This window comes from Pangasianodon hypophthalmus, chromosome 3, assembly GCF_027358585.1.
Source record: "Pangasianodon hypophthalmus isolate fPanHyp1 chromosome 3, fPanHyp1.pri, whole genome shotgun sequence".
In the NCBI taxonomy this organism is placed as follows: domain Eukaryota; kingdom Metazoa; phylum Chordata; class Actinopteri; order Siluriformes; family Pangasiidae; genus Pangasianodon; species Pangasianodon hypophthalmus.
In genome coordinates this window covers 261,867-387,409 of record NC_069712.1, presented here as the reverse complement: position 1 = coordinate 387,409, position 125,543 = coordinate 261,867, and the positions used below count along the sequence as shown (strand labels likewise).

The 125,543-nt window shown below is 40.4% G+C and overlaps 4 protein-coding genes and 1 long non-coding RNA gene across 5 annotated transcripts; 3 read left to right on the top strand and 2 right to left on the bottom strand.

The window, feature by feature from the left end:
• Nucleotides 1–23,886: 23,886 nt before the first annotated feature.
• LOC128317999 (mucin-2-like) lies at nucleotides 23,887–32,507 on the bottom strand (the record flags this gene model as incomplete). The annotated part of the gene is made up of 12 exons (XM_053232334.1): nucleotides 32,413–32,507; nucleotides 32,020–32,072; nucleotides 29,527–31,370; nucleotides 28,927–29,442; nucleotides 28,669–28,812; nucleotides 28,334–28,371; nucleotides 28,096–28,207; nucleotides 26,134–26,241; nucleotides 25,957–26,064; nucleotides 25,426–25,533; nucleotides 25,305–25,356; nucleotides 23,887–23,924 (listed from the first exon to the last, which is right to left on the bottom strand). Coding segments are annotated over exons 1-12 (3,150 nt in total), but the record flags the coding sequence as incomplete, so codon positions are not given.
• A 30,939-nt stretch (nucleotides 32,508–63,446) lies between these two features.
• Nucleotides 63,447–64,928, top strand: LOC128318030 (uncharacterized). Its single transcript, XR_008301469.1, has 3 exons — nucleotides 63,447–63,533; nucleotides 63,886–63,938; nucleotides 64,352–64,928. It is a non-coding gene; the product is annotated as an uncharacterized LOC128318030 (long non-coding RNA).
• Nucleotides 64,929–67,507: 2,579 nt separating this feature from the next.
• LOC117596825 (mucin-2-like) lies at nucleotides 67,508–98,132 on the top strand. The gene is made up of 15 exons (XM_053232332.1): nucleotides 67,508–67,530; nucleotides 67,787–67,842; nucleotides 68,897–70,734; nucleotides 71,872–74,640; nucleotides 74,815–75,423; nucleotides 75,517–75,579; nucleotides 80,158–81,671; nucleotides 81,849–82,934; nucleotides 91,575–91,682; nucleotides 92,656–92,763; nucleotides 93,733–93,840; nucleotides 94,804–94,911; nucleotides 95,878–95,985; nucleotides 96,952–97,059; nucleotides 98,021–98,132. The coding sequence occupies exons 1-15, from the start codon at nucleotides 67,508–67,510 to the stop codon at nucleotides 98,130–98,132; spliced, it is 8,718 nt and encodes a 2,905-aa protein (XP_053088307.1).
• Nucleotides 98,133–99,549: 1,417 nt separating this feature from the next.
• LOC113524725 (uncharacterized) lies at nucleotides 99,550–102,542 on the top strand. The gene is made up of 6 exons (XM_034302587.2): nucleotides 99,550–99,649; nucleotides 99,826–100,004; nucleotides 100,096–100,217; nucleotides 100,326–100,387; nucleotides 101,693–101,972; nucleotides 102,217–102,542. The coding sequence occupies exons 1-6, from the start codon at nucleotides 99,570–99,572 to the stop codon at nucleotides 102,310–102,312; spliced, it is 819 nt and encodes a 272-aa protein (XP_034158478.2). The 5' UTR covers nucleotides 99,550–99,569; the 3' UTR covers nucleotides 102,313–102,542.
• Nucleotides 102,543–110,397: 7,855 nt separating this feature from the next.
• On the bottom strand, nucleotides 110,398–115,960 carry LOC128318029 (uncharacterized). The gene is made up of 6 exons (XM_053232768.1): nucleotides 115,864–115,960; nucleotides 115,493–115,671; nucleotides 115,182–115,303; nucleotides 115,016–115,077; nucleotides 111,780–112,059; nucleotides 110,398–111,523 (listed from the first exon to the last, which is right to left on the bottom strand). The coding sequence occupies exons 1-6, from the start codon at nucleotides 115,941–115,943 to the stop codon at nucleotides 111,443–111,445; spliced, it is 804 nt and encodes a 267-aa protein (XP_053088743.1). The 5' UTR covers nucleotides 115,944–115,960; the 3' UTR covers nucleotides 110,398–111,442.
• Nucleotides 115,961–125,543: the final 9,583 nt, after the last annotated feature.

Genomic DNA, 125,543 nt, shown 5'->3' with positions numbered 1-125,543 from the left:
TGTTGTGGTTCGAGCTAGAGCAGATGTAAATACAGGTGTTTTTGTGGTTGTTGGTCCTGAGGCTGTTGTTGGCTGTGTTGTGGATGCAATGCTAGTACTCAATTCTGGTTTTTGTGATGTAGTTGATGGTGTAGTCATAGCTGTGGTTGACTCTATTGTAGTTGTTAATTCTCCATTTGTAGTGGTTCGAGCTAGAGCAGATGTAAATTCAGGTGTTTCTGTGGTTGTTGGTCCTGATGTTGTTGTTGGCTGTGTTGTCGATGCAATGCTAGTACACATTTCTGGTTTTGGTGATGTAGTTGATGGTGCAGTCATAGCTGTGGTTGACTCTATTGTAGTTGTTAATTCTCCATTTGTAGTGGTTGGAGCTAGAGCAGATGTAAATTCAGGTGTTTCTGTGGTTGTTGGTCCTGAGATTGTTGTTGGCTGTGTTGTGGATGCAATGCTAGTACTCAATTCTGATTTTTGTGATGTAGTTGATGGTGCTTTCGTAGCTGTGGTTGACTCTATTGTTGTTGTTGATTCTCCATTTGTAGTGGTTGGAGCTAGAGTAGATGTAGATTCAGTTGTTTCTGTGGTTGTTGGTCCTGATGTTGTTGTTGGATATGTTGTGTGTACAGTACTAGTTATTAATTCAGGTGTTTGTGTTGTAGTTGGTGGTACAGTTGTAGCTGTGGTTGTCTCTACTGTAGTTGTTGAGTCTTTATTTGTAGTGGTTGAAGCTAGAGTAGATGTAAATTCAGGTGTTTTTGTGGTTGTTGGTCCTGAGATTGTCGTTGGCTGTGTTGTGGATGCAATGCTAGTACTCAATTCTGGTTTTGGTGATGTAGTTGATAGTACAGTTGTAGCTGTGGTTGTCTCTACTGTAGTGGTTGAGTCTTTATTTGTAGTGGTTAAATCTAGAGTAGATGTAAATTCAGATGTTTCTGTGGTTGTTGGTCCTGAGGTTGTTGTTGGCTGTGTTGTGGATGCAATGCTAGTACTCATTTCTGGTTTTGGTGATGTAGTTGATGGTGCAGTCGTAGCTGTGGTTGACTCTATTGTAGTTGTTGATTCTCCATTTGTAGTGGTTGGAGCTAGAGTAGATGTAAATTCAGGTGTTTCTGTGGTTGTTGGTCCTGAGGTTGTTGTTGGCTGTGTTGTGGGTGCAATGCTAGTACTCAATTCTGGTTTTGGTGATGTAGTTGATGGTGCAGTCGTAGCTGTGGTTGACTCTATTGTAGTTGTTAATTCTCCATTTGTAGTGGTTGGAGCTAGAGTAGATGTAAATTCAGATGTTTCTGTGGTTGTTGGTCCTGATGTTGTTGTTGGATATGTTGTGTGTACGGTACTAGTTATCAATTCAGGTGTTTGTGTTGTAGTTGGTGGTACAGTTTTAGCTGTGGTTGTCTCTACTGTAGTTGTTGATTCTCCATTTGTAGTGGTTGGAGCTAGAGCAGATGTAAATACAGGTGTTTCTGTGGTTGTTGGTCCTGAGGTTGTTGTCGGCTGTGTTGTGGATGCAATGCTAGTACTTAATTCTGGTTTTGGTGATGTAGTTGATGGTGCAGTCGTAGCTGTGGTTGACTCTATTGTAGTTGTTGATTCTCCATTTGTAGTGGTTGGAGCTAGAGCAGATGTAAATACAGGTGTTTCTGTGGTTGTTGGTCCTGAGGTTGTTGTTGGATATGTTGTGTGTACGGTACTAGTTATCAATTCAGGTGTTTGTGTTGTAGTTGGTGGTACAGTTGTAGCTGTGGTTGTCTCTACTGTAGTTGTTGAGTTTTTATTTGTAGTGATTGGAGCTAGAGTAGATGTAAATTCAGGTGTTTCTGTGGTTGTTGGTCCGGAGATTGTTGTTGGCTGTGTTGTGGATGCAATGCTAGTACTCAATTCTGGTTTTGGCGATGTAGTTGATAGTACAGTTGTAGCTGTGATTGTCTCTACTGTAGTTGTTGAGTCTTTATTTGTAGTGGTTGGAGCTAGAGTAGATGTAAATTCAGGTGTTTCTGTGGTTGTTGATCCTGAGGTTGTTGTTGGCTGTGTTGTGGATGCAATGCCAGTACTCATTTCTGGTTTTGGTGATGTAGTTGACAGTACAGTTGTAGCTGTGGTTGTCTCTACTGTAGTTGTTGAGTCTTTATTTGTAGTGATTGGAGCTAGAGTAGATGTAAATTCAGGTGTTTCTGTGGTTGTTGGTCCGGAGATTGTTGTTGGCTGTGTTGTGGATGCAATGCTAGTACTCAATTCTGGTTTTGGCGATGTAGTTGATAGTACAGTTGTAGCTGTGATTGTCTCTACTTTCGTTGTTGAGTCTTTATTTGTAGTGGTTGGAGCTAGAGTAGATGTAAATTCAGGTGTTTCTGTGGTTGTTGGTCCTGAGATTGTTGTTGGCTGTGTTGTGGATGCAATGCCAGTACTCATTTCTGGTTTTGGTGATGTAGTTGATGGTGCAGTCGTAGCTGTGGTTGACTCTATTGTAGTTGTTGATTCTCCATTTGTAGTGGTTGGAGCTAGAGCAGATGTAAATACAGGTGTTTCTGTGGTTGTTGGTCCTGAGGTTGTTGTTGGCTGTGTTGTGGATGCAATGCTAGTACTCAATTCTGATTTTTGTGATGTAGTTGATGGTGCAGTCATAGCTGTGGTTGACTCTATTGTAGTTGTTAATTCTCCATTTGTAGTGGTTGGAGCTAGAGTAGATGTAGATTCAGGTGTTTCTGTGGTTGTTGGTCCTGATGTTGTTATTGGATATGTTGTGTGTACGGTACTAGTTATCAATTCAGGTGTTTCTGTTGTAGTTGGTGGTACAGTTGTAGCTGTGGTTGACTCTATTGTAGTTGTTGATTCTCCATTTGTTGTGGTTCGAGCTAGAGTAGATGTAGATTCAGGTGTTTCTGTGGTTGTTGGTCCTGAGGTTGTTGTTGGATATGTTGTGTATACGGTACTAGTTATCAATTCAGGTGTTTGTGTTGTAGTTGGTGGTACAGTTGTAGCTGTGGTTGTCTCTACTGTAGTTGTTGAGTCTTTATTTGTAGTGGTTGAAGCTAGAGTAGATGTAGATTCAGGTGTTTCTGTGGTTGTTGGTCCGGAGATTGTTGTTGGCTGTGTTGTGGATGCAATGCTAGTACTCAATTCTGGTTTTTTTGATGTAGTTGATGGTGCAGTCGTAGCTGTGGTTGTCTCTACTGTAGTTGTTGATTCTTCTTTTGTAGTGGTTGTAGCTAGAGTAGATGTAGATTCAGGTGTTTCTGTGGTTGTTGGTCCTGATGTTGTTGGTCCTGATGTTGTTGTTGGATATGTTGTCTGTACAGTACTAGTTATCAATTCAGGTGTTTGTGTTGTAGTTGGTGGTACAGTTGTAGCTGTGGTTGTCTCTAATGTCGTTGTTGAGTCTTTATTTGTAGTGGTTGTAGCTAGAGTAGATGTAGATTCAGGTGTTTCTGTGGTTGTTGGTCCTGATGTTGTTATTGGATATGTTGTGTGTACGGTACTAGTTATCAATTCAGGTGTTTGTGTTGTAGTTGGTGGTGCAGTCGTAGCTGTGGTTGACTCCATTGCAGTTGTTGATTCTCCATTTGTTGTGGTTCGAGCTAGAGTAGATGTAGATTCAGGTGTTTCTGTGGTTGTTGGTCCTGAGGCTGTTGTTGGCTGTGTTGTGGATGCAATGCTAGTACTCAATTCTGGTTTTTGTGATGTAGTTGATGGTACAGTTGTAGCTGTGGTTGTCTCTACTGTAGATGTTGTGTCTTTATTTGTAGTGGTTGGAGCTAGAGCAGATGTAAATACAGGTGTTTCTGTGGTTGTTGGTCCTGAGGCTGTTGTTGGCTGTGTTGTGGATGCAATGCTAGTACTCAATTCTGGTTTTTGTGATGTAGTTGATGGTGCAGTCGTAGCTGTGGTTGACTCTATTGTAGTTGTTAATTCTCCATTTGTAGTGGTTGGAGCTAGACTAGATGTAGATTCAGGTGTTTCTGTGGTTGTTGGTCCTGATGTTGTTGTTGGCTGTGTTGTCGATGCAATGCTAGTACTCATTTCTGGTTTTGGTGATGTAGTTGATGGTGCAGTCATAGCTGTGGTTGACTCTATTGTAGTTGTTGATTCTCCATTTGTAGTGGTTGGAGCTAGAGTAGATGTAGATGCAGGTGTTTCTGTGGTTGTTGGTCCTGAGGTTGTTGTTGGATATGTTGTGTGTACGGTACTAGTTATCAATTCAGGTGTTTGTGTTGTAGTTGGTGGTACAGTTGTAGCTGTGGTTGTCTCTACTGTAGTTGTTGATTCTCCATTTGTAGTGGTTGTAGCTAGAGTAGATGTAAATTCAGGTGTTTCTGTGGTTGTTGGTCTGGAGATTGTTGTTGGCTGTGTTGTGGATGCAATGCTAGTACTCAATTCTGATTTTTGTGATGTAGATGATGGTGCAGTCGTAGCTGTGGTTGACTCTATTGTAGTTGTTAATTCTCCATTTGTAGTGGTTGGAGCTAGAGTAGATGTAAATTCAGATGTTTCTGTGGTTGTTGGTCCTGATGTTGTTGTTGGATATGTTGTGTGTACGGTACTAGTTATCAATTCAGGTGTTTGTGTTGTAGTTGGTGGTACAGTTTTAGCTGTGGTTGTCTCTACTGTAGTGGTTGAGTCTTTTTTTGTAGTGGTTGGAGCTAGAGTAGATGTAAATTCAGGTGTGTCTGTGGTTGTTGGTCCTGAGGTTGTTGTTGGCTGTGTTGTGGATGCAATGCTACTACTCAATTCTGGTTTTGGTGATGTAGTTGATGGTGCAGTCGTAGCTGTGGTTGACTCTATTGTAGTTGTTGATTCTCCAGTTGTTGTGGTTGGAGCTAGAGTAGATGTAGATTCAGGTGTTTCTGTGGTTGTTGGTCCTGAGGTTGTTGTTGAATATGTTGTGTGTACGGTACTAGTTATTAATTCAGGTGTTTGTGTTGTAGTTGGTGGTACAGTTGTAGCTGTGGTTGTCTCTACTGTAGTTGTTGAGTCTTTATTTGTAGTGGTTGAAGCTAGAGTAGATGTAAATTCAGGTGTTTCTGTGGTTGTTGGTCCTGAGGTTGTTGTTGGCTGTGTTGTGGATGCAATGCTAGTACTCAATTCTGGTTTTTGTGATGTAGTTGATAGTACAGTTGTAGCTGTCATTGTCTCTTCTGTAGTTGTTGAGTCTTTATTTGTAGTGGTTGGAGCTAGAGTAGATGTAAATTCAGGTGTTTCTGTGGTTGTTGGTCCTGATGTTGTTGTTGGCTGTGTTGTGGATGCAATGCCAGTATTCATTTCTGGTTTTGGTGATGTAGCTGATGGTGCAGTCGTAGCTGTGGTTGACTCTATTGTAGTTGTTGATTCTCCATTTGTAGTGGTTGGAGCTAGAGCAGATGTAAATACAGGTGTTTCTGTGGTTGTTGGTCCTGAGGTTGTTGTTGGCTGTCTTGTGGATGCAATGCTACTACTCAATTCTGGTTTTTGTGATGTAGTTGATGGTGCAGTCGTAGCTGTGGTTGACTCTATTGTAGTTGTTAATTCTCCATTTGTAGAGGTTGGAGCTAGAGTAGATGTAGATTCAGGTGTTTCTGTGGTTGTTGGTCCTGAAGTTGTTGTTGGATATGTTGTGTGTATTGTACTAGTTATCAATTCAGGTGTTTGTGTTGTAGTTGGTGGTACAGTTGTAGCTGTGGTTGTCTCTACTGTAGTTGTTGAGTCTTTATTTGTAGTGGTTGGAGCTAGAATAGATGTATATTCTGGGGTTTCTGTTGTTGTTGGTCCTGAGGTTGTTGTTGGATATGTTGTGTGTACGGTACTAGTTATCAATTCAGGTGTTTGTGTTGTAGTTGGTGGTACAGTTGTAGCTGTGGTTGTCTCTACTGTAGTTGTTGATTCTCCATTTGTAGTGGTTTGAGCTGGAGTAGATGTAAATTCAGGTGTTTCTGTGGTTGTTGGTCCTGAGATTGTCGTTGGCTGTGTTGTGGATGCAATGCTAGTACTCAATTCTGGTTTTGGTGATGTAGTTGATAGTACAGTTGTAGCTGTGGTTGTCTCTACTGTAGTGGTTGAGTCTTTATTTGTAGTGGTTAAAGCTAGAGTAGATGTAAATTCAGATGTTTCTGTGGTTGTTCGTCCTGAGGTTGTTGTTGGCTGTGTTGTGGATGCAATGCTAGTACTCATTTCTGGTTTTGGTGATGTAGTTGATGGTGCAGTCGTAGCTGTGGTTGACTCTATTGTAGTTGTTGATTCTCCATTTGTAGTGGTTGGAGCTAGAGCAGATGTAAATACAGGTGTTTCTGTGGTTGTTGGTCCTGAGGTTGTTGTTGGCTGTGTTGTGGATGCAATGCTAGTACTCAATTCTGATTTTTGTGATGTAGTTGATGGTGCAGTCATAGCTGTGGTTGACTCTATTGTAGTTGTTAATTCTCCATTTGTAGTGGTTGGAGCTAGAGTAGATGTAGATTGAGGTGTTTCTGTGGTTGTTGGTCCTGATGTTGTTGTTGGATATGTTGTGTGTACGGTACTAGTTATCAATTCAGGTGTTTGTGTTGTAGTTGGTGGTACAGTTGTAGCTGTGGTTGTCTCTACAGTAGTTGTTGAGTCTTTATTTGTAGTGGTTGAAGCTAGAGTAGATGTAAATTCAGGTGTTTCTGTGGTTGTTGGTCCGGAGATTGTTGTTGGCTGTGTTGTGGATGCAATGCTAGTACTCAATTCTGGTTTTGGCGATGTAGTTGATGGTGCAGTCGTAGCTGTGGTTGTCTCTACTGTAGTTGTTGATTCTTCATTTGTAGTGGTTGTAGCTAGAGTAGATGTAGATTCAGGTGTTTCTGTGGTTGTTGGTCCTGATGTTGTTGGTCCTGATGTTGTTGTTGGATATGTTGTGTGTACAGTACTAGTTATCAATTCAGGTGTTTGTGTTGTAGTTGGTGGTACAGTTGTAGCTGTGGTTGTCTCTACTGTCGTTGTTGAGTCTTTATTTGTAGTGGTTGTAGCTAGAGTAGATGTAGATTCAGGTGTTTCTGTGGTTGTTGGTCCTGATGTTGTTATTGGATATGTTGTGTGTACGGTACTAGTTATCAATTCAGGTGTTTCTGTTGTAGTTGGTGGTACAGTTGTAGCTGTGGTTGACTCTATTGTAGTTGTTGATTCTCCATTTGTTGTGGTTCGAGCTAGAGTAGATGTAGATTCAGGTGTTTCTGTGGTTGTTGGTCCTGAGGTTGTTGTTGGATATGTTGTGTATACGGTACTAGTTATCAATTCAGGTGTTTGTGTTGTAGTTGGTGGTACAGTTGTAGCTGTGGTTGTCTCTACTGTAGTTGTTGAGTCTTTATTTGTAGTGGTTGAAGCTAGAGTAGATGTAGATTCAGGTGTTTCTGTGGTTGTTGGTCCGGAGATTGTTGTTGGCTGTGTTGTGGATGCAATGCTAGTACTCAATTCTGGTTTTTTTGATGTAGTTGATGGTGCAGTCGTAGCTGTGGTTGTCTCTACTGTAGTTGTTGATTCTTCTTTTGTAGTGGTTGTAGCTAGAGTAGATGTAGATTCAGGTGTTTCTGTGGTTGTTGGTCCTGATGTTGTTGGTCCTGATGTTGTTGTTGGATATGTTGTCTGTACAGTACTAGTTATCAATTCAGGTGTTTGTGTTGTAGTTGGTGGTACAGTTGTAGCTGTGGTTGTCTCTAATGTCGTTGTTGAGTCTTTATTTGTAGTGGTTGTAGCTAGAGTAGATGTAGATTCAGGTGTTTCTGTGGTTGTTGGTCCTGATGTTGTTATTGGATATGTTGTGTGTACGGTACTAGTTATCAATTCAGGTGTTTGTGTTGTAGTTGGTGGTACAGTTGTAGCTGTGGTTGACTCTATTGTAGTTGTTGATTCTCCATTTGTTGTGGTTCGAGCTAGAGCAGATGTAAATACAGGTGTTTTTGTGGTTGTTGGTCCTGAGGCTGTTGTTGGCTGTGTTGTGGATGCAATGCTAGTACTCAATTCTGGTTTTTGTGATGTAGTTGATGGTGTAGTCATAGCTGTGGTTGACTCTATTGTAGTTGTTAATTCTCCATTTGTAGTGGTTCGAGCTAGAGCAGATGTAAATTCAGGTGTTTCTGTGGTTGTTGGTCCTGATGTTGTTGTTGGCTGTGTTGTCGATGCAATGCTAGTACTCATTTCTGGTTTTGGTGATGTAGTTGATGGTGCAGTCATAGCTGTGGTTGACTCTATTGTAGTTGTTAATTCTCCATTTGTAGTGGTTGGAGCTAGAGTAGATGTAAATTCAGGTGTTTCTGTGGTTGTTGGTCCTGAGATTGTTGTTGGCTGTGTTGTGGATGCAATGCTAGTACTCAATTCTGATTTTTGTGATGTAGTTGATGGTGCTTTCGTAGCTGTGGTTGACTCTATTGTTGTTGTTGATTCTCCATTTGTAGTGGTTGGAGCTAGAGTAGATGTAGATTCAGTTGTTTCTGTGGTTGTTGGTCCTGATGTTGTTGTTGGATATGTTGTGTGTACAGTACTAGTTATTAATTCAGGTGTTTGTGTTGTAGTTGGTGGTACAGTTGTAGCTGTGGTTGTCTCTACTGTAGTTGTTGAGTCTTTATTTGTAGTGGTTGAAGCTAGAGTAGATGTAAATTCAGGTGTTTTTGTGGTTGTTGGTCCTGAGATTGTCGTTGGCTGTGTTGTGGATGCAATGCTAGTACTCAATTCTGGTTTTGGTGATGTAGTTGATAGTACAGTTGTAGCTGTGGTTGTCTCTACTGTAGTGGTTGAGTCTTTATTTGTAGTGGTTAAATCTAGAGTAGATGTAAATTCAGATGTTTCTGTGGTTGTTGGTCCTGAGGTTGTTGTTGGCTGTGTTGTGGATGCAATGCTAGTACTCATTTCTGGTTTTGGTGATGTAGTTGATGGTGCAGTCGTAGCTGTGGTTGACTCTATTGTAGTTGTTGATTCTCCATTTGTAGTGGTTGGAGCTAGAGTAGATGTAAATTCAGGTGTTTCTGTGGTTGTTGGTCCTGAGGTTGTTGTTGGCTGTGTTGTGGGTGCAATGCTAGTACTCAATTCTGGTTTTGGTGATGTAGTTGATGGTGCAGTCGTAGCTGTGGTTGACTCTATTGTAGTTGTTAATTCTCCATTTGTAGTGGTTGGAGCTAGAGTAGATGTAAATTCAGATGTTTCTGTGGTTGTTGGTCCTGATGTTGTTGTTGGATATGTTGTGTGTACGGTACTAGTTATCAATTCAGGTGTTTGTGTTGTAGTTGGTGGTACAGTTTTAGCTGTGGTTGTCTCTACTGTAGTTGTTGATTCTCCATTTGTAGTGGTTGGAGCTAGAGCAGATGTAAATACAGGTGTTTCTGTGGTTGTTGGTCCTGAGGTTGTTGTCGGCTGTGTTGTGGATGCAATGCTAGTACTTAATTCTGGTTTTGGTGATGTAGTTGATGGTGCAGTCGTAGCTGTGGTTGACTCTATTGTAGTTGTTGATTCTCCATTTGTAGTGGTTGGAGCTAGAGCAGATGTAAATACAGGTGTTTCTGTGGTTGTTGGTCCTGAGGTTGTTGTTGGATATGTTGTGTGTACGGTACTAGTTATCAATTCAGGTGTTTGTGTTGTAGTTGGTGGTACAGTTGTAGCTGTGGTTGTCTCTACTGTAGTTGTTGAGTTTTTATTTGTAGTGATTGGAGCTAGAGTAGATGTAAATTCAGGTGTTTCTGTGGTTGTTGGTCCGGAGATTGTTGTTGGCTGTGTTGTGGATGCAATGCTAGTACTCAATTCTGGTTTTGGCGATGTAGTTGATAGTACAGTTGTAGCTGTGATTGTCTCTACTGTAGTTGTTGAGTCTTTATTTGTAGTGGTTGGAGCTAGAGTAGATGTAAATTCAGGTGTTTCTGTGGTTGTTGATCCTGAGGTTGTTGTTGGCTGTGTTGTGGATGCAATGCCAGTACTCATTTCTGGTTTTGGTGATGTAGTTGACAGTACAGTTGTAGCTGTGGTTGTCTCTACTGTAGTTGTTGAGTCTTTATTTGTAGTGATTGGAGCTAGAGTAGATGTAAATTCAGGTGTTTCTGTGGTTGTTGGTCCGGAGATTGTTGTTGGCTGTGTTGTGGATGCAATGCTAGTACTCAATTCTGGTTTTGGCGATGTAGTTGATAGTACAGTTGTAGCTGTGATTGTCTCTACTTTCGTTGTTGAGTCTTTATTTGTAGTGGTTGGAGCTAGAGTAGATGTAAATTCAGGTGTTTCTGTGGTTGTTGGTCCTGAGATTGTTGTTGGCTGTGTTGTGGATGCAATGCCAGTACTCATTTCTGGTTTTGGTGATGTAGTTGATGGTGCAGTCGTAGCTGTGGTTGACTCTATTGTAGTTGTTGATTCTCCATTTGTAGTGGTTGGAGCTAGAGCAGATGTAAATACAGGTGTTTCTGTGGTTGTTGGTCCTGAGGTTGTTGTTGGCTGTGTTGTGGATGCAATGCTAGTACTCAATTCTGATTTTTGTGATGTAGTTGATGGTGCAGTCATAGCTGTGGTTGACTCTATTGTAGTTGTTAATTCTCCATTTGTAGTGGTTGGAGCTAGAGTAGATATAGATTCAGGTGTTTCTGTGGTTGTTGGTCCTGATGTTGTTGTTGGATATGTTGTGTGTACGGTACTAGTTATCAATTCAGGTGTTTGTGTTGTAGTTGGTGGTACAGTTGTAGCTGTGGTTGTCTCTACTGTAGTTGTTGAGTCTTTATTTGTAGTGGTTGAAGCTAGAGTAGATGTAGATTCAGGTGTTTCTGTGGTTGTTGGTCCGGAGATTGTTGTTGGCTGTGTTGTGGATGCAATGCTAGTACTCAATTCTGGTTTTGGCGATGTAGTTGATGGTGCAGTCGTAGCTGTGGTTGTCTCTACTGTAGTTGTTGATTCTTCATTTGTAGTGGTTGTAGCTAGAGTAGATGTAGATTCAGGTGTTTCTGTGGTTGTTGGTCCTGATGTTTTTGGTCCTGATGTTGTTGTTGGATATGTTGTGTGTACGGTACTAGTTATCAATTCAGGTGTTTGTGTTGTAGTTGGTGGTGCAGTCGTAGCTGTGGTTGACTCCATTGCAGTTGTTGATTCTCCATTTGTTGTGGTTCGAGCTAGAGTAGATGTAGATTCAGGTGTTTCTGTGGTTGTTGGTCCTGAGGCTGTTGTTGGCTGTGTTGTGGATGCAATGCTAGTACTCAATTCTGGTTTTTGTGATGTAGTTGATGGTACAGTTGTAGCTGTGGTTGTCTCTACTGTAGATGTTGTGTCTTTATTTGTAGTGGTTGGAGCTAGAGCAGATGTAAATACAGGTGTTTCTGTGGTTGTTGGTCCTGAGGCTGTTGTTGGCTGTGTTGTGGATGCAATGCTAGTACTCAATTCTGGTTTTTGTGATGTAGTTGATGGTGCAGTCGTAGCTGTGGTTGACTCTATTGTAGTTGTTAATTCTCCATTTGTAGTGGTTGGAGCTAGACTAGATGTAGATTCAGGTGTTTCTGTGGTTGTTGGTCCTGATGTTGTTGTTGGCTGTGTTGTCGATGCAATGCTAGTACTCATTTCTGGTTTTGGTGATGTAGTTGATGGTGCAGTCATAGCTGTGGTTGACTCTATTGTAGTTGTTGATTCTCCATTTGTAGTGGTTGGAGCTAGAGTAGATGTAGATGCAGGTGTTTCTGTGGTTGTTGGTCCTGAGGTTGTTGTTGGATATGTTGTGTGTACGGTACTAGTTATCAATTCAGGTGTTTGTGTTGTAGTTGGTGGTACAGTTGTAGCTGTGGTTGTCTCTACTGTAGTTGTTGATTCTCCATTTGTAGTGGCTGTAGCTAGAGTAGATGTAAATTCAGGTGTTTCTGTGGTTGTTGGTCTGGAGATTGTTGTTGGCTGTGTTGTGGATGCAATGCTAGTACTCAATTCTGATTTTTGTGATGTAGATGATGGTGCTTTCGTAGCTGTTGTTGACTCTATTGTTGTTGTTGATTCTCCATTTGTAGTGGTTGTAGCTAGAGTAGATTTAGATTCAGTTGTTTCTGTGGTTGTTGGTCCTGATGTTGTTGTTGGATATGTTGTGTGTACAGTACTAGTTATTAATTCAGGTGTTTGTGTTGTAGTTGGTGGTACAGTTGTAGCTGTGGTTGTCTCTACTGTAGTTGTTGAGTCTTTATTTGTAGTGGTTGAAGCTAGAGTAGATGTAAATTCAGGTGTTTTTGTGGTTGTTGGTCCTGAGATTGTCGTTGGCTGTGTTGTGGATGCAATGCTAGTACTCAATTCTGGTTTTGGTGATGTAGTTGATAGTACAGTTGTAGCTGTGGTTGTCTCTACTGTAGTGGTTGAGTCTTTATTTGTAGTGGTTAAATCTAGAGTAGATGTAAATTCAGATGTTTCTGTGGTTGTTGGTCCTGAGGTTGTTGTTGACTGTGTTGTGGATGCAATGCTAGTACTCATTTCTGGTTTTGGTGATGTAGTTTTTGGTGCAGTCGTAGCTGTGGTTGACTCTATTGTAGTTGTTGATTCTCCATTTGTAGTGGTTGGAGCTAGAGTAGATGTAAATTCAGGTGTTTCTGTGGTTGTTGGTCCTGATGTTGTTGTTGGCTGTGTTGTGGGTGCAATGCTAGTACTCAATTCTGGTTTTGGTGATGTAGTTGATGGTGCAGTCGTAGCTGTGGTTGACTCTATTGTAGTTGTTAATTCTCCATTTGTAGTGGTTGGAGCTAGAGTAGATGTAAATTCAGATGTTTCTGTGGTTGTTGGTCCTGATGTTGTTGTTGGATATGTTGTGTGTACGGTACTAGTTATCAATTCAGGTGTTTGTGTTGTAGTTGGTGGTACAGTTTTAGCTGTGGTTGTCTCTACTGTAGTTGTTGATTCTCCATTTGTAGTGGTTGGAGGTAGAGCAGATGTAAATACAGGTGTTTCTGTGGTTGTTGGTCCTGAGGTTGTTGTCGGCTGTGTTGTGGATGCAATGCTAGTACTTAATTCTGGTTTTGGTGATGTAGTTGATGGTGCAGTCGTAGCTGTGGTTGACTCTATTGTAGTTGTTGATTCTCCATTTGTAGTGGTTGGAGCTAGAGCAGATGTAAATACAGGTGTTTCTGTGGTTGTTGGTCCTGAGGTTGTTGTTGGATATGTTGTGTGTACGGTACTAGTTATCAATTCAGGTGTTTGTGTTGTAGTTGGTGGTACAGTTGTAGCTGTGGTTGTCTCTACTGTAGTTGTTGAGTCTTTATTTGTAGTGATTGGAGCTAGAGTAGATGTAAATTCAGGTGTTTCTGTGGTTGTTGGTCCGGAGATTGTTGTTGGTTGTGTTGTGGATGCAATGCTAGTACTCAATTCTGGTTTTGGCGATGTAGTTGATAGTACAGTTGTAGCTGTGATTGTCTCTACTGTAGTTGTTGAGTCTTTATTTGTAGTGGTTGGAGCTAGAGTAGATGTAAATTCAGGTGTTTCTGTGGTTGTTGGTCCTGAGGTTGTTGTTGGCTGTGTTGTGGATGCAATGCCAGTACTCATTTCTGGTTTTGGTGATGTAGTTGACAGTACAGTTGTAGCTGTGGTTGTCTCTACTGTAGTTGTTGAGTCTTTATTTGTAGTGATTGGAGCTAGAGTAGATGTAAATTCAGGTGTTTCTGTGGTTGTTGGTCCGGAGATTGTTGTTGGCTGTGTTGTGGATGCAATGCTAGTACTCAATTCTGGTTTTGGCGATGTAGTTGATAGTATAGTTGTAGCTGTGATTGTCTCTACTGTAGTTGTTGAGTCTTTATTTGTAGTGGTTGGAGCTAGAGTAGATGTAAATTCAGGTGTTTCTGTGGTTGTTGGTCCTGAGGTTGTTGTTGGCTGTGTTGTGGATGCAATGCCAGTACTCATTTTTGGTTTTGGTGATGTAGTTGATGGTGCAGTCGTAGCTGTGGTTGACTCTATTGTAGTTGTTGATTCTCCATTTGTAGTGGTTGGAGCTAGAGCAGATGTAAATACAGGTGTTTCTGTGGTTGTTGGTCCTGAGGTTGTTGTTGGCTGTGTTGTGGATGCAATGCTAGTACTCAATTCTGATTTTTGTGATGTAGTTGATGGTGCAGTCATAGCTGTGGTTGACTCTATTGTAGTTGTTAATTCTCCATTTGTAGTGGTTGGAGCTAGAGTAGATGTAGATTCAGGTGTTTCTGTGGTTGCTGGTCCTGATGTTGTTGTTGGATATGTTGTGTGTACGGTACTAGTTATCAATTCAGGTGTTTGTGTTGTAGTTGGTGTTACAGTTGTAGCTGTGGTTGTCTCTACTGTAGTTGTTGAGTCTTTATTTGTAGTGGTTGAAGCTAGAGTAGATGTAGATTCAGGTGTTTCTGTGGTTGTTGGTCCTGACGCTGTTGTTGGCTGTGTTGTGGATGCAATGCTAGTACTCAATTCTGGTTTTGGCGATGTAGTTGATGGTGCAGTCGTAGCTGTGGTTGTCTCTACTGTAGTTGTTGATTCTTCATTTGTAGTGGTTGTAGCTAGAGTAGATGTAGATTCAGGTGTTTCTGTGGTTGTTGGTCCTGATGTTGTTGGTCCTGATATTGTTGTTGGATATGTTGTGTGTACAGTACTAGTTATCAATTCAGGTGTTTGTGTTGTAGTTGGTGGTACAGTTGTAGCTGTGGTTGTCTCTACTTTCGTTGTTGAGTCTTTATTTGTAGTGGTTGTAGCTAGAGTAGATGTAGATTCAGGTGTTTCTGTGGTTGTTGGTCCTGATGTTGTTATTGGATATGTTGTGTGTACGGTACTAGTTATCAATTCAGGTGTTTGTGTTGTAGTTGGTGGTACAGTTGTAGCTGTGGTTGTCTCTATTGTAGTTGTTGATTCTCCATTTGTTGTGGTTCGAGCTAGAGTAGATGTAGATTCAGGTGTTTCTGTGGTTGTTGGTCCTGATGTTGTTGTTGGATATGTTTTGTGTATGGTACTAGTTATCAATTCAGGTGTTTGTGTTGTAGTTGGTGGTACAGTTGTAGCTGTGGTTGTCTCTACTGTAGTTGTTGAGTCTTTATTTGTAGTGGTTGAAGCTAGAGTAGATGTAGATTCAGGTGTTTCTGTGGTTGTTGGTCTGGAGGTTGTTGTTGGCTGTGTTGTGGATGCAATGCTAGTACTCAATTCTGGTTTTGGTGATGTAGTTGATGGTGCAGTCGTAGCTGTGGTTGTCTCTACTGTAGTTGTTGATTCTTCATTTGTAGTGGTTGTAGCTAGAGTAGATGTAGATTCAGGTGTTTCTGTGGTTGTTGGTCCTGATGTTGTTGTTGGATATGTTGTGTGTACAGTACTAGTTATCAATTCAGGTGTTTGTGTTGTAGTTGGTGGTACAGTTGTAGCTGTGGTTGTCTCTACTGTCGTTGTTGAGTCTTTATTTGTAGTGGTTGTAGCTGGAGTAGATGTAGATTCAGGTGTTTCTGTGGTTGTTGGTCCTGATGTTGTTATTGGATATGTTGTGTGTACGGTACTAGTTATCAATTCAGGTGTTTGTGTTGTAGTTGGTGGTACAGTTGTAGCTGTGGTTGACTCTAATGTAGTTGTTGATTCTCCATTTGTTGTGGTTCGAGCTAGAGCAGATGTAAATACAGGTGTTTCTGTGGTTGTTGGTCCTGAGGCTGTTGTTGGCTGTGTTGTGGATGCAATGCTAGTACTCAATTCTGATTTTTGTGATGTAGTTGATGGTGCAGTCATAGCTGTGGTTGACTTTATTGTAGTTGTTAATTCTCCATTTGTAGTGGTTGGAGCTAGAGTAGATGTAGATTCAGGTGTTTCTGTGGTTGTTGGTCCTGATGTTGTTGTTGGCTGTGTTGTCGATGCAATGCTAGTACTCATTTCTGGTTTTGCTGATGTAGTTGATGGTGCAGTCGTAGCTGTGGTTGACTCTATTGTAGTTGTTGATTCTCCATTTGTAGTGGTTGGAGCTAGAGTAGATGTAGATTCAGGTGTTTCTGTGGTTGTTGGTCCTGAGGTTGTTGTTGGATATGTTGTGTGTACGGTACTAGTTATCAATTCAGGTGTTTGTGTTGTAGTTGGTGGTACAGTTGTAGCTGTGGTTGTCTCTACTGTAGTTGTTGAGTCTTTATTTGTAGTGGTTGAAGCCAGAGTAGATGTAAATTCAGGTGTTTCTGTGGTTGTTGGTCCTGAGATTGTTGTTGGCTGTGTTGTGGATGCAATGCTAGTACTCAATTCTGGTTTTGGTGATGTAGTTGGTGGTACAGTTGTAGCTGTGGTTGTCTCTACTGTAGTTGTTGAGTCTTTATTTGTAGTGGTTGGAGCTAGAGTAGATGTAAATTCAGGTGTTTCTGTGGTTGTTGGTCCTGAGATTGTTGTTGGCTGTGTTGTGGATGCAATGCTAGTCCTCAATTCTGATTTTTGTGATGTAGTTGATGGTGCAGTCATAGCTGTGGTTGACTCTATTGTAGTTGTTAATTCTCCATTTGTAGTGGTTGGAGCTAGAGTAGATGTAGATTCAGGTGTTTCTGTGGTTGTTGGTCCTGATGTTGTTGTTGGATATGTTGTGTGTACGGTACTAGTTATCAATTCAGGTATTTGTGTTGTAGGTGGTGGTACAGTTGTAGCTGTGGTTGTCTCTACTGTAGTTGTTGAGTCTTTATTTGTAGTGGTTGAAGCCAGAGTAGATGTAAATTCAGGTGTTTCTGTGGTTGTTGGTCCGGAGATTGTTGTTGGCTGTGTTGTGGATGCAATGCTAGTACTCAATTCTGGTTTTGGCGATGTAGTTGATGGTGCAGTCGTAGCTGTGGTTGTCTCTACTGTAGTTGTTGATTCTTCATTTGTAGTGGTTGTAGCTAGAGTAGATGTAGATTCAGGTGTTTCTGTGGTTGTTGGTCCTGATGTTGTTGGTCCTGATGTTGTTGTTGGATATGTTGTGTGTACAGTACTAGTTATCAATTCAGGTGTTTGTGTTGTAGTTGGTGGTACAGTTGTAGCTGTGGTTGTCTCTACTGTCGTTGTTGAGTCTTTATTTGTAGTGGTTGTAGCTAGAGTAGATGTAGATTCAGGTGTTTCTGTGGTTGTTGGTCCTGATGTTGTTGTTGGATATGTTGTGTGTACGGTACTAGTTATCAATTCAGGTATTTGTGTTGTAGGTGGTGGTACAGTTGTAGCTGTGGTTGTCTCTACTGTAGTTGTTGAGTCTTTATTTGTAGTGGTTGAAGCCAGAGTAGATGTAAATTCAGGTGTTTCTGTGGTTGTTGGTCCGGAGATTGTTGTTGGCTGTGTTGTGGATGCAATGCTAGTACTCAATTCTGGTTTTGGCGATGTAGTTGATGGTGCAGTCGTAGCTGTGGTTGTCTCTACTGTAGTTGTTGATTCTTCATTTGTAGTGGTTGTAGCTAGAGTAGATGTAGATTCAGGTGTTTCTGTGGTTGTTGGTCCTGATGTTGTTGGTCCTGATGTTGTTGTTGGATATGTTGTGTGTACAGTACTAGTTATCAATTCAGGTGTTTGTGTTGTAGTTGGTGGTACAGTTGTAGCTGTGGTTGTCTCTACTGTCGTTGTTGAGTCTTTATTTGTAGTGGTTGGAGCTAGAGTAGATGTAAATTCAGGTGTTTCTGTGGTTGTTGGTCCTGAGGTTGTTGTTGGCTGTGTTGTGGATGCAATGCCAGTACTCATTTTTGGTTTTGGTGATGTAGTTGATGGTGCAGTCGTAGCTGTGGTTGACTCTATTGTAGTTGTTGATTCTCCATTTGTAGTGGTTGGAGCTAGAGCAGATGTAAATACAGGTGTTTCTGTGGTTGTTGGTCCTGAGGTTGTTGTTGGCTGTGTTGTGGATGCAATGCTAGTACTCAATTCTGATTTTTGTGATGTAGTTGATGGTGCAGTCATAGCTGTGGTTGACTCTATTGTAGTTGTTAATTCTCCATTTGTAGTGGTTGGAGCTAGAGTAGATGTAGATTCAGGTGTTTCTGTGGTTGCTGGTCCTGATGTTGTTGTTGGATATGTTGTGTGTACGGTACTAGTTATCAATTCAGGTGTTTGTGTTGTAGTTGGTGTTACAGTTGTAGCTGTGGTTGTCTCTACTGTAGTTGTTGAGTCTTTATTTGTAGTGGTTGAAGCTAGAGTAGATGTAGATTCAGGTGTTTCTGTGGTTGTTGGTCCTGAGGCTGTTGTTGGCTGTGTTGTGGATGCAATGCTAGTACTCAATTCTGGTTTTGGCGATGTAGTTGATGGTGCAGTCGTAGCTGTGGTTGTCTCTACTGTAGTTGTTGATTCTTCATTTGTAGTGGTTGTAGCTAGAGTAGATGTAGATTCAGGTGTTTCTGTGGTTGTTGGTCCTGATGTTGTTGGTCCTGATGTTGTTGTTGGATATGTTGTGTGTACAGTACTAGTTATCAATTCAGGTGTTTGTGTTGTAGTTGGTGGTACAGTTGTAGCTGTGGTTGTCTCTACTTTCGTTGTTGAGTCTTTATTTGTAGTGGTTGTAGCTAGAGTAGATGTAGATTCAGGTGTTTCTGTGGTTGTTGGTCCTGATGTTGTTATTGGATATGTTGTGTGTATGGTACTAGTTATCAATTCAGGTGTTTGTGTTGTAGTTGGTGGTACAGTTTTAGCTGTGGTTGTCTCTATTGTAGTTGTTGATTCTCCATTTGTTGTGGTTCGAGCTAGAGTAGATGTAGATTCAGGTGTTTCTGTGGTTGTTGGTCCTGATGTTGTTGTTGGATATGTTTTGTGTATGGTACTAGTTATCAATTCAGGTGTTTGTGTTGTAGTTGGTGGTACAGTTGTAGCTGTGGTTGTCTCTACTGTAGTTGTTGAGTCTTTATTTGTAGTGGTTGAAGCTAGAGTAGATGTAGATTCAGGTGTTTCTGTGGTTGTTGATCCTGAGGTTGTTGTTGGCTTTGTTGTGGATGCAATGCTAGTACTCGATTCTGGTTTTGGTGATGTAGTTGATGGTGCAGTCGTAGCTGTGGTTGTCTCTACTGTAGTTGTTGATTCTTCATTTGTAGTGGTTGTAGCTAGAGTAGATGTAGATTCAGGTGTTTCTGTGGTTGTTGGTCCTGATGTTGTTATTGGATATGTTGTGTGTACGGTACTAGTTATCAATTCAGGTGTTTGTGTTGTAGTTGGTGGTACAGTTGTAGCTGTGGTTGACTCTAATGTAGTTGTTGATTCTCCATTTGTTGTGGTTCGAGCTAGAGCAGATGTAAATACAGGTGTTTCTGTGGTTGTTGGTCCTGAGGCTGTTGTTGGCTGTGTTGTGGATGCAATGCTAGTACTCAATTCTGATTTTTGTGATGTAGTTGATGGTGCAGTCATAGCTGTGGTTGACTCTATTGTAGTTGTTAATTCTCCATTTGTAGTGGTTGGAGCTAGAGTAGATGTAGATTCAGGTGTTTCTGTGGTTGTTGGTCCTGATGTTGTTGTTGGCTGTGTTGTCGATGCAATGCTAGTACTCATTTCTGGTTTTGCTGATGTAGTTGATGGTGCAGTCGTAGCTGTGGTTGACTCTATTGTAGTTGTTGATTCTCCATTTGTAGTGGTTGGAGCTAGAGTAGATGTAGATTCAGGTGTTTCTGTGGTTGTTGGTCCTGAGGTTGTTGTTGGATATGTTGTGTGTACGGTACTAGTTATCAATTCAGGTGTTTGTGTTGTAGTTGGTGGTACAGTTGTTGCTGTGGTTGTCTCTACTGTAGTTGTTGAGTCTTTATTTGTAGTGGTTGAAGCCAGAGTAGATGTAAATTCAGGTGTTTCTGTGGTTGTTGGTCCTGAGATTGTTGTTGGCTGTGTTGTGGATGCAATGCTAGTACTCAATTCTGGTTTTGGTGATGTAGTTGGTGGTACAGTTGTAGCTGTGGTTGTCTCTACTGTAGTTGTTGAGTCTTTATTTGTAGTGGTTGGAGCTAGAGTAGATGTAAATTCAGGTGTTTCTGTGGTTGTTGGTCCTGAGATTGTTGTTGGCTGTGTTGTGGATGCAATGCTAGTCCTCAATTCTGATTTTTGTGATGTAGTTGATGGTGCAGTCATAGCTGTGGTTGACTCTATTGTAGTTGTTAATTCTCCATTTGTAGTGGTTGGAGCTAGAGTAGATGTAGATTCAGGTGTTTCTGTGGTTGTTGGTCCTGATGTTGTTGTTGGATATGTTGTGTGTACAGTACTAGTTATCAATTCAGGTATTTGTGTTGTAGGTGGTGGTACAGTTGTAGCTGTGGTTGTCTCTACTGTAGTTGTTGAGTCTTTATTTGTAGTGGTTGAAGCCAGAGTAGATGTAAATTCAGGTGTTTCTGTGGTTGTTGGTCCGGAGATTGTTGTTGGCTGTGTTGTGGATGCAATGCTAGTACTCAATTCTGGTTTTGGCGATGTAGTTGATGGTGCAGTCGTAGCTGTGGTTGTCTCTACTGTAGTTGTTGATTCTTCATTTGTAGTGGTTGTAGCTAGAGTAGATGTAGATTCAGGTGTTTCTGTGGTTGTTGGTCCTGATGTTGTTGGTCCTGATGTTGTTGTTGGATATGTTGTGTGTACAGTACTAGTTATCAATTCAGGTGTTTGTGTTGTAGTTGGTGGTACAGTTGTAGCTGTGGTTGTCTCTACTGTCGTTGTTGAGTCTTTATTTGTAGTGGTTGTAGCTAGAGTAGATGTAGATTCAGGTGTTTCTGTGGTTGTTGGTCCTGATGTTGTTGTTGGATATGTTGTGTGTACGGTACTAGTTATCAATTCAGGTGTTTGTGTTGTAGTTGGTGGTACAGTTGTAGCTGTGGTTGTCTCTACTGTCGTTGTTGAGTCTTTATTTGTAGTGGTTGTAGCTAGAGTAGATGTAGATTCAGGTGTTTCTGTGGTTGTTGGTCCTGATGTTGTTGTTGGCTGTGTTGTCGATGCAATGCTAGTACTCATTTCTGGTTTTGGTGATGTAGTTGATGGTGCAGTCGTAGCTGTGGTTGACTCTATTGTAGTTGTTGATTCTCCATTTGTAGTGGTTGGAGCTAGAGTAGATGTAGATTCAGGTGTTTCTGTGGTTGTTGGTCCTGAGGTTGTTGTTGGATATGTTGTGTGTACGGTACTAGTTATCAATTCAGGTGTTTGTGTTGTAGTTGGTGGTACATTTGTAGCTGTGGTTGACTCCATTGCAGTTGTTGATTCTCCATTTGTTGTGGTTCGAGCTAGAGCAGATGTAAATACAGGTGTTTCTGTGGTTGTTGGTCCTGAGGCTGTTGTTGGCTGTGTTGTGGATGCAATGCTAGTACTCAATTCTGGTTTTTGTGATGTAGTTGATGGTGCAGTCGTAGCTGTGGTTGACTCTATTGTAGTTGTTAATTCTCCATTTGTAGTGGTTGGAGCTAGACTAGATGTAGATTCAGGTGTTTCTGTGGTTGTTGGTCCTGATGTTGTTGTTGGCTGGGTTGTCGATGCAATGCTAGTACTCATTTCTGGTTTTGGTGATGTAGTTGATGGTGCAGTCGTAGCTGTGGTTGACTCTATTGTAGTTGTTAATTCTCCATTTGTAGTGGTTGGAGCTAGACTAGATGTAGATTCAGGTGTTTCTGTGGTTGTTGGTCCTGATGTTGTTGTTGGCTGTGTTGTCGATGCAATGCTAGTACTCATTTCTGGTTTTGGTGATGTAGTTGATGGTGCAGTCGTAGCTGTGGTTGACTCTATTGTAGTTGTTGATTCTCCATTTGTAGTGGTTGGAGCTAGAGTAGATGTAGATTCAGGTGTTTCTGTGGTTGTTGGTCCTGAGGTTGTTGTTGGATATGTTGTGTGTACGGTACTAGTTATCAATTCAGGTGTTTGTGTTGTAGTTGGTGGTACATTTGTAGCTGTGGTTGACTCCATTGCAGTTGTTGATTCTCCATTTGTTGTCGTTCGAGCTAGAGCAGATGTAAATACAGGTGTTTCTGTGGTTGTTGGTCCTGAGGCTGTTGTTGGCTGTGTTGTGGATGCAATGCTAGTACTCAATTCTGGTTTTTGTGATGTAGTTGATGGTGCAGTCGTAGCTGTGGTTGACTCTATTGTAGTTGTTAATTCTCCATTTGTAGTGGTTGGAGCTAGACTAGATGTAGATTCAGGTGTTTCTGTGGTTGTTGGTCCTGATGTTGTTGTTGGCTGTGTTGTCGATGCAATGCTAGTACTCATTTCTGGTTTTGGTGATGTAGTTGATGGTGCAGTCGTAGCTGTGGTTGACTCTATTGTAGTTGTTAATTCTCCATTTGTAGTGGTTGGAGCTAGACTAGATGTAGATTCAGGTGTTTCTGTGGTTGTTGGTCCTGATGTTGTTGTTGGCTGTGTTGTCGATGCAATGCTAGTACTCATTTCTGGTTTTTGTGATGTAGTTGGTGGTACAGTCGTAGCTGTGGTTGACTCTATTGTAGTTGTTGATTCTCCATTTGTAGTGGTTGGAGCTAGAGTAGATGTAGATTCAGGTGTTTCTGTGGTTGTTGGTCCTGAGGTTGTTGTTGGATATGTTGTGTGTACGGTACTAGTTATCAATTCAGGTGTTTGTGTTGTAGTTGGTGGTACAGTTGTAGCTGTGGTTGACTCCATTGCAGTTGTTGATTCTCCATTTGTTGTGGTTCGAGCTAGAGCAGATGTAAATACAGGTGTTTCTGTGGTTGTTGGTCCTGAGGCTGTTGTTGGCTGTGTTGTGGATGCAATGCTAGTACTCAATTCAGGTTTTTGTGATGTAGTTGATGGTGCAGTCGTAGCTGTGGTTGACTCTATTGTAGTTGTTAATTCTCCATTTGTAGTGGTTGGAGCTAGACTAGATGTAGATTCAGGTGTTTCTGTGGTTGTTGGTCCTGATGTTGTTGTTGGCTGTGTTGTCGATGCAATGCTAGTACTCATTTCTGGTTTTGGTGATGTAGTTGATGGTGCTGTCGTAGCTGTGGTTGACTCTATTGTAGTTGTTAATTCTCCATTTGTAGTGGTTGGAGCTAGACTAGATGTAGATTCAGGTGTTTCTGTGGTTGTTGGTCCTGATGTTGTTGTTGGCTGTGTTGTCGATGCAATGCTAGTACTCATTTCTGGTTTTGGTGATGTAGTTGATGGTGCAGTCGTAGCTGTGGTTGACTCTATTGTAGTTGTTGATTCTCCATTTGTAGTGGTTGGAGCTAGAGTAGATGTAGATTCAGGTGTTTCTGTGGTTGTTGGTCCTGAGGTTGTTGTTGGATATGTTGTGTGTACGGTACTAGTTATCAATTCAGGTGTTTGTGTTGTAGTTGGTGGTACAGTTGTAGCTGTGGTTGTCTCTACTGTAGTTGTTGAGTCTTTATTTGTAGTGGTTGGAGCTAGAGTAGATGTAAATTCAGGTGTTTCTGTGGTTGTTGGTCCTGAGATTGTTGTTGGCTGTGTTGTGGATGCAATGCTATTACTCAATTCTGATTTTTGTGATGTAGTTGATGGTGCAGTCATAGCTGTGGTTGACTCTATTGTAGTTGTTAATTCTCCATTTGTTGTGGTTGGAGCTAGAGTAGATGTAGATTCAGGTGTTTCTGTGGTTGTTGGTCCTGATGTTGTTGTTGGATATGTTGTGTGTACAGTACTAGTTATCAATTCAGGTGTTTGTGTTGTAGTTGGTGGTACAGTTGTAGCTGTGGTTGTCTCTACTGTCATTGTTGAGTCTTTATTTGTAGTGGTTGTAGCTAGAGTAGATGTAGATTCAGGTGTTTCTGTGGTTGTTGGTCCTGATGTTGTTATTGGATATGTTGTGTGTACGGTACTAGTTATCAATTCAGGTGTTTGTATTGTAGTTGGTGGTACAGTTGTAGCTGTGTTTGACTCCATTGCAGTTGTTGATTTTCCATTTGTTGTGGTTGGAGCTAGAGTAGATGTAGATTCAGGCATTTCTGTGGTTGTTGGTCCTGAGGTTGTTGTTGGATATGTTGTGTGTACGGTACTAGTTATCAATTCAGGTGTTTGTGTTGTAGTTGGTGGTACAGTTGTAGCTGTGGTTGTCTCTACTGTAGTTGTTGAGTCTTTATTTGTAGTGGTTGAAGCTAGAGTAGATGTAGATTCAGGTGTTTCTGTGGTTGTTGGTCCTGATGTTGTTGGTCCTGATGTTGTTGTTGGATATGTTGTGTGTACAGTACTAGTTATCAATTCAGGTGTTTGTGTTGTAGTTGGTGGTACAGTTGTAGCTGTGGTTGACTCTATTGTAGTTTTTGATTCTCCATTTGTTGTGGTTCGAGCTAGAGTAGATGTAGATTCAGGTGTTTCTGTGGTTGTTGGTCCTGATGTTGTTGTTGGATATGTTGTGTGTATGGTACTAGTTATCAATTCAGGTGTTTGTGTTGTAGTTGGTGGTACAGTTGTAGCTGTGGTTGTCTCTACTGTAGTTGTTGATTTTCCATTTGTTGTGGTTGGAGCTAGAGTAGATGTAGATTCAGGCATTTCTGTGGTTGTTGGTCCTGAGGTCGTTGTTGGATATGTTGTGGATGAAATGACAGTACTCAATTCTGGTTTTTGTGATGTAGTTGATGGTGCAGTCATAGCTGTGGTTGACTCTATTGTAGTTGTTAATTCTCCATTTGTAGTGGTTGGAGCTAGACTAGATGTAGATTCAGGTGTTTCTGTGGTTGTTGGTCCTGATGTTGTTGTTGGATATGTTATGTGTACGGTACTAGTTATCAATTCAGGTGTTTGTGTTGTAGTTGGTGGTACAGTTGTAGCTGTGGTTGTCTCTACTTTCGTTGTTGAGTCTTTATTTGTAGTGGTTGTAGCTAGAGTAGATGTAGATTCAGGTGTTTCTGTGGTTGTTGGTCCTGATGTTGTTATTGGATATGTTGTGTGTACGGTACTAGTTATCAATCCAGGTGTTTGTGTTGTAGTTGATGGTACAGTTGTAGCTGTGGTTGACTCTATTGTAGTTGTTGATTCTCCATTTGTTGTGGTTCGAGCTAGAGTAGATGTAGATTCAGGTGTTTCTGTGGTTGTTGGTCCTGAGGTTGTTGTTGGATATGTTGTGTGTATGGTACTAGTTATCAATTCAGGTATTTGTGTTGTAGTTGGTGGTACAGTTGTAGCTGTGGTTGTCTCTACTGTAGTTGTTGAGTCTTTATTTGTAGTGGTTGAAGCTAGAGTAGATGTAGATTCAGGTGTTTCTGTGGTTGTTGGTCCTGAGGTTGTTGTTGGATATGTTGTGTGTACGGTACTAGTTATCAATTCAGGTGTTTGTGTTGTAGTTGGTGGTACATTTGTAGCTGTGGTTGACTCCATTGCAGTTGTTGATTCTCCATTTGTTGTCGTTCGAGCTAGAGCAGATGTAAATACAGGTGTTTCTGTGGTTGTTGGTCCTGAGGCTGTTGTTGGCTGTGTTGTGGATGCAATGCTAGTACTCAATTCTGGTTTTTGTGATGTAGTTGATGGTGCAGTCGTAGCTGTGGTTGACTCTATTGTAGTTGTTAATTCTCCATTTGTAGTGGTTGGAGCTAGACTAGATGTAGATTCAGGTGTTTCTGTGGTTGTTGGTCCTGATGTTGTTGTTGGCTGTGTTGTCGATGCAATGCTAGTACTCATTTCTGGTTTTGGTGATGTAGTTGATGGTGCAGTCGTAGCTGTGGTTGACTCTATTGTAGTTGTTAATTCTCCATTTGTAGTGGTTGGAGCTAGACTAGATGTAGATTCAGGTGTTTCTGTGGTTGTTGGTCCTGATGTTGTTGTTGGCTGTGTTGTCGATGCAATGCTAGTACTCATTTCTGGTTTTTGTGATGTAGTTGGTGGTACAGTCGTAGCTGTGGTTGACTCTATTGTAGTTGTTGATTCTCCATTTGTAGTGGTTGGAGCTAGAGTAGATGTAGATTCAGGTGTTTCTGTGGTTGTTGGTCCTGAGGTTGTTGTTGGATATGTTGTGTGTACGGTACTAGTTATCAATTCAGGTGTTTGTGTTGTAGTTGGTGGTACAGTTGTAGCTGTGGTTGACTCCATTGCAGTTGTTGATTCTCCATTTGTTGTGGTTCGAGCTAGAGCAGATGTAAATACAGGTGTTTCTGTGGTTGTTGGTCCTGAGGCTGTTGTTGGCTGTGTTGTGGATGCAATGCTAGTACTCAATTCAGGTTTTTGTGATGTAGTTGATGGTGCAGTCGTAGCTGTGGTTGACTCTATTGTAGTTGTTAATTCTCCATTTGTAGTGGTTGGAGCTAGACTAGATGTAGATTCAGGTGTTTCTGTGGTTGTTGGTCCTGATGTTGTTGTTGGCTGTGTTGTCGATGCAATGCTAGTACTCATTTCTGGTTTTGGTGATGTAGTTGATGGTGCTGTCGTAGCTGTGGTTGACTCTATTGTAGTTGTTAATTCTCCATTTGTAGTGGTTGGAGCTAGACTAGATGTAGATTCAGGTGTTTCTGTGGTTGTTGGTCCTGATGTTGTTGTTGGCTGTGTTGTCGATGCAATGCTAGTACTCATTTCTGGTTTTGGTGATGTAGTTGATGGTGCAGTCGTAGCTGTGGTTGACTCTATTGTAGTTGTTGATTCTCCATTTGTAGTGGTTGGAGCTAGAGTAGATGTAGATTCAGGTGTTTCTGTGGTTGTTGGTCCTGAGGTTGTTGTTGGATATGTTGTGTGTACGGTACTAGTTATCAATTCAGGTGTTTGTGTTGTAGTTGGTGGTACAGTTGTAGCTGTGGTTGTCTCTACTGTAGTTGTTGAGTCTTTATTTGTAGTGGTTGGAGCTAGAGTAGATGTAAATTCAGGTGTTTCTGTGGTTGTTGGTCCTGAGATTGTTGTTGGCTGTGTTGTGGATGCAATGCTATTACTCAATTCTGATTTTTGTGATGTAGTTGATGGTGCAGTCATAGCTGTGGTTGACTCTATTGTAGTTGTTAATTCTCCATTTGTTGTGGTTGGAGCTAGAGTAGATGTAGATTCAGGTGTTTCTGTGGTTGTTGGTCCTGATGTTGTTGTTGGATATGTTGTGTGTACAGTACTAGTTATCAATTCAGGTGTTTGTGTTGTAGTTGGTGGTACAGTTGTAGCTGTGGTTGTCTCTACTGTCATTGTTGAGTCTTTATTTGTAGTGGTTGTAGCTAGAGTAGATGTAGATTCAGGTGTTTCTGTGGTTGTTGGTCCTGATGTTGTTATTGGATATGTTGTGTGTACGGTACTAGTTATCAATTCAGGTGTTTGTATTGTAGTTGGTGGTACAGTTGTAGCTGTGTTTGACTCCATTGCAGTTGTTGATTTTCCATTTGTTGTGGTTGGAGCTAGAGTAGATGTAGATTCAGGCATTTCTGTGGTTGTTGGTCCTGAGGTTGTTGTTGGATATGTTGTGTGTACGGTACTAGTTATCAATTCAGGTGTTTGTGTTGTAGTTGGTGGTACAGTTGTAGCTGTGGTTGTCTCTACTGTAGTTGTTGAGTCTTTATTTGTAGTGGTTGAAGCTAGAGTAGATGTAGATTCAGGTGTTTCTGTGGTTGTTGGTCCTGATGTTGTTGGTCCTGATGTTGTTGTTGGATATGTTGTGTGTACAGTACTAGTTATCAATTCAGGTGTTTGTGTTGTAGTTGGTGGTACAGTTGTAGCTGTGGTTGACTCTATTGTAGTTTTTGATTCTCCATTTGTTGTGGTTCGAGCTAGAGTAGATGTAGATTCAGGTGTTTCTGTGGTTGTTGGTCCTGATGTTGTTGTTGGATATGTTGTGTGTATGGTACTAGTTATCAATTCAGGTGTTTGTGTTGTAGTTGGTGGTACAGTTGTAGCTGTGGTTGTCTCTACTGTAGTTGTTGATTTTCCATTTGTTGTGGTTGGAGCTAGAGTAGATGTAGATTCAGGCATTTCTGTGGTTGTTGGTCCTGAGGTCGTTGTTGGATATGTTGTGGATGAAATGACAGTACTCAATTCTGGTTTTTGTGATGTAGTTGATGGTGCAGTCATAGCTGTGGTTGACTCTATTGTAGTTGTTAATTCTCCATTTGTAGTGGTTGGAGCTAGACTAGATGTAGATTCAGGTGTTTCTGTGGTTGTTGGTCCTGATGTTGTTGTTGGATATGTTATGTGTACGGTACTAGTTATCAATTCAGGTGTTTGTGTTGTAGTTGGTGGTACAGTTGTAGCTGTGGTTGTCTCTACTTTCGTTGTTGAGTCTTTATTTGTAGTGGTTGTAGCTAGAGTAGATGTAGATTCAGGTGTTTCTGTGGTTGTTGGTCCTGATGTTGTTATTGGATATGTTGTGTGTACGGTACTAGTTATCAATCCAGGTGTTTGTGTTGTAGTTGATGGTACAGTTGTAGCTGTGGTTGACTCTATTGTAGTTGTTGATTCTCCATTTGTTGTGGTTCGAGCTAGAGTAGATGTAGATTCAGGTGTTTCTGTGGTTGTTGGTCCTGAGGTTGTTGTTGGATATGTTGTGTGTATGGTACTAGTTATCAATTCAGGTATTTGTGTTGTAGTTGGTGGTACAGTTGTAGCTGTGGTTGTCTCTACTGTAGTTGTTGAGTCTTTATTTGTAGTGGTTGAAGCTAGAGTAGATGTAGATTCAGGTGTTTCTGTGGTTGTTGGTCCTGAGGTTGTTGTTGGATATGTTGTGTATACGGTACTAGTTATCAATTCAGGTGTTTGTGTTGTAGTTGGTGGTACAGTTGTAGCTGTGGTTGTCTCTACTGTAGTTGTTGAGTCTTTATTTGTACTGGTTGGAGCTAGAGTAGATGTAAATTCAGGTGTTTCTGTGGTTGTTGGTCCTGAGGTTGTTGTTGGCTGTGTTGTGGATGCAATGCTAGTACTCAATTCTGGTTTTTGTGATGTAGTTGATCGTGCAGTCGTAGCTGTGGTTGACTCTACTGTAGTTGTTGAGTCTTTATTTGTAGTGGTTGGAGCTAGAGTAGATGTAAATTCAGGTGTTTCTGTGGTTGTTGGTCCTGAGGTTGTTGTTGGCTGTGTTGTGGATGCAATGCTAGTACTCATTTCTGGTTTTGGTGATGTAGTTGATGGTGCAGTCGTAGCTGTGGTTGACTCTATTGTAGTTGTTGAGTCTTTATTTGTAGTGGTTGTAGCTAGAGTAGATGTAGATTCAGGTGTTTCTGTGGTTGTTGGTCCTGATGTTGTTATTGGATATGTTGTGTGTACGGTACTAGTTATCAATCCAGGTGTTTGTGTTGTAGTTGATGGTACAGTTGTAGCTGTGGTTGACTCTATTGTAGTTGTTGATTCTCCATTTGTTGTGGTTCGAGCTAGAGTAGATGTAGATTCAGGTGTTTCTGTGGTTGTTGGTCCTGAGGTTGTTGTTGGATATGTTGTGTGTATGGTACTAGTTATCAATTCAGGTATTTGTGTTGTAGTTGGTGGTACAGTTGTAGCTGTGGTTGTCTCTACTGTAGTTGTTGAGTCTTTATTTGTAGTGGTTGAAGCTAGAGTAGATGTAGATTCAGGTGTTTCTGTGGTTGTTGGTCCTGAGGTTGTTGTTGGATATGTTGTGTATACGGTACTAGTTATCAATTCAGGTGTTTGTGTTGTAGTTGGTGGTACAGTTGTAGCTGTGGTTGTCTCTACTGTAGTTGTTGAGTCTTTATTTGTACTGGTTGGAGCTAGAGTAGATGTAAATTCAGGTGTTTCTGTGGTTGTTGGTCCTGAGGTTGTTGTTGGCTGTGTTGTGGATGCAATGCTAGTACTCAATTCTGGTTTTTGTGATGTAGTTGATCGTGCAGTCGTAGCTGTGGTTGACTCTACTGTAGTTGTTGAGTCTTTATTTGTAGTGGTTGGAGCTAGAGTAGATGTAAATTCAGGTGTTTCTGTGGTTGTTGGTCCTGAGGTTGTTGTTGGCTGTGTTGTGGATGCAATGCTAGTACTCATTTCTGGTTTTGGTGATGTAGTTGATGGTGCAGTCGTAGCTGTGGTTGACTCTATTGTAGTTGTTGATTCTTCATTTGTAGTGGTTGGAGCTAGAGTAGATGTAGATTCAGGTGTTTCTGTGGTTGTTGGTCCTGATGTAGTTGTTGGATATGTTGTGTGTACGGTACTAGTTATCAATTCAGGTGTTTGTGTTTTAGTTGGTGGTACAGTTGTAGCTGTGGTTGTCTCTACTGTAGTTGTTGAGTCTTTATTTGTAGTGGTTGTAGCTAGAGTAGATGTAAATTCAGGTGTTTCTGTGGTTGTTGGTCCTGATGTTGTTATTGGATATGTTGTGTGTACGGTACTAGTTATTAATTCCGGTGTTTGTGTTGTAGTTGGTGGTACAGTTGTAGCTGTGGTTGACTTTATTGTAGTTGTTGATTCTCCATTTGTTGTGGTTGGAGCTAGAGTAGATGTAGATTCAGGTGTTTCTGTGGTTGTTGGTCCTGATGTTGTTATTGGATATGTTGTGTGTACGGTACTAGTTATCAATTCAGGTGTTTGTGTTGTAGTTGGTGGTACAGTTGTAGCTGTGGTTGACTCTACTGTATTTGTTGATTCCTCATGTGTAGTGGTTGGAGCTAGAGTAGATGTAGGCTCAGTTGTTTCTGCTGTTGTTCCTGTGGTTCTAGTAAGCTGTATTGTGGATATAGAGCTCGTGGTCATTTCTGTTGTTGTTGATGTAGTTAATGGTACATTTGTCACTATGGTCGTTATCATTTTGGTTGTTGATTCCGCATTTCTCGTGGTTGGCGCTAGAGTAGATGTAGATTCAGGTGTTTCTGTGGTTGTTGGTCTAGTGGTTGTTGTGGCCTGTGTTGTTGATACAGTGCTAGTACTCAATTCTGACTTTGTTGATGTCGTTGATAGTACAGTTGTAGCTGTGGTTGTCTCTACTGTAGTTGTTGAGTCTTTATTTGTGGTGGTTGGAGCTAGAGTAGATGTAGATTCAGGTGTTTCTGTTGTTGTTGGTCCTGAGGTTGTTGTTGGCTGTGTTGTGGATGCAATGCTAGTACTCAATTCTGGTTTTTGTGATGTAGTTGATGGTGCAGTCGTAGCTGTGGTTGACTCTATTGTAGTTGTTGATTCTTCATTTGTAGTGGTTGGAGCTAGAGTAGATGTAGATTCAGTTGTCTTTGCTATTGTCGTTGTGGTCATTTCCCCTGTAATTGCTTGTTCCTGACTTTCAGTGGTTAGACCTGGAGTAGTTGTATATGCAATTGTTCCTGCTGTTTTTGGTGCTGTGGTTATGGGTTGTGCTGTGGATTCAGTGGTAGAGGTCAGTTTTTTTACAGTAGTTGTTAATTCGGTTGTAGCTGTCGTTGTTTCCTCTGTAGCTGTCATTAATTCAGTTGCAGTGCTTGCAAATGTAGTTAATGTTGATAAAAGTATTTCTGCTGTTGTTTGTTCTGTTGTTGTAGACTGTGTTCCTGATACAGTGGTAGCTGTCTGATCTATTGCTGTAGTAAATGGTACAGTTGTTGTGGTTGCTTCCTCTCTAGTTGTTGGTTCATCAGTTGTAGTGCTTGTAGCTCGAGTAGTTGTAGGTGCACTTGTTTTTGGTTCAGTGGACATTGTAGTCTGTGTTGCCAATTCAGTCAAAGTAGTCAGGTCTGTGGTTTCTGTTGTGTATGGTGGTGTACTTTGGGCTCCAGACCCATAAAGCACCAGCCATAAACACACTGTTACAAGTATAGAATATTATCATTCAAAGAAATGAAATAATTAAATAACAAAATATATTGAGTGTTAACGAAATTAGTTTAAGACCCCTTGATTATCTTGGTTTCCTCTGACATTGTTCTGACATGTTCCCTTAATATCTTGTCACAGATTTAAAGCATAACCATTAAAATTCAGTCATTTAATCATTAAATTTTTAAAAACAATTAAATTTTCATGCAGGCAGACACACACACACACACACACACAAACTTTGTGTTGTCTTGGCGCTTGTTACTATATTATCACCCCAACAGTTTTTGAACTGATGGTATTCTTAGTTTGTGACCTAGCAAACCAGTATAAGAATGTATTTATTGACAGAGACTTAAAAGCACTTTTGTAAGTCCCTCTGGGCGTCTGGGCATCTGCCAAATGCTATACATGTAAATGTAAACACACACACACACACACACTATTGCTAGAATTTGAAATTTGTGGAGAAAAGATTTATTTAAAGAAAGAACTGAATAAAGTACCTTTTTTTATATGCAAGCATTTATTTCATGTATTATTATTATTATATTACTATTATTATTATTATTATTGTCTTTAAAATATGGCATAAACATACACTACATCTTGAAGTTTAATATCAGATTTACTTACATATCTTGAGGTGAGTTGTGTAACTGGTGCCATAATTTCTAGAAAACGCAAACCTGTTGACATTCAATTAGATCAAATCTGAGTTATAGTTGTATTTAGATGTGTTAAATGGTTGTTTTTCCACTGTCTATATTGCTGCTGTAATTAATCAACTCCACAAAATAACAACATCCACATTATTATTACTATTATTATTATTTTTATTATTATTGTTGTTGTTAATAATAATAATAATAATAATAATAATGATAAAATATAAATCATGTTCATGCATTTTTTGTATATGTGCTGACACTGTTTTATACCCAATAAGACAATCACTAAATGTGAGCAAATAAAGGACAATTTGATAATCAGAATCTAAAAAGAGTTTTTTAAAAAATGATATATTACCTTATTTTATTCTTCAAAGTCATAATCATCTAAAATCAAATTATAATCCGTTCCCTGTAACACTCTCAGCAATAGGCTTAATGACAGCAGGCTTTGTCTTGGAATCTGATTTACCCAAAATCTTACCTGGCTTTATAAGGAGTGGTTATAGGTGTAACTCAGGAGATGTCTTCACCTTGTGCATGACAAAAGCCTATTTTTATGTACCTTAACAGTAAAGGGTGTTTCTTCATACAGAGATGATCACCAGCAGTAGAATTATGTAAAACAGTCTTTTATCAGTTTACCACATTAGCAGTGAACAAGATTGATGCTAGTAGCCCAGACAACAGAGCATTACCGTATTTGTTGTGCTTGATTTAGAAACAGACTCAGTTTAACAATGATATGGCTTTTATGTACAATATGTATAATTGTTTCAAATGTAGATTAATGGATTACATGTTGTATTAATCATATTCTAAAGATGATATTGTATTATTTATCATTTGTTGTATCAATTATTATATTTAATATTTTGTGAAAATTGAATTGAATTCAAAAACTAGTACAGTTAAATGAATTTAAAAACTTTTATTGAATTTAATTTATATACAGTTCACTCCAAAAGTATTGGAACAAGGCCAATTTTTTTGTTTTTCCTATACACTGAAGACCTTTGGATTTGAGATCAAAAGATGAATGACATGATAGATCAGAATTTCAGCTTCCATTTCCTGATATTCACATTTGCATGCTCTTCCTGTGCTTCAGAGGTTTCCTCGAGGTACTGTGGTGTCCTCTCCAAGTCCAAAGACATGCGTCGAAGGCTGATTGGCATTTCCAAATTGTCTGTAGTGTGTGAATGGGTGTGTGAGTGTATGTGTCATTGTGCCCTGCGATGGGTTGGCACCCTGTCCAGGGTGTACCCTATCTTGTGCCCTGAGTCCCCTGAGATAGGCTTCAGGCCCCCTGCAACCCTGTGTAGGATAAGCAGTATGGAGAATGGATGGATGGATGGAAAATAACCCTAGGGTTTTATTGAATAGTGTATCAAAATTAATTAGAAAGCAGACCACCACAGAAGCATGCATACCATCAGTATGTAGTAGTGATGATGTTTTTTTTAATGACAAAATTGAAAATATTAGGCACAAAATTCAGACTATTACATTAAAGCCAGACAATTTGATAACTGAGCATGTAGATGACTGTAGAACCCCCATGTATGAGGGTGTGGAGGAAGACTCAGGAGGCAGGCAAAATTTTAGCCGAGCTCCAGGCTCATGTTTATTCAGTCCGTGCTTTTCAGCACACTTTCAAAAAACTTAAGAAATCAGGACAACAACAGAAAACTGGTCCATCCCCGACTTGCAGCTTTCACTCCATCAAGTTCAAGTTGACACTCTGTGGTGTGTGTAGCTCTGCCAGCTATATCACTCACTCTCTATCTTGCCTGTTATGAGAGACACTGAAAGCACAAAGAGACAGAAATAAGTAGACCAGCGGTAATAAGACATAGATGAGAATCGTCATGCTGTCTTATCAATGTGGGAACACACCTGCCCATGGCCCAAGTGGAAGCCCAGATACCATACGTCCAACCATCCAATTGCACACTTCTTTGGGTTTGCTGTGAGTCTCGTCCATCTCAAGGATCTCAGGACAGCCCTCTGATGTTGTAAATGCCACTGCCAATCATTACTATTACTAAATGATTGTCATCTACATAAGCAGCAGCATATGCATGTCCATGAGATGTTGAAACTTCGCTGTGGCTCCAAACAACCCGAATGGAAGGGTGACAAACTGATGTAACCCAAATGGAGTGGAAAAGGCCATTTTCTCCCGAGATGTCCAGTGTCGTATAAAACTGAGCTGCACCTAACCAATCATGCAGTTCATCGATGCAAGGCATCAGGTATGCATCACATTTAGACACTGCATTGACTTTTCTAAAGTCCATACAAAAATGGACAGACCTGTTGGTGTTGGACACCAAGACCACCAGACTGCTCAAATGACTGTGGGACTCCCATGTTGCTCCCATGTTGAGCATAGCCTTGAGTTCATCCCAAACCACATTTTTTTGTGTTTCGTTAACTGGTATGTGTGGCTGCATACAACCAAACCTGGAGGTGTTGCAATTTGGTACTCTATGAGGTCTGCGTGACCAGCTAGTGGTGAAAACACATTGGAAAATTCCTCTTGCAACCTAGCAACCTGTGCTCTCTGGGACAGTGAGAGGTGGTCTCCACAGGGGACCTGGGTGAATTGGGCCACACTTTTTATACTTACCTCCATCCCCCAGTTCCTCCACATTCCACACTGTGCCTCGATACAGCAGGACCCATGGCCATTTTGTCCCCAGAATTAGAAGATGGGTGAGGAGAGGACTAACCGCCACTTCCATTTTATGTTTTTGCCCCTGGAGTATAATGACTGGCACAAGCAAATATTCCTGAATATACCCATGCACACACCTCACCTCCACCAGTCTTGCATTTCCCAATGCCCCACACTGAATCAGGCTTTGATGGAAGGTGGTCTGGTTACACCTTGAGTCCACCAAGGCTTGATATTTACTCCTTTGTTTATTCACTGACACGCCAGTTTATTCACTGACACTACCGGTTTGACTTGCCTCCTCTTCATCCACAGCTGTAGCTTGACCACACCCTTGCTGCCACAATGACAATATAACTATATATATATATATATATATATATATATATATATATATATATATATATATATATCAGACTATAAATTCAAAACCAGACAATTTGTTAACTAATCATGTAGAAAATAATATAACTATATCAGATCAGTGATTAGAATGTTTTACTCCCTTTTTTGAGAGACCAAACTAATTTTACTAATTTCCTTATCAAAATCATCAACCTGTATACTAGATCCCTTACCTACATTTCTTCAAACAGATAATTCCAGAATCAATTGAACCTAAAAATAATCAGTACTTCTCTTAGCATGTAGCTATGTACCTAAATACTTTAAACTAGCAGTTATCAAGCTAGCAGTTTTTTAAACTAGCAGTTATCGAATCCTGATTAAAAAAACTGGCCTTGACCCTTGTCAGCTGTCTAACTTTAGGCTAATATCAAACCTCCCCTTTATCTCCTACAAAAAGTTGTAACACAGCAATTATGCTCATAACTACATAGGAATAACATTCATGAAATGTATCAGTCAGGATTTAGGCCTCATCATAGCACAGAGACAGTGCTGGTGAAAGAGGTAAATCACCTACTACTGGCCTCTGGTCAGGGTTGTGTCTCCTTAATTGTGTGCTTGGCCTTAGTGCAGCTTTTGACACTATAGATCATAACGTTCTTCTAGACAGTCTAGAAAATGTTGTTTGGAGTTAAGGTAACGGCTCTCTCATGCCTCAGGTCTTATTTGACTGATTATCAGTTTGTAGATGTAAATGGTGAGTTCTTTATGCATACTAAAGTAAGGTTTGGTGTTTCAGGCTCTGTTCTAGGCCCAGTGCTCTTTTCTCTACATATGTCACCTCTGGGTGTAATTATACATAAACATGGTATTAGCTTCCACTGTTATGCTGATGACACACAGTTGAATGTTTCAGCAAAGCCAGATGAGACACCAGCTTAATAAAGTTGAGGAATGTGTAAAGGACTTAAGACACTGGATGCATATTAACTTCCTCCTGCTTCTAACAAGACATAAGTTCAATTCAATTCAATTCATTTTTATTTGTATAGTGCTTTTTACAAAGGTCATTGTCTCAAAGCAGCTTTACACAAACAAAAGTAAAGTGAAGTGTGTGTGTGTGCCGTCTCTGATGAGCAAGCAGGGCGACGGTGGCAAGGAAAAACTCCCTGAGATGGTGATAGGAAGAAACCTTGAGAGGAACCAGGCTCAACAGAGAACCCATCCTCATATGGGTATAAGTACTTCTACTACGACCACATGCAGCTAGAGCAAGCTTTCTGATCACATCACCCCTATCTTATCCACACTGCATTGGCTCCCAGTCAAATTTCGCGTTGATCTGTGCACAATGTACATTTTCTTAACCATTACAATACAAGAGTATGCGTAATAATCTGTGTGTCTGCCCCACTCTCTCTACCTCTTTCTTTCTCTGTTGAGCTATGCATGTTATTCCTGATATACCAGTGATCCTCAGTCCTTTTGCCCTCTGGACCAGCCTGATCCATCCAGATGGACCCACTTCTGCATGTAGCCTCACTCACCTGGAAATCACATACTGTTGCTGAAGGTGGATAGCCTACAGATCACCATGGATTTTTACTGGGGATGGTGCCACAATATCCAAGATGGATGTGGATATTCTTTCAGCAATTGCAAAGTACACTTTACACTCAAGTCCCCATCGTTGAACAACTGATAACTTCAGTTTGATACAAGAAACTTACACTTAAAACTCTAATGATGCTCATACTCAAGTTCCTTTTAACACACTTAGCACTGCTTGTCTATATAATAATAATATATAATAATATATATAATAATACTGCTTGTGCACCTCTAGCTTGCTGAAGAGGAGGACCAGGTATTCACCTTTCACCCACCCAGGTATACATGTCGCTGAGCAAGGTGCACACACGCAAGCAGCTGGGCCCAAAAACATTCCAAGACATGTCCTTAGGCTGTGTGCTACAGAGCTGACAAGTTAAGTCAAGTCAAGTGGAGTTTATTGTCACTTCAACCACATACAGCATACAGTTAGTACACAGAGGATGCCATCTCACTAACTATGCACACCACCCTCACTCACTGGGAAAAGAAGGACAGCTATGTCAGAATGCTTTTTGTTGACTACAGCTGAGCCTTTAACACCATAATTCCCTCCAAATTCATGACCATACTCCACAACCTTGGCCGCCCCCCTGCTTTGTGCAGTTGGATACTGGAATTTCTCACTGGCAGACCCCAAGCTCTTCAACTTGGCTGCGCAACTCCAGCACCCTCATCAGGTACACTGGCACTCCTCAAAGCTGCGTCCTCAGTCCCATGTGCTACACCCTCTTCACATATGACTAGGTCACCACCTATACAGACAATTTCCTTGACAAATTTGCAAATGATACAACAGTCATTGGCTTGATAATAGGAAATGACAAGACGGCCTACAGGAAAGAAGTGTCAGAACTGGTCACATGGCGTGTAAACAACAACCTCACAGTTAACATCACTAAAACTAAAGAGATAGTTGTGGACCAGAGAAGAGAGACACATCTACCACTGGAGGTAGGAGCCTCTGAGGTGGAGAGAGGACGGCTACATGTTCCTGGGCATCCACATCAGTGAGGACCTGAGCTGGACAAAGAACATGGCTCTGCTGGTCTAGCACAGTCAACAGCAGCTTTAATTCCTGAGGAGATTAAGGAAGTCCGGCATGTCACTAGCAATCTTCAGCAACTTCTACAGGTGCACCATTGAGACCGTACTAAACTGCTGTGTCACTGTGTGGTTTGTCATCTGCACTGGTCAAGACAGGAAGGTTCTGCAGTGGATAATCAAGCTAGTTCAGAGCATCTTAGGGACTGGCCTCCCCTCCATGCAGACCATCCATGACATTAGGGTCTGAAGATGGGCTAGCTGTGTGATCAAAGACCCCACACACCCTGTACATCACGTGTTCCATTACCTGAAGTCTGGCAGGAGGTACTGGGGTATGGGTTCCAGGATATCCAGACTCCCAGACAGCCTCTACCCCCAGGCCATCAGACTGACCACCTCTTACCACTCCCACTTGAGACCATACCTTACACACAGTGAAAGATATCACTGTTACATGCACTTTACTATATTCACTGGACTCTTTAAACACCACACACTCTACACCTGGAGAGTCTGGGTTAGCATAATAATATTAGCTCCTTTCACGTAACCAGCAAGCAAGTTAACAATACTGTGAAAGTGCAACAGTTGTATTCAGCTACAGATTAAGAATTTTTAATCTGCTTTGTGCACAGGAGCATTGTCATGCTGGAACAGGTTTGGGCCTCTTAGTTCCAGTGAAGGGAAACTGTAATGCTACAGCCTATAAAGACATCCTATACAGTTGTGTGCTTCCAGCTTTATGGCAACAGTTTGTATGAGAACCACATATTGGCAAATTTCAAGTGTCCACAAACTTTTGGTCATATAGTATACGATATTCATGAAAACAAATAGAACTTTTTGGGGCTATGTGTGCTGTAATGTAGACTTATGAAAATCTTCTCTTATGATAGAATTGAAAATATTTTTTAACAATCATAAATGTCTTATTCTTGAATTCTTCATTCTTAGGTCTAAATTCCTAGCCTTAACCCTAACCCTAATCCTTTTTAATAAAACCTGTTTCTTGATAGTTTACTTAATTTAATCATTGTTTTTAAAGAATATTTTGCACATCAATTTCAGAGTACAAATACTGAATAAGATGTTTGTATAATCGGTAACAAAACCCAGAAAGGGACTAATAAGAAAGACCAGGAGATGTGTGTAGAGTGAAACCAACTGGTGATATAAACATTAGAAAGTTGTATGTGAAATGTGAAAACGGAAAAGAACAATCATATTGCAGCCTGTTGACGTATTGGCTCTAAATCCCTTTGTTGTACCCAAAAATGTCTCTCTTATTGTACTGCGTCAATATTTTACACAACATGCTTACAATACAAAGGTCAAATGATTCCATCTTACCTGAAAACATATTCACCCAGAACTGGAATGTTGTTGGTGTGTTTTGTGACAAACATTGATTCAGCTGAAGGTGTGTCTGAGAATATCTATGTTTATCACATATATACATCTTTGTCAGACATCTGAATTATATCTGCCTGTTTGAGTCATACACACACAAACACAAATATGGAAAATATCTTATAAATGCAGCGACAGCTATATGTTGGTCCACATGCCAGTCCTCTAATTCATTCTATCTTAAATTCTATCACACACTTACACACTTACATTCACAGAATGTGATCATTCTCTATCTCATTCACATTCACACACTACAATAATGAGTACTGAACCACATAATTTTTTATTTAATATGTCTTAAACATAATGTTGCAACTGTGTATATTTTAATGTTATGAATGATTTTCATGCCCTTAAACTAAAACGATAGAAAAATGTCCATTCATATACACTGTATATGGTCTACACCGCCAGTTACGTGAGAAGTATTATTATTATTATTATTATTATTATTATTATTGTTACTACTGTTGTTAATGTTTTTATTATTGTATAATGCTCAGAACTTTATTACGTAGCACCTTTCATACATTTAAAATGCTTTATATAGTGTATAGTAAAAAACAGAGAAATAATGAAATAAAAGATAGTAGAAATGCAAATAACGATTCAATAAATAGCCACTCAATATGATAAACCCTAGCATGACTGCAAATACACATGCATGCAGTGGCACGTCATTGGAGGAATGGGAAACAAAGGGCCCAACTGACTCTGAAGATATGTTGATCGAGGACAGGGCTGTGAGTAAAGCTCTAATAGAATATATGAGAATATAGGTATTATTCTATGGTTTATTTCACCTTTATAATTAACACTAATTAATTATACAGTTTAAACCACAGCATGTCATGGTATCCTGTGTGTTCATGTAAACTTAGGATCTATATCTTTATTTCTAAATTCTGTTAAAAAAACGGGGTATCTTGTAGAATAGTTATATTGAATTGCCATCTGGGAGATCTATCATCTGAGCAGTAAATTAACTTATTTAGCAGTGGATTGTGATCACATACTAGAGCATATATATATATATATATATATATATATATATATATATATATATATATATATATATATATATATAGGTTAATAGTTTCAGTACTTTCAATAGTTTCAGGATCATAACATTCAGTGTAAGGGTACATTGTTAATGTTCACATCAAACACCAGAATGAAGAAAAAGTGTGATCTCTGTGACTTTTACCGTGGCATGGCTGGTGGTGTCAGGTGGTCTGGTTTGAGTATTTCAGAAACTGCTGATCTCCTGAGAATTTCACATACAACAGTCTCTAGAGTTTACACAGAATGGTGAGAAAAACAAAAAATAATCTGTGAGCAACAGTTCTGTGGGTGGAAACAGGAGTCGGAGTACAGGACTCTACTGGATAACTTTGTGGACCTGTGCACTAAGAATGACCTACTCCTAAATGTGACAAAGACCAAGGAGATGGTGGTGGACTTTAGGAGGACTAAAACTTTGACTAAGCCCATAACCATTATAGGTGAGGATGTTGGAATTGTTAACAACTACAAGTATTTGGGTGTACACTTAAATGACAGACTGAACTGGAGGACCAACACTGATGCTGTGTACAAGAAGGGAATGAGCAGACTCTATTTTCTGAGGAAGCTCAGATCTTTCAATGTATGCAACATACTCTTCTACCAGTCTGTGGTGGCGAGTGCCATTTACTGTGCTGTGGTCTGCTGGGGGAGCGGCATCAGTGCCAGGGATACCAGCAGGATTAACAAGCATATTCGCAAGGCTGGATCTATCATTGGACACAAACTTGAGACGTTTGAGTCAGTGAGGAACAGGAGGTCACTGAACAAACTGCTCTCCATCATGGACAATCCGTCTCATCCACTCTACAACACACTACAGAGTCAGCGGAGCTCATTCTCCAAAAGACTCATTTAAATTCGTTGTCACAGAGAACGTTACAGGAGTTCATTCTTACCATTCGCAATAACATTGTACAACAGCTCACCTGTGTGTGGCAGATGATCACACTTTCACATTACACTACTACAAGAAAGCTATCATTTAGAAAGCTGTCATTATATTCTACATTCTCAAGGTTCTTCATATTCATTATTCACTACCAGTTTTCACAAGTGTACTTATGTAAATACTGACTAAATCTACAACTGTGTTCCATATCTGCACTACTACATTTAATTTAACTTATTGTATTTTATATTTAATATTTTGTGTGTGTACGTATTGTATCTTGCTACTGACCATGCTGCTGTAACACAAGAATTTCCCTCATGGGATCATTAAAGTATATCTATGAATCTATCTATCTATCTATCTATCTATCTATCTATCTAAATGCCGTGTTGATAAGAGAGGTCAGAGGAAAATGACCAGATTTATTCGAGCTGCCAGGAAAGATATAGTAACTCATATAATCACTCTTTACCACCACGGTGAGCAGAAAAGAATAGCAGCATGCACAAAACATCGAACCTTGAGGTCCTTTCCTCTCTCTCTCTCTCTCTCTCTCTCTCTCTCTTTCTCTTTCTCTCTCTCTCTCTCTCTCTCTCTCACTCTCTGTCTTACACACACCTACACATGCAACTGTTTGTCCCTATTTAAAATTAGGTTTATAGTTAAGTAGTTAATTGGTGTTTATTCTTTCTTTTTTATATTTCAGTAAATTCTTTTTTATTGAACATTTTATTGCCTTGCTGTGGTTATTACTTTGATATTGCAAGAAGCCAAAACATTCAGAACTCAGCCTTCAGAAACCAAGTCACTGATTATTAGTGCTCTCAGCTAAAATTAAGATTTTAATAATTTCAACTTATTTGAAAGTTTGTAATTTTAACTTCTAATTAGACTGATCACTTAATGAGACTGAATAATTCATTAAACTAATTCATTGTTACAGTGAAGCACCTATAGTCCTGGTATGTTCCTTGTACCCATTACCCCTACAAATATGTTGAACCAGTGTAATTAATTCAATTCAACTTTCTTGTCATCATACATATACAGAAATGTACAGTATAACAAATTATAATTTAATAATAATTTATTTATAATAACAATAAATAAATAATATATATTATATATATTATTATTATATATATTATTATATTATTATAAATAATATATATTATATATATTGATATATATTATAATATATAATAATTTAGTTATTTATAATAATATTTGTTTAGTCAAGCCTATTGTAGATTGTTTTTGTCTTAGATAAAGGAGCAGATCTGGAGGGTTCACAGGCATAGAGTGTTGTGGTGAACTGGGATGTTTGGATGCTGTCGCCCCCCCACTCTCACACGTTCACTCAGGTTTGTCGACGGTGGAGTAGCTGGAGCTTTATGTCCCAGGACTCCCTCATGTCTGTGTTACCTTCTGGCTCTCCCTTTTAGTAATGCTGTCACAGCTAGTCTTGCCGGAGTCCCTGCTTGCACTTTGCACGCAAAGTACATTGTCCTTAACCATTACAGGACAAAAGCTTACCTAACAATCTCTCTCTCCATCTCTCTGTCTTTCTCCCTCTCTCTCTCCCTCACTCTCTCTCTCTCTCTGTCGAGCTACACATGCTACTCCTGAGATGCCAGTGATCCTGACCCCTTCTGCTCTCCGGACCTGATCCATCCTGATGCCCTACTTCTGGTTGGAGTTCTCATCGGTTGATATCACTCGCTGCTGCTGGGGCCCCATATGGACGGCCTGAGATAAGTGGGATTGCTGGGGATGGTGCTGCTTGGGGACTATGGAGATGGCTTGGGGATCTCATATGGACAGTTGTACTGTGATGTCTTGGGACTGCGATTGCCGTGAGCAGTTTTGCACTCAGGTCTCCATCAGTGGACAGTGGACAGGTTCCACAAACCGGACTTCATGTGAAAACTGTAATGAATTTACTTGTTACACAACTGCACTATTTGACCATGTAGTACACAGTTATAGAAGAGAATTATTTATAATCGCACTATCTGGTGTCACCCAGATGAGGATGGGTTCCCTTTTGAGCCTGGTTCCTCTCAAGGTTTCTTCCTCATATTGTCTCAGGGAGTTTTTCCTCACCACCATCACCTCTGGCTTGCTCATTAGGGATAAATTCATACATTTCCAATTTATTTGATTTAATTTAATTTGAATGTATTTATTTATGTAAAGCTGCTTTGTGACAATGTCCAAAATAAAATTGAATTGAATTTAGCTAGCTTCAGGTGTAAACATATAACAGTGTTAGTGCAAAATAACACAGGGCATTAAGTTAGTAGCATACACGAGGTGACACAATAACAGAAACTGTTTTAACAGTTTCTGACAGTTAATGCATTACAAGAGTATTACAACAGTTTTAGGGCAGTGTGCAGGTCTAGTTGGGGGGTTATTTGAATCTGATTTGTCATTCAGAGTGTTTAGGTATGTAAAGTGCATAACAGATGTATTGTAAGAGATTAAAGTGGCTGTGCCAAGTGTAAACAAAGTACCAGGTACAAAGTAACAGATAAATCAGGTAAGGGATAGATAAAGTGGCAGTGCAATATTTCTGTTTTACAGAGTTCCTTCTAACTGCTACACCACTTTATTTGGAAACAAACTTGAGGTAAATTCTTAGATTTAGATAAGATCTCTAGATAAGGGTGTGTCAAGTAGCCTGAATGTATCTCTCACACATACACACCCTTTCTAAGTACCCAATAATAATAAAATGGGTCTCTAAAATTACTGCATAATGTTCTTAACGATCAATTATCATATTCACTTATTATGTACTGTAATTAGGATGACAAATTGCACAAAGATGTTGACATGTTATTGGGACTCAAATTAGAAATACCTTTAGAAATCTAAACACAGAGATTTTTTTTTTTTTTTTTTTTACATGTATGTATTCATTTATTGGACAACTGCAGCTGGTCCTCAGGATTAACAATAGTCGTGCCTCAACTGAATTGATTGGAGTGGACTATAATGCTTCAAGAAGTAAGCTGGCACTAAATTTAAAGCTGTAAGAGGCAATGTAAAATTTAATAAAATGTAGAAGCCTGGGTTTGAGATGATCACAGCTCCTGCATCCAGGCCTCAGTCCTTAGCTACAGTTACTGCTGTGTGTAGTCTTAAAAGCCAGGCTAGTGTTCACTAGAGTGTCTCGTGAAAATAATATTGGTATTAGTTTCCATTACTATGCTGATGACACAATTGCACGCGTCAATTTTGTTCAGACTCATATATGTATGTTGATGAATGCCAATCATCTGTAAAGTGTAAAGCACATTCACATTATATCTCATTTAAATTTAGTGACACATACAAAACTCTGTAAAAGGTAAAGTCAGCAAAATTATGATTAAACTGCATCATAGGGCTTTTAACAATGGACATTGTCACAAAGCAGCTTTACACAAATAAACCTGTAATCTGAGTATAAAATTTTATTTTAAATTTATCCCTAATGAGCAAGCCAGAGGCGACAATGTCGAGGAAAAACTCCCTGATACGACATGAGAAAGAAAGGTTGGGGGGAACCATCCTCATCTGGGTGACACCGGATATTGTGATTATAAACCATTCTACTTCTATAACTGTATACCTTTTGCACACTTAGGCCTCTTGCACAGTTTGACCTCTTGCAGACTTTGGCATCCCCATGCCCCGGTTTGTCCTCCCTGATGCAGTGCTGGAATGTGAGTGTTGTAAGGAAACCTGATGTATTTAGGAATATTTGAGCCTGATGATGGCACACAACACACTAGGGAGTACACAGAATGAGATATGCCAGATTAGTCACTTATCGGTCACTTAGTTCAGCTCTAAAGTGTTGCATTGTGTTAAAAGAAGATGACATGGCAAAGGGAACTGACCTATGCACCAACTGAGCTATTGCAGTTCTTTTGTCTTAATTAAATTACTGGTCTTATTTATCTTAAAATTGCAGTAACTCATTGCCAGCTATATGGTTTTAAAGTGATCAGTAGAGGTTCACATTAGTTCACGTGAGGCTCCTTATATTGATGAAATTGTGACTCTTGGACATAAACTGTTTCTGGTGAGTGGAAATCTGTAGTGTATCTACCTGGGACCATCCACGGCAGCAGATAGTGAGTCATAAGTGCAGAAGCCCCAATTGGAAGAAGAGTATCAGGGTGAATCAGGCAGGTCCGGAGGGCAAGAGGAGCCACAGCAGGAGCAGTGTGTCAGGATCAGACACCAATATCACATCAGGCAGCCGGAGTACATTAGACATTGAATGCTAAGTAACTTCCTCCTAATTAATTCTGACAAGACATATTCTGTACTTCTACTAGAACCACAGGTACTTAGAAGTAAGCTCTGTGGTTATGAAGTAACTCTTAGTGGCCTTTCAGTTACATCATATGCAGCAGTGAATGACCTTGGTGTGATTGTTACCAGTTGCAATACCGGGTTGAAGTTTGACTTTTAATCATGCTTTCTAATTATAAGTTCATAATTATAATTCTTTTCATGTTAAATACAACTCTCTGAGTGCAATTAGAGTCAGAATTGTGGAGCTACAACAGAGCAACACATATGAATACCTGCTCCAAAGAATGGCCAGTGATAGCTCCTAAATGTGAAAACACATCTCTGTATGTATTTTATAATTTATCATGCTCCTTGTCTTTGTATCTGTGTCAGAAAAAAAAGCCCAGAAAATGTCAGGATCTTTTCTTCAAGACATGTGCCTTTTTGTACTTTTCAACATGTAAGAATTGATAAGCATCTTATTCCACACAATCCAGAAAAAAAAGCTAAGAAGTAGAAGCTAAAGGTGTGCCCTTCACAGAATGAGGGAGAGTCATCAAGCATGTGAATAATACGGGATGGAAGAAATCCAAAAACCAACATTCTCAAAGTAATCTCATTATCTCAGCAGAGATAGCCCAAGCAGAATTCATAATGCCATGCTTGAGATGGAAAGTAGAATGAACTTGTATGACAGGTTATACATACTGGCCTGTATATGTTCAGCACTTCCAGATAAATACAGATTCTTTGAGCTTGTACATGTGTAAACAACTAAGGTTACTAAGGTTTCACATCTGAATGCAACACAGGTGTGGCAGCAGGCATTCAATAGCAGGGAAAACAAGTTTTATATTAAAGATTAAACACTTGCGTAAAAGGGAGATAATGCACTGCCACTCCCAGTGACAGAAACTATTGAAGGTCCACAATGTTCTAACTGCTGTATTCTTCCTGCACACCCTGACACTTAACTCTTTGTCACTTGGGATTTTAGTCATGCCAGGTGAACAGGACAATAACAGCCACAACCATGTCAAGACATTTAATTTTATAGTACTCAACTGTAACAGTAAGAGGATAATTTTTATAATCCAACTACATATCTGAGGTATTCCTCTGCACTGTTGCCTCTGGCTTGTTCATTAGGAATCTAGAGCTACATCTATAAAACTGCTTTTGTGACAACGTCTTTTTTTCCTCTGTTCTATTTATTCAGTTGTCAAAGTTTATAAAATAGAAAATAAAATAGACAGTGGTTCAAGCTTCAAGGGTCTACTGTCTATATACATACATACAATAACTGAATATACTGTAACATGAATTACTGTTCAAAAGAAAGCAACAAATACATAACAACTAACATCCAACTGCCTGGTCCCACATATTTGAAAAACAAACAAACAAAAATAGTATTGATAATGATAATTCCACACCTGTATCAGATCAGGAGTATGCACAATAATCAACAATATCAGACAGTCCTAATGCTTTCTGAAATAGTGTTGAAAATTTCTGACCAGTATTTGTGCATGGAGGGACAGTACCAAAACATGTGTATGATATTTGCATGATACTGGAGGCATCTGTCACAAATAGGATTGTCATCATCAAACATTTTGGACAACCTGGCCTTAGTTATGTAAGCACAACGTAGGATCTTGAATTGGACCAGCTCATGCCTTGCACAAATAGATGCACACAGTGCAAAATATTTTCTTATCTGAGATTTCATTATTCAAATCTTCCTCCCGTTGAGTTTTAATTTTTGAGCAATGAAGTGGATTGCAAGGAATATATAAGATTATATAAACAGATATCGTATCTCTTGTACTTGGTAGAGAGCTCAAAAAAGAGTTGATAGGTGTGTCTACTGGGGTGTTAGGAAATGTATGGTTCATATTGTAAACAAAGCTATGACGCTGAAGGTACCTGAAGAAATGATGTTTCAGGAATGAATGCTAGCTGCACTGAGTTGTCACTTAGGTCTCCACTATATTGCGACTGTGTCTGTTCCCCGAGCTAAACAAAAATGTAGAAACACTCAAAGTTTGTTTTAATAACCTAATTCACATAAAATTAGGGAATCTTACTGAATGCATAGCCAGCACCTTTGAGCTGAAGCTAGGACTGTTGAATATTAGATCTCTTACGTCTAAAGCGCTTATTGTTAATGAAATTATTACTGATCAGGAGTTTGATGTACTGTGTTTAACAGAAATGTGGATTAAACCTAATGAGTATGTGGCATTAAATAAAGCTAGTACTCATGGATATTTTATCATTATATTTTATAAATTTTATCATTTTTGATGTAGAAAATTAAAATAAGAAAAATAAATGATCTTGTCTAAAAGGCTGATATTTTTGTCCAGCAAATCCCAACGTTGTCACATGTTCAGGGAAAGTTTTAAATAATACCCACTTAGAGGCAATGGTAATATTAAAATAATATTTGGTAAAATACTGCCACCTTCTGGTTAAAAGCCGACACATACTGGTTAAAAACTGACAGTCTAGATTAATACTGCCATATTCTGGTTAAATACTAAAATATCCTGTTAAACTTTGTAACTTATTTGGAGGGAAAAACACAAAGGATTTTGTTCCCAAAGTTAATGAAGTCCAGTGCTAGTTGTTAATCCAGGGCATCATTTTACTATTTACTGTCCCTTGTCATATACAGTACATTTGCACAATATGATCACACTTGAATAATAAATGCTGGATTTACTTCATATCCTGGGTGAAACGTCAGCAACGTTTATTTAAAGTTCCTCTGCGTATATGTAAACTAAATAAAGTTTATGTATAAAAAATAAAGAGTTTTATATTTCATCTGTTTTAGATGCTCCGTGTCTCTTCCTGAAAAGCAGCTCAGAAGTTCTTTCTTAGGCTGAATAAAGTAAATAAAATATATTTCACACATTTTTAGCAGTAACCCCCCTTTAAAATGTATAAATGAAACTCTACAGATAGTACACAGAGGAGGAATTATAACAGGAGAGGCCCGAAGCGTCACTGCATTCTTTTAGTCAATCTGAAATGACGTCATGCGAGTACGTCACCAGTGACGGTGTGGTATTTTAAGCGATACTGTAGACTGCAGGAACGTGAAAATAAATTTCAGCACTACAGCGGAAGCTTTATTAGACATTTTATTCATTTAATTTTATTTAAAATTATTTAATTAAAGTAATTAAGCATTAAAATTCAATTAAGAAAAATAAATCAATCCTACTCAGATATTTTTGCTCAAAGAATTCAGATTAAAATTCAGATTTTATTGGTCACAGACACAGTACGAGGTGCAGTGAAATGCTTTCTTCCACTTTCCGTGACATAAAAATAGAATTTACATAAACCAGACTTTACTTCTACACAGACAGGAAAGGACAACTATGAAAATCTAAAAGTAAGGTGTAAGGGATACAAAGACAGGAGGCAGAAACAGTACGACTGTCCGGACTTTTCCGGGAAGGTTTATAATTATTTACATGCAGAAGTAATATTAAAATGACAGACTGTCTACGTAGCTATAAACAGAACAAACACCACACCGGAGAGCTAAACACTTCATCAGTTTTGTGCTTTGTGTTGTTTTGATTCCTGAAAAGGTCAGATTCCTCTCACTGCCTCATCAATACTGAGAAATATAAACCCTCCACCCTGCGGAGAGAAACTTCATCATTAATCCATCAGTCATAATCCATTCCCTCAGTCACTAATGATTTTAATATTCAGACCAATTCTCATTAGGAAGCGTTTTTGTTTTTCAACAGATTATAATCACATTTACACATCTCATAGTTTTTTATTAACTATGGTGATATTAACAATTTATATATATATATATATATATATATATATATATATATATATATATATATATATAATCTTTTTGATCTGCTGACTCCATGTCTGTAGTAAATCATTAGTGTAATTACACTGTAAATATTTAGTGTCGGGGTAATTAAGGGTGCTTCTTAAGCAGACGTTGCAGTTTATGAATGAAAGGCAACAGGCACCACAGTAAGTTGTATAATAAAAGAGGAACTGCGTTCTGTTAAGTGATGTGAAGTTCCGTGGTGCAGGTGCGCGCTGCCCTGAAACAGCACCAGACCAGCATTCTGCTTTAATCCGCTGCTACTGGATATAGAGCGCTGCTGTAGACTGCGGGAAAGTCTAAATCAATCACACGATTTTAATAGAACCTTTATTTATTTATTTATTTATTTATTTATTTATTTAGAATTTTTTAATGAAATCGAACTACAAATTTCAGCGTTGTTACATATGTTCAGGGAGAGATTTATATAATTTAGAGCTAATGCAGGATTAAAAAGAGTGATTATCTCTGCCCGTAATAAATAAATAAATAAATAAATAAATAAATAAATAAACGGAAATTCGAAACAGAATAAATGTTCAAAGCGAGTCAGACTGAAAGCGCTGCTGATCATTGTTGCAGATGAGGGAATTATTTTATGAAAGCTACAGTCCAGTTCTGCAATCAGCAGCAGTTCCGGAGAGAAGAGGCACGTCATTCCGAACATAAGCTGAAAAACTCTAAATCTAACCAAAGAACTGTTTTAATATGAAGAGGAAAAATCGACTTTAAATGCAGTGCACATTAATACATTTTAAACCAACCGGTTCTCACTTAAGCGTAAAACACTGAAGCCCTTTTAGCGTCACTGCACGCGCACAGAAGCGCGTCTTCACTATGCTGACGCAGAAAGGTTTATTGCTATTACTTAATCAGTGAATCCCCATGTGCATAGCAAACCCTGAGACTAAACCCAGAGCTGTGTTAGCCTGTAGAGGATCTCTGCTTAAACACGCATGTGCTCTAGTTTAGACAGATTGCTATGCAAAGTCATTCAGCATAAGTTTATATTACATTTGGGATATAGTTATTTTTATTTAGATCCAAGGTTTTTTCTGCTGTAAATATAACATTAAGATAGTAGAATAAGTGGATAAGTGAATAAAGCACAGTCTATAATAAAAGCTAACACTTTCGTGATTTTTTATTCTTCTTATTCTTTATTGTTAGATCTGTATAATGTCATAATATTTTAATGCTGATATTTATCAGTGGGCAGCAGTTTATTACTTGCTTGTGGAAGTTTCTTCATTAAATCTTTTCATTATTTTTGGTATGCGATCATGTTGCCGAACAAAACCTTTCCATGAGTTATGGGTCTCCTGTATCTAAATTACTGAATGTTCTCTCACTTTTCTATATTTTAAAACGCGCATATTTTGTCCTTTGTTATTTGTAAGTAATATGATACTGATAAAACATACTTTCCCCACCAAAACAGTGATCAAAAGTGCATCAGTCAATTTCTGGTATAACGTGCTCCTCTGCCTGTTCTGTTCTTTTGGTATTCACGTCTAAAATATTTGTGTTATTAGGGTAAAAATATTAGCAACAAATATTTCTACTACTTATTCTTATTTCTTATTCTACTATCTTAATGTTATATTTACAGCAGAAAAAAACCTTGGATCTAAATAAAAATAACTATATCCCAAATGTAATATAAACTTATGCTGAATGACTTTGCATAGCAATCTGTCTAAACTAGAGCACATGCGTGTTTAAGCAGAGATCCTCTACAGGCTAACACAGCTCTGGGTTTAGTCTCAGGGTTTGCTATGCACATGGGGATTCACTGATTAAGTAATAGCAATAAACCTTTCTGCGTCAGCATAGTGAAGACGCGCTTCTGTGCGCGTGCAGTGACGCTAAAAGGGCTTCAGTGTTTTACGCTTAAGTGAGAACCGGTTGGTTTAAAATGTATTAATGTGCACTGCATTTAAAGTCGATTTTTCCTCTTCATATTAAAACAGTTCTTTGGTTAGATTTAGAGTTTTTCAGCTTATGTTCGGAATGACGTGCCTCTTCTCTCCGGAACTGCTGCTGATTGCAGAACTGGACTGTAGCTTTCATAAAATAATTCCCTCATCTGCAACAATGATCAGCAGCGCTTTCAGTCTGACTCGCTTTGAACATTTATTCTGTTTCGAATTTCCGTTGATTTATTTATTTATTTATTTATTTATTTATTTATTTATTACGGGCAGAGATAATCACTCTTTTTAATCCTGCATTAGCTCTAAATTATATAAATCTCTCCCTGAACATATGTAACAACGCTGAAATTTGTAGTTCGATTTCATTAAAAAATTCTAAATAAATAAATAAATAAATAAATAAATAAATAAAGGTTCTATTAAAATCGTGTGATTGATTTAGACTTTCCCGCAGTCTACAGCAGCGCTCTATATCCAGTAGCAGCGGATTAAAGCAGAATGCTGGTCTGGTGCTGTTTCAGGGCAGCGCGCACCTGCACCACGGAACTTCACATCACTTAACAGAACGCAGTTCCTCTTTTATTATACAACTTACTGTGGTGCCTGTTGCCTTTCATTCATAAACTGCAACGTCTGCTTAAGAAGCACCCTTAATTACCCCGACACTAAATATTTACAGTGTAATTACACTAATGATTTACTACAGACATGGAGTCAGCAGATCAAAAAGATTATATATATATATATATATATATATATATATATATATATATATATATATATATATATATATATAAATTGTTAATATCACCATAGTTAATAAAAAACTATGAGATGTGTAAATGTGATTATAATCTGTTGAAAAACAAAAACGCTTCCTAATGAGAATTGGTCTGAATATTAAAATCATTAGTGACTGAGGGAATGGATTATGACTGATGGATTAATGATGAAGTTTCTCTCCGCAGGGTGGAGGGTTTATATTTCTCAGTATTGATGAGGCAGTGAGAGGAATCTGACCTTTTCAGGAATCAAAACAACACAAAGCACAAAACTGATGAAGTGTTTAGCTCTCCGGTGTGGTGTTTGTTCTGTTTATAGCTACGTAGACAGTCTGTCATTTTAATATTACTTCTGCATGTAAATAATTATAAACCTTCCCGGAAAAGTCCGGACAGTCGTACTGTTTCTGCCTCCTGTCTTTGTATCCCTTACACCTTACTTTTAGATTTTCATAGTTGTCCTTTCCTGTCTGTGTAGAAGTAAAGTCTGGTTTATGTAAATTCTATTTTTATGTCACGGAAAGTGGAAGAAAGCATTTCACTGCACCTCGTACTGTGTCTGTGACCAATAAAATCTGAATTTTAATCTGAATTCTTTGAGCAAAAATATCTGAGTAGGATTGATTTATTTTTCTTAATTGAATTTTAATGCTTAATTACTTTAATTAAATAATTTTAAATAAAATTAAATGAATAAAATGTCTAATAAAGCTTCCGCTGTAGTGCTGAAATTTATTTTCACGTTCCTGCAGTCTACAGTATCGCTTAAAATACCACACCGTCACTGGTGACGTACTCGCATGACGTCATTTCAGATTGACTAAAAGAATGCAGTGACGCTTCGGGCCTCTCCTGTTATAATTCCTCCTCTGTGTACTATCTGTAGAGTTTCATTTATACATTTTAAAGGGGGGTTACTGCTAAAAATGTGTGAAATATATTTTATTTACTTTATTCAGCCTAAGAAAGAACTTCTGAGCTGCTTTTCAGGAAGAGACACGGAGCATCTAAAACAGATGAAATATAAAACTCTTTATTTTTTATACATAAACTTTATTTAGTTTACATATACGCAGAGGAACTTTAAATAAACGTTGCTGACGTTTCACCCAGGATATGAAGTAAATCCAGCATTTATTATTCAAGTGTGATCATATTGTGCAAATGTACTGTATATGACAAGGGACAGTAAATAGTAAAATGATGCCCTGGATTAATAACTAGCACATTTCTTTTTCTTATTTTTATTTTCAGAATAAAAATTCTAAAATATTTAATGAAGCTTCTGTTTGAGCTGTGATTTATTTCCTTTTTCCCCACAGTCTATAGCATCACTCTATATCCAATATCTGAAGCTTAAAAAAACAGCACACATTTCACTCTGTTAGTGTGTTTCAGTGGATTCTGAATAGTAATAAGAGTGCATGAATATTAATGGTTATAAATGATTATTAGAGTTGATTTCAGGGTGTGAGGAGTGGGGATGGTACGTGTGACTGGGTGTTTTTTTTCGGTTTTAGATTTTTTTCCCTGAATATTTCTTGACATTTGGATCACAGATTTCATCTGTTTATTTATAAGTAGCTCTTTTGCTGCCGCAGATGATCTTAAATCTCACCTCACAGGATGATGGCAGGTGTAAAATCTGGATGGACGACTGAGTTATTTTGAAACGAGGTGTGATGTCAGAGAGGATTTTAGAACAATCGACGTTAGTTGTTAGTTGTCAGCAGCTGGAGTGAAGATGAGTTGGGTTTTTTCTTTTACAGCTTCTGGCTGCACCAATTTTTCAAACATGGTGCAATATTATACTTTTGTAAATTAAAGCAAAGTGGCCTGTAGTGAAGGAGTTTTTGTATTCAGCAGAGAAGCTATGGTGTTCACAGCTTGGACTTTTCACACTGCACATTTTTACCTCGCCTGACTTTTGGGTTATTTTCATTTCTGTCTGTTTAGGAAAACACCCTTTATTAGCCCAACACTAATACTTACAATGTAATTACGATAATGATTTACTACAGTGGAATAACTGATGAAGCGGAATATGGAAAACTCATGTTGAGACACAAGTCAGCAGATAAAAAAGGAATATATGTGTATACAGTACACAACAGAAGTGAGTACACCCCTGTGCAATATCACTTAAATGGCAAAAGATTCAAAATAGCATATTTGCTCTTATGAACAATCAAAAACAAATACTTTAGAAAGACTATATTGAAATGCAGGCCCCAAAGTTTAATACAACAAAAGTGAATACACCTGTGATCACTGACACACAAGTTATCTGTGATCACTGAAACAAAATTGAGTATACTTGTGATTTCCAATTTGCCTAATTGCATGAACACCAGAACTTTCTCAGTCTTGGACCTATGCACTGTGTCCATATGCAGGTCTGCATCATGGCTCCACATCGACAAGAATTGCCAGAGGAATCTGAATGTGAGACTTCACAAAGATGGAAGAGGATGCAGAAAGGTCAGTGACCAACTAAAAATCAGTCAAAACACAGTTGCAGCAGTAATCCGGAGGTATAGAACAGGTTTGCACTCAGGTCTCTATGGACAGTTGATAACTGAAACAAAATATACTTCATGCGTAAACTATAATGAACTTTTGTGGTTACACAATTGCACTTTTTAGATAGATAGATAGATAGATAGACGTACTTTATTGATCCCATGAGGGAAATTCTTGTGTTACAGCAACATGGTCAGTAGCAAGATACAATACGTACACACACAAAATATAAAATATAAAATACAATAAGTTAAATTAAATGTAGTAGTGCAGATATGGAACACAGCTGTAGATTTAACCAGATTTACATCAGTATTTACATAAGTACACTTGTGAAAACTGGTAGTGAATGATGAACATGCAGAACCTTGAGAATGTAGAATATAATGACAGCTTTCTAAATGATAGCTTTCTTGTAGTAGTGTAATGTGAAAGTGTTATCATCTGTCACACACAGGTGAGCTGTTGTACAATGTTATTGCGAATGGTAAGAATGAACTCCTGTAACGTTCTCTGTGACAACGAATTTAAATGAGTCTTTTGGAGAATGAGCTCCGCTGACTCTGTAGTGTGTTGTAGAGTGGATGAGACGGATTGTCCATGATGGAGAGCAGTTTGTTCAGTGACCTCCTGTTTGTGTCCAATGATAGATCCAGAAAGTAGAGTCTGCTCATTCCCTTCTTGTACACAGCATCAGTGTTGGTCCTCCAGTTCAGTCTGTCATTTAAGTGTACACCCAAATACTTGTAGTTGTTAACAATTCCAACATCCTCACCCATGAAGGTTATGGGCTTAGTCAAAGTTTTAGTCCTCCTAAAGTCCACCACCATCTCCTTGGTCTTTGTCACATTTAGGAGTAAGTCATTCTTAGTGCACAGGTCCACAAAGTTATCCAGTAGAGTCCTGTACTCCTTTTTCACTCCTTTTTGACCATATATAATTTACAGTTATAGAAGGGAATGATTTATAATTGCACTGTCCGTTTCCACCTAGATGAGGATGGGTTCCCTTTTGAGTCTGGTTCCTCTCAAGGTTTCTTTCTCATATCGTCTCAGGGAGTTTTTCCTCACCACCGTCACCTTGGGCTTGCTCATTAGGGATAAATTTATAAATTCTTAAGTTTAAAAATTCATATCCAGATTTTATATATTTCTGTAAAGTTGCTTTTTGACAATGGGTATTGTTAAAAGCACTACACATATAAAATTGAACTGAATTGAATATAGAGCCATAATAAAACTAATCAGAGCTGCAGTGGCCATCTTCCTAAAATGACGCCATGGATAGTGTGCTACTACACAATCTAGCTCTGAAAAACAGACGGGCAAGTGCTTCAGACTTGGTACAGGGGTTGCAATGGAAATCCAAGTTTCTGTGACAGCGCAGATGGTGTGAAGGACATTGCATATCACCAACCTCTAAGGATGGCTTCCAACAAAAAAAAACCTTGCTTTCTCTTCAGCACAAAACTGCAAGATTAAACTTTGCTCAAGAACATGAAAAGAAGCATGATGAATATTGGGAGCACATTTAGACCACTTTGAGACCAAGATACATTTGTTTGGCTCAGATGGGGTCCAGCATGTTTGGCGTGAAATTGGTCTGGACTATAACAGTGAATGCATAGTCCTGACAGTGAAGCACGGAGGTGGGAGTGTGATGATATGGGGTTGCATGAGTGCAGAAGGTGTTGGGGAGATGACATTTATAGATGGCACCATGAATGCATGTGGATATACCAAAGTACTGGCTGACAAGGTGACTCCTATTCAAAGCGCACTGCCAAAACCATGCAAGAGTTTCTAATGAAGAAAAAGGTGGAAACTATGATCTGGCCAAGTATGTCGCTTGACTTGAATCCAATAGAACACCTTTGGGGTATTTTAAAGAGAAAGGTAGAGCAACACAACCCCTTCAGCAAAGAGCAGCTACAAATTGTCTCTGAAGAATGGCAGAACATCTATCCAGAAATTCGTGCAACACAGGTATCCTCTATGCCGAGGAGGCTTGAGTCTGTCATCAAATGTAAAGGTGGACATACGAAGTATTGAAATAATCAAAGATTTGAATCTCAGCAATAAGTTTTCTTACGTTCAGTTCATACTGTGAACTCAACGTAATATCTGAATTAGATTGTTTTTTTTTTTCTTAATTGACTTTAGTTATTTTTAATTAAGTAATTTTAAATAAAATTAAATGAATAAAATGACTAATAAAGCTTCCGCTGTAGTGCTGAAATTTGTTCACTTTCCTGTAGTCTATAGCATCACTTAAAATACCACACCTTCACTGATGACGCACTTACATGATGTCATTTCGGATTTATTAAAAGAATGCAGTGACTCTTCGGGCCTCTCCAGAACAAAACAAAATGCACAGTCACGTACAGTATGTTCAACACATTTTCAATCAGTTGTGTCCAGTGCCATCTTTTATGCCACAGTGTCCTGGTTCAGCAGACTGAACAAACTGATTAGGGAAGCCGGACAGGTCATTAGAACCACCATAGGGTGTGTCTCAGTTAGCTCCCTAGGTGGTGAATCATTATATCGTGTTCCCGAGGTTGGGCGCTGGTAAGGGCCCTGGCTCTCTACACATTGGGACACTGATGACTCAATTTCTGGCAACAGGTCTACATACTCGCGTTGTAAAACGTCACTACTGGGATTTATCAACAACAGACAGGACTAATATCTTTCTGACATTATATGTCATAAATTTGTTTAAAGCTTAATCACACATGTTTCTGACATGGTACTTTATTTTTTAAATTATTAAAAGGTCGTTAGACTCAAATAAACTGTATATAGAATGTCAAATAAAGTTAAAAATCGCTAATGTAATTAATCATCTGAGAACTACAACAACGATTAGTTACTTACGTTTGTAGACGAAGTTGGCTAAGAGTTCGTCCACCATTTTTTTCGAGATAAGAGGCTTCAGAAAATATGATGTCATTTCCTTTAAGACAACATAGTGAACATCGTTGCTCCCAAGTTTTTGCGGTGCATTGTGGGATTCGTTTTAGGAAGCGAAAGGATTTTGTGATTGAGACAGCCCTTAAAATCGGCCTCCCTGATCAACGCCCTGACTACTGAACAAGATGCACCCCTAGACTCCTTGGAACTGACTGTTCAGAAGAGGATGCTGGATAAGCTGCTGCTTATCCTGGACAATGTTTCTCACCCCCTCCATGACTCTCTAACCAGTACCTTCAGCTCCAGACAGATCCAGACACACTGCAGCAAAGAGTGGTACATGCAGTCCATCATATCTGCTGCCATCAGCAATTATAACTCATCCACCAGATGTTGTCTATGATTGTAAGCACACAGACATGCCTCCATACAATATACTCAAGCCTCCATACACGCCTCCAACACACCTTTATACATTGCACATTATCTGCCTATCTCAAATTGTCTACACTTATTTTTACTGTTCTGTTTTTATTATATTTATTAACTCACTGTCACTTTATTCCACATGACACTGTGGAAGTATTGTACAATACTTACTTACTTACTTACTGACTTACAGATAAGTGTGTCTTGTTAGTATTTGGTGTCTGTAATATCATGTTTTATGTCTGTAATTGTCTGCTGCTGTGACAAAACGATTTCCCTCAGGGATCAATAAAGTAAACTATCTATCTATCTACCTATCTATCTGTCTATCTGTCTGTCTATGTGCATTAAGAATCATATTCTGAGTTAGTGACTTAAGTTTAAAAGTTATATTTTAATATTTACTCTGGGAAGGTTGTCAGGCTTGTCAACTTCTGGGTGCCCCATTCAGCTTATTCAATTCAGTTTTACTTATATAGTGCTTTTCACAATAGGCATTGTCACAAACAAGGTTTTAACTGGCTTTAGCTTTTCCAGAGTTAAGTACTATAAAGTCAAATGCCTTGTCATGGTAGTGACTCTTAGTTTCCTATTCAACTGGCATGACTAAAATCCCAAGAGACAAATTGTAAGCTGTCAGGGTGTGCAGTTTATAGCTGGAAGAATGCAGCAGTTAGGACACTGTGGTCAGTCAATAGCATTTCTGTCACTGGGAGTGGTGTTGCATCATCTCCCTTCTATGCAAGTGTTAAACTATATAAAACTTGTTTTGCCTGCCCCTGAACGTCTGTTGTCACACCCATGTTGCATTCAGATAACGTGAAACTTTGGTTGTTGACGCATGTACAGGTTCAAAGGAAATGCATGCACAGGCCCATGCCTTGAAGAAAAAAGCCTGACTTTTTCTGCTAAAAATTTTCAGACAGATATAAAAACAAGCAGCATGATAAATTTTAAAATACATACATAAAGTCCCCTCTGAAAGTATTGGAACAGCCAATTATTATTATTATTTTTTTGCTATGCACTGAAGACATTTGGGTTTGAGATCAAAAGATAAATATGAGACAATAGATCAGAATTTCAGCTTTCATTTCCTGATATTTACATCTAGATGTGTTAAACAACCTAGAACATGGCACCTTTTGTTTGAACCAACCCATATTTGAAGTGTTCAGAAATATTGGAACATGTGACTGACAGGTGTTTCTTCTTGCCAGGTGTTGCCCTGTTAGATTGATTGTTTAAACAATTAATAGCTCTGTCTAGTCTCGTCTTTATTAAGTAGAGAGAGCCATGTCTACTTACTTTGTCTACTCTTAATCTCATTGCTTGTACAGTGGCTTTGATAGATTATTCCTCTTTTCTCAGCTTCAAAATGGCTTCCTTTTCTCCCAAAGACAGCTCTCTGGTCTTCATATCGGTTTATCCTTTTTAACAATGAATGCAGTCTTCACAGGCAAAACCCAATTCTTTTGTATCTGCTATATACTGAAGACATTTGAGTTTGATCTCTTGAAGACAATTGCTATTCCAATACTTTTCATTCCCTCCTGCTTTTCCAACACTGCATCAAGGAGGGCAAATTGTGCAAGAGAGGCTGAAGTGAGCAGACTTCTGTCCGAAAGTCTTATTATATTAGCATTTTTTATTGGTATAGACATGAGTCAAAATAACATCCATTTCTGCCTCTGAAAAATTCCTTTTCTTTGCAGTTTAGCTGTTTTGCTCAGTTCTCTGTGAGCTTTACCTTTTATGGAGTTTGGTGGGCATTACTAAATGCAAATGATATGTACCCTGAATGTGCTTTGCAGTTTCCTGGTGATTGCCATTCTTTTAATTGACAAACTTTCGGAATCTGGCAGTAATTTTTTGGTCAGTGTGGGCACAAAAATATTTACACACAACTGTACTACAATTTTGATAAGTGAGGCCCAGTATCGATTGTTAAATATTCCTTTATACATTGTTTTACTTTAAGCAGATACCTGTCATCTGGCCTGCGAAAACATGTAGCTGTGTGTCATCAGCATAGTATTGGAAAATAACACCAATATTTTTCATGAGACACTCTACTGAACACTAGCCTGGCTTGTAAGACTATGCAGGCAGTAACTGGAGCTCAGGATTGTGTCTTGGATCACGTCTTTGATCATGTCAATCCCAGTTTTATACATTTTATTGACTTCTGTTCTGGCTCTTGGAGCCCTAAATGGATTTTTTTTTAGTACCAGTGTATCTCTAGAAGTGTTAAAGCCCACTCTGAGCACTTATGCTTTCGTGGCAGGACTGTTACTAATCTTGAGGATCAGCTGCAGCTGTCAAATGAATAAATGATTACGTGTAAAAATAAATCTCTATATGTTTAGAATTGAGACATATTATTATGTCAACTCTGTGCAATTTGTCATCCTAATTACATAAGTACTTATGATAATTGACCATTAAATTTATGCAATAACTTTAATGCATAATTAAGGAATTGTATTTTATTACTGTTAGGTGCTTAGAAAGGGTGTGTATCTGTGAGAGACAAATTCGTTCTACCTGACACACCCTTTTCTAAAGCTCCAATTTTACCTCAGGCTTGTTCGCAAACAAAGTGGTGTAAAGTAACGGTTAGACAAAAACAATCCATTAACACTGGTTCAGCACACACACACACACACACACACACACATATATATATATATATATATATATATATATATATATATATATATATATATATATATATATATATATATATATATATATTCTTTAAATATTCTGCTTTTTAAAGAAAACCAAATTTGGACACCTGGTTCTTGAAATTCAGTGAGTCATAAAAATATTGACATAAAACATAAAAATCAGCATTTCTGTGATTAAACTGTTATGCCTTAAAGTTACATATGCATCACATTATCAACATATGCATTATTTCACACAGAAGCAACTAATTCCTGGAATCATATTTGAGTCAGTTCTTCCACAAAAATAATTGTGATATTGAACTGTTGATGTTAAGGAAGGTTTCTGCTGAAGTAGTGCTTTTTAAAAGAAATATAATAAAATACATAATGAAACAATGAATTTATTTTTTAATAAAATATAAATTTAATATTTACGTGTAGCATCCAACATCAATGTGTCATGTAATGATATAAACCTCCTCACATACACACACACAGTTGCCACCTTACATTTAAAGACAAGTAGGCTGATTAGTTTTCTTTAAGAATAGAATTATGTGGTACAGCACTCTTTATACCACAGTGTGTGAATGTGTGTGAGATGGAGAATGATCAGCGTGTGAATGTGTAAAGGTGAGTAAGTGTGTGTAAGACAGAAAGAGTGAGAGGTTTGGCATGTGGACCCACCCTGAACAACATGTAGGTATTACTGCATTTATAAGATACTTTTCACGTTTGTCTTTGTGTGTGTGTGTGTGACTCAAACTGACAGATATAATTTGGACGTCTGACAAAGGTGTGTATGTCTGATATATGGAGTTATTCTTAGACACGCCTTTAGCTTTGAATCTATAAACCTTTACAAACCTATTAGGTCATGAAACACAGGAACAACATTCCAGTATTGGGTGAATCATTTTCAATTTGTATTCAAAACACGTTGTATAAAACAGTGACGCAGTATAACAATAGAGCCACTACGTCAACAGGGTGCAAGAGATATTTTTAGAAGTTGGTGTTTTTTCACATTTTACATACAATTTTCTTATTTTCATTTTATGTCACCACATATCTCCTGGTCTTAGTCCCTTTACTGATTTTGTTGCCAATTATACAAACAGCATTTGTGCTCTAAAATTCATGTGGAAGGTTTTCTTTCAAAACAATGATTAACTAATAATAATAAACTATCAATAAACAGCTTTTATTAAAAAAAAATAGAGTTAGGGTTAAGGCTACGATTAGACCAGTGGCAGCTGGTGGTTTTTAAAATGGGGAAACACAGGTGTATGTTATTGAACTATATACCTGTGTGTGCTTTGTTTTACCTGTTCCACCTTTGGTTTTCTGTTTTCCAAAATCAAGTTGGCAAAATTAGTAATGTCTGCCAGCTAAAGAAATGTAGTGAACTAGATATCCAGCCCTATAAACAAACAAAAAAGGAACACAAAAATCAAATAAAAAAATCAAACAAATAAAAATAAACAAATAAAAAAAAACTTTGAGATGTTAGCCATGTTTATAACTGTTACAATAATTTGTAACCATTATCATGTGGAAAAGCCATGTGTTAAGGCGGTACAAGCAAAGAGCACCTGTCCAATTAAATGTTGAGATATTTTTTCTTACATTTTCCCCTGAATGAATGAATGAATGAATGAAAATAATAAAACAAGCAGCTATTTTTTAAATCAGCTATTCAAGAAAAATATTTAAAGTGCTTAAATAAAAAAAAAAAACTGATGAAATGAGCCTGCAGATGTGAAATGCACGCATGGTTGAAATGGAGTATGGCATTAGTGAGGTCAGGCTCTGATGTTGGGATGTCGAGGAGGTCTGGGGTGCAGTCGGTGTTCCAGTTCATCCCAAAGGTGTTCAGTGGGGTTGAGGTCAGGGCTCTGTGCAGGACACTCGAGTTCTTCCACTCCAACATTCACACACCATGTCTTCATGGAGCTTGCTTTGTGTACAGGGGCATTGTCATGCTGGAACAGGTTTCAGCCTCTTAGTTCCAGTGAAGGGAAATTGTAATGCTGCAGCAAACAAAGACATTCTATACAAGCGTGTGCTTAAAACGTTGTGACAACAGTTTGGGGAAGGCCCACATATTGGTGTGATATTCAAGTTTCCACATAGTTTTGGCCAGATAGTGTATTTTCTTGGTTACTAGTTTTACCTGTCGCTGTTTAAATTTTATTTATTATGTGATACATTTTAATTTAATTCATTTCCATAGCTCACCATTTAAATTTTCACATTTAAATAAAAAAAATTATCTTATCCTTTATATATATATATAATTATTTTATAGGTTCAAGGTTCTTTATTTGTCACATACATATTACATACATGTGATGTAATGTAGTGAAATGTTTTTCCTTAGTGCCTCATTAAATTTTTACATTTACGTTAGTTTCACATTAACTAGATTTTTAAAATGCATTTTAATTTTTTTGTTCAATTAAATTTTATTTGGATAAAGCTTTTAACAATAGACAGTCATTAAAAAGGCTTTACAGCTTTACAGAAATTTTAAAATGCAGTCGATTAATGCACATTTGTAAAATTGTACAGAAAATCATATCACTGTTAAACTGAGTCAGTTTTAAAATCAATTCGCTATAGTCTGGACTACAAATAATTTAACAGGAGAATACAGCATCAAAATTGTTCTCTTTAAATTATTGGTAATGTGGTAAACTGATGAAAGACTGTTTTACATAATTCTATTTCTGATCAAATCTGTATGAAGAAACACCCATTATTGTTAAGATGCATAAAAATAGCTTTTGTCATGAGAAGGTGGAGACGCCTCCTGAGCTACACCTATAACCACTCCTTATAAAGCCAGTGGTAAATCAGTTTCCAAGACAAAAGTCTGTTGTCATTAAAGCTATTGCTGAGAGAGTTACAGGGAAAGGATTATCATTTGAGATTGGAAAGTTATGACTTTGAAGAATAAAATAAGGTAATATATCTCTTTGTTTTTTTTTAACTCTCAGTTTAGCTTCTGATCAATTTGCCCATATTTTTTCCCCAAAATTTAGACCAGCATTAAAACAGCAGTTAAATTGAGAAACCATATATTCTGATTTTGTTGTTGAATATAGTAGAATATGGTGTCAGCATATAAACTAAAAATGAATCATTTTATTATTATTATTATTATTATTATTATTATTATTATTGTTATTATTATTATTGCTGTTGTTATTCTTGCTGCTGCTGTTGTTGTATTGTACAGTTGTTGCAATATTGAATTTTTTTTAACACATTCAAAACAATTAAAACTCCAATTTGATATCATTGAATATCAACAGGTCTGCATTTTTTAAAAGTAATGGCACCAGAAACACTACTCTTGTCACAATATGTAAGTAAACATACTACTTCACTTTAAAATGAAACATATGTTTATCCTGTATTTTACAACACAACTACAATACTATATTATTATTATTATTATTATTATTATTATTATTATTATTATTATTATGTATATACTTGTAACTACCTTTGCACAAATTTAGCCTATCAAATTATCAAATCAATCAAATTATGCCCACTAGAAAAAGTGAAACAGTGAAATGGCTCACTTTTATAAAAGTGGGTTTTAATAGTTTTAAATTAATAATTATGTCTAATATAAAGGGATCATCTTGCAACATCTGTGACAGATGTTTAGGGAGATAAAATAATCACTGGTTTTGAATTAAATGAGAAAAAGTATGAAGTGAAATCAATGTGTTTAAATACATTAAATAATTATAGTCTATACTTGGACAGTATGTCTATTGCTGGTATTTAGTGGGACTGGAGCCCAAAGTACAACACCATTTACAACAGAAACCACAGAAGGGACAACTGAAATGCAGGCTACAATGACCACCGAAACAAAAGCGGCAGGAACGATTGCATCGACAAATATTCCACCTCTAACCAGTGCAACTGCAGAAGCAACAACTACAGAGGAAAGCACCACAGCTACAACTGTACCAACTACAACACCAACAACAGACCTGACCAGTACCACTGTATCCACAACACAGGCTACAACAAACACAAAAACAACAACAGTAGAAACAGCTGCATCTACAACTACTCCAGCTCCAAGCAGTACAACTGGGGAACCAACAACTACAGAGGAAACAACCACAGCTACAACTGTACCAACTACACAACCAACAACAGACCTGACCAGTACCACTGTATCCACAACACAGGCTACAACGAACACAGAAACAACAACACCAGAGGCTGCATCTACAACTACTCCAGCTCCAACCACTACAACTGTGGAATCAACAACTACAGAGGAAACAACCACAGCTACAACTGTAGCAACTACAACACCAACAACAGAACTGACCAGTACCGCTGTATCCACAACACAGGCTACAACAAACACGGAAACAACAACACCAGAGGCTGCATCTACAACTACTCCAGCTCCAACCACTACAACTGTGGAACCAACAACTACAGAGGAAACAACCACAGCTACAACTGTACCAACTACAACACCAACAACAGAACTGACCAGTACCGCTGTATCCACAACACAGGCTACAACAAACACGGAAACAACAACAGTGGAAACAGCTGCATCTACAACTACTCCAGCTCCAAGCACTACAACTGTGAAACCAACAACTACAGAGGAAACAACCACAGCTACAACTGTACCAACTACAACACCAACAACAGACCTGACCAGTACCGCTGTATCCACAACACAGGGTACAACAAACACAGAAACAACAACAGTAGAAACAGCTGCATCTACAACTACTCCAGCTCCAAGCACTACAACTGTGAAACCAACAACTACAGAGGAAACAACCACAGCTACAACTGTACCAACTACAACACCAACAACAGACCTGACCAGTACCACTGTATCCACAACACAGGCTACAACAAACACGGAAACAACAACACCAGAGGCTGCATCTACAACTACTCCAGCTCCAAGCACTACAACTGTGGAACCAACAACTACAGAGGAAACAACCACAGCTACAAGTGTACAAACTACAACACCAACAACAGACCTGACCAGTACCGCTGTATCCACAACACAGGCTACAACAAACACGGAAACAACAACAGTAGAAACAGCTGCATCTACAACTACTCCAGCTCCAACCACTACAACTGTGGAACCAACAACTACAGAGAAAACAACCACAGCTACAACTGTAGCAACTACAACACCAACAACAGACCTGACCAGTACCGCTGTATCCACAACACAGGCTACAACAGAGGCTACAACAAACACAGAAACAACAACAGTAGAAACTAGATCTACAACTACTCCAGCTCCAACCACTACAACTGTGGAACCAACAACTACAGAGGAAACAACCACAGCTACAACTGTACCAGCTACAACACCAACAACAGACCTGACCAGTACTGCTGTATCCACAACACAGGCTACAACAAACACGGAAACAACAACACCAGAGGCTGCATCTACAACTACTCCAGCTCCAAGCACTACAACTGTGGAACCAACAACTACAGAGGAAACAACTACAGCTACAACTGTAGCAACTACAGCACCAACAACAGACCTGACCAGTACCACTGTATCCACAACACAGGCTACAACAAACACAGAAACAACAACACCAGCGGCTACATCTACAACTACTCCAGCTCCAAGCACTACAACTGTGAAACCAACAACTACAGAGGAAACAACCACAGCTACAACTGTACCAACTACAACAACAACAACAGACCTGACCAGTACCGCTGTATCCACAACACAGGCTACAACAAACACAGAAACAACAACAGTAGAAACAGCTGCATCTACAACTACTCCAGCTCCAAGCACTACAACTGTGAAACCAACAACTACAGAGGAAACAACCACAGCTACAACTGTAGCAACTACAACACCAACAACAGACCTGACCAGTACCGCTGTATCCACAACACAGGCTACAACAAACACAGAAACAACAACAGTAGAAACAGCTGTATCTACAACTACTCCAGCTCCAAGCACTACAACTGTGGAACCAACAACTACAGAGGAAACAACCACAGCTACAACTGTAGCAACTACAACACCAACAACAGAACTGACCAGTACCGCTGTATCCACAACACAGGCTACAACAAACACAGAAACAACAACAGTAGAAACAGCTGCATCTACAACTACTCCAGCTCCAAGCACTACAACTGTGAAACCAACAACTACAGAGGAAACAACCACAGCTACAACTGTAGCAACTACAACACCAACAACAGACCTGACCAGTACTGCTGTATCCACAACACAGGCTACAACACAGGCTACAACAAACACAGAAACAACAACAGTAGAAACAGCTGCATCTACAACTACTCCAGCTCCAAGCACTACAACTGTGGAACCAACAACTACAGAGGAAACAACCACAGCTACAACTGTAGCAACTACAACACCAACAACAGACCTGACCAGTACCACTGTATCCACAACACAGGCTACAACACAGGCTACAACAAACACAGAAACAACAACAGTAGAAACAGCTGCATCTACAACTACTCCAGCTCCAACCACTACAACTGTGGAAGCAACAACTACAGAGAAAACAACCACAGCTACAACTGTACCAACTACAACACCAACAACAGACCTGACCAGTACCACTGTATCCACAACACAGGCTACAACGAACACAGAAACAACAACACCAGAGGCTGCATCTACAACTACTCCAGCTCCAACCACTACAACTGTGGAACCAACAACTTCAGATGAAACAACCACAGCTACAACTGTAGCAACTACAACACCAACAACAGACCTGACCAGTACCGCTGTATCCACAACAAAGGCTACAACGAACACAGAAACAACAACAGTAGAAACAGCTGCATCTACAACTACTCCAGCTCCAACCACTACAACTGTGGAACCAACAACTTCAGATGAAACAACTACAGCTACAACTGTAGCAACTACAACACCAACAACAGACCTGACCAGTACCACTGTATCCACAACAAAGGCTACAACGAACACAGAAACAACAACACCAGAGGCTGCATCTACAACTACTCCAGCTCCAACCACTTCAACTGTGGAACCAACAACTACAGAGGAAACAACCACAGCTACAACTGTACCAACTACAACACCAACAACAGAACTGACAAGTACTGCTGTATCCACAACACAGGCTACAACACAGGCTAAAACAAACACAGAAACAACAACAGTAGAAACTACATCTACAACGACTCCAGCTCCAACCACTACAACTGTGGAACCAACAACTACAGAGGAAACAACCACAGCTACAACTGTACCAGCTACAACACCAACAACAGAACTGACCAGTACTGCTGTATCCACAACACAGGCTAAAACACAGGCTACAACAAACACAGAAACAACAACAGTAGAAACAGCTGCATCTACAACTACTCCAGCTCCAAGCACTACAACTGTGGAACCAACAACTACAGAGGAAACAACTACAGCTACAACTGTAGCAACTACAGCACCAACAACAGACCTGACCAGTACCACTGTATCCACAACACAGGCTACAACAAACACAGAAACAACAACACCAGCGGCTACATCTACAACTACTCCAGCTCCAAGCACTACAACTGTGGAACCAACAACTACAGAGGAAACAACCACAGCTACAACTGTACCAACTACAACAACAACAACAGACCTGACCAGTACCGCTGTATCCACAACACAGGCTACAACAAACACAGAAACAACAACAGTAGAAACAGCTGTATCTACAACTACTCCAGCTCCAAGCACTACAACTGTGGAACCAACAACTACAGAGGAAACAACCACAGCTACAACTGTAGCAACTACAACACCAACAACAGAACTGACCAGTACCGCTGTATCCACAACACAGGCTACAACAAACACGGAAACAACAACACCAGAGGCTGCATCTACAACTACTCCAGCTCCAACCACTACAACTGTGGAACCAACAACTACAGAGGAAACAACCACAGCTACAACAATACCAACTACAACACCAACAACAGAACTGACCAGTACCGCTGTATCCACAACACAGGCTACAACAAACACGGAAACAACAGCAGTGGAAACAGCTGCATCTACAACTACTCCAGCTCCAAGCACTACAACTGTGAAACCAACAACTACAGAGGAAACAACCACAGCTACAACTGTACCAACTACAACACCAACAACAGACCTGACCAGTACCACTGTATCCACAACACAGGCTACAACAAACACGGAAACAACAACACCAGAGGCTGCATCTACAACTACTCCAGCTCCAAGCACTACAACTGTGGAACCAACAACTACAGAGGAAACAACCACAGCTACAAGTGTACAAACTACAACACCAACAACAGACCTGACCAGTACCGCTGTATCCACAACACAGGCTACAACAAACACGGAAACAACAACAGTGGAAACAGCTGCATCTACAACTACTCCAGCTCCAAGCACTACAACTGTGAAACCAACAACTACAGAGGAAACAACCACAGCTACAACTGTACCAACTACAACACCAACAACAGACCTGACCAGTACCACTGTATCCACAACACAGGCTACAACAAACACGGAAACAACAACACCAGAGGCTGCATCTACATCTACTCCAGCTCCAAGCACTACAACTGTGGAACCAACAACTACAGAGGAAACAACCACAGCTACAAGTGTACAAACTACAACACCAACAACAGACCTGACCAGTACCGCTGTATCCACAACACAGGCTACAACAAACACGGAAACAACAACAGTAGAAACAGCTGCATCTACAACTACTCCAGCTCCAACCACTACAACTGTGGAACCAACAACTACAGAGAAAACAACTACAGCTACAACTGTACCAACTACAACACCAACAACAGACCTGACCAGTACCGCTGTATCCACAACACAGGCTACAACAGAGGCTACAACAAACACAGAAACAACAACAGTAGAAACTACATCTACAACTACTCCAGCTCCAAGCACTACAACTGTGGAACCAACAACTACAGAGGAAACAACCACAGCTACAACTGTACCAGCTACAACACCAACAACAGACCTGACCAGTACTGCTGTATCCACAACACAGGCTACAACAAACACGGAAACAACAACACCAGAGGCTGCATCTACAACTACTCCAGCTCCAAGCACTACAACTGTGGAACCAACAACTACAGAGGAAACAACTACAGCTACAACTGTACCAACTACAACACCAACAACAGACCTGACCAGTACCGCTGTATCCACAACACAGGCTACAACAAACACGGAAACAACAACAGTGGAAACAGCTGCATCTACAACTACTCCAGCTCCAAGCACTACAACTGTGAAACCAACAACTACAGAGGAAACAACCACAGCTACAACTGTACCAACTACAACACCAACAACAGACCTGACCAGTAGCGCTCTATCCACAACACAGGCTACAACACAGGCTACAACAAACACAGAAACAACAACAGTAGAAACAGCTGCATCTACAACTACTCCAGCTCCAAGCACTACAACTGTGGAACCAACAAGTACAGAGGAAACAACCAGAGCTACAAGTGTACAAACTACAACACCAACAACAGACCTGACCAGTACCGCTGTATCCACAACACAGGCTAAAACAAACACGGAAACAACAACAGTAGAAACAGCTGCATCTACAACTACTCCAGCTCCAACCACTACAACTGTGGAACCAACAACTACAGAGAAAACAACCACAGCTACAACTGTACCAACTACAACACCAACAACAGACCTGACCAGTACCGCTGTATCCACAACACAGGCTACAACAGAGGCTACAACAAACACAGAAACAACAACAGTAGAAACAGCTGCATCTACAACTACTCCAGCTCCAAGCACTACAACTGTGGAACCAACAACTACAGAGAAAACAACCACAGCTACAACTGTACCAACTACAACACCAACAACAGACCTGACCAGTACCACTGTATCCACAACACAGGCTACAACGAACACAGAAACAACAACACCAGAGGCTGCATCTACAACGACTCCAGCTCCAACCACTACAACTGTGGAACCAACAACTTCAGATGAAACAACTACAGCTACAACTGTAGCAACTACAACACCAACAACAGACCTGACCAGTACCGCTGTATCCACAACAAAGGCTACAACAAACACAGAAACAACAACAGTAGAAACAGCTGCATCTACAACTACTCCAGCTCCAACCACTACAACTGTGGAACCAACAACTTCAGATGAAACAACTACAGCTACAACTGTAGCAACTACAACACCAACAACAGACCTGACCAGTACCACTGTATCCACAACAAAGGCTACAACGAACACAGAAACAACAACACCAGAGGCTGCATCTACAACTACTCCAGCTCCAACCACTACAACTGTGGAACCAACAACTACAGAGGAAACAACCACAGCTACAACTGTACCAACTACAACACCAACAACAGAACTGACAAGTACTGCTGTATCCACAACACAGGCTAAAACAAACACAGAAACAACAACAGTAGAAACTACATCTACAACGACTCCAGCTCCAACCACTACAACTGTGGAACCAACAACTACAGAGGAAACAACCACAGCTACAACTGTACCAGCTACAACACCAACAACAGACCTGACCAGTACTGCTGTATCCACAACACAGGCTACAACAAACACGGAAACAACAACACCAGAGGCTGCATCTACAACTACTCCAGCTCCAAGCACTACAACTGTGGAACCAACAACTACAGAGGAAACAACTACAGCTACAACTGTACCAACTACAACACCAACAACAGACCTGACCAGTACCGCTGTATCCACAACACAGGCTACAACAAACACGGAAACAACAACAGTGGAAACAGCTGCATCTACAACTACTCCAGCTCCAAGCACTACAACTGTGAAACCAACAACTACAGAGGAAACAACCACAGCTACAACTGTACAAACTACAACACCAACAACAGACCTGACCAGTACCACTGTATCCACAACACAGGCTACAACAAACACGGAAACAACAACACCAGAGGCTGCATCTACAACTACTCCAGCTCCAAGCACTACAACTGTGGAACCAACAACTACAGAGGAAACAACCACAGCTACAAGTGTACAAACTACAACACCAACAACAGACCTGACCAGTACCGCTGTATCCACAACACAGGCTACAACAAACACGGAAACAACAACAGTAGAAACAGCTGCATCTACAACTACTCCAGCTCCAACCACTACAACTGTGGAACCAACAACTACAGAGAAAACAACCACAGCTACAACTGTAGCAACTACAACACCAACAACAGACCTGACCAGTACCGCTGTATCCACAACACAGGCTACAACAGAGGCTACAACAAACACAGAAACAACAACAGTAGAAACTAGATCTACAACTACTCCAGCTCCAACCACTACAACTGTGGAACCAACAACTACAGAGGAAACAACCACAGCTACAACTGTACCAGCTACAACACCAACAACAGACCTGACCAGTACTGCTGTATCCACAACACAGGCTACAACAAACACGGAAACAACAACACCAGAGGCTGCATCTACAACTACTCCAGCTCCAAGCACTACAACTGTGGAACCAACAACTACAGAGGAAACAACTACAGCTACAACTGTACCAACTACAACACCAACAACAGACCTGACCAGTACCGCTGTATCCACAACACAGGCTACAACAAACACGGAAACAACAACAGTGGAAACAGCTGCATCTACAACTACTCCAGCTCCAAGCACTACAACTGTGAAACCAACAACTACAGAGGAAACAACCACAGCTACAACTGTACAAACTACAACACCAACAACAGACCTGACCAGTACCACTGTATCCACAACACAGGCTACAACAAACACGGAAACAACAACACCAGAGGCTGCATCTACAACTACTCCAGCTCCAAGCACTACAACTGTGGAACCAACAACTACAGAGGAAACAACCACAGCTACAAGTGTACAAACTACAACACCAACAACAGACCTGACCAGTAACGCTGTATCCACAACACAGGCTACAACAAACACGGAAACAACAACAGTGGAAACAGCTGCATCTACAACTACTCCAGCTCCAAGCACTACAACTGTGAAACCAACAACTACAGAGGAAACAACCACAGCTACAAGTGTACCAACTACAGCACCAACAACAGACCTGACCAGTACCGCTGTATCCACAACACAGGCTACAACAAACACAGAAACAACAACACCAGCGGCTACATCTACAACTACTCCAGCTCCAAGCACTACAACTGTGGAACCAACAACTACAGAGGAAACAACTACAGCTACAACTGTAGCAACTACAGCACCAACAACAGACCTGACCAGTACCACTGTATCCACAACACAGGCTACAACAAACACAGAAACAACAACACCAGCGGCTACATCTACAACTACTCCAGCTCCAAGCACTACAACTGTGGAACCAACAACTACAGAGGAAACAACCACAGCTACAACTGTACCAACTACAACAACAACAACAGAACTGACCAGTACCGCTGTATCCACAACACAGGCTACAACAAACACAGAAACAACAACAGTAGAAACAGCTGTATCTACAACTACTCCAGCTCCAAGCACTACAACTGTGGAACCAACAACTACAGAGGAAACAACCACAGCTACAACTGTAGCAACTACAACACCATCAACAGAACTGACCAGTACCGCTGTATCCACAACACAGGCTACAACAAACACAGAAACAACAACAGTAGAAACAGCTGCATCTACAACGACTCCAGCTCCAAGCACTACAACTGTGGAACCAACAACTACAGAGGAAACAACCACAGCTACAACTGTAGCAACTACAACACCAACAACAGACCTGACCAGTACCGCTGTATCCACAACACAGGCTACAACAGAGGCTACAACAAACACAGAAACAACAACAGTAGAAACAGCTGCATCTACAACTACTCCAGCTCCAAGCACTACAACTGTGGAACCAACAACTACAGAGAAAACAACCACAGCTACAACTGTACCAACTACAACACCAACAACAGACCTGACCAGTACCACTGTATCCACAACACAGGCTACAACGAACACAGAAACAACAACACCAGAGGCTGCATCTACAACTACTCCAGCTCCAACCACTACAACTGTGGAACCAACAACTTCAGATGAAACAACTACAGCTACAACTGTAGCAAATACAACACCAACAACAGACCTGACCAGTACCGCTGTATCCACAACAAAGGCTACAACGAACACAGAAACAACAACAGTAGAAACAGCTGCATCTACAACTACTCCAGCTCCAACCACTACAACTGTGGAACCAACAACTACAGAGGAAACAACCACAGCTACAACAATACCAACTACAACACAAACAACAGAACTGACCAGTACCGCTGTATCCACAACACAGGCTACAACAAACACGGAAACAACAACAGTGGAAACAGCTGCATCTACAACTACTCCAGCTCCAAGCACTACAACTGTGAAACCAACAACTACAGAGGAAACAACCACAGCTACAACTGTACCAACTACAACACCAACAACAGACCTGACCAGTACCACTGTATCCACAACACAGGCTACAACAAACACGGAAACAACAACACCAGAGGATGCATCTACAACTACTCCAGCTCCAAGCACTACAACTGTGGAACCAACAACTACAGAGGAAACAACCACAGCTACAAGTGTACAAACTACAACACCAACAACAGACCTGACCAGTACCATTGTATCCACAACACAGGCTACAACAAACACAGAAACAACAACAGTGGAAACAGCTGCATCTACAACTACTCCAGCTCCAAGCACTACAACTGTGAAACCAACAACTACAGAGGAAACAACCACAGCTACAACTGTACCAACTACAACACCAACAACAGACCTGACCAGTACCACTGTATCCACAACACAGGCTACAACAAACACGGAAACAACAACACCAGAGGCTGCATCTACAACTACTCCAGCTCCAAGCACTACAACTGTGGAACCAACAACTACAGAGGAAACAACCACAGCTACAAGTGTACAAACTACAACACCAACAACAGACCTGACCAGTACCGCTGTATCCACAACACAGGCTACAACAAACACGGAAACAACAACAGTAGAAACAGCTGCATCTACAACTACTCCAGCTCCAACCACTACAACTGTGGAACCAACAACTACAGAGAAAACAACCACAGCTACAACTGTACCAACTACAACACCAACAACAGACCTGACCAGTACCGCTGTATCCACAACACAGGCTACAACAGAGGCTACAACAAACACAGAAACAACAACAGTAGAAACTACATCTACAACTACTCCAGCTCCAACAACAGACCTGACCAGTACCACTGTATCCACAACACAGGCTACAACAAACACAGAAACAACAACACCAGCGGCTACATCTACAACTACTCCAGCTCCAAGCACTACAACTGTGAAACCAACAACTACAGAGGAAACAACCACAGCTACAACTGTACCAACTACAACAACAACAACAGAACTGACCAGTACCGCTGTATCCACAACACAGGCTACAACAAACACAGAAACAACAACAGTAGAAACAGCTGTATCTACAACTACTCCAGCTCCAAGCACTACAACTGTGGATCCAACAACTACAGAGGAAACAACCACAGCTACAACTGTAGCAACTACAACACCAACAACAGAACTGACCAGTACCGCTGTATCCACAACACAGGCTACAACAAACACAGAAACAACAACAGTAGAAACAGCTGCATCTACAACTACTCCAGCTCCAAGCACTACAACTGTGGAACCAACAACTACAGAGGAAACAACCACAGCTACAACTGTACCAACTACAACACCAACAACAGACCTGACCAGTACTGCTGTATCCACAACACAGGCTACAACACAGGCTACAACAAACACAGAAACAACAACAGTAGAAACAGCTGCATCTACAACTACTCCAGCTCCAACCACTACAACTGTGGAACCAACAACTTCAGATGAAACAACTACAGCTACAACTGTAGCAACTACAACACCAACAACAGACCTGACCAGTACCACTGTATCCACAACAAAGGCTACAACGAACACAGAAACAACAACACCAGAGGCTGCATCTACAACTACTCCAGCTCCAACCACTACAACTGTGGAACCAACAACTACAGAGGAAACAACCACAGCTACAACTGTACCAACTACAACACCAACAACAGAACTGACAAGTACTGCTGTATCCACAACACAGGCTAAAACAAACACAGAAACAACAACAGTAGAAACTACATCTACAACGACTCCAGCTCCAACCACTACAACTGTGGAACCAACAACTACAGAGGAAACAACCACAGCTACAACTGTACCAGCTACAACACCAACAACAGACCTGACCAGTACTGCTGTATCCACAACACAGGCTACAACAAACACGGAAACAACAACACCAGAGGCTGCATCTACAACTACTCCAGCTCCAAGCACTACAACTGTGGAACCAACAACTACAGAGGAAACAACTACAGCTACAACTGTACCAACTACAACACCAACAACAGACCTGACCAGTACCGCTGTATCCACAACACAGGCTACAACAAACACGGAAACAACAACAGTGGAAACAGCTGCATCTACAACTACTCCAGCTCCAAGCACTACAACTGTGAAACCAACAACTACAGAGGAAACAACCACAGCTACAACTGTACAAACTACAACACCAACAACAGACCTGACCAGTACCACTGTATCCACAACACAGGCTACAACAAACACGGAAACAACAACACCAGAGGCTGCATCTACAACTACTCCAGCTCCAAGCACTACAACTGTGGAACCAACAACTACAGAGGAAACAACCACAGCTACAAGTGTAGCAAATACAACACCAACAACAGACCTGACCAGTACCGCTGTATCCACAACACAGGCTACAACAAACACGGAAACAACAACAGTAGAAACAGCTGCATCTACAACTACTCCAGCTCCAACCACTACAACTGTGGAACCAACAACTACAGAGAAAACAACCACAGCTACAACTGTAGCAACTACAACACCAACAACAGACCTGACCAGTACCGCTGTATCCACAACACAGGCTACAACAGAGGCTACAACAAACACAGAAACAACAACAGTAGAAACTAGATCTACAACTACTCCAGCTCCAACCACTACAACTGTGGAACCAACAACTACAGAGGAAACAACCACAGCTACAACTGTACCAGCTACAACACCAACAACAGACCTGACCAGTACTGCTGTATCCACAACACAGGCTACAACAAACACGGAAACAACAACACCAGAGGCTGCATCTACAACTACTCCAGCTCCAAGCACTACAACTGTGGAACCAACAACTACAGAGGAAACAACTACAGCTACAACTGTACCAACTACAACACCAACAACAGACCTGACCAGTACCGCTGTATCCACAACACAGGCTACAACAAACACGGAAACAACAACAGTGGAAACAGCTGCATCTACAACTACTCCAGCTCCAAGCACTACAACTGTGAAACCAACAACTACAGAGGAAACAACCACAGCTACAACTGTACAAACTACAACACCAACAACAGACCTGACCAGTACCACTGTATCCACAACACAGGCTACAACAAACACGGAAACAACAACACCAGAGGCTGCATCTACAACTACTCCAGCTCCAAGCACTACAACTGTGGAACCAACAACTACAGAGGAAACAACCACAGCTACAAGTGTACAAACTACAACACCAACAACAGACCTGACCAGTAACGCTGTATCCACAACACAGGCTACAACAAACACGGAAACAACAACAGTGGAAACAGCTGCATCTACAACTACTCCAGCTCCAAGCACTACAACTGTGAAACCAACAACTACAGAGGAAACAACCACAGCTACAAGTGTACCAACTACAGCACCAACAACAGACCTGACCAGTACCGCTGTATCCACAACACAGGCTACAACAAACACAGAAACAACAACACCAGCGGCTACATCTACAACTACTCCAGCTCCAAGCACTACAACTGTGGAACCAACAACTACAGAGGAAACAACTACAGCTACAACTGTAGCAACTACAGCACCAACAACAGACCTGACCAGTACCACTGTATCCACAACACAGGCTACAACAAACACAGAAACAACAACACCAGCGGCTACATCTACAACTACTCCAGCTCCAAGCACTACAACTGTGGAACCAACAACTACAGAGGAAACAACCACAGCTACAACTGTACCAACTACAACAACAACAACAGAACTGACCAGTACCGCTGTATCCACAACACAGGCTACAACAAACACAGAAACAACAACAGTAGAAACAGCTGTATCTACAACTACTCCAGCTCCAAGCACTACAACTGTGGAACCAACAACTACAGAGGAAACAACCACAGCTACAACTGTAGCAACTACAACACCATCAACAGAACTGACCAGTACCGCTGTATCCACAACACAGGCTACAACAAACACAGAAACAACAACAGTAGAAACAGCTGCATCTACAACGACTCCAGCTCCAAGCACTACAACTGTGGAACCAACAACTACAGAGGAAACAACCACAGCTACAACTGTAGCAACTACAACACCAACAACAGACCTGACCAGTACTGCTGTATCCACAACACAGGCTACAACACAGGCTACAACAAACACAGAAACAACAACAGTAGAAACAGCTGCATCTACAACTACTCCAGCTCCAAGCACTACAACTGTGGAACCAACAACTACAGAGAAAACAACCACAGCTACAACTGTACCAACTACAACACCAACAACAGACCTGACCAGTACCACTGTATCCACAACACAGGCTACAACGAACACAGAAACAACAACACCAGAGGCTGCATCTACAACTACTCCAGCTCCAACCACTACAACTGTGGAACCAACAACTTCAGATGAAACAACTACAGCTACAACTGTAGCAAATACAACACCAACAACAGACCTGACCAGTACCGCTGTATCCACAACAAAGGCTACAACGAACACAGAAACAACAACAGTAGAAACAGCTGCATCTACAACTACTCCAGCTCCAACCACTACAACTGTGGAACCAACAACTACAGAGGAAACAACCACAGCTACAACAATACCAACTACAACACAAACAACAGAACTGACCAGTACCGCTGTATCCACAACACAGGCTACAACAAACACGGAAACAACAACAGTGGAAACAGCTGCATCTACAACTACTCCAGCTCCAAGCACTACAACTGTGGAACCAACAACTACAGAGGAAACAACCACAGCTACAACTGTAGCAACTACAACACCAACAACAGACCTGACCAGTACCACTGTATCCACAACACAGGCTACAACAAACACGGAAACAACAACACCAGAGGATGCATCTACAACTACTCCAGCTCCAAGCACTACAACTGTGGAACCAACAACTACAGAGGAAACAACCACAGCTACAAGTGTACAAACTACAACACCAACAACAGACCTGACCAGTACCATTGTATCCACAACACAGGCTACAACAAACACAGAAACAACAACAGTGGAAACAGCTGCATCTACAACTACTCCAGCTCCAAGCACTACAACTGTGAAACCAACAACTACAGAGGAAACAACCACAGCTACAACTGTACCAACTACAACACCAACAACAGACCTGACCAGTACCACTGTATCCACAACACAGGCTACAACAAACACGGAAACAACAACACCAGAGGCTGCATCTACAACTACTCCAGCTCCAAGCACTACAACTGTGAAACCAACAACTACAGAGGAAACAACCACAGCTACAACTGTAGCAACTACAACACCAACAACAGACCTGACCAGTACCACTGTATCCACAACACAGGCTACAACAAACACGGAAACAACAACACCAGAGGATGCATCTACAACTACTCCAGCTCCAAGCACTACAACTGTGGAACCAACAACTACAGAGGAAACAACCACAGCTACAAGTGTACAAACTACAACACCAACAACAGACCTGACCAGTACCATTGTATCCACAACACAGGCTACAACAAACACAGAAACAACAACAGTGGAAACAGCTGCATCTACAACTACTCCAGCTCCAAGCACTACAACTGTGAAACCAACAACTACAGAGGAAACAACCACAGCTACAACTGTACCAACTACAACACCAACAACAGACCTGACCAGTACCACTGTATCCACAACACAGGCTACAACAAACACGGAAACAACAACACCAGAGGCTGCATCTACAACTACTCCAGCTCCAAGCACTACAACTGTGGAACCAACAACTACAGAGGAAACAACCACAGCTACAAGTGTACAAACTACAACACCAACAACAGACCTGACCAGTACCGCTGTATCCACAACACAGGCTACAACAAACACGGAAACAACAACAGTAGAAACAGCTGCATCTACAACTACTCCAGCTCCAACCACTACAACTGTGGAACCAACAACTACAGAGAAAACAACCACAGCTACAACTGTACCAACTACAACACCAACAACAGACCTGACCAGTACCGCTGTATCCACAACACAGGCTACAACAGAGGCTACAACAAACACAGAAACAACAACAGTAGAAACTACATCTACAACTACTCCAGCTCCAAGCACTACAACTGTGGAACCAACAACTACAGAGGAAACAACCACAGCTACAACTGTACCAGCTACAACACCAACAACAGACCTGACCAGTACTGCTGTATCCACAACACAGGCTACAACAAACACGGAAACAACAACACCAGAGGCTGCATCTACAACTACTCCAGCTCCAAGCACTACAACTGTGGAACCAACAACTACAGAGGAAACAACTACAGCTACAACTGTAGCAACTACAGCACCAACAACAGACCTGACCAGTACCACTGTATCCACAACACAGGCTACAACAAACACAGAAACAACAACACCAGCGGCTACATCTACAACTACTCCAGCTCCAAGCACTACAACTGTGGAACCAACAACTACAGAGGAAACAACTACAGCTACAACTGTAGCAACTACAGCACCAACAACAGACCTGACCAGTACCACTGTATCCACAACACAGGCTACAACAAACACAGAAACAACAACACCAGCGGCTACATCTACAACTACTCCAGCTCCAAGCACTACAACTGTGAAACCAACAACTACAGAGGAAACAACCACAGCTACAACTGTACCAACTACAACAACAACAACAGAACTGACCAGTACCGCTGTATCCACAACACAGGCTACAACAAACACAGAAACAACAACAGTAGAAACAGCTGTATCTACAACTACTCCAGCTCCAAGCACTACAACTGTGGATCCAACAACTACAGAGGAAACAACCACAGCTACAACTGTAGCAACTACAACACCAACAACAGAACTGACCAGTACCGCTGTATCCACAACACAGGCTACAACAAACACAGAAACAACAACAGTAGAAACAGCTGCATCTACAACTACTCCAGCTCCAAGCACTACAACTGTGGAACCAACAACTACAGAGGAAACAACCACAGCTACAACTGTACCAACTACAACACCAACAACAGACCTGACCAGTACTGCTGTATCCACAACACAGGCTACAACACAGGCTACAACAAACACAGAAACAACAACAGTAGAAACAGCTGCATCTACAACTACTCCAGCTCCAAGCACTACAACTGTGGAACCAACAACTACAGAGAAAACAACCACAGCTACAACTGTACCAACTACAACACCAACAACAGACCTGACCAGTACCACTGTATCCACAACACAGGCTACAACGAACACAGAAACAACAACACCAGAGGCTGCATCTACAACTACTCCAGCTCCAACCACTACAACTGTGGAACCAACAACTTCAGATGAAACAACTACAGCTACAACTGTAGCAAATACAACACCAACAACAGACCTGACCAGTACCGCTGTATCCACAACAAAGGCTACAACGAACACAGAAACAACAACAGTAGAAACAGCTGCATCTACAACTACTCCAGCTCCAACCACTACAACTGTGGAACCAACAACTTCAGATGAAACAACTACAGCTACAACTGTAGCAACTACAACACCAACAACAGACCTGACCAGTACCACTGTATCCACAACAAAGGCTACAACGAACACAGAAACAACAACACCAGAGGCTGCATCTACAACTACTCCAGCTCCAACCACTACAACTGTGGAACCAACAACTACAGAGGAAACAACCACAGCTACAACTGTACCAACTACAACACCAACAACAGAACTGACAAGTACTGCTGTATCCACAACACAGGCTAAAACAAACACAGAAACAACAACAGTAGAAACTACATCTACAACGACTCCAGCTCCAACCACTACAACTGTGGAACCAACAACTACAGAGGAAACAACCACAGCTACAACTGTACCAGCTACAACACCAACAACAGAACTGACCAGTACTGCTGTATCCACAACACAGGCTAAAACACAGGCTACAACAAACACAGAAACAACAACAGTAGAAACAGCTGCATCTACAACTACTCCAGCTCCAAGCACTACAACTGTGGAACCAACAACTACAGAGGAAACAACTACAGCTACAACTGTAGCAACTACAGCACCAACAACAGACCTGACCAGTACCACTGTATCCACAACACAGGCTACAACAAACACAGAAACAACAACACCAGCGGCTACATCTACAACTACTCCAGCTCCAAGCACTACAACTGTGGAACCAACAACTACAGAGGAAACAACCACAGCTACAACTGTACCAACTACAACAACAACAACAGACCTGACCAGTACCACTGTATCCACAACACAGGCTACAACAAACACAGAAACAACAACAGTAGAAACAGCTGTATCTACAACTACTCCAGCTCCAAGCACTACAACTGTGGAACCAACAACTACAGAGGAAACAACCACAGCTACAACTGTAGCAACTACAACACCAACAACAGAACTGACCAGTACCGCTGTATCCACAACACAGGCTACAACAAACACAGAAACAACAACAGTAGAAACAGCTGCATCTACAACTACTCCAGCTCCAAGCACTACAACTGTGGAACCAAAAACTACAGAGGAAACAACCACAGCTACAACTGTAGCAACTACAACACCAACAACAGAACTGACCAGTACCGCTGTATCCACAACACAGGCTACAACAAACACAGAAACAACAACAGTAGAAACAGCTGCATCTACAACTACTCCAGCTCCAAGCACTACAACTGTGAAACCAACAACTACAGAGGAAACAACCACTGCTACAACTGTAGCAACTACAACACCAACAACAGACCTGACCAGTACCACTGTATCCACAACACAGGCTACAACACAGGCTACAACAAACACAGAAACAACAACAGTAGAAACAGCTGCATCTACAACTACTCCAGCTCCAAGCACTACAACTGTGGAACCAACAACTACAGAGGAAACAACCACAGCTACAACTGTAGCAACTACAACACCAACAACAGACCTGACCAGTACCACTGTATCCACAACACAGGCTACAACACAGGCTACAACAAACACAGAAACAACAACAGTAGAAACAGCTGCATCTACAACTACTCCAGCTCCAAGCACTACAACTGTGGAACCAACAACTACAGAGGAAACAACTACAGCTACAACTGTAGCGACTACAGCACCAACAACAGACCTGACCAGTACCACTGTATCCACAACACAGGCTACAACAAACACAGAAACAACAACACAAGCGGCTACATCTACAACTACTCCAGCTCCAAGCACTACAACTGTGGAACCAACAACTACAGAGGAAACAACCACAGCTACAACTGTACCAACTACAACAACAACAACAGACCTGACCAGTACCACTGAATCCACAACACAGGCTACAACAAACACAGAAACAACAACAGTAGAAACAGCTGTATCTACAACTACTCCAGCTCCAAGCACTACAACTGTGGAACCAACAACTACAGAGGAAACAACCACAGCTACAACTGTAGCAACTACAACACCAACAACAGAACTGACCAGTACCGCTGTATCCACAACACAGGCTACAACAAACACAGAAACAACAACAGTAGAAACAGCTGCATCTACAACTACTCCAGCTCCAAGCACTACAACTGTGAAACCAACAAGTACAGAGGAAACAACCACAGCTACAACTGTAGCAACTACAACACCAACAACAGACCTGACCAGTACTGCTGTATCCACAACACAGGCTACAACACAGGCTACAACAAACACAGAAACAACAACAGTAGAAACAGCTGCATCTACAACTACTCCAGCTCCAAGCACTACAACTGTGGAACCAACAACTACAGCACCAACAAGAGACCTGACCAGTACCACTGTATCCACAACACAGGCTACAACAAACACAGAAACAACAACACCAGCGGCTACATCTACAACTACTCCAGCTCCAAGCACTACAACTGTGGAACCAACAACTACAGAGGAAACAACCACAGCTACAACTGTACCAACTACAACAACAACAACAGACCTGACCAGTACCGCTGTATCCACAACACAGGCTACAACAAACACAGAAACAACAACAGTAGAAACAGCTGTATCTACAACTACTCTAGCTCCAAGCACTACAACTGAGAAACCAACAACTACAGAGGAAACAACCACTGCTACAACTGTAGCAACTACAACACCAACAACAGACCTGACCAGTACCACTGTATCCACAACACAGGCTACAACACAGGCTAAAACAAACACAGAAACAACAACAGTAGAAACAGCTGCATATACAACTACTCCAGCTCCAACCACTACAACTGTGGAACCAACAACTACAGAGAAAACAACCACAGCTACAACTGTACCAACTACAACACCAACAACAGACCTGACCAGTACCACTGTATCCACAACACAGGCTACAACGAACACAGAAACAACAACACCAGAGGCTGCATCTACAACTACTCCAGCTCCAACCACTACAACTGTGGAACCAACAACTTCAGATGAAACAACTACAGCTACAACTGTAGCAACTACAACACCAACAACAGACTTGACCAGTACCGCTGTATCCACAACAAAGGCTACAACGAACACAGAAACAACAACACCAGAGGCTGCATCTACAACTACTCCAGCTCCAACCACTACAACTGATGAACCAACAACTACAGAGGAAACAACCACAGCTACAACTGTACCAGCTACAACACCAACAACAGACCTGACCAGTACTGCTGTATCCACAACACAGGCTACAACACAGGCTACAACAAACACAGAAACAACAACAGTAGAAACAGCTGCATCTACAACTACTCCAGCTCCAAGCACTACAACTGTGGAACCAACAACTACAGAGGAAACAACCACAGCTACAACTGTACCAACTACAACAACAACAACAGACCTGACCAGTACCGCTGTATCCACAACACAGGCTACAACAAACACAGAAACAACAACAGTAGAAACAGCTGTATCTACAACTACTCCAGCTCCAAGCATTACAACTGTGGAACCAACAACTACAGAGGAAACAACCACAGCTACAACTGTACCAGCTACAACACCAACAACAGAACTGACCAGTACCGCTGTATCCACAACACAGGCTACAACAAACACAGAAACAACAACAGTAGAAACAGCTGCATCTACAACTACTCCAGCTCCAAGCACTACAACTGTGAAACCAACAACTACAGAGGAAACAACCACAGCTACAACTGTAGCAACTACAACACCAACAACAGACCTGACCAGTACTGCTGTATCCACAACACAGGCTACAACACAGGCTACAACAAACACAGAAACAACAACAGTAGAAACAGCTGCATCTACAACTACTCCAGCTCCAAGCACTACAACTGTGGAACCAACAACTACAGAAGAAACAACAACAGCTACAACTGTAGCAACTACAACACCAACAACAGACCTGACCAGTACCACTGTATCCACAACACAGGCTACAACAAACACAGAAACAACAACACCAGCAGCTACATCTACAACTACTCCAGCTCCAAGCACTACAACTGTGGAACCAACAACTACAGAGAAAACAACCACAGCTACAACTGTACCAACTACAACACCAACAACAGACCTGACCAGTACCGCTGTATCCACAACACAGGCTACAACACAGGCTACAACAAACACAGAAACAACAACAGTAGAAACAGCTGCATCTACAACGACTCCAGCTCCAAGCACTACAACTGTGGAACCAACAACTACAGAGGAAACAACCACAGCTACAACTGTACCAACTACAACACCAACAACAGAACTGACAAGTACTGCTGTATCCACAACACAGGCTACAACAAACACAGAAACAACAACAGTAGAAACAGCTGCATCTACAACTACTCCAGCTCCAAGCACTACAACTGTGGAACCAACAACTACAGAGGAAAGAACCACAACTACAACTGTACCAACTACAACACCAACAACAGAACTGACCAGTACCGCTGTATCCACAACACAGGCTACAACAAACACGGAAACAACAACAGTGGAAACAGCTGCATCTACAACTACTCCAGCTCCAACCACTACAACTGTGGAACCAACAACTTCAGAAAAAACAACCACAGCTACAACTGCACCAACTACAACACCAACAACAGACCTGACCAGTACCGCTGTATCCACAACACAGGCTACAACAAAAACAGAAACAACAACACCAGAGGCTGCATCTACAACTACTCCAGCTCCAACCACTACAACTGTGGAACCAACAACTACAGAGGAAACAACCACAGCTACAACTGTACCAACTACAACACCAACAACAGACCTGACAAGTACTGCTGTATCCACAACACAGGCTACAACAAACACAGAAACAACATCAGTAGAAACTACATCTACAACGACTCCAGCTCCAAGCACTACAACTGTGGAACCAACAAATACAGAAGAAACAACCACAGCTACAACTGTACCAACTACAACACCAACAACAGAACTGACCAGTACCGCAGTATCCACAACACAGGCTACAACAAACACGGAAACAACAACAGTGGAAACAGCTGCATCTACAACTACTCCAGCTCCAAGCACTACAACTGTGGAACCAACAACTACAGAGGAAAGAACCACAGCTACAACTGTACCAACTACAACACCAACAACAGAACTGACCAGTACCGCTGTATCCACAACACAGGCTACAACAAACACGGAAACAACAACAGTGGAAACAGCTGCATCTACAACTACTCCAGCTCCAACCACTACAACTGTGGAACCAACAACTTCAGAAAAAACAACCACAGCTACAACTGTACCAACTACAACACCAACAACAGAACTGACAAGTACTGCTGTATCCACAACACAGGCTACAACAAACACAGAAACAACAACACCAGAGGCTGCATCTACAACTACTCCAGCTCCAACCACTACAACTGTGGAACCAACAACTACAGAGGAAACAACCACAGCTACAACTGTACCAACTACAACACCAACAACAGACCTGACAAGTACTGCTGTATCCACAACACAGGCTACAACAAACACAGAAACAACATCAGTAGAAACTACATCTACAACGACTCCAGCTCCAAGCACTACAACTGTGGAACCAACAAATACAGAAGAAACAACCACAGCTACAACTGTACCAACTTCAACACCAACAACAGACCTGACCAGTACCGCTGTATCCACAACACAGGCTACAACGAACACAGAAACAACAACACCAGAGGCTGCATCTACAACTACTCCAGGTCCAAGCACTACAACTGTGGAACCAATAACTACAGAGAAAACAACCACAGCTACAACTGTACCAACTACAACACCAACAACAGAACTGACAAGTGCTGCTGTATCCACAACAGAGGCAACAACAAACACAGAAACAACAACAGTAGAAACTACATCTACAACGACTCCAGCTCCAACCACTACAACTGTGGAACCAACAACTACAGAGGAAACAACCACAGCTACAACTGTAGCAACTACAACACCAACAACAGACCTGACCAGTACTGCTGTATCCACAACACAGGCTACAACACAGGCTAAAACAAACACAGAAACAACAACAGTAGAAACAGCTGCATCTACAACGACTCCAGCTCCAACCACTACAACTGTGGAACCAACAACTACAGAGGAAACAACCACAGCTACAACTTTACCAACTACAACACCAACAACAGACCTGACCAGTACCGCTGTATCCACAACACAGGCTACAACACAGGCTACAACAAACACAGAAACAACAACAGTAGAAACAGCTGCATCTACAACTACTCCAGCTCCAAGCACTACAACTGTGGAACCAACAACTACAGACAAAACAACCACAGCTACAACTGTAGCAACTACAACACCAACAACAGACCTGACCAGTACCACTGTATCCACAACACAGGCTACAACAAACACAGAAACAACAACAGTAGAAACTACATCATCAACGACTCCAGCTCCAACCACTACAACTGTGGAACCAACAACTACAGAGAAAACAACTACAGCTACAACTGTACCAACTACAACACCAACAAAAGACCTGACCAGTAGCGCTGTATCCACAACACAGGCTACAACAAACACAGAAACAGCAACAGTAGAAACAGCTGCATCTACAACTACTCCAGCTCCAAGCACTACAACTGTGGAACCAACAAGTACAGAGGAAACAACCACAGCTACAACTGTAGCAACTACAACACCAACAACAGACCTGACCAGTACCGCTGTATCCACAACACAGGCTACAACAAACACAGAAACAACAACACCAGAGGCTACATCTACAACTACTCCAGCTCCAACCACTACAACTGTGGAACCAACAACTACAGAGGAAACAACCACAGCTACAACTGTACCAACTACAACACCAACAACAGACCTGACCAGTACCGCTCTATCCACAACACAGGCTACAACAAACACAAAAACAACAACAGTAGAAACAGCTGCATCTACAACTACTCCAGCTCCAAGCACTACAACTGTGGAACCAACAGCTACAGAGGAAACATCCACAGCTACAACTGTACCAACTACAACACCAACAACAGACCTGACCAGTACCGCTGTATCCACAACACAGGCTACAACAAACACAGAAACAACAACACCAGAGGCTACATCTACATCTACTCCAGCTCCAAGCACTACAACTGTGGAACCAACAACTACAGAGGAAACAACCACAGCTACAATTGTACCAACTACAACACCAACAACAGACCTGACCAGTACCGCTGTATCCACAACACAGGCTACAACAAACACAGAAAGAACAACAGTAGAAACAGCTGTATCTACAACTACTCCAGCTCCAAGCATTACAACTGTCGAACCAACAACTTCAGAGGAAAGCACCACAGCTACAACTGTACCAACTACAACACCAACAACAGACCTGAGCAGTACCGCTGTATCCACAACACAGGCTACAACAAACACAGAAACAACAACACCAGAGGCTGCATCTACATCTACTCCAGCTCCAACCACTACAACTGTGGAACCAACAACTACAGAGTTAACAACCACAGCTACAACTGTACAAACTACCATATCAGTACCACAGCCGGCTAGTACCGCTGTATCCACAACACAGGCTACAACAAACACAGAAACAACAACACCAGAGGCTGCTTCTACAACTACTCCAGCTCCAACCACTACAACTGTGGAACCAACAAGTACAGAGGAAACAACCACAGCTACAACTGTACCAACTACAACACCAACAACAGACCTGACCAGTACCACTGTATCCACAACACAGGCTACAACAAACACAGAAACAAAAGCACTAGAAACAGCTGCATCTACAACTACTCCAGCTCCAACCATTACAACTGTGGAACCAACAACTACAGAGCAAAGAACCACAGCTACAACTGTACCAACTACACCATTTACAACAGAACTGACCAGTACTGCTGTTTCAGCTACACAGGTTACGACAAGCACAGGACCAACAACAGTAGAAACATCTGCATCTACAACTACTCCAGCTCCAAGCATTACAACTGTGGAACCAACAACTACAGAGGAAAGCACCACAGCTACAACTGTACCAACTACACCACCAACAACAGAACTGACCAGTACTGCTGTTTCAACTACACAGGTTACGACAAGCACAGGACCAACAACAGTAGAAACAGATGCATCTACAAGTATTCCACCTCTAACCAATGCAATTGCTAACCCAACAACTGCAGTGGAAAAAACCACAGCTTCAACTGTACCAACATCAACAACAGAAATGAACAATATTACTCGATTCATAACACAGGCTACAGTAACTACAAAACCAACAACAGCAGAAACAAATAGACTTACAACTACTCCATTTCCAAGCAGTACAAATGAAGCATCAACAGCAATCACAGAACCAACAACAGAAGAAACATCTACTAGTACAACTAGTACAAACTTGAGTGCTACATTTGAAGCACCAAGATCTACAGAGGAAAGTCCAATGACATCACCTGAAACTGCACAACCAACAATTACAACTTCTGAAATGACAACTACTACTGAGTTCACAACACAGTCTCCAACTTCTCCAGCAACAAAAGCATTAATGTATGTTATTTTCTGACATGTATATGAATAAAGAATTAAATATTTGTACTGAATTCTGATTGGGAATAAATGTATATTGCTTTATTTCTTCAGACCTGTTTCAGCTGTGGTTCACACAAGGATGGTCTTCAATTCCTCCTCTCCTGTTCCCACTGAGAGTTTGGTCCTCAGTGCAACCCAGACTCTTCTGAATGCTCGACTCACAAACCTCAATGACTCTGTAAAAGTGCTGAACTTCACCTATGAGAGTATGTTTTCTTTACTAATAATACAATTACAAACTATACAAATTATTGTCTCATCACCGTGAAGTCTTTATCAGCCATTCTAAAGCACATTTGATTTGTTCCATAGAAATTTCAGACACCTCCTATGCACTCAACTTCACATTCAACATCAGTAACATCAGCATGCCAGAGAACCCTGAGCTCAGGAATGACACCTACAACCAAGTGGAGAGCATCATCAACAACGCTGTGAGTGTACATGATCAAATGCATAGCGACAATCTAATGAATATCCAGAGAAGGGTTTGGATTCATTTGCAGAATTTCAGTTAAATTAGCTGCAAAAAAATTGAATAGTCCAAACAGTCACAGTAAAATAGCAGAGCAGGATCATAAAACAGTAATCATATATAGGACTGCAATGGGGAACTGAAAAGGGTCAGGAATGCGCTACAGAAACAGTAGCAAGACTTTGCAATGACAGACATCAACCATGCTCCATAAATAGGGATATAAAAGAAAAAGCAGTTACCCTCAGGTGTGCAATGCAGTTTAGAATTCAGGTGAGACTGACCTCATGTGGTCAGTAGGAGAAGTACAGGTAGTGGCTGTTACCTTCCTGTGTTGAAAATTTATTGTAGTACAACCTATCTTTAAAATGTGGCGTATTTTCAAAGTCCTACATGAATTTAACATTTACAACTAAAATTATTTCCAAACGATCTGATTTAAAATATAACATGATGTCTGTCTTTTTCAAATGAAAACCTATGAAGCAGTTTTTAATTGAAACAGAAAACAATGTTACACAAACAGTACAATGGAATGTTCTTATATCGCACATAAAAATTGATTAATTATCTTTCTTTCTCCAGCTAAACACACTTCTAAATGAACCTGGTGCAGAACCATTCCAACTCCAGAGCTCCTTCTTCACGTAAGATCACAGCTGTATTCTTTCCACTCTGAAAATACCTTTCGGTAATTCTTATTGTAAAGTGAATTGTATTGTGACGTTTGGGCTTTCTTCTACTGATAACAGGAGTTCAGGAAACCAGATTAATGGTGACATGGAGTACCACTTCCAAGATGGAGACACTAAAACACCAGCAGCCTTCCTGAATGAGCTTAAAGCCCAGAGCACACCTATGTAAGTGTCCTGATATTAATTTCACAAGTTTGCATTTAATCAGTGTGTTCTCACCCTCTGTGTATAATGTCTGTTTATTTATGTATAATTAATAACAGATGATTTCAAACACATGTATTTAATGGAGAATTTAATTTTCATCTGGATAGTGAAAAACCGTCACCATAATGCTTTGTGTTTTCAGATCTGGTTCAGCTGTGGTTCAGACCAGGATGGTCTTCAATTCCTCCTCTCCTGTTCCCACTGAGAGTTTGGTCCTCAGTGCAACCCAGACTCTTCTGAATGCTCGACTCACAAACCTCACTGACTCTGTAAAAGTGCTGAACTTCACCTATGAGAGTATGTTTTCTTTACTAATAACACAATTACAAACTATACAAATTATTGTCTCATCACCGTGAAGTCTTTATCAGCCGTTCTAAAGCACAATTTATTTGTTCCACAGAAATTTCAGACACCTCCTATGCACTCAACTTTGTATTCAACATCAGTAACATCAGCATGCCAGAGAACCCTGAGCTCAGGAACGACACCTACAACCAAGTGAAGAGCATCATCAACAACGCTGTGAGTGTACATGATCAAATGCATAGCGACATTCTAATGAATGTCCAGAGAAGGGTTTGGATTCATTTGCAGAATTTTAGTTAAAATAGCTGCAAAAAAATTAAATAGTCCAAACAGTCACTAGTTTAAAACTTTTTTTTTTTAAATTCTAAGGCTAAAAAAGGTTCCAAAATCACTACAATGGAATGTTGTTACACTAGCTTAAAATAAAATTGATTAATTGTCTTTCTTTCTCCAGCTAAACACACTTCTAAATGAACCTGGTGCAGAACCATTCCAACCCCAGAGCTCTTTCTTCACGTAAGTTCACAGCTGTATTCTTTCCAGTCTGAAAATACCTTTCGGTAATTCTTATTGTAATGTGAATTTGTATTGTGACATTTGTGCTTTCTTCTACTGATAACAGGAGTTCAGGAAACCAGGTTAATGGTGACATGGAGTACCACTTCCAAGATGGAGACACTAAAACACCAGCAGCCTTCCTGAATGAGCTTAAAGCCCAGAGCACACCTATGTAAGTGTCCTGATATTAATTTCACAAGTTTGCATTTAATCAGTGTGTTCTCACCCTCTGTGTATAATGTCTGTTTATTTATGTATAATTAATAACAGATGATTTCAAACATGTGTATTTAATGGAGAATTTAATTTTCATCTGGATAGTGAAAAACCATCACCATAATAATTGGTCTTTTCAGATCTGGTTCAGCTGTGGTTCAGACCAGGATGGTCTTCAATTCCTCCTCTCCTGTTCCCACTGAGAGTTTGGTCCTCAGTGCAACCCAGACTCTTCTGAATGCTCGACTCACAAACCTCACTGACTCTGTAAAAGTGCTGAACTTCACCTACGAGAGTATGTTTTCTTTACTAATAACATAATTACAAACTATACAAATTATTGTCTCATCACCGTGAAGTCTTTATCAGCCGTTCTAAAGCACAATTTATTTGTTCCACAGAAATTTCAGACACCTCCTATGCACTCAACTTTGCATTCAACATCAGTAACATCAGCATGCCAGAGAACCCTGAGCTCAGGAATGACACCTACAAGCAAGTGAAGAGCATCATCAACAACACTGTGAGTGTACATGATCAAATGCATAACGACATTCTAATGAATGTCCAGAGATGGTGTTGGATTCATTTGCAGAATTTTAGTTAAATTAGCTGCAAAAAAATTAAATAGTCCAAAAAATCACTAGTTTAAAACTTTTTTTAAATTGTAAGGCAAAAAAAGGTTCCAAAATCACTACAATGGAATGTTGTTACACTAGCTTAAAATAAAATTGATTAATTGTCTTTCTTTTTCCAGCTAAACACACTTCTAAATGAACCTGGTGCAGAACCATTCCAACCCCAGAGCTCTTTCTTCACGTAAGTTCACAGCTGTATTCTTTCCAGTCTGAAAATACCTTTCGGTAATTCTTATTGTAAAGTGAATTTGTATTGTGACGTTTGTGCTTTCTTCTACTGATAACAGGACTTCAGGAAACCAGGTTAAAGGTGACATGGAGTACCACTTCCAAGATGGAGACACTAAAACACCAGCAGCCTTCCTGAATGAGCTTAAAGCCCAGAGCACACCTATGTAAGTGTCCTGATATTAATTTCACAAGTTTGCATTTAATCAGTGTGTTCTCACCCTCTGTGTATAATGTCTGTTTATTTATGTATAATTAATAACTGATCATTTCAAACATGTGTATTTAATGGAGAATTTAATTTTCATCTGGATAGTGAAAAACCGTCACCATAATAATTGGTCTTTTCAGATCTGGTTCAGCTGTGGTTCAGACCAGGATGGTCTTCAATTCCTCCTCTCCTGTTCCCACTGAGAGTTTGGTCCTCAGTGCAACCCAGACTCTTCTGAGTGCTCGACTCACAAACCTCACTGACTCTGTAAAAGTGCTGAACTTCACCTATGAGAGTATGTTTTCTTTACTAATAACACAATTACAAACTATACAAATTATTGTCTCATCACTGTGAAGTCTTTATCAGCCATTCTAAAGCACAATTTATTTGTTCCACAGAAATTTCAGACACCTCCTATGCACTCAACTTTGTATTCAACATCAGTAACATCAGCATGCCAGAGAACCCTGAGCTCAGGAATGACACCTACAAGCAAGTGAAGAGCATCATCAACAACGCTGTGAGTGTACATGATCAAATGCATAACGACATTCTAATGAATGTCCAGAGATGGTGTTGGATTCATTTGCAGAATTTTAGTTAAATTAGCTGCAAAAAAATTAAATAGTCCAAACAGTCACTAGTTTAAAACTTTTTTTTATATTGTAAGGCAAAAAAGTTTCAAAATCACTACAATGGAATGTTGTTACACTAGCTTAAAATAAAATTGATTAATTATCTTTCTCCAGCTAAACACACTTCTAAATGAACCTGGTGCAGAACCATTCCAACCCCAGAGCTCTTTCTTCACGTAAGTTCACAGCTGTATTCTTTCCAGTCTGAAAATACCTTTCGGTAATTCTTATTGTAAAGTGAATTGTATTGTGACGTTTGTGCTTTCTTCTACTGATAACAGGAGTTCAGGAAACCAGGTTAATGGTGACATGGAGTACCACTTCCAAGATGGAGACACTAAAACACCAGCAGCCTTCCTGAATGAGCTTAAAGCACAGAGCACACCTGTGTAAGTGTCCTGATATTAATTTCACAAGTTTGCATTTAATCAGTGTGTTCTCACCCTCTGTGTATAATGTCTGTTTATTTATGTATAATTAATAACTGATCATTTCAAACGTGTATTTAATGGAGAATTTAATTTTCATCTGGATAGTGAAAAACCGTCACCATAATGCTTTGTCTTTTCAGATCTAGTTCAGCTGTGGTTCAGACCAGGATGGTCTTCAATTCCTCCTCTCCTGTTCCCACTGAGAGTTTGGTCCTCAGTACAACCCAGACTCTTCTGAATGCTCGACTCACAAACCTCACTGACTCTGTAAAAGTGCTGAACTTCACCTATGAGAGTATGTTTTCTTTACTAATAACATAATTACAAACTATACAAATTATTGTCTCATCACTGTGAAGTCTTTATCAGCCATTCTAAAGCACAATTTATTTGTTCCACAGAAATTTCAGACACCTCCTATGCACTCAACTTCACATTCAACATCAGTAACATCAGCATGCCAGAGAACCCTGAGCTCAGGAATGACACCTACAAGCAAGTGAAGAGCATCATCAACAACGCTGTGAGTGTACATGATCAAATGCATAACGACATTCTAATGAATGTCCAGAGATGGTGTTGGATTCATTTGCAGAATTTTAGTTAAAATAGCTGTAAAAAAATTAAATAGTCCAAAAAGTCACTAGTTTAAAACTTTTTTTAAATTCTAAGGTAAAAAAAGGTTCCAAAATCACTACAATGGAATGTTGTTACACTAGCTTAAAATAAAATTGATTAATTGTCTTTCTTTCTCCAGCTAAACACACTTCTAAATGAACCTGGTGCAGAACCATTCCAACCCCAGAGCTCTTTCTTCACGTAAGTTCACAGCTGTATTCTTTCCAGTCTGAAAATACCTTTCGGTAATTCTTATTGTAAAGTGAATTGTATTGTGACGTTTGTGCTTTCTTCTACTGATAACAGGAGTTCAGGAAACCAGGTTAATGGTGACATGGAGTACCACTTCCAAGATGGAGACACTAAAACACCAGCAGCCTTCCTGAATGAGCTTAAAGCCCAGAGCACACCTATGTAAGTGTCCTGATATTAATTTCACAAGTTTGCATTTAATCAGTGTGTTCTCACCCTCTGTGTATAATGTCTGTTTATTTATGTATAATTAATAACTGATCATTTCAAACGTGTATTTAATGGAGAATTTAATTTTCATCTGGATAGTGAAAAACCGTCACCATAATGCTTTGTCTTTTCAGATCTGGTTCAGCTGTGGTTCAGACCAGGATGGTCTTCAATTCCTCCTCTCCTGTTCCCACTGAGAGTTTGGTCCTCAGTACAACCCAGACTCTTCTGAATGCTCGACTCACAAACCTCACTGACTCTGTAAAAGTGCTGAACTTCACCTATGAGAGTATGTTTTCTTTACTAATAACATAATTACAAACTATACAAATTATTGTCTCATCACCGTGAAGTCTTTATCAGCCATTCTAAAGCACAATTTATTTGTTCCACAGAAATTTCAGACACCTCCTATGCACTCAACTTTGCATTCAACATCAGTAACATCAGCATGCCAGAGAACCCTGAGCTCAGGAATGACACCTACAAGCAAGTGAAGAGCATCATCAACAACGCTGTGAGTGTACATGATCAAATGCATAACGACATTCTAATGAATGTCCAGAGATGGTGTTGGATTCATTTGCAGAATTTTAGTTAAAATAGCTGTAAAAAAATTAAATAGTCCAAAAAGTCACTAGTTTAAAACTTTTTTTAAATTCTAAGGTAAAAAAAGGTTCCAAAATCACTACAATGGAATGTTGTTACACTAGCTTAAAATAAAATTGATTAATTGTCTTTCTTTCTCCAGCTAAACACACTTCTAAATGAACCTGGTGCAGAACCATTCCAACCCCAGAGCTCTTTCTTCACGTAAGTTCACAGCTGTATTCTTTCCAGTCTGAAAATACCTTTCGGTAATTCTTATTGTAAAGTGAATTGTATTGTGACGTTTGTGCTTTCTTCTACTGATAACAGGAGTTCAGGAAACCAGGTTAAAGGTGACATGGAGTACCACTTCCAAGATGGAGACACTAAAACACCAGCAGCCTTCCTGAATGAGCTTAAAGCCCAGAGCACACCTATGTAAGTGTCCTGATATTAATTTCACAAGTTTGCATTTAATCAGTGTGTTCTCACCCTCTGTGTATAATGTCTGTTTATTTATGTATAATTAATAACTGATCATTTCAAACGTGTATTTATTGGAGAATTTAATTTTCATCTGGATAGTGAAAAACCGTCACCATAATGCTTTGTCTTTTCAGATCTGGTTCAGCTGTGGTTCAGACCAGGATGGTCTTCAATTCCTCCTCTCCTGTTCCCACTGAGAGTTTGGTCCTCAGTACAACCCAGACTCTTCTGAATGCTCGACTCACAAACCTCACTGACTCTGTAAAAGTGCTGAACTTCACCTACGAGAGTATGTTTTCTTTACTAATAACATAATTACAAACTATACAAATTATTGTCTCATCACTGTGAAGTCTTTATCAGCCATTCTAAAGCACAATTTATTTGTTCCACAGAAATTTCAGACACCTCCTATGCACTCAACTTCACATTCAACATCAGTAACATCAGCATGCCAGAGAACCCTGAGCTCAGGAATGACACCTACAAGCAAGTGAAGAGCATCATCAACAACGCTGTGAGTGTACATGATCAAATGCATAACGACATTCTAATGAATGTCCAGAGATGGTGTTGGATTCATTTGCAGAATTTTAGTTAAATTAGCTGCAAAAAAATTAAATAGTCCAAACAGTCACTAGTTTAAAACTTTTTTTTATATTGTAAGGCAAAAAAGTTTCAAAATCACTACAATGGAATGTTGTTACACTAGCTTAAAATAAAATTGATTAATTATCTTTCTCCAGCTAAACACACTTCTAAATGAACCTGGTGCAGAACCATTCCAACCCCAGAGCTCTTTCTTCACGTAAGTTCACAGCTGTATTCTTTCCAGTCTGAAAATACCTTTCGGTAATTCTTATTGTAAAGTGAATTGTATTGTGACGTTTGTGCTTTCTTCTACTGATAACAGGAGTTCAGGAAACCAGGTTAATGGTGACATGGAGTACCACTTCCAAGATGGAGACACTAAAACACCAGCAGCCTTCCTGAATGAGCTTAAAGCACAGAGCACACCTGTGTAAGTGTCCTGATATTAATTTCACAAGTTTGCATTTAATCAGTGTGTTCTCACCCTCTGTGTATAATGTCTGTTTATTTATGTATAATTAATAACTGATCATTTCAAACGTGTATTTAATGGAGAATTTAATTTTCATCTGGATAGTGAAAAACCGTCACCATAATGCTTTGTCTTTTCAGATCTGGTTCAGCTGTGGTTCAGACCAGGATGGTCTTCAATTCCTCCTCTCCTGTTCCCACTGAGAGTTTGGTCCTCAGTGCAACCCAGACTCTTCTGAATGCTCGACTCACAAACCTCACTGACTCTGTAAAAGTGCTGAACTTCACCTACGAGAGTATGTTTTCTTTACTAATAACATAATTACAAACTATACAAATTATTGTCTCATCACCGTGAAGTCTTTATCAGCCGTTCTAAAGCACAATTTATTTGTTCCACAGAAATTTCAGACACCTCCTATGCACTCAACTTTGCATTCAACATCAGTAACATCAGCATGCCAGAGAACCCTGAGCTCAGGAATGACACCTACAAGCAAGTGAAGAGCATCATCAACAACGCTGTGAGTGTACATGATCAAATGCATAACGACATTCTAATGAATGTCCAGAGAAGGGTTTGGATTCATTTGCAGAATTTTAGTTAAATTAGCTGCAAAAAAATTAAATAGTCCAAACAGTAACATTAAACATAGATGTGCAAAGCAGTTCAGAGTTGAGGTGAGGCTGACCTCCTGTGGTTGGTGGGAGCATTACAGGTAGTGGCTGTTAGATTCCTCTGTTCAGAATATATTCTAGTGATACACATCTATACACATGTAGTGTATTTACAAATTACAACATACACTTAACCTTCATATTAGAAATAATTTTATTTAAAATCAAAAAAATCTAAATTCAAATCTAAAATCTAATTTCAAATACAGTGTGACCTCTATATCCTTCAGTTGAAAAAAAATTTTAAGGTTCTAAATCACTACATATTCAAGATTCAAAGTATTTATTATCATGTGCGCAGTCAGGAAAACCAAGTTTCCCTGTACAATGAAATTCTTTCTTTGCTGTCCACATTGAATGCCAAGATAAATGCAAACTATGTAGAAAATAAAAACAGACATACACATACATACAAACAAACATAAAGTGTAACTATGTTGCAGAAGTAGATATATATATATATATATATACAGTGAAATATTCTTGCAGTAGCTTAAAATAAAACTGATTATTTATCTTTCTTTCTCCAGCTAAACACACTTCTAAATGAACCTGGTGCAGAACCATTCCAACCCCAGAGCTCTTTCTTCACGTAAGTTCACAGCTGTATTCATTTTCTATAATTTCTTTCTGTGCTTCTTCCTATAAAGTTAAACAGCGTTTTGAAATTTTTTATTTCTTCTACTATTAACAGGAGTTCAGGAAACCAGGTTAAAGGTGACATGAAGTACCACTTCCAAGATGGAAACACCAAAACGCCAGCAGCCTTCCTGAATGAGCTTAAAGCCCAGAGCACACCTATGTAAGTGAAGTCTCCATTTTTAATCCAAGTGTTCTCACATTGTGTGATAAATGCCATTCCTTATAATTAATTCTTTAGCCTTTATTTACCTAATGAGTGGATAGCTACACTTCTATATTTCCTTCTTATTCTTGAGGCATTTTATTAATTATATCTTATCTTTTCTCCTACTTCAGATTGGGGAATGTCCTGATATACATTCGTCTAGTTTTTAAGAACTTGTCCAGAGTCCCTACTGAGGCTGAGGTTCTCAAAGCTGCTAATGCTCTGCTGGATGCAAAGATCAGAAGAGCACGAGATCTTACAACACAAAAACTGAACGAACCTGTGAGCATACAGAATGTCACCTATCAGAGTGAGTCTTTAAATTGTAATTTAAAATGTTTTAAATCAAATGTATTTTCTCTGAAAGCCTCTTATATATAATTTCATTATCTTCCTTTTAGAAACTGACAGCAACTCATACATTATCAACTTTGGATTCCAAATCAGTGATGTGAACATCTCCAAGGACATCCAGCTGAGGAGCGAAACATATGATTTAATCCAAAGCACCATCAACAGCCTGGTAAGTCTAAGCCACTGTTCTCTTCCCAAAATTATTTTAAACAGTAAAATAAAAATTTACTTTGACCATGTTTATTTAAAAAAATTTTACCCCTTTTTTTTTTTTTAGCTGAACACTATTCTGAGTGATAAAAATGCTACTCCTTTTGTCTTCCCACGAGCAAACTACACGTAAGTTCCTTCTTTCTGCATCTCAAGTGCTGCTTTACAAAATATGTAAAAAATAGAAAATTTGCACGTTGTCTTTAAAGAAGGAAATAGAAAAATTATCTCTGAAATACTGATTTAGGAAATCTCTCTGTGCTGGAGCCATTGCACTAAACTGGAAGGTTTCATGACATTGACTAATATGAGCAGATCTTTCACCATTGGAGAGAACTGTTGGAATGAGTAGTCTTAGCATGAGCAGATTGTCAAGAATGTCAGAGATGGTACCATTAGGATGCAACTAACTTTCACCAGAATAGTTTAGTAATAGAGGTAATGGACTTAATATGTGAAATACCTTAATATTCTGGAAGGATTTAGAGGTTTTCTTACAAACAGGTTGGATAGAAGTGTAGATTTATCATGTAAATCATGAGTAAACAACACCAAAGAGCAGAGCGATACTCAGAAAAGTAGAACACAATAAGTCGGATGATCTGGACTGGACTGGGCTAGGCAAAAACTCAAATAACTAGGTCCACAAATTTAAAACAGGGAAAGTAAGGCACAATACAAACAAAGTTTACTGACATCACCCTCAAACAGCAGGCGTGGGACTGCACAACGATCTGGCGAAAGTCTTTGTTAATTTAGGAATTGTGTGTGAGGGTGGAGTTGGCGGTTGTGTGGTGGCAGTTGGGATGCGAGTTGCTCTGAACACACCTTACTTTTACTTGCATCCACTATATATCATTGCGCCTTTTCTGTGTATTGAAATCATCTCCATATATGACATCCCCCTTCACATGCATATAAACCTGTGTCATGCTGACAGGTAGACCACTTAGAATAAATAACACAGAGTCTTTCTGGTAACTTAAGTCTTCTTTGCCTCATTTTTGGTGTTATTGCTCCACCTAGTGGATTTTTACAACCAAGATTTTCCATTTACACCTTTTATGCCTCAGGCTGCACTAGGAAATGGGTATCGCCCATGCATAATATATGCTTGTCTCATGTCGAAACATAGTCTGATATCCTTGCCCACCTTGGGGACTATCACAACTGTATACATGGAGTTGCCAGGCTCAATAATATCTATCTCCCAGGTAGAAAGGAATGTGTGGTTGCTTTAGTCAAGTAAAGTCTTGTTCTGTGAGAAAAAACATGTTAGGCTTTATCTGGAATATTTCATCAGTGACAGATAGTTCAGAGCTGTAAATTTTAAATAGTTCATTGTCAAAGCCATAGGGCACAGGACACCATATGTAATTTACATCAGAACTGAATACAGACTCTTTTAAAATCATGATTTTTCTTTTCCTCCAGGTTTAATGGTACAGTCGTTGTGGCTGATTCAGAATACGTCTTTGTGGAAGGTGAAACCAAGTGGACACCAAGTGGATTTCTTTCTGCAATACTCAACATTAGCGGTCTGTCGAACTTCACCACTCCTGCTGCTCAAACAACGCCCCCTGTCCATGTAGTCCTGAGGCCCACAGTCCAAATAAACAACACCACCTCTGGGGGAAATGCTGCATGGATCCTGGCCATCATTATCCCCTGCAGTATAGTCATTATTCTCATACCGTGCTGGATTCTGCTCTGCGTAAGTGTCAATTAAATCTCTTCTAAACTCTAAATTTAGTGTGATATTTGGCATGAAATATACCCTGTGTTCATGAATGTCAGTAAAAGTAAAAATAATCTTCATATATTTTTATCAGTTGCATGCACTGACTAAAGTTATTTAATTATTTAATTAATTGCAGCAACATGTGAATAGCTAATCAGAATCTCTCCTGTATTCTCCCTTGTCTCTCTTTTTTTAACTTTCTCTCTATTTCTCTCAGTGTCTGCTGTGTGGCTGCTGTGCTGGTTTAAGGAGGCGCTACAACAGAAGACGGTCCTACAATGTTCAATACACAACACGAAATGGACTCTTTTAAAAACTGTTTGAATGTAAAATAATTTCACCAAAATATTATGTGTAATTATTACAATCTATTTTATTTATAGTTTATTTTGTATTTGTTTATCTATTTAATTATTTCACCCATTTCATTCTATTTTATTTATGCTTTTTACATAATTAATTTTCTTTCATAAAAATTAAGCTATATACAGTCTATTAAAGTGAATAATTAAACAGGATAAGGTATATATTTTGTCTAAACTAATGTGCAGTTATATTGTAATCTAACTTATTTATTAATTTAACTTATTTATTAAGCCTATTTATAATAAAGCTTATGTCTATGAATGGGTATTGTTTTATTTTTATTTGATAAAGCATTAAGTTGGAGCAAAGTAATTTGTAATCTTAATTAAAATTAGTAATATTGATAACATTTATGATCCCCTCCAATAATATCTTCTCTACCACCCAACAATGGGTGTAGGGGTAAGGGAGAGTGCAGACAAAAGCATACAAAATACTTGAGTATGTATGTATCTGTATATGTATTTACATAAGTGAGTGCACTAGTGTCATGTTGAAAATTAAAACATAAATGGCTTCAAACTAAATTGGTAGTATTTCAAACAGCATGGAAGGAGAGCCTTCTGAGCTATAGAAAAGCTAGATCAATGTATCTCTCCACCCTAACAGAAGATAACAAAAATAATCCTAGATTCATATTTAATACTACAGAAAAATTAACTAGGAATAAGACCACAATAGAAACATGCACACCATCAATATGTAGCAGCAATGACTTCATGAATTCTTGCAATGAAAAATTTAAAGAATCAGGCAAAAAAAATTCAGACTATAAAGCTAGACAATTCTATAACTAACCCTGTACACAGTGAAATGAAACAGCGTTCCTCCAGGACCATACTGCTACATAAAACAACACAGAACTACACGAGACTACACATTACTACATAAAGTGCATGTGCAAAGGTGTGCAAACAGCACAATACAGTACAATAACTACTAAAAACAGGACAATAGGCACAATAAGAGACAGTGCAGTGCCAACCAGTACAGTTCTAGTGTGAAAGTGTCAGATATAAGAGGCAGTGCAAAAGAATAATAACAATATAATAAAATGCTGTGAATGTAAACACAACATATTATGGCATAGTATTCAGCAAATAAGCTTATACCACGTATGGGCATAACAGTTATTGTGGTAGCAGCCAGGTAGAGAGTACAGTAATGACAAGAAATATATACAATATTTTTGTAAATATAGTAGCAGCAAAAATGCAAGTCAATACAGAAATGTGCAAAAATTGCAAAAGGAGTGGGATGGTGTTCAGTTGAGTGTGTGTATGTGTGTGTGTTGTTAGTCCAGTCTCTGAGTATTGAGGAGTCTGATGGCTCAGGGGATGAAACTGTTGCACAGTCTGGCCGTGAGGCCCGAATGCTTCAGTACCTTTTGTCAGACGGCAGGGGGGTGAAGAGTTTGTGTGAGGGGTGCGTGTGGTTAGTTATCGTAAACATGGTGTTAGCTTCAACTTTTATGCTGATGACACACAATCCATTGTGGTGATGTACAGAGGCCAAATTGTGTCACTGTCCAAATACTTATGGACACGACTGTATCTAAGAATATCAATTCTTCCCTTACCACTGGCTATGTACCTAAACCTTTTAAACTAGGAGTTATCAAAAACAAGTGTTGGGTGTCCTTGCTTGTGTTGCTTGACCTTAGTGCAGCTTTTGATACCATTGATCATGCTATTCTCCTCGATAGACTAGAAAATGTAGTAGGCATTAAGGGAACGGCCCTTTCCTGGCTCAGGTCTTATTTGACTGATCGTTATCAGTTTGTAGATGTAAATGGTGACTTCTCTAGACATACTAAGGTAAAGTTTGGTGTTCCGCAAGGTTCTGTTTTAAGCCCACTGCTCTTTTCTTTATATATGCTACCTCTGGGCAAAATTATCCGTAAGCATGGTATTAGCTTCCACTGTTACGCTGAGGACACACAGTTGCATGTTTCAGCAAAGCCAGATGACAGACACCAGCTTAATAAAGTTGAGGAATGTGTAAAAGACATTAGAAACTGGATGCTTATTAACTTTCTCTTACTTAATTCTGACAAGACAGAAGTACTTGTACTAGGACCACATGCAGTTAGAAGTAAGCTTTCTGATTACATAATAACTCTGGATGACCTTTCTGTTTCATCATGTGCAGCAGTAAAAGACCTTGGTGTGATTATCGACTCTAGTCTTTCTTTTGAAGCTCATGTAGATAATATAACTAGGATTGCTTTCTTTCATCTCAGAAATATTGCTAAAATAAGAAATATATTGTCACTACACGATGCACAAAAATTAGTTCATGCTTTTGTTACCTCTAGATTAGATTACTGTAATGCCTTACTGTCTGGATGTTCCAGTAGGAGCATAAACAAGCTCCAGTTAGTCCAGAATGCAGCAGCGAGAGTCCTTACTACAACCAGAAGATATGACCACATCACCCCTATCTTATCCACACTGCATTGACTCCCAATCAAATTTCGTATTGATTATAAAATACTACTATTGACCTATAAAGCACTAAATGGTCTCGCGCCACAGTACCTGAACGAACTTTTGGTCTTTTATGATCCGTCACGCCTACTCAGATCAAAAGGTGCAGGCTATTTGTTGGTACCTCGAATAATGCGGGCTAGAGCTTTCTCTTACAAAGCCCCACAGTTATGGAACAGCCTTCCACTTAGTGTTCAGGGCTCAGACACAGTCTCAGTGTTTAAGTCGAGGCCGAAAACATATTTGTTTAGTCAAGCCTTTTGTGAATAGTTTTCTTAGGTACAGGGGCAGGTCTGGAGGGTTTCACAGGCATAGAGTGTTGTGGTGAGCTGGGATGTTTGGATGCTGTCGCCCCCCCACTCTCACGCGTTCACTCAGGTTTGTCGATGGTGGAGTGGCTGCTGCTTTATGTCCCAGGACTCCCTCATGTCTGTGTTAGCTTCTGGCTCTCCCTTTTAGTTATGCGGTCATAGCTAGTCTTGCCGGAGTCCCTGCTTGCTCTCTGCACGCAAAGTACATTGTGCTTAACCATTAGAGGACAAAAGCTCACCTAACAATCTCTCCCTCTCTCTCCATCTCTCCCTCACTCTCTGTTGAGCTACACACTCTACTTCTGAGATGCCAGTGATGCCAGTGATCCTGACCCCTTCTGCTCCTCCTCGCTGCCTGACCCATCCTGATGCCCTACTTCTGGTTGGAGTTCTCATCGGTTGAGTTCGCTCGCTGCTGCTGGGGGTGGCCCGATATGGACGGCCTGAAGAACTGTTTGGATGGCTGGGGATGGTGCCACCTGGGGGCTGTGGAGATAGCTTGGGGATCGCATATGGGGAGCTGTACTGTAATGGCTTGGGACTGCGATTGCTGTAGTGGCTTTGGGGCTGCAGTTGCCACAAGCACCTTCATACTCAGGACTCCATCAGTGGACAGTGGATAGATTTTAACCAGCCGGACTTCTTGCAAAAACTGTGATGAATTTATTGGTTGCACAATTGCACTATTTGTCCATATAGTACACAATAATAGAAGGGAATGGTTTATAATCGCACTATCCGTTGCACCCAGATGAGGATGGGTTCCCTTTTTGAGCCTGGTTCCTCTCAAGGTTTCTTCCTCATATCATCTCGGGGAGTTTTTCCTTGCCACCATCGCCACTGGCTTGCTCATTAGGGATAAATTCACAGTGATAAATTCAAATATTTACAATATATTTTTGTGAATCCATTTATTTCTATAAAGCTTCTTTGTGGCAATGTCCATTGTTAAAAGCGCTATACAAATAAAATTGAATTGAATTGAATGTGGCTCTTCTCACACTGCCCCACAGTAAACCCACACCTACACACGGTGGGCCTGCATGGGCATGTTTGCTGGGCATTTCAAAACAGTTAATATTTATCCATGTGGTGAATTTTGAAGAGTAAGGTTTAATTTGGATAGTAATGTATGTCAAAAAGATTTTGAATCTCAGGAACATCTTCAAATTCAAATTCCAAATTTTATTTGTCATACAACAATACACAGTACGACATGTAGTGAAATGCTTTTTTATGACTGTCTGTGACATAAAATAGAATTTACATAGAGTTACAAAATGGGAAAGTATTAAAAGAGAAAGTATACAAATATAACATGAGAATTTAAAGATGGTGGCAGCAACAATCTAATAAAGTGCTGATATCTGGAGTTGTTTTGTGCAACATAATGCTGTGCAACATTAAGCTGAGGTAGTTGTATGAAATTACATATATATAATAAATATTTATAAATAAAGGATAAGTGTAATACAGGATAAAATGGTTATTGAAGATGAATGAATATGTATTAAGGAATGTAGGTGGTGTGGGTGTTGTGAAAGCAAGTCCAAGCTCTAGTCCTTGGTGTTGTCCTGGTTGAGGGCCTGAATGGCCTGTGGGAAGAAGCTCCTCCTCGTTCTCTCTTTATTGGCCTTTAGGGAGCGGAAGCATCTCCCTGACCTCAACAGAGAGAAGAGTCCATTGTTCGGATGGCTAAGGTCCTTCACTATCTTCCTGGCCTTGGTCCAGCACCGCTTACTGTAGAGAGACTGCAGGTCAGGGAGCTCAGTATAGATGGTGCGCACAGCTGATCACATCACCCTCTTGGGAGCCCTGCTATCCTGCTTGGTGCTGTTCTCAAACCAGGCTGTGATGCTTCCTGTCAAGATGCTCTTAATAGTGCAGGTCCTTAAAAGGTAAAAGTAAAAGTAAAAGGTCCTTAGAACCTTAGTGGGCAGTTAAAGTCTCTTAAGCACCTAAGCTGGTAAAGACCCTGATGGGCCTTCTTCACGAGGGTGTTGATGTGACAGGACCATGACAGGTCCTGCGTGATGTGAACACCAAGGTACCGGAAAGTGTCCACTCTCACCACTGGGGCCCCGTTGATTTTAAGGGGTTGGTAGCTCCTCTCCTGCTTTGTGCTGAAGTCCACTATCAGCTCCTTTGTCTTGCTGAATTTCAGGAGGAGGTTGTTCTCCTAGCACCAGTTGTCCAGGCTTTTAATTTCTTCCAGGTAGGCCTTCTTGTCATTATCAGAGATCAGGCCCACCACAAGAGTGTCAACAGCAAGCTTGACAATTGTGGTAGAGTTGGAAGTGGCCACTCAGTCATAAGTGTGCAATGAGTACAGCAAAGTGAGGGAGGGTGAGACATGTCTGCCCACCAGAACTGCTTGCGGTCTGTCCATGAGGAAGTTGGAGATCCACTGACACAAAGACAGGCTATGTCCCAGGAACTCCAACTTGGTGGTCAGTTTGGATGGAATTATAGTGTTAAATGCTGAACTGTAGTCAACAAAGAGCATTTTAACATGATTTCCCTTCCTGATGTCCAGATGGCTCAGGGTTGTCTGTAGGAGGTATGTGATGGCATCCTCGGTAGTGCGATTGGGACGGTATGTGAATTGTACTTGGTTCAAGGTGTCAGGTAATGAGGAGGTTATGAAGTCTCTGACCAGCCTTTCAAAGAACTTCATCACAACTGAGGTCAAGGCTACTGGGCGATAGTCACTGAGGCAGTCGAGTTGAGGTTTATTTGGGACAGGAACGATAATGGACTGTTTGAAGCATGTGGGGATTACCGACTGTTTTAGCTGGTCAGTGTAGGCTCTAAGGACCTGACCTGAGATGCCATCTAGTCCTGCTGCCTTCCCGGTGTTCACTCTCCTGAAAGGCTTCAGTTATTTTTCTCAGTCCCTGCTACAGGCTCCTAGAACCACAATGTTGGAACTATGACTCTAGTTTCCTCTCATAGTACTGCTCTGCGCACGTTGTAGGATGCAGCCTTGTACTCGTCCATGTTCCTGGTGATGAGCCCCCCATTATAGGCAACAGTGTGAAACTTCAGAGCATCGCGGATGTTTTTATCCACCCATGGCTTCTGGTTAGGAAATGTTCTGATAATGGTTTTGTGGAATGTATCATCTGCTAGTTTCCTAATAAATCACGTTGATGTCATCAGAGCTATGCCTGAAAACGTCCCAGTCTGCATCATCTAGAGCATTCTGCAAAGTGGCCACTGACTTGTCTGTCCAGCACGCGATCTCCCTCTGAACCGAGCTTCGTGTTTCAGCATTTGTTTGTATCTAGATATAAGGAAGATGGCAGCATGGTCCGATTTCCCAAATGGTGGATGAGACTGTGCCTTGTTGCTGTCTTTGAACAGAGTTTAGCAATGGTACAAGATCCTTTGGGCCTTGGTGGGGCAGTTGATGTGTTGGTGCAAGTTTGGCACTGTGGGCATGAGGTTGGTGCTGTTAAAGTCCCCAGCCACAAAGAGCACAGCATCCTGGTGATGAGTCTGGTGTTGAGTGAGAGCCTCATGTAGTTCACATAAAGTAGTGTCTGTGTCAGCCTGAGATGGAATATAAATGGCACTGACCATGACAGAGGTAAATTCCCAAGGAAGTAGGAAGGTAGAAAGGGTGACATTTGATGGTCAGGAGCTCCAGGTTGGGTGATCAGGAGCACGTGAGAAGAACAATGCTTGAAAAACAATCTCCTGTTTACCATCAGACACACTCCACCTCCCCTTGACTTCCCAACTCCATTGTTCTGTCCATGCGGTAAACAGAGAAGAACTCGGTCAGCTAGATGGCGTGGTCTGGTACCGCTAGGTTCATGGTCTCTGTGAAGCAGAGGAGGTTGAGGTCATCGAGCTTGTTCTCCAGATAATGAACATTGGCTTGCAGGATGCTAGGCATGGGAGCACAGTGTGCGCGAATCCTCAGCCTGTTCCTGACACCGGCTTGTTTCCCTTGGGGCTGCCACTTCGGGTCACATCCTTCGTTCCTTCTCAGGATCCTTCTCTTTTCTACACTTGTAATATTGCTCAGCTCTTTTGGGACAGAATGCGTGAGTGGTTAGTTACAAAGAATGTAATACCTTGTTTTGAATTTTACATTGTTAGGTTCGGTGTTGAATAAAGGGGTTGAATTTTTATATAATAATATAATAGTATAATATTTTGATTAATTTTACATACACAAATGTAGATATGTTAAATTTGCTCCAAGTTTCATGGCCTTTAAAAATGACTTGAAAATTTTCTTTCAATCCTTAAAACAACAGAGAGAATTATTTTCGCTACTTGTTAAATTATGCTGCTTGTATTTATTGTTGGTGTGCTCAACAATGATAATGGTTGTTTGTTACTTGAAGACATTTATATAAAAATTAAAAAAAAAAAAGGCTGAGGGCTGTAATTAAATAAAAAAGGTGCTTCCACAAAGTATTACTTTAGGGGTGTGCACACTTATGCAACCAGGTTATTGTAAGGTTTTTGTTTTTCCCCAAAAGTTTTCCTGATTATTTTTCACTTTGTTTTGTAGGTTTCAACTTTACATTAAAGATAAAAAAGATCTGACATTATTTATTTATCTTATTTTTTTAACAGGAGTGTGTAGACTCTTTATATCTACTGTATAGTCAAGTCTTAATCTTTTGGCAGAGGCAACCATGAAAAAATAAAATACCCTTGTACTTGAAAGAATTTATAATGACATTAATCTTCACCTCATCAACAAACTAGCCCCAAAGCATCAGTAATCCACTTCCATATTTTACCGTGGCCTTTTGGTCGATCTTCCTTACTTGTAGCCAAGAATTTCACATCAGCCCAGGAAATTCCTTTAGCATTCTCCCTTTGGTTTGTTCTAGTAATGGCAAAATGAAGCTTTCTGAAGCAATGAAGCTTTCCTCCCAACTGATTTGCAAAAGAGCTCATTACTCAAAGCTTGTTAACACAGTGCACACTGTAACAACTAGTGGTCAAAAGGATGAAGTGCAGATAAGAATCTGTTTTGCCCTGTGCATCTGTACAAGGCAACTGGTAACATAATGCTGTGTAAAGAAAAAAAACAATGTCTTTATAGAATACATCTCAAATTGGTTACATATATTTACTTGTAACTGAGTTACTTATTTAGTCATATTTAACCCAGCCCTCTTTCATCGTGTTTTACTTCCTTGAACAAACCTCCAAACACACACCAGGTTTTTCTGAATCATTTATTCTGAATCTGTTTTGAATCACTCAGATGATTGAAGTTATTGAAAACTCAAAAATGAGTGCGTGGTAGTATTAGAGCAGGAAAACACTAAAAGGTCCAGGACAATGGGTTCTCCAGGACCAGAGCTGGGAACCTGTGTATAACCCTTGCTGCTCTACCATTTTGTGTGTGTGTGTGTGTGTGTGTGTGTGCTTTTGCCCTGACTGACTGGATTTTGTTGATAAAGTCTTCCAGCACAAGGATCCTCAACCACCATAGTAACATCCAAATAATTGTTTGTAATGTTTCCTGTCATTTTAGCAGGTCCTTTGAAGGATGCTAATAAGTATGTAGTTGAGTGTATGTGCCAAATGGTTCCCTGAGTTCTGAAGGCAGAATTGAGGCTCTCAGTCACTGCTGTCTTATTAGAAAATGTCCTACTAAGTGGTGGGGGATGCTACCACTTTATTTTTATTCACATTATTTTTTGAGGCTTCTGAAAAGAATATTTCTACATTCACCAACCTCAGGCACAAGCACCTCTAACTCTTCTAGCTTCTCTGAAGTTGATTTAAATTAGGGTGTGCCTTATGCATATGAAATAATAAATAGTGTACAAACATGTAAATAGTGGATGGAGCTTCTTCTTCTTATGGTTGTTTTAACATATGCTCTCAAATCAACACTTGTTTTGATGTTGTATGACAGTTTCTTGAATCAGAAGCAGGTTTATTCATAGGTCATTCCAGGCGATTGAATCCATGCTTGTTTCTATGCAACTCTGGATAAGGGCCAATACTATTATAATTAATCCCAATTTGAAATTAACATAATTTAAAATGGATCATGAAAAATATCTTCAGTATTACTAAGTTTAATTTAAATGACAAATTATTTTGCCACAACTTGATGTATTATTGAATAACAAATCAGAATAAAATAAGAACTATTTAGAGACATCATTTGATAAGGCTTATTATAAATATCCTTAATAAATAATTTAAATATTAGGTACATTTGGGTTTGGAGTTACAAGTCATATTTTTATGAGCTTATTTTACACGTCTATTTTTAAAAGCGTCTGTTTCATGTTGTGCGTTGGACATTGTAGGACCGTCTTCTGTTGTAGCGCCTCCTTAAACCAGCACAGCAGCCACACAGCAGACACTGAGAGAAATAGAGAGAAAGTTAAAAAAAGAGACAAGGAGGAATATAGGAGAGATTCTGATTAGCTATTTATTCATTATTGTGATCGTGGTCAAATTAAAATAAAATTGTTTAATGGTTAAAATAAAATGGTTTTATTGCATGTAACTGATAAAAATATATAAGGAATATTTATTAATTTTACTTACATTTATGAACACAGAGTATATTCACGCCCTTAAATTTAGAGTTTGGAAGAGATTTAATTGACACTTACGCAGAGCAGAATCCAGCACGGTATGAGAATAATGACTATACTGCAGGGGATAATGATGGCCAGGATCCATGCAGCATTTCCCCCAGAGGTGCTGTTGTGTGCTTGGACTGTGGGCCTCAGGACTACATGGACAGGGGGGGTTGTTTGAGCAGCAGGAGTGGTGAAGTTCAACAGACCGCTAATGTTGAGTATTGCAGCAAGAAATCCACTTGGTGTCCACTTGGTTTCACCTTCCACAAAGATGAATTCTGAATCAGCCACAATGACTGTACCATTAATCCTGGAGGAAAAGAAAAATACAAATTTCCGATTCTGATTAAAAAAAGAGTCTGTATTCAGTTCTGAAAAAAATGTTAACTATGATGTCCTGTGCCCCATGGCAGTCATGTAGACCCCAGGTGGTGCTCAAGCACCTTCCCTTTTGGACTCTGACTAGGAAGTGCCCTTTTTGCAAGACAGTTTTTTTTTCTCTTTTTAATTTTATATTTTAGTTTTTATTTAAATTTGGCCCGTGGCATAAATTCTCAATTAAGTGTGTGCCTGACAACTGCATTTAAGTTCTAATTCTGCAAGACCACATGAGTCCCTGCCCCTGCCTCACAGTTAACACATGCAAATCGAGCACCCTGCAGAGCAGCATCCATGTCTCCCTGACTTGCCTTCATATCGTTACAGCCAGGTAATGATAGTGTTTGCCCTAAGCTTTGGCATTGTGTGTCACTGCTGTGAAACTAAACCACTAATAAAACATCTCAATACAGCCAGCCTAACTTAGGCAATAGTCCTCCCTTAAGCTTAACAACAAGCAAGCTAGTCTGACGTTGGCGTAAAATAGCGTCGTGCAGGGTCGGAAATGCCACCAAAATTCAAGATATGAACTGCCCCTTTATGAATTCTTGTTTTTTATATTTATAACAATAAGTTAAGCAATATCACATGAGCAAGAGTGCTGTTTTCCCGAATATCAGCACGATTGCAAATGTGATATTCATTTTATACAACAGTTCAACAAACAAGAAGTTAATATTAAGTGACAATTTTTAGACATAATATTGTTACTTTTGACTGTTTTTGCTATTAAAAAACAACCAAAAAAATATATTGAAATGATTCAGTGTTTTTGAATGAATCGGATGAGTCAATTATTCAATGACTCATTCAAAAAGACAGTCACTTGCTTCCTTCATGAATGAATCAGCTGTTTTGAATGAATTGGTTGAATGAATGATTCAGTGACTCACTTATTAAGACTCACTTATTCAAAATTTTTCTATTTAAAACATTAATCTCATAAGTTATTCTTATAGGTTATGAGTCATAACATTATATATGCATTTGTAATTGCAGTGTAAATACATTCATGCTACCTGTGAGCTGATCTCTGACCTCAGTACACAGAACGCACTTATTGTTTCACATGAACATAGGCCTACTTTGTAGTTTGGAGGGTATATGGGTTGGTTTATTATTTTATTTATTCAGAGAACAGACTTTTTCATTTTGTGTAAAGATTTGTTGATTTTGAATGGTTATTTATTTTATAGACCACTAAAGCATGCACAGTGTGGCATTGTTCTCTTTGTTGTTGCCTGTTCTTGTGATAGCCTATATGTAAAATGGTGAATGTTAAAGAGCATTGTATCTTTGCGAATTAGTAATTTTCTAAAAAGCTGTTGCGTATTAAACATCTGCATGTGTGTATGGGTATTAAAATAAATAAATAAATATGTAAATAATTTAATGTTCGACAGTATGTAACTTTATTTTTTATAAATAATTATGAGAGGGGTGCCAAAATGTCTGTGCACGGCCCTGCCCCATGGCTTTCATATACTGTCTGACTGCAAACTATTTAAAATTTACAGCTGTGAACTGTCTGTCACTGATAAAGCACCACTGATCAGTGAATAAATCTCCCATATAAAGCTTAACATGTTCTTTCTCACAGAGTCTTGGAAGCAGAGTGATGAATTTATTCATCTGGCACATTTTGCCCATTCCTGAACGCTACTTGTCTCTTCTCTGATTCTACAAACCCTAATGTACAGTATAAAATTCTTGTTGGGGTTCATGCCTAGTTGCTATAATGGCCTTTGCAGTCTCTTCTGTCCAGGTGACTGCTGTTAAAGTGCTTAAGTGGGTCTGATGGTCTGAGTGGTGTACAGTTGCATAGTTGAAAACCAAATCAAAGAGACACTGCTCTTTAATTCACATTGCCAGCAGGTTCTCCTCTTCCACCTGTTGCATGAACACTGGTGATTCTACTTTACAAAATGTGATTATAGAGACACAGACAACCATAGTCCAAGGTATTACAAGTGCCAAGGTGACAACATCAAAGCAAAATTCAAAGTATAGTCATTAATAAAATAGTTATTTATGTCATTAGTGACATCAGGGTACATCGATCAGAGATCACCAAGAGTAATTTTATCTCAGTCAGTATTATCATAATGTGCCATCCCTGCATGGTGCTGTAAAATCTACTCCAGGTTAATGTTTCAGGTTGAGTTGTAAGTTGTGTGTGTTGTCTTGCAAACAGGGTCAGGTTTCTTAGGACACTTTTTCTCATTGACCTTGTCTGTTAAAGAGGTGCTGCTCTCCTGTCTACAAATCTGGTGAATGATGTTAGTGTATGTAGTCCTTGACATGTCAGGACCCAAGCAAACATACTGAAGAAACCATATCCTATCTGCCTTGAGACATCACATATGTTCCAATATATAGTCACAGTGTCTGTCTCACATAATGATGAAGTATAATGGGGAAAAACAATAAAAAAGACATGTAAAAAAAATAGGAATCACAGATCATAGTTTTCATTTATTTTGTCACTAATAGCACTGCTGAAACAATGTACACCCATGATCTTCAGCTGAGAACTACAAACCATGCCTGATCCGCCCTTTCACAATCTCCAGACTTTTGATTTCACATGAGGTTATCAAGTTTACATTAACCCAATCCAGTCTGCTGACTTACAATTCTTGACTATTGATTCTGCTCATTCTAATATTAGACTCGTACCAACAGTTCTCAGCAATACTGAAATATCTACTCATATAGTTCAATGTCATGAAACTTTCCAGTTTAATGTAAATCTCCAGCACAGAGAGATTTCCTAAATCAGTATCTCAAAGATAACTTTTATTTTCTTCTTTAAAGACAATGTTCAAAATAACTGTTTTTTGACAATGTTGTAAGGCAAGCAGTGGGTGCAAAAAGACATCACTTACAGGTAGTTTGCTCGTGGGAAGTCAAACGAATGAGCACCTTTTGCATTCAGAATAGTGTTCAGCTAAAAAAATGGGGTAAAAATATTTTTAAATGTATATGGTCAAATTAAATGTTATTTTACTGTGTAAAGTAATTTTGGGATAGAGAACAATGGCTTACACATACCAGGCTGTTGATGCTGTTTTGGATTATATCATATGTTATGTTCATCAGCTGGATGTCCTTGGAGATGTTCACATCACGGATTTGGAATGCAAAGCTGATAAAGTATGAGTTGCTGTCAATTTCTTAAAGGAAGACAATAAACAACATTCTGAATGAAAATTACTTGTGATATTGTATTAAGTACTACGGTAAAAAAAAATACATTATGGTGTTTATATTGCTTTGGAGGTATACCCAAAGGGCTATCGTAGATAATACAATACATATATTTATTGCATTTTAAGGACAGACTAATAAAAAGAGAGACTCACTCTGATAGGTGACGTTCTGTATGCTCACAGGTTCGTTCAGTTTTTGTGTTGTAAGATCTCGCACTGTTCTGGCATTTGGTTCCAGCAGAGCATTAGCAGCTTTGAGAACCTCAGCCTCAGTGGGTACTCTGGTCAAGTTCTTAAAAACTAGACGAATGTGTATCAGGACGTTCCCCAATCTGAAGAGGGAGAAAAGATAAGATATAATTAATGAAACACATAAAGAATGAGAGGAGTAGTTAGCCAATCATTAGGTAAATAAAGGCCATTGAGAGATAAACACAAAATAACAAAATCTGTGATTAATTATAACTGAATGGCATTTATCACACAATGTGAGAACTTATTGAAATTAATATCAGGACACTTACATAGGTGTGCTCTGGGCTTTAAGCTCATTCAGGAAGGCTGCTGGTGTTTTAGTGTCTCCATCTTGGAAGTGGTACTTCATGTCACCTTTAACCTGGTTTCCTGAACTCCTGTTATCAGTAGAAGAAGTTAAAAATTTCAAAACGCTGTTTAACTTTATAGGAAGAATCACAGAAAGAAATTATATTCAGAGTAGAAATGAATACAGCTGTGAACTTACGTGAAGAAGGAGCTCTGGGGTTGGAATGGTTCTGCACCAGGTTCATTTAGAAGTGTGTTTAGCTGGAGAAGGAAATATAATTAGTCAGTTTTTATGTGCGATATAAGAACATTCCATTGTACTGTTTGTGTAACAAAATTTTTTTCTGTTTCAATTAAAACCTGCTTCATAGGTTTTCATTTGAAAAAGACAGACATCATGTTATATTTTAAATCAGATTTTTAGAAATAATTTTAGTTGTAAATTTTAAATTTATGATGGACTTTGAAAATACGCTACATTTTAAAGATAGGTTGTGCTACAATAATTTGAACACAGGAAAGTAACAGCCACTACCTGTACTTCTCCTACTGACCACATGAGGTCAGTCTCACCTGAATTCTAAACTGCATTGCACACCTGAGGGTAACTGCTTTTTCCTTTATATCCCTATTTATGGAGCATGGTTGATGTCTGTCATTGCAAAGTCTTGCTACTGTTTCTGTTGCGCATTCCTGACCCTTTTCAGTTCCCCATTGCAGTCCTATATATGATTACTGTTTTATGATCCTGCTCTGCTATTTCACTGTGACGGTTTGGACTATTTAATTTTTTTGCAGCTAATTTAACTGAAATTCTGCAAATGAATCCAAACCCTTCTCTGGACATTCATTAGATTGTCTCTATGCATTTGATCATGTACACTCACAGCGTTGTTGATGATGCTCTTCACTTGCTTGTAGGTGTCATTCCTGAGCTCAGGGTTCTCTGGCATGCTGATGTTACTGATGTTGAATACAAAGTTGAGTGCATAGGAGGTGTCTGAAATTTCTGTGGAACAAATAAATTGTGCTTTAGAACGGCTGATAAAGACTTCACGGTGATGAGACAATAATTTGTATAGTTTGTAATTGTGTTATTAGTAAAGAAAACATACTCTCGTAGGTGAAGTTCAGCACTTTTACAGAGTCAGTGAGGTTTGTGAGTCGAGCATTCAGAAGAGTCTGGGTTGCACTGAGGACCAAACTCTCAGTGGGAACAGGAGAGGAGGAATTGAAGACCATCCTGGTCTGAACCACAGCTGAACCAGATCTGAAAAGACAAAGCATTATGGTGATGGTTCCCCTTCAGGAACTCGAGCTGCGTCACGAAACGCTATGGGAACGCCCTCCGCGTGACCGCGTTCTGAATCACGTGTCTAATCCATCCAATGGATGGGCAAGACGTCACGGGCGGGGTGACGTAGCGACCCGGAAGCATAAAAGCCCGAGCGGCGAGCCCCGCGTTAGCTTCCTGTTTTCAGCAAGCGCTCTATGTCAATCGTTTGTCTATTGTCTGTCTATTTTGTGTTTTGTCGGCGGCATGCCAAAAGCCAAAGACAAATCTAAGGGCGAGAGCGGGCAGCGCTTCAGGCTGTGTGTTCCTCCCTGTCCGCGATATATTACGGGCGGGGATACACACAGTCTGTGCGTTGCCTGTTTGGGAGCGGAGCACGCTCAGTCGGCTCTCGGGAGCCGGCTGCGCACATTGTGAGCATTTACCGCTGCGTACTTTCCGCTCCCGTAGGGCTCTCTTTGAGGAGGGAGCCCTCACTAGCGTGCCTCGCGGTGCCGGCCCCGCTTCTGCCAAGGCAGAGCGGCGGTTGCGCTCGTGGGGCTCGCAGATGGACCTGGCGGAGGGAATGGAGACGAGCCCGTCCCTTTGTCCTTCCTCACCCTCCAGGTCCACTGTCCCCTCCCTGGGTTCGGAAGCACGCTCTGCGGTTTCTTCCCCCCGGGGAGCGGACACGGCGCTCCACCTATCGTCCTCCGAGGAGGTCGATGTGGAGAGCGTCGACCCAGAGCCGCAGTCTCCTCAATACGCAAGTCTACCTCAATAATAGCTGCTCGAGGTGGTTACGCGGGCAGTCGCTAAGCTGAGCATTGACTGGCCCGCTGAGACACGGCCTGAGCCTCATTGCTCCAAGCTAGATGAGCGCTTTTTGCGCAGTAGGCCGCCACCTCCGCCCCGGAGCCTGCCCTTTTTTCCAGACCTCCACACTGAGGTGTCGAGGTCCTGGAATAGGCCCTTTTCAGCCCGGTTGTTCAGCCCCACTTCCTCCCATTATGCTAATGTCGCGGGGCTGGACTACTCCCGCTACAGGGCGATGCCCAGGGTTGAACAGACGCTAGCCAGCTATCTGTCCCCTGCTGCTGCATCGTCCCTGAAGGCTCCGGCGTTGCCTACCAAGCCGCTGCGGACCACCTCAGCGCTGGTAGGCAAGGCGTACACGGCAGCAGGTCAGGCTGGTGCGTGTCTGCACACCATGGCGGTGTTACAGGCGTACCAGGCCGACCTGCTTAAAGAGCTGGATGAGCACGGGGAGATGACATCTGAGCAGGTAGCGGAGCACAGGCGGGCCACTGATCTGTCCCTCTGCGCCACCGAGGAGACCGCCCGTGCTATCGGTCGGTCTATGGCAGTCCTGGTGGCGGCGGAGAGGCATCTCTGGCTGACCCTGTCTGATATGAAAGAGAAGGACAGGGTCGTGCTCATGGACGCCCCGCTTACTCCCTCGGGCCTGTTTGGCGACGCTGTAGACTCCGTCGTCGAGAGATACCAGCAGGCCCGTGCTCAGGCGGCGGCGTTCCAGCGGTTCCTCCCCCGTCGCTCTCTAGCTCGTGGGGCTGCTGGGCGGGGGCAGCCCCCTCCATGTATGGCCCCCTCCTACACGGAGGCCCAAAAACAGAGCGTCGCCTCCCGTGCTCCCCCGAGGCGGGAGCAGGAGTCGCGACGATGCTCTGGGCCCGGCCCTTCGGGCGCTAAGGCGGATCTGAGGACCGTCCTCATGTCGAGAAGGGCCACAGCTAAGAAGCCCTGACGGTTTTGGCCCAGGGCTTCTGAGGGCGGGCCCCTCTGGGGCGACGCGGCGTACACCTCATCTCACGGTGCCCGGGTCCCCCCAGTGCCCTCAGGAGGTCGATCTGCCAACCCTGCCACCTATGGTGCTTCAGGGCACAGCGGTCTCTGGCGAGCGCCTCTCCCAGTTCTCGCCCGGCAACGTAGCGGGTCTGGGAGGCTCGCGGCCTCTTCCGAGGCCTTCGCAGCGGTTAGTTCATTTACCCCCTGTCGGTTCGCCGCCTCAGGGCACCCAGCTAACCGCTTCTATTGCACCAGAGGTCAGTCTCGAGAGACTGATTCCCTTAGTGAGCTTTCTGGCAGCGTGGAAACTTCTGCCAAATGTGTCTCATTGGGTCCTGCGTACTGTAGAAAGAGGCTACCGAATTCAGTTCGGCTCGCCTCCACCTCGTTTTTCTGGGGTTCTTCCCACTGTGGTGGGTCCCGAGCAGGCTTTGGTATTGGAGCAGGAAGTACACACTCTCCTGAGGAAGGAGACCATCGAGGTGATCCCTCCTCACGACAGAGAGTCCGGGTTCTACAGCCGGTACTTCATTGTTCCCAAGAAGGGGGGAGGGCTGCATCCCATTTTGCACTTGCGGCAATTGAACCTCTCAGTCGCACGACTGAAGTTCAGGATGCTTACGGTCACTCAGGTCGTGTCTCAGATCAGGTCCGAGGACTGTTTTATCACGATCGACCTAAAAGATGCGTATTTCCACATCTCCATCCTTCCCCCACACAGGAAGTTCCTGAGGTTCGCTTTCAGGGGCGAAGCTTACCAGTATCGGGTTCTTCCCTTCGGCCTAGCACTCCCACCCTGCACCTTCACGAAGTGCGTGGATGCTGCCCTGGCTCCTATGCGACTACAGGGCATCCGCATACTGAATTACATCGACGACTGGTTGATTTTAGCTCATTCAGAGCAGATGGCGGCTCGGCATTGAGATGTCGTTCTCGCCCATATGAAGGAACTGGGGTTAAGACTAAACGCCGAGAAAAGCGTGCTTTCTCCAGCTCAGAGAACCACTTATCTAGGTGTCGTGTGGGATTCGACCACGATGCAGGCACGTTTGTCTCCTGCTCGGATCGAGTCGGTCCTCTCAGCGGTCGCGAGAGTGAAAGTAGGCCGGTCACTCACTGTAAAGCAGTTTCAGAGACTGCTGGGCCTATTGGCAGCTGCGTCCAACGTGATACCTTTTGGCCTGCTGCACATGAGACCCCTACAGTGGTGGCTCAAGACCAGGGGGTTTTTCCGAAACAGAGGAAACCCGCTCCGCATGATCAAGGTCACGCGGCGATGCTGCCGTGCCTTAGCTGTGTGGAGAGAACCTCGGTTCTTGTCTCAGGGCCCGGTCCTGGGAGCTCCTGGTCGCCGCGTAGTGCTAGCGACGGATGCGTCCCTCACCGGATGGGGAGCGGTCATGAGTGGCCATCCTGCCCGTGGTCTGTGGAGCGGCCGCCATCTCACTTGGCACATCAACTGCCTGGAGATGCTGGCCGTGTTTCTGGCTCTGAAACACTTTCTCTAAGACCTAAGAGGCCGCCACGTGTTGGTGCGCACTGACAACACGACGGTGGTCTCTTACATCAACCGCCAGGGAGGTCTGCGTTCGCGCCCCCTGTACAGGCTGGCGCTCCAGATCCTTGTGTGGTCCCAAGGGAAGCTCCTCTCATTGAGAGCAGCCTACATCCCTGGTTATCTCAACGTGGGAGCAGATGCCCTGTCGAGGCAGGGGCCGAGGTGGTGGAGCTCATATGGCGTATGTTCGGCAGAGCCCAGGTGGATCTGTTTGCGATGCAGGAGACGTCGCACTGTCCCCTTTGGTTCCTCTTGGAATGGATGCCATGGTACAGCCGTGGCCGAGGCTGCGTCTGTACTCCTTTCCTCCGGTCGCTCTGCTCCCGGGAGTTCTGGAGAGAGTGCGCCGGGACGGAATTCGCCTACTGTTAGTAGCCCCGTTCTGGCCGGGCCGAGTATGGTTCTCGGACCTGATTTCCCTCCTAGACGGCTCCCCATGGGAGATTCCGATCAGGAGGGATCTCCTCTCACAGGCGGGGGGCCATCTTCACCCCCGCCCGGAGCTGTGGAAGCTGTGGGTGTGGCCTCTAAGGGGGCACAACTCCGCGCTTCCGGTCTCTCAACCGAGGTAGCTCAATTGTATGTGTCCAGTGCGAGCACTGGACGCGTACGTCCACAGAACTGCCCTGTGGAGAAAGGCGGACCAATTGCTTGTGTGCTTTGGTCCCCCTAAGAGGGGTTTTCCTGCTTCTAAGCAGACCCTGAGCCGGTGAATTGTAGAATCCATTTCTCTGGCTTTCGAGTCCTCTGGTCTCCCCAGTCCCCTGGGGGTCAAGGCTCACTCTACCCGAGCGGTGGCAGCCTCTAAGGCCTTTCTGGCAGGTGTGTCCTTACAGGACATCTGCAACGCGGCGGGATGGTTACGTTACGTATGTAACCATGGTTCCCCGAGGGAACGAGACGCTGCGTCTCGGTGCCACACTTCCGGCGTCCCTGCGGTGCTTGCTTCATTTTCCAGTAAGCTATCGCGTGGCTCGCCGCTCGGGCTTTTATGCTTCCGGGTCGCTACGTCACCCCGCCCGAGACTTCTTGCCCATCCATTGGACAGATTAGACACGTAATTCAGAGCGCGGTCACGCGGGGGCGTTCCCATAGCGTTTCGTGACGCAGCGTCTCGTTCCCTCGGGGGACCATGGTTACATACGTAACCTGGAGACGTTTTTCACTATCCAGATGAAAATTAAATTCTCCATTAAATACACATTTTTGAAATGATCAGTTATTAATTATACATAAATAAACAGACATTATACACAGAGGGTGAGAACACACTGATTAAATGCAAACTTGTGAAATTAATATCAGGACACTTACACAGGTGTGCTCTGGGCTTTAAGCTCATTCAGGAAGGCTGCTGGTGTTTTAGTGTCTCCATCTTGGAAGTGGTACTTCATGTCACCTTTAACCTGGTTTCCTGAACTCCTGTTATCAGTAGAAGAAGTTAAAAATTTCAAAACGCTGTTTAACTTTATAGGAAGAATCACAGAAAGAAATTATATTCAGAGTAGAAATGAATACAGCTGTGAACTTACGTGAAGAAGGAGCTCTGGGGTTGGAATGGTTCTGCACCAGGTTCATTTAGAAGTGTGTTTAGCTGGAGAAGGAAATATAATTAGTCAGTTTTTATGTGCGATATAAGAACATTCCATTGTACTGTTTGTGTAACAAAATTTTTTTCTGTTTCAATTAAAACCTGCTTCATAGGTTTTCATTTGAAAAAGACAGACATCATGTTATATTTTAAATCAGATTTTTAGAAATAATTTTAGTGGTAAATTTTAAATTTATGATGGACTTTGAAAATACGCCACATTTTAGAGATAGGTTGTGCTACAATAATTTGAACACAGGAAAGTAACAGCCACTACCTGTACTTCTCCTACTGACCACATTAGGTCAGTCTCACCTGAATTCTAAACTGCATTGCACACCTGAGGGTAATTGCTTTTTCTTTTATATCCCTATTTATGGAGCATGGTTGATGTCTGTCATTGCAAAGTCTTGCTACTGTTTCTGTTGCGCATTTCTGACCCTTTTCAGTTCCCCATTGCAGTCCTATATATGATTACTGTTTTATGATCCTGCTCTGCTATTTTATTGTGACGGTTTGGACTATTTAATTTTTTTGCAGCTAATTTAACTGAAATTCTGCAAATGAATCCAAACCCTTCTCTGGACATTCATTAGATTGTCGCTATGCATTTGATCATGTACACTCACAGCGTTGTTGATGATGCTCTTCACTTGCTTGTAGGTGTCATTCCTGAGCTCAGGGTTCTCTGGCATGCTGATGTTACTGATGTTGAATGCAAAGTTGACTGCATAGGAGGTGTCTGAAATTTCTGTGGAACAAATAAATTGTGCTTTAGAATGGCTGATAAAGACTTCACAGTGATGAGACAATAATTTGTATAGTTTGTAATTATGTTATTAGTAAAGAAAACATACTCTCGTAGGTGAAGTTCAGCACTTTTACAGAGTCAGTGAGGTTTGTGAGTCGAGCATTCAGAAGAGTCTGGGTTGCACTGAGGACCAAACTCTCAGTGGGAACAGGAGAGGAGGAATTGAAGACCATCCTGGTCTGAACCACAGCTGAACCAGATCTGAAAACACAAAGCATTATGGTGACGGTTTTTCACTATCCAGATGAAAATTAAATTCTCCATTAAATACACATGTTTGAAATGATCAGTTATTGATTATACATAAATAAACAGACATTATACACAGAGGGTGAGAACACACTGATTAAATGCAAACTTGTGAAATTAATATCAGGACACTTACACAGGTGTGCTCTGGGCTTTAAGCTCATTCAGGAAGGCTGCTGGTGTTTTAGTGTCTCCATCTTGGAAGTGGTACTTCATGTCACCTTTAACCTGGTTTCCTGAACTCCTGTTATCAGTAGAAGAAGTTAAAAATTTCAAAACGCTGTTTAACTTTATAGGAAGAATCACAGAAAGAAATTATATTCAGAGTAGAAATGAATACAGCTGTGAACTTACGTGAAGAAGGAGCTCTGGGGTTGGAATGGTTCTGCACCAGGTTCATTTAGAAGTGTGTTTAGCTGGAGAAGGAAATATAATTAGTCAGTTTTTATGTGCGATATAAGAACATTCCATTGTACTGTTTGTGTAACAAAATTTTTTTCTGTTTCAATTAAAACCTGCTTCATAGGTTTTCATTTGAAAAAGACAGACATCATGTTATATTTTAAATCAGATTTTTAGAAATAATTTTAGTGGTAAATTTTAAATTTATGATGGACTTTGAAAATACGCCACATTTTAGAGATAGGTTGTGCTACAATAATTTGAACACAGGAAAGTAACAGCCACTACCTGTACTTCTCCTACTGACCACATGAGGTCAGTCTCACCTGAATTCTAAACTGCATTGCACACCTGAGGGTAATTGCTTTTTCTTTTATATCCCTATTTATGGAGCATGGTTGATGTCTGTCATTGCAAAGTCTTGCTACTGTTTCTGTTGCGCATTCCTGACCCTTTTCAGTTCCCCATTGCAGTCCTATATATGATTACTGTTTTATGATCCTGCTCTGCTATTTCACTGTGACGGTTTGGACTATTTAATTTTTTTGCAGCTAATTTAACTGAAATTCTGCAAATGAATCCAAACCCTTCTCTGGACATTCATTAGATTGTCTCTATGCATTTGATCATGTACACTCACAGCGTTGTTGATGATGCTCGTCACTTGGTTGTAGGTGTCGTTCCTGAGCTCAGGGTTCTCTGGCATGCTGATGTTACTGATGTTGAATACAAAGTTGAGTGCATAGGAGGTGTCTGAAATTTCTGTGGAACAAATAAATTGTGCTTTAGAATGGCTGATAAAGACTTCACAGTGATGAGACAATAATTTGTATAGCTTGTAATTATGTTATTAGTAAAGAAAACATACTCTCGTAGGTGAAGTTCAGCACTTTTACAGAGTCAGTGAGGTTTGTGAGTCGAGCATTCAGAAGAGTCTGGGTTGCACTGAGGACCAAACTCTCAGTGGGAACAGGAGAGGAGGAATTGAAGACCATCCTGGTCTGAACCACAGCTGAACCAGATCTGAAAACACAAAGCATTATGGTGACGGTTTTTCACTATCCAGATGAAAATTAAATTCTCCATTAAATACACATGTTTGAAATGATCAGTTATTGATTATACATAAATAAACAGACATTATACACAGAGGGTGAGAATACACTGATTAAATACAAACTTGTGAAATTAATATCAGGACACTTACACAGGTGTGCTCTGGGCTTTAAGCTCATTCAGGAAGGCTGCTGGTGTTTTAGTGTCTCCATCTTGGAAGTGGTACTCCATGTCACCATTAACCTGGTTTCCTGAACTCCTGTTATCAGTAGAAGAAAGCACAAACGTCACAATACAATTCACTTTACAATAAGAATTACCGAAAGGTATTTTCAGACTGGAAAGAATACAGCTGTGAACTTACGTGAAGAAGGAGCTCTGGGGTTGGAATGGTTCTGCACCAGGTTCATTTAGAAGTGTGTTTAGCTGGAGAAAGAAAGACAATTAATCAATTTTATTTTAAGCTAGTGTAACAACATTCCATTGTAGTGATTTTGGAACCTTTTTTTGCCTTAGAATTTAAAAAAAGTTTTAAACTAGTGACTTTTTGGACTATTTAATTTTTTTACAGCTATTTTAACTAAAATTCTGCAAATGAATCCAACACCATCTCTGGACATTCATTAGAATGTCGTTATGCATTTGATCATGTACACTCACAGCGTTGTTGATGATGCTCTTCACTTGCTTGTAGGTGTCATTCCTGAGTTCAGGGTTCTCTGGCATGCTGATGTTACTGATGTTGAATGCAAAGTTGACTGCATAGGAGGTGTCTGAAATTTCTGTGGAACAAATAAATTGTGCTTTAGAATGGCTGATAAAGACTTCACGGTGATGAGACAATAATTTGTATAGTTTGTAATTATGTTATTAGTAAAGAAAACATACTCTCATAGGTGAAGTTCAGCACTTTTA

Excerpts from the sequence above, each read along its gene's own strand:
- LOC117596825 (XM_053232332.1), top strand. The coding sequence starts at position 67,508 with ATGAAACAACTACAGCTACAACT. Across the intron at positions 75,424-75,516 it reads AAACAGCTGCATCTACAACT|CTGACCAGTACTGCTGTATC; the intron begins ACTCCAGCTCCA and ends CCAACAACAGAC. Across the intron at positions 95,986-96,951 it reads AAAGCCCAGAGCACACCTAT|GAGTTCAGGAAACCAGGTTA; the intron begins GTAAGTGTCCTG and ends TACTGATAACAG.
- LOC113524725 (XM_034302587.2), top strand. The coding sequence starts at position 99,570 with ATGAAGTACCACTTCCAAGATGGAAACACCAAAACGCCAGCAGCCTTC. Across the intron at positions 99,650-99,825 it reads AAAGCCCAGAGCACACCTAT|ATTGGGGAATGTCCTGATAT; the intron begins GTAAGTGAAGTC and ends CTCCTACTTCAG. Across the intron at positions 101,973-102,216 it reads CGTGCTGGATTCTGCTCTGC|TGTCTGCTGTGTGGCTGCTG; the intron begins GTAAGTGTCAAT and ends TATTTCTCTCAG.
- LOC128318029 (XM_053232768.1), bottom strand. The coding sequence starts at position 115,943 with ATGAAGTACCACTTCCAAGATGGAGACACTAAAACACCAGCAGCCTTC. Across the intron at positions 115,078-115,181 it reads AAAACAGCATCAACAGCCTG|CTGAACACTATTCTGAATGC; the intron begins GTATGTGTAAGC and ends CCATTTTTTTAG. Across the intron at positions 112,060-115,015 it reads TTCCCACGAGCAAACTACCT|GATTAATGGTACAGTCATTG; the intron begins GTAAGTGATGTC and ends CTTTTCCTCCAG.